Source organism: Anthonomus grandis, chromosome 13 (assembly GCF_022605725.1).
Source record: "Anthonomus grandis grandis chromosome 13, icAntGran1.3, whole genome shotgun sequence".
NCBI classification, from domain to species: Eukaryota; Metazoa; Arthropoda; class Insecta; order Coleoptera; family Curculionidae; genus Anthonomus; species Anthonomus grandis.
Window position 1 is genome coordinate 26,192,050 of NC_065558.1, and position 144,179 is coordinate 26,336,228.

The window sequence follows — 144,179 nt, forward strand, 5'->3', positions numbered from 1 at the left end:
ATTAAATCCCCCAGAATGGTTAATCAGACTTTAATATTATTGTTTATCCACTGGCGTCTATTTGTTTATTAGTAGACACATACCTATGCCTAATAAAACATTATTCGATTGATTAAACTGTTCTATTATGTTATTCTTATTTTTTATGTAAAAAAATAAAAAGCAAAAATTTTGAATGTTCCTCACCGAATAAAATAGTTTTTTTTTGCAATATAAAACCGCTCAAAATCTACCCTACCTTTTTTTTATTTATACGTTTTACCCATAAAGCCAAGAATTACCTAATGGCCAATAAAAAGTATCAATAATAATAGCAAAATTACTAAAATCAAGGGTTTAAATCACTTGGGTTTTAAGTTTGCTAAACATATGTACATATATTTGAATAGTGTGCAATGAGGAAGTTGCATGAAAAACAAAATCGGTTTTTTAGTATTAAAAACCGAAGAACAAAGTAAAATAATCAATACGAATTTTTTTATTTTGCTTAAATCCGATTATTTCAAAAGATATTCGAGTTTTTAGTTTTGTATATATAGATATACAAAGCATGGAGTGACGACATTAAACTATCGTCTTATGACGTCACAGGTACATTTCAAACCGCTGTAACTCTGTCAACTTTGGAACTATGAAAAAAAGAAAAAACACGTGTTTATTTATTTTTCATTCCCTATAAAAATCAAAAATAAAAAAAATTGATGTAACTTCCTTATTCCATCTTTCTTCTTTCTAAGCATTTTTTGAAACTGTGAGATATTTGTAGGAATTTGATAATTTTTTATTAACCATTTTTTAGAAGGCGCAATACTACGCAATAAAATTAAAATTATTTTCTGTAAAACGTTAATTCGCCTCAACAATTTAGATTTTATTTAATAAAATGTAGTATCTAAATATCTTAAAAACCTTAATACCTAAACTATATGATTTCCACTATAAACGTAAGTAAAAAATAAAACTTATCAAATAATCAATTTTACAAAATAATACGCGCTGATACAGATAAAAATATCTTACTGGGCGAATTTCTGATCATTCATCTGTAGCAATAGTTTAATTTTTTTAAATTTAGCACAATCCGGCAACACGCTTCATCGCTCCGTCGAAACAAACCGGCGCGATTTAAAAAATTTCCAATTTAATAAGGCCGGCCGACGACAGCGCCAAGTGCGGCGTGCGCCACGTCCCTTGGTAAGATTACGCGTCTATTCTCTCGTTAGCCTATCGCATATTAGCCTATGGCATTTTGGAAAAAATCTACCCCTCCAAAAAAAAATTTTTTTTCTCAAAATTCTGTACGCTTTTAAAAAGGTTAAAATCAGTGGCGGCTCGTGGGAAAAAAAGTAGGTGAAGATCTGCATGGCCCAGAAAACAGTATTATAGTTAGAGCTGACTTACCTAGTTTTTATAAATCAAGTCGATCCTTCGGTCCTTTACGGAAGCGATTCGGTTAATAATATTCTCGTAAAACGGATGTTGCATTTGCATAAGTTCTTTTAATAGTTCTTTTAATAGTTCTTTATGTAGTGAAATAATAGCCAAACTGGAAAGTCTTTCTTGTGAAATAGTATTTCTTGTAAATGTTTTTAGCCTTTTTAAACATGAAAAACTCCTTTCTACGGACACGCTTGTCGATGGAATGGTAAGATTTAGACAAAATAAATTATAAGCTTTCGTAAAAATGTCTTTATTTGGTTTTAATTTTATTATTAGTTCTTGAAAATTCACATTTTTATAATTTTCATCGGCATACAGAAGGCAAAGTTCATTTTTTAGTCTTCGTTGTTTTGTGAACTTTGTGCCATAAAATTCCAGTAAATTTTGAAAAGCGTCCGAAGGAAATGTTAAAATCCAACACACTACTAACTAATATCCAAAATTCGAAAAATCCCAAACTAACCACCAAATAAACGCCCGACACCGCGAAAAAATGCTACGTTTAACCACATACATAAATACTTCAGCCAGATATATCTTCTTAGCAACCTTTTAAAGTCTCTCATATTGTCACATCCTTTAATACTATTTGGTAACTTACTAAATTTGCTTAACACTGTAATACTCGGACGGGGTATTTTCGACCCCTATGATTAATGTGGCAACGAAGGTTTTTTTAGTGTGGGGAGTTCAGCGTCACAAGCGGCGTGCTAATCCTCACCGGTAGTCGGTGTTGACAAATATTAGCTTTGTTCGCGGTGAGAGTTCTGAGCGCATTCTGGATCAGTCAGGAACTCTTCATCCTTTAAGGATATGCGCAAGCGTGATTCATAACCGGTTCAGAATTTATTTTAACCGCGAACGATCCACGACTGTCAGCATCTAAATTTGTTTGAGTTAGTATAGATTATGTTTTTCGAAGGAGGTTTGTTTTCTTTAAACGGTAAAGCTTTAAATCGAAGAAATGGCTAAGAAATACTGTAATAAATTTTAATGGAGATATTTGTTCTGCATCGCCTTTCTGTTCGTTATAATATGAGGATGCAGCAAATCGATCTGCCAGTTCATTCGTCAGTGCTGAGCTCATTTGAAAATGTTGAAAATACAGGTTATCATCAAATTGTGGGACAATGTTTTCAAAATATCCAACATTTTCGGGAACTTCGGGTTACCGAACTCTTATAAGTTATTCTAAGAGTTTCTTCAAGTCCTCACTTAAATGATTAGACTTGGTAATATAAAACAAGATCGATTTAATTAAACAAGCATTACAGAAACTATTATTGGTTTTAAATTTAAAAATAAAATAAAATAAGCACCACTTATCAGAAAATATAATATCTATAATAGGATCTGGGGTATCATAGACCCCATGCAACCGAAATTGTTTTAGGAATAATATGAATGGTAGGTAAAGAATTATATAAGAAAATATTTTAAAAGTTTTTATAAAATTTTAGTAGAAAATGGCTAGTAGAGATCCAGAACAGTGGATAAAATGGTTAGATGAAGTGGAGGCAACTGACGTGGAAGTTGTGTCCAGCGACGAAAGTGAACATGAGTGATAATAAACAAAATTATTTTGTAACCTTAGAAACTTCCGTCGATTTATTGATGACAGATTATTTGATCACATTAACTATGGGAAATAAATAGTCCCATCAAAGCCTCATTTAAGTAGTTAATAAAACACAATGTTAATACTTTAGTTTAATATGTCACTGTCATTTATTAAACCATTGTACCATATTCATGGGTAACTAAGTAATTTTCAAAATAAAAATGTTTATAAAAAATCAAATTTCATGAAAATGAGTATTTATTTATAAAACGCTAACTACTTAGGTATAGGAATATGATATATTAAATTAAAGGTATTTTAACTGTCCATTAGAAAATAAAATATAGGGTATTCCATTTGAAAAAATAAACTTTTTGCCATTTTAGTAAATAAAAGATAATAGGCATGCCTTGGTTTTTAACAAAGAATACGCAAAATGATTTTATTTCTCGAAGACCGCTAGATATAGATATAGGGAAGTATGATAAGACAAGATTCAAATGAGATGATATAAGATAGGGTTCAAATGAGTGACCACGATACAGAATCAGAGCAAGACGCAGAGGTTGAAGATATCTTAGATAATAATACAAGAGTGCCTTATTTTACTGGTAAGGATAAATATACGAAATGGAATAAAATGCCGCCACCTAATTCAAGAACCAGGAAACATAAAATTACCGGGTCCGTCTGGCGAAGCAAAAAATGCGAAATTTGTATTGGATTGTTTTTTTTAATTTTTATTGATGAAGCCTCATAAATTTAATTTGCCAATATACTAATATTTATATTGCGAAAATAAAGACGAATTATTTTCGCGACAGGGACGCGAATGTACGGATGCTTGTGAAATAAAAGAATTTTTGGACATTTTGAATTTGGCGGGAGTAAAAAATCTGGCAGAAGAAACATACTTGATCTATGGAATACAGATGGCACTGGTTGTGTTTTAATATATCTTACAATTAGATACAACAATACAACAGATTTCGATTTTTATGTTGCTGTATTAGCTTTGATGACATAAATAATCGAGACATCAGGCGTAACGTTGATAAAGCGGCTGCTCTCAGGGAGATTTTTGATATGGTAGTACCTAACTATAAAAGTGCATTTATTCCCAGTTCTTACCTAACCATTGATGAGCAGTTAGTTGCGTTCAGGGGAAGGTGCGGATTTCGTCAGTTTTTGCCATCCAAACCAGCAAAATACGGTATAAAACTATTTGCAATAGTAGACCCAAAAACAATGAATACCATAAATATGGAAATATATATGCTGGCGTACAACCCGACGGTCGCCGTCCGATGTAAAGAGATTAATTCAACCCATACAAAATACAAATAGAAACATAACCTTGGACATGTAGTTTGTAAGCCTACCGTTAGCTTTAGAACACTGTCGGCATATTATATTGTAGAAATATTACATCTGCAATATTGCGTCTTGCAGTAATATTGCACATATATTAATAGTTCATTACAGTCATATTACACCAATGTTTTAATGTCCGCTTTTTTCATTGCATCCGCAACATTGCTGAAACATTATAGCAATATTTCATGTTTCATTATTTTGTATGTTACTGTAACATTGCATTAATGTATGTGCTGTATTGTAGTAATACTCACGTATAGTTCAGTTCAGAGATCTATTCGAATCTTTGATGTGCCGCGAATAGTACGTGTGCCGGTGTTGCTTGAATTGTCACATGACATGCATGTTTAAATCGCAAAATTTTATGTGGAAAGAGTCATAAAGTAATATTCTAAGCAATATTTAATCATTCCATAAAATAAATAAATGTTTTAAGCATTTTTTTAAGAATTTATACATTTGATTCCTAAAATTTGACTACATGCGCCCACGTACTATTTTGTTAGACTGTGACCTCACAGTCACACAAGCATGAAAAGTTGCACAGGTCCGGCCTTAAAATTTATTTGTATTTAAAACTTTATTATTGGGGATTTTTCGGTTTAGTTTTATTAAGTTAGAAATTCATAGTTGATAGTTGATAGCAAGATAATATTTTATTTAAATATAAGATTTAAGCACGTAAAATTAGTCTAACCAAAAATTTTAATTTAATAAGTTTAGTTTTTAGCGCCATCAGTGGGATGTTTATAACAAGTGACGAGAGAATAGGTGGTACAAATTACTTAGACCCATTTATTATGTGGATTAAGGCATTAAATATTTACTTTTTGATACAAAAGGGTAAAATGTTTTGGTTTATCTTCAAATTTTATAATTTCCCTTTTTTGGGTATTGAGATTTATTTTTATTTGGTGGTTATTATTAACGGGGATTTTGGCTGCCACATTCAATGTCCTTTATTATTGATTTTTTTTAATTAATACATATTATGATATATTATTATAATAATATACTCATGAAAACCCTCATCTCTATATTTAGTACCAACTTCTTTTTATAAAAAGTAATTATGTAGTCAGAAAAATGGAAGTATATTTTTTAAAATAAACTTTTACATTAAAAATCATCTAGCTGTCTATATCTTATCTGTGTAAAAGACACAAGTTTTACTTATAAAAAAAACACACTTTGCATCCTGAATGTAATATTTATTAATTTGTTTTCCTCATATATAGTTATTGTGCATAATAGGAGAGATTAGATGAAAATTAACAAAAATAAATGCTTATACTAAAAACTTAAATTCTTATACAAAATCTTAAAATTACACATTTGAATCTGACCCAAAGAGTTAATACAATTTTCTAAACTCAATTTTTCCTCTTTTTCTTTAGCAGTTAAGGAAGGAACTAGTTTCTCTGTTGCCGCTAGGATTCCAACTTCATCTCGCACAGTCGCAATAAAGCATTTGGATACTAAAACAGATTTAAAAAGTGTACACGAGTAGCAGAAATAATTTTTAAATTAAATTAATAATAAATTTACAATTTTTTTTTTAATAATGACAACTCAGATGTAAAATAGGCTTTTTTCTTCCAGTGAATTATGAAAGAAATAGGCTTGCCTCTCTGAGACAGAACAAGTGTGGCAGTAACTGTAAAAAAAAATTAACTGGCTTTATAATATCTCTATAAGACAAATCATGGACAAAAAATTGTAAAAAATTTAAACTTGTTTAATTAATAAAAAAAGGGTTTTCTTACCATATGCAACAATAACTAGTTTAGCCACAGATCTTCAATTTCTGCATCAGATTCATCATTATCCCAATTTATAATAAAACGGTCGCCTCCATTCAAAATAATCTGATGCAAATTACGATATTCCTCTTCATATCTTATAATTTTTTCCTCAGACTTTCTCCACTTTTCCTCTCCTAAATTCATAACTTCCTCCTTAATCAAATTTATAACTTTTTTATCAAATTTTGGATACTTATTTTTCCTGTGAATTCTCCTTTTTAGTTGTCCCCAAATCAACTCGATAGGATTAAATACACAATAATATGGAGGAAGTCTGAGGACAGTATGACCATACTTTTTAGCTATATTATCTACTACATACTGCTTTTCCCATGATTTGGTATTTACAACTTCCAATAATTGTTTCTTTGTATAAGATTCATGAAAATAGAGTGTCTCAATTTCCAATTTATGTGAAGATGTGTTTGGGATTTTCTCAGAAAGCCTTGAATGGTATGATGGTATGATGATAATGGTATGATGATATCCATAACAATGACACTGTTTCCCTTTAAATTTGGAATTAATGTTTTCTCAAACCAGGTTTCAAATATATCTGCATGCATGTTTCTATGATAGTCCACATTGCACTCTTCTATTTTTTTGCCACACAATTTCAGTCCATCTTTCACCCAACCTTCTTTTGAACCACAATGAATAATGATCATCCGAGATCCTCTGTTCGATGGAACATCTTTTAGGACACATTTGTTAGAACTATCAGTCCAACCCTTTTTTGCCATGTCGTGTGTATCATACCAGGTTTCATCTAAATAATATATGGATCTTTCTTCCTCCCGAAATTTTTTACATAAATATTCTATACGCCACCTGACAATTCAAGTACTTTCCATTACAGCAGCCCTTTTGTTAACCATCTTAAATTTAAATCCAAGTTTTATTAGGTATCTCCGCAAGGTTGACACTGTGAAATGTTTGTCCCTTGCCGATAAGGTGTCCTTAACCATCTCTATAGTTGGAACCTCGTTGTTTTTGTATTTAAAATACACAACTTCCCTTAGCAATTTGGCAATGTTCATGTCAAGTCCCTTTGATTGTCCTGCATCTTTCCTTTTTTTTCTGTTTTTAATCCCTTTTTTTACAAAATAGCATATTGTACTATATGGAACCCCTGTTAAAAACGCTGTTTTTTGCAAAGCACTACAATAATTTGTGATCTGAGGATCATTCCTTAGATTGTTATAGATATTTAAACAAATTTGTTTGGCGTCTGTACTTGCTTCGCGTAAGCAATTATGTTTTAAAATCCCGTGATTTTCCGCTATAGTTTTACTTCCCTGGCTTCTTCCTCTGCTTCCTCAACACAAGAAAATGAACCATCAGAACTATATGAGTCTAAATCACTTTCCAGATCACTCTTATAGTTTTCACCACAAATATTATTGTCTTTTTTGTGCACCCACGGTCTCCATAAGCCGGCACAAACACTGTCCTCTTCATTTGCCAAATTTTCATGCCTATTTTCCCAGGGTCGAAACATTTTAAGGTCTTTAAGTATAATATTAAAACAAATCCACAAACACAAATAAAAAAACACGCTTCCTCACATTAAAAACTGCAAAAAATTTAGACGAATACAGGCCAAATTCTAAGTTCTCCACTTTAATAAACGTGTAAAAAAGCAAAATCGGCAAAACACATCAAATAATAACCCCAACTATTAAAGGTGATAGACCCATCCTTAAAGATCTCTTTAAAAACACGACGAAAATAATACAAAAACGGTCCAAAAATTTATCTGCGTACGGCCCCGTAATCCTCAAAATCAGTGGGATAGAGAGAGATATACAATCACTTGCACAACTTAAAGTAGGAATCGCCAGATCGCAAGTGTTTTATCTTTGTTTAATAGACTAGCTAAAAAGAGGTGACAGTCTGGGAGTGCTGCAAATGTTTAAAATGATTTGTAAAATGCTTGGATTTTAGTCCGCGGTCAATTTTTTGATATTATTTTCTTGTGATATTATTTTCTTTTTAAAAATGGACATTTTCGAAAGACAAATAAAAAATAGTGTACAACATGGGGTTTTATGTATATTTAAAATGATTTCATAGATAAATTATATAAAATTTTGCCATTTAAACATGTATATCATGCGACAATAAATACGACATAGACGCACGGACTAGTTAGTGCAGCATCTGCGACACATCAAAGATTCTAATAGATCTCTGAACTGGACTTTACAATAGTAATAACTTATATCTTTCATTTATATTGCTGCTATATTTTATATTCATTTTAATATAAAATTAATATAATATATATATATATATATATATAAAACAAAATTTTTTTTTATAATTTTCTTGAGGAATGGGTCTTGATGAGGGCTATTGGTGAAATAATATGTCTTTTAAGTTACCACCAGCTTTCGAAAATGTTTATTTTCTTCTTCAAGGCTACAAATTTATAGAAGAAATAATATATAATTATTTTTGTAGGTTTGCTTGTACAATGGAAATTCGTTATAATTATACTTACTACTATACATTTAATTATAAAATTCTACTATGAGGTCACATCTTTCTTGGTTTATTTAGCTAGAAGACTACATTTTATTTGATTTTTATAGTTTTTTAAGAATGTTTAATTTAAACCGAAGCAGAGCTAAACTGACTGCGTGTCTATTGTTGGCGCAATAAGACATAGAACGCTATAAAAAGTTTTAAAATTATCATGGCATACCGGAGACCATGTTTTTTTAATGTAATGTTATCTGTTTATATTTTATGCTATTGAATATTATTTCATATACTAAGTGTCACTAATTGGTGACTATATGTTATTGAAACAATGAATAAAGATTGCTATTGTAATCTCTTAAAATTTCAATCAAAATTTAAACCTTGGGAGTCACCAATTAGTGACCTTTCACAAAAATAGAAAACAAAGAAAAACTATTGCAAAAATTCCCTTAAATAGTAAACCTCACTATGCTAACACTATTATAAATTATTAAATCCACTTTAGTATTCAAAACATTTCAATAGTTGATCCTTTAAAAATGAGTGATTTAAATATAGTTCAGTTTAGTAACTTTTTAAATTAACAATATTAGGCATTTTTTTAGTAGATCATTAGAAAAAAGAAAATCTTGAAAAAGAATTTATTTATTTTCGAAATTTATTTTATTTATTTATATTAATTATTTTAGATTTTTATTCTATGTCTTGAATCATACCCTTAGAATTAAAGAGAGGTATCGTTTTGTGAATTGTTTGAGACATTCATATTTAGTAAATTAGAATACATTACACTTAAATCTTCTATGTCTGTTCTTTTATTGATACAATTTGGAACTGAATAAATCTCTACCATCTCCAAGAAATTTCTTTTAACGAGTTTAGGTTCTACGTTTAAGATTTTTGTTTCTTCAGAACCAAAACTATGTCCAGTACTCCTATTATATTGGGCTAAAGCACATAAGTTTTCTTTTCAATCTACAATCACTTTTATGAGATGTTATCATATCTTTTAAAATTCTAGATGCTTGACCAACATAATTTTTATTACACTCATTACATGGAACACTGTAAACGATGTTTATTTATTATAAGTAATTGCGTTTTTTGTTGAATATATATGTATATTTATACACCTGGATAGTAATACATAATAATTGTACTATCTATATATTTTGATTATTAGTATTAATATTTCATTGAAACTCACTTAATAACAAATTTTTGCAAAATTTAGCAGATACCTGTGAAATTAATCAGCTATTTAATCAATCATTAAATATCTTACATAAGCAATATGGCTGCGATATTACACATCGAATTTCAGTGATATATATCGAATTTGTGACGGTTATTAGATATTGCAAAAGTATTGCAGGTGCAACATAGGTGCAAATAAAGTTAACAGTATAGGGGAAAGGCGGGCAAAACGGGGTGCGGTGATTATTTTTAGTACAGCCAGCTCCATCTATCCGAAAGTTCGTACAGCTTAGTTTAAGACCATGCCCGATCGATGGCAAAAAGCGCTGTCACTTCAGAAGTTGCGTGAATATTGGTCAGTCGAGCGGTGTTTGTTTTAGAGGTGCAGGTATATTTTCGTCAATAATTTAATAAAAGGTAAGTGAACCATAATTGTAATTTATATTTAATTGTTATTCTTTATGCAAAATTATACACATTTAGGCATATTTCTGTGTAAAAATGTTTAGTAATTTTTTAATCGAACAGGGAAAAAAATATACCTAACCTCAAAATGTGCATTTGGGCAAAATGGGGTACTACCCCATTTTACCCGCCCAATATAAAACAATAATAATAATTATTATTTTCAGATGGTGTTTAAGTACAACCGACACGAATGGTCCACGGATAGAATGGAGAATGCTGTAATATCAGTATTAAATGGCAAAATGGGGTACTACAGAGCATCTAAAGTCTGCCCAACCAATCTGTAGCTAAGCGGTATCGGTGCGGGGAACGTGGTTGTAGACTAGACCCGCCTCATTTTATTCATGAAATGGCCAGTGACGTGCGAAATTTTATAAACCGATTACACAGATTTGAATGTATTAAATATTAAAAAATATGGTTTGGTTTTAATTTTAAAATAGGTATTTGTAGGTAAGATATTAATTTGGAAATTAAGGTCTTCTAAAATATTTTATTTGTAAATATGTAATAAAAAAATGACAGACAAGATTAGGGAAGTTTGAGATAAAAGTAAAGTAAAGAAAACACAAAATTTGTAATACACCTACTTAGTTTATTCACTTAAAATAAGAGTGCCGTACTCGATGCCTGGATATCGCGAGGGAAAGAGCACGGCAGATATTCCGAATTATGCTGTTTAAACATTGAATTTGCTACATAATATGTATAATTTAAATTATTATTTAAATAAGTATAATCAATTTGTACCTGTTGAAGATATATTGCTAACCACTCCAGTAACAGTCTCACTCTGCCAGCATTTTTTAAACGTTAGGTCATTGTCTATCCAAGTTTCATCTAAATAGACAATATTGCGACCTTCGGCTCGGTGTTTTTTTATTTCTCTTAGGTATTTATACCTTAAAGATGTTATTTTTGGAAAATTTTCTTCTTCTGGCAATTTTTGCAACAGCTTTCTGCTAGTAGGCACACTTTAAACCCATATAAATTCGAATTATTAGGTATTTAACTATTTGAAAATGAAAGTTGTCGTCTTGTTCTACCTTCGTCATTCGCGGTCTTTTTTTGCTTGCCGGGACTAGAAAGCATTTTGTTGGGGTCCGTCCGCATTCTTTCTTCATCTTCTTTGTGAATTTTTTTCACTATTGAAATGCTTACGCCAGTATATTGCGCTTTACTGGTAGATTAACGAAGTTATTAGTAGCTTCTTCATTGCAAACCCTAAGAATTTGTACAAGAAGTATATAATCCTGATATTCGATTTTTTTTAGTCGTCGTTGCAATTCATATTACTTATATTTATAGACATTTTATATTCAAAATAACCAACATTAACTTTAAATCTTTTTTGTTTGTAAAGCAATCGAGCTTGGTTTTATTTCATTGAATATGATTTTTATTTATTACAACATTAGGTACATAATTTTTGAAATTTAGTGTCGCATAAATTATGATTTTATTTTAATGTTTTTTTTTTCATAACTGTGCTTAGGGTTTATAATTCTCTTATTATCATTTTACTTACCTATAAACATTCGCAATCACTTCCCTTGCCTGGCTATGAATAAAGTTATTCATTTTAACGTAAATAACACAAAAACTGTTAAAAATTATGAACTTTAACAACAAAGAAACAAATAACACAAAACAACAACAATAATAGCAAATAAACTAAACTATGCTACACTACTCAAAAGTCATAGGTTAGAAATTAAGTAGGTACCTAAAAATACAACAATAAAAACAGTTTAATAGCTCAAAAGTATTAACATACGCCGCCGCCACTGAATCGGCAAGAAATCGATATTATTCCGAAAATTACACAAAACCTGGTAGGATGCGATCCAATAAGATAGAGAAAGACAGAGAGCTGCATAAAAATAATAAATTAATGGCCGCGATGTCATCAACCAATCACCTGTCCCCAAACAGCGAGATACTTCCGCGAAAGCACGACGTTGCCGGCTTTGTAAGTTTTATTAGGAATTTCGGATAAATGTTAGTCAATATTGGATTTTATAATATGCAAAACATTAGCAAATAGAACTAAAAAATATGGTTTAAACTGCATTGCATTATTTATTATCTTTTTTATGATTAAATAGCTTAATTTTACCATTATATTTACTTTTTATTCAATACTATTTCATTTTTGCAGTAAGACGTGACAACGCTTCAAAATTTCGCCCGCATTCTTTTCGTAGACACAGATCCGATGGTCAAACTGTACCAGTTTTAATATGCCTCAATCGCCATTCGAGCGCCACGTTAAAAAGCTAAGGAGAATCCCGGGTATGTTGTTACTAAATCTTAGGGATGATTTAAGGCAATATTCACTCCTGAACAGGAACAAGACCTTGCAAATTATTTAATGCACATGGAAAAAAGATTGTTTGGATTAACGATGACTGAATGCAGGCGTTTAGCATTTCAATTAGCTGAGCTATTGAAATGGTCAGGGGAGAGGGGTGAGACCGTCACTATTGAAATATGCTTTTCGGCTTCAGGAGCATACATGCCTCCCATGTTTATATTTGGTAGAAAAAAATGCAACAAGCTTTCATGGATGGAATTGTTCCTGGCGGTTGGGTAGAGCTAAATGATAGTGGATGGATTTAAAAAGATGTATTCTTTATTTGGTTCAAAAAATTTATTGAATTTGCCAAGCCCTCAAAAGACCGACCAATTCTGCTTCTTTTGGATGGAGATTCATCCCACACAAAAAACCTGGAAGTTATTAATTACGCCAGGGAACATGGAGTTATTTTGATCTGCTAATCTCCCCATTGCACCCATCGGCTACAAGCCCTAGATGTAGCTTTAATGAAACCAATACGCAAGTACCTATTACGCTGAAGAAGTACGCAAATGGCTTAGAGCTAATCCTGGTAATAACAATACAATACAACAACCAATAGCAATAACCTTACAACAAATAACTAAATTATTTTGTGTAGCTTACCTCAGAGCAGCTACACCGCTTACTGCCATGAATGGATTTTTAAAAACTGGAGTTTGGCCAGTTAATGAGGATGTTTTCACTGATGCAGACTTTTTGCCTTCCGAAACAACAAATATTGAACAAAATGAAAACTTACCACCTAAAAACAATAATAGTGAAACTATGAATGAAACACAACTATCGGAAATTAATTTAGTTAAAGAAAAATCTCCAGAACCAATTGATATTTGCAGACCAGGTACATCAAAAAATTCAGAGGTAAGCTTTAAGATTGTTAGTCCTGAGGGTATAATTCCAATCCCTAAAATAAAACAAACTGAGAAAAGAGTTTCTCGTAAAAGAGGAAAGATTGCTATTTTATCGTATTCGCCTTACAAAAACAAGCAAGAGGAAGCTGAGCAAAAAAAGAATAAAAATTGTAAAGGGAAAACTCTTGTGAAGAAAAAACATCATCAAAAAAGAAAAAAATTACTAAAGCCTCCACTATCCTGAAAAATAATGACTTAAGTGATAGTGAAGTTAGTGATGCGGAGTGCCTCTACTGTGGAGATTTTTACTCTTCGTCAACGGAAGGATGGATAGCATGCTCAATGTGTCACCACTGGGCCCATAGCTCATGCGCAGGATTTGAAGACGAAGATGACGAAGCCGTTTTAGTTTGTGAGTTATGCAAGTAAGGTCCAATCCCCTTTTGCCCAGGGCAATTAGCATTGTTTTGCTAAAATTACTGTACCAAAAAACTTGTATATTTTTTATTTTATTTTAAGCTCTTATAACTTAGGCATGATATGTAGAAATTATTTTTTCGTTAATTAAAGTTTCTGTGTCAATTTTAATACCAAAGTTATCTTTATTTGGAGACAAACTACCCCATTTTGCCCGCCTTTCCCCTACATATTTGAAATTATTTAAGAGACAGCTATTTCAGCTTTTTTCAAAAAAGCGACAAGGTTTTGAGAAAAAAAATTATTTTGGAAAGGTCCATTTTTTCCCAAACATTTCTGCGCGTATTTCTAAGATAATTTAATTTAGCGCCCATTTCAGCATTCTTCAAAAAATTTACAGTTTTTAAGAAAAAACAAATTTAAATAAACCAAAAACAAGCGAAAAAAAAATTGAAAATTTCCATACGTATTCCTTGTCTTGAAATAATATAACTGAACACCTATTTCAGGGTCATCTATAAAAATATTGGTTTAATAAATGCCACTGTCGTTTATTAAATCATTGTACTATTTTCATAGCTAACCAAGTAATTTACAAAATAAAAATGGTTTTTATGAAAATAGGTATTTATTTCTTAAACCCGGCTATTTAGGTATAGGAATGTGTTATATTAAAGTACAACAGATTATTCTACATAATGAAGCACGTCATAGAAGAAACCAAAACATGGAACCCATCTGTAGAATAATGAATGCGCATTGGGGCATGATAAAGGTTTCTTTGTATAGGTTTACCTCTCTGTTTATGTTTATCGCTCTCTAGCGCTAAACAAAACAATTAAATCGGCTAAGTAATTATACCACCTACTGTCTGGCTATTCTTTCTGCGGCTACGGGGCATCGGTAAGGGGAACGCCGCCGAAAATAAAACATGGCTGATTTCATTCATCAAATGCCCAGTGGCGTGCGAAATTTTAAAAAGTATTGAAAGTTAAAAAAAGAATTCCGTAAAATGTTAATATTTTTGTTGTATTTGATGTATGTATTTTACAATACATATAGGTATTTTGAGATCATAATATACAGGGTGATCCAATGCGAAATAGCCACCCCCGTTTTTTTCGCTAATGCTGTCTATGGAGCAAATTAATTTGATATTATGAAACCCTCAACTTTTTTTTCTTAGTTTTTTTTTTCGTTTCAATGAGTTGAAACGAAAAAAAAATAGGAAAAAATACACTGTTTATGATTCAATTTTATTAATTCTCAAAATCATCTTCCTCTTCACTTATATCATCGTCACTGTCGTCGGTATCGTCATCACTAGCGGACAAAGTAATTATAATGGGTTCAATTTCCTCCATAAACTCATCTTTTTCCCAAAATTTATCTTCAACACCTCTAACATGTTGGGAAAATGTTTGCCAATCTTCCCTGGAAATTAATAAAATTGCTTCCTCAGTAATTTGTTTTAAGGTTGTTAAGGAAAAATTTCCCGTGATATTTCTGCTTCTTATGATATATTTAACCTTTGCCCATGCCAATTCTATAGGATTTAGTTCACACATATAAGGTGGTGTCCTAAGTGGGGTATGTCCATGTGACTTGATAATCCTATCAATCACATAATTTTTTTGATCAGTGGGGGGTCTATGGAGGACAACAAGATCAAAGAGATCGACTTTCCTGGCTTTTGGGTCGTGATTTATGCCTGTAAGAAATATTTATATCGTAAAGTTGTTACATAAAATGTCTAAAATATAGTCTTTTTTTCTCAGGACCCATACCTCAATATTTAAATTAAAGTTAGACTTATTTGACTACAAATTAAGACTTATTTTATTATATTTTGTACAAAACATGCTGCATATACCAAAATATCAATTTAATTAATAACCTTTCTTTGTAAGCGAATTCACTATATCTTGTTTTAGAGCTGATTTGGTTGGAGTCTTATCTTCCTGAACAGAAAGATAGGGAGCATTATCCAAGACAATAACCGAGTTGGCAGGAATGTTAGGAAGAAGTTTTTCAGTAAGCCATCGAGTAAAATTTTCCCTATTCATCTGTCCATGATAATCACCCGTAGCACAGTATAAAGAACAAGACAGTAGGTTCACTTTCTTGCGGCCGTTTGAAGTAGGGACTTCTAAACAGTGCCAACTTTTTTTACGCGGTCGTAAATCATTATTTAGTTTCGACGGCAATCCTTTACGATACGGGGGGTGTTTGAAACATTTTTAATAAGGAATATTTTCGTACATCGCGGCGGGCAGCGTGTAATATATAGAATTTTTTGAAATTAAAGGCACTTTGTATTATTGTTAAAATGAAATTGAAAGAATATTATTAAGTATCTCTTTTGAACAAATAACTGTAAGAAAAACACTTGGTAGATAGCTTTAAAATTAAGTTTATTAGAATGTACACAATTAAATCTTAGCTTTACGTTCCTTTCATGCTCTTTTCTTAACTGACCAAGAAACTACCTAATCAATATTACATACACTTAATTAATAATAACTTCGTTAATATACCCACTTTTTAAATATTTAATAAAATTTACATAATAATGTGATAACAACACTCAGCATATGGAACTCGGTAACAGTGAAATATAAAAAGGCAGTTAAATAAAAAAACTTATTAAATGCCTAATTATTTGCTTTTTAAATAGGGGATGAAAGAACAAACCACTAAAATTCAAATAAAAGGAAAATAGGTGTTTTACAACCTAGAATTCATATAAATATGCAAAATAAATATAGTTTTACATTGGGGATTATAGTACACATCAATATTTTGAAACTTAAACCCTTAAAAACCACCCTTAATGACGAAAAAAATCCAGTTTTAAGTATGGTTAGACGGTATAAGTGGCTAAAATTTATATCATTCAAATGATTGCAATGCAACTAATAATAAATCGGATAGCTTTCACTATTAAAAACCACCACTAATAACAGAATATTACCAAAAATTTTGCATTTTTTTAGATTAAAATCACGATTTAAAAAAAAATATGTACTCTAAATCGCTGACACTTTTTGAATTTTTTTGTAGGATCTCAATTTTCCGAGATATTTAAGAAATACTGAAGAAAAGCGTGTATTTTTTTCTGTAAACTAATCCATTTTTATTAAAAAAAAAATGTATATCCCCTTTTACTCCTGCAGCCATCTACGCAACATATCGCCGGCATTTTTAAAGTACAAAATTTCCGCACAACGCTATTATAGTTCTAATATTGAAGACGCCCCTGTATAACGCAGTCGCCACCGGGCAGCAAAAAAGAGTAGCATTAGAAAGCGAGTGAGAAAGGCAACATTTTGGGCGGCGCTTAGAGTGATCCTTCTATTCTAGTTTATGTTCGGTGCCCGTAGCAAGTCCAGCTTTGAATATTAAACAGATATTTTTAATAAAGCCATTTTCAGAACCTGCATGTACAACTATGAGTCGACCTAAAATTTTGTTTAAAATTCAGTGATATAAAACATCATTATAAATATTACAAATTATTTACTTTAATTAATTAGATTATTCCTTACCTGTAGATGATATATTACTAATGACTCCGGAAACGGTATTACTCTGCCAACATTTCTTAAAAGTCAGGTCATTGTCTATCCTTGTTTCGTCCAAATAAATAATATTTTGTCCCTCTTGCCGATATTTTCGAATTTCCCGAAGGTACTTATATCTCAAAGTTAAGATATTAGGCCGCTCCATCAAAATTTTTCTTTTATTTTGGCATTTACGCCAATAAAATCCATTAGATTTTAGTAATCTCCTTAGTGTCTCTCGGCAATAAGGAAAGTTGCCATCTTCCCGCAATTTTTGAAGTAATTTTCTTGTGCTTGGCACAACCTTAAACTCTAAATAAAACCTATTAATAAGATGTCTTATTATTTGAAAGTCGAAATGTTCGTCCTTTTCCACTAAGGTCTGGCTGGATCTTTTTTTTCCTGGAGTCGAAAGCATTTTATTGGGGTCCGTTTCCATCCTTTCTACATCTTCTTTGTGAATTTTTTTAACACTGGAAATGCCGACACCAGTGTATAGCGACACTCTTTCCAATTTTCGCTTTACTGGCAATTTATAACAGTTATTTGTTGCTTCTTCATCGCAAATCCTATAAACACAAAAAAGGGTGGGCTGTTTAAAAAAACTAATTATTATTATTATTATTATTATTTTTAAGTAGAATTAATTTTAAAAAAATCTTTCGCGACCTATAAAAGTATTTTTATTTTTTCGCGACTGGAATGATGGTTGAATGCATATTTTATTAAAATGAAACAGATACATAGTTTAAATGAAAATCTCTTACCTATAAACATTTGCCACAACCTCTCTTGCTTGACTATTTAGTGTCTTTCCACGTGTAAATTTGTTCATTTTAACAAAAATTTTAATGTCAACGATAAAATAAGCACAAAACTATTAACAAAAGTACCATACAACAAATATTAAGATAACAAAACAACGAATAATACAACTTGAACGAAACGTAAATAAACACACTGCTAAGCTATCACTAAAGGCAAGAAAGGAAAAAAGCTCCGCCACTGAATAAATCCATAAAAATCGAGACAGACAAAAAAGCACGTGACAGCACGCGACTCTTTGCTCAATCGCAACCGGAACGTCTCCATAGCAACGAAACGTTAACCAATTGCAACGTGCCATACTGCATTCCTTTCGTAGCCGCAGAAAGAATAGCCAGACTGTAAAAGCCTGATAATTACCCTTTAAAACAAAGGCAAGCCTGTTAAAATTCGTTCGGTCAATCAAAAGTTATCAACAATTTTAGGTATAAATATTCAACCTTTCCCCCACCTATTATTTGACAGATTAGAAAAAAAGTTTGACCTAATGACCAAAAGTGTTTAGAATTTATCATACTTTAAAATGGCATCATTCTTCTCTAGGATTCACTTTGAATATTTTCAAAAAAAACTATTTTTTCTATTTTAATGTTGTATTATGCCCCCTAGCGGTCATCGTACGAACTTGTAAATAATTTCCAGCAATTTCTCTTTGCCGCTTTTATGAGAAATATTTTTATCCTACGCTGTGCGATGACTAGTTACTGAATGATGGCTGGCGACCTCTCTTAGTTGTACGCCCGGTACTTATCATGGTAAATTAAGTGACATTAGAGTTCTAATCTGGTCAGGAACACTAAATGAAACCTCCCTTGTCACAATATAAAAAATTCATGAATTTATTATCATTTATAAACTATACATATTACATGCTAATATAACTTACAAATTTCGACGAAATATAAAGGTTTTAGAATATATACAAGAAAAAAATTGCTAATCAATTGATAAGATTTACTACATTAACTTAAGTTTACAAAAAATAACTTTAAAAACCTTTAATAAAAAAAGTTAAAAAAAATATAGGTGACATAAAAAGAAGTTTGTTTCTTAATCATACTCGTATATCATCCATACGGTAAGATCAAGTTAAATGTGAATAATATTTTAAATGGTAATAAAAATTGTACTTTTTTGCAATGTCTTTAATATCTCAAATGGAAATCTACAACACTGATCTAACACATCAAATAAATACAGATAGACATTTAAATCGCTCGTACCCAAAATAGCCATTTCCGAGATCAAAATAAATGACACAAATTCGAAATCCTAAACCGGTTGTGTCGAGAAGAAACTTTATTTTAAACATATCTGTAAATAAAATATTTCGCCACTTATGAGGCTCAAAATCGAACAAACAACATTTTAAGAAATTAAGCCTCAGTTAAATGTCTGAAATGTAAAAGTTTCTGTCGTACTAAACGTCGGCACATTTGAAAAGGACACAGCTTCACTTCCATGAAAATTAGTAGAAGTACTAACCTCATGCTTAGCTGCACTCCCTTCTACTTGAGGGAGATTAAAGCCAGCAATCTCCGTCTTCAGTTTAATTTCTTCCCCATTTGCTCCTTGCACCACTGCAGGCAGGGAGACTAGACCTAATTGCCCTCCTGGTAACTCCACTAACTTATTGGTATCTATTACCAATCCCTGTCCATGAGTAGCCAGTTTTAAGTTTCCCATAATACCCATTAAAACTCTTTGAGGCGGTTGCATCTGAGCCCCTTCTAAACTGGGAGATGGCATATGCTCAGGTAAGGGGACTTCTTGAGGTAATAGATTTTTGCTAATAGCCTGCTCCGATGGCGGTTTTTCTTCCTTGACTACAGAGTTCACTACCATTCTGCTTTTCCCGAAAGATTTAAATTTGATTGGGATCGGTTCTACTGCTGTGGTAACAGGCTCAACTCTGTAAGCAAATTACAATTATTAGGATAAAACTCAGATTAGACCTGACAATAAGTGTTCATCGACAGAATACGAAATGCTAGCAAGTAATTTTTGTGATAATATTATCCAGTATAAAATATATGTTGATTAAAATTCAGAAAATAAATTAAACATGTAGGACGAAAACGGTGTTCATGAATAACTGTATTTTTTTGGCTCTACGGCTTGAAGTTTCAGAAAAAAAAACTTGAATATATTTTTTTGTAAGTATTCGAAAATGTTACCATTTTTAAACTCCATTTTAATGGGAATAAGTATAATGACCACCAAACAATACTTTAAGACCCTAACCTCTCTTACCCAAAAATTACACTAAACACCAAGAAAACGATACATGAAAAGACCAGTCTAAAATTATCATGGTTCTAGCTGCAGTCACAACTGCAGTTCAAACTGTATTCAATTAATACCAAATGTAGTAAATAATCACTAAATCTTAGCAAACAAATTAATTTGCTTTTAATACTTAAATGAACTATGATTGCTATAAAACGTAGGCATATTACCAAAAAAAGTATGACAAGGCCAAATTAAATTAAATCTCTAGGCTTATAAAGCTTCTTGCTCTCCATCTCCGGACATCACACCGCATGCCTTGTGCTCTATGCTCATCCTACCCGATCCAAAATTCATTTACCCGCAGTATTGCAAGGTGTGGCGCATTTAAATTTGAAATAGCATTTACTATATTGAGCTCTATATGCTGAACTGCAACTGTTTCCGAGTCCTCATTCCTAAAGAGCAAGAAGACATTTACAAGATTGATGCCCTCCTGAATATTAGCGTTCAAGTTGATGGATTCAAAACGTTTACAATCGATAACATAAGGCAGAATGAACAGTGCCATCGCTGCCAGGAGTTTGGTCACGCGTTGCCGCAAGTGCAAGGTTATTACCACTTGTACACAGAATATTAAAAAAAAAAAGCAGCATCGACCATCCGGCTAGCTTTTAGCGCTGTCCAAAAAATTCAAATTTTGGAAACAACAAAAAAAACTTTGCTGATCTTAAAAAAAAACGCCCGGCTCCGTATTCACGAGGGGGCGGAGCCAACGACTAGCCCTCCACCTCTGCCTAGGTCAGCAAACGACTCTCCCCAACGGTCAGTCAGCCTAGGACCACCAAGATGCGGCAGTCATAGTGCTAGTTTTGTGTATATATGTACATATTTATTAGTATTAGTTTAGTCCGTCTTAGCTTTTAAGACGTTAGTATAGAATAATTTACAATTAGTTAAATAGATATGAAAATATATATTTTAATCTAGTAAAAAATTTATATCGAAAGATGAGAATTTTTAGGCATATTTTGAAAGGGAATGGCTTATCCGAAATCGGTTCTGGTATTTGGACGCATCTCCGGGGACTCCTGCTACAAACCATGCTTTAAAATCTTTTAATAAAACAATAAAAAATGGTGACACACTTCGTGGGTGCCATCATTTGGCGTGGTTCTTAGCAGTTGCCTCTGATATGGTGAAGGATTGGTCTAACAAGTACGTTACTGATAGATGTTTTGCTCATCTGCGAACAGTGTCTTTAAAGATGTGGACAGAAATTAACTAATGGGCAAAACTGTCGAAGCAGGTGACATTAAAAATTAGCACTGACCAGGTTGGCTTTTACATGATTTCAGTTGGTTCCGATTTAGAATGTAAAAGTTATGAACAACCATGGGAGAACTTTGACGAGTACAAAGAGCAACATTTTAGTGAGTGGGAAGTATTAATACTGTATTATATAAAAATACTAAAATTGGCTCCATGGCACATACAGCTGCCTAAAGTTTCTGAAAGATTATATTTGCAAGCATCACGTTGGATTGGTAATTCGACTTAAGCATGTCCAGCCACCTTCAGAGGCAAAAGCTATTCCGATTGGCATGAAAAAAAAACGAGGACGATCAGCCAAAGCTTAAAAAATATTAATTGTGCGGTAAATATGAATATGATTACTTTTGTATCATCGCTCTGCCATGCAAGCGACCAGCGGCATTTAGTTTTCGAACATAGGTTAATACGCCCGTCAAGAACCGCCGTTAATACGTTTCTTGAAAGAATTTTTGCGTGTAGTGTTTTTTTCAGTAGATTATAATAGATTAATATCTATTATATATACTCCATAGACTTAAGCGGTTGAGATTCAAGGTCACATTTTCACTTTAACATGGGCAGCATATGAAGTAGCCTGACTGTTGTAATCTATAGACGGTGGTTATAATCTTATATTAAAATGAGGTTTTAATTTTGGTGATCCGTTTACTATTCTTGGCAATATAAAGTGTTTTTTTTAACGTTATATTTTACTACATCTGGTTTCAAATTAAACATAAGCCCATTTTATTTAGCACCACATTACGCAACTTTGCCATAATTTAAGTAAACCTGTATTTGTTACGGTTTCCAAGATCCCAATAGTCACCTTCAAATTTAGGACACCTAGGACATTGAGAAAATTAAAATCTTAATCATCTTAGGCTTAAGAAGTTTTAGTGTTTAAAATACGTATGTGAGGTCATGTTAGTATTCAAATCACAGATGGCGCAATCTTAAAAATTGTAAGTCATTTTAACGTCATAAAGTTAAGTAAACTATAACTCCATATTAAAAAAAGGCTCAATTGTCAGAAAAGTCAACATTTTTCTACTTTTACTAAATAAAACCGTTATAGTTTGTGTACTAATTTACGTCACCGGAAAAAAAATTAAGTCATAAATAATATTTTCCTTAAAAATTATGAAGGACAAATAAATAAGTCCTTATATGATTCGAAAACACCAAAACCTTTAACAAAACTTAAACCTTCCCAAGCAATACACGATAGTTAAATAAACGTGTATTTTTGATTTCTACCGGATGTACATTTTTAGTTGAATTTCAACTAGATATATCGGATAAAATGTCCGCGTGATAAAGTCGAAATTATACCCATTTGTAGTTACGTCATCCAGGTGAGAAAAAACGTATGGCTGTGTAGATATTTTTGCCAATTAATATTAGGTTAGAAACTACCATAGCCTTCAGAAATTAACAAATGATTTATTTTAGCAGCATATTATTATATTTTTATATTCGTGTATATACTTTCATTCCCAAAAAATTTTAAAAAATCTTGTAGTATTTATTGTATTATTAACAAACTTAACAATTAACAAATATTATTATAATTAATCATAAATATTGGGACATAAACAACAAAACGGAATTGCACTTCAAATTGAGAATGTGATAGAGCGAGCCGCAGATGCAACAAAATTGAGCACAACAACGATCGCAAATATAAAGAAGAATGGGATAAAATCAGATCAGGATTACGCTGCTCATATATTTTTCAAGCAAAAGACCGCAAAAACCAAATCTACAACATATTTGAAAAGTAGAATTCGGCACGAGCAGTAGACGTAACAAAACCGAGCTTACAAAAATTGTGAATAATGGTATAAAATTATTTTAACTCACTGGGAAAAATTTAAATACTGAAAATTTAATTTACTTGTTCATGAAAAAAAATGCTGCTTAAAGGAATATGTTAACACATTAAAATGAAAATACCATTCCAAAAAATAAAACATACAAACTGAAAAAAATATATATTATAATAATATTATTAATATTATAGTAATATTATTACTATAATATTACATATTTTTTTCTGGCGTACATAGAATAACTTGTGTCCCGAATTCTATGTTTCAAATATGTTGTAATTTTGGTTTTTGCTGTATTTTGCTTGGAAGATATACGGGCTGCGTAATCCTGATCTGATTTTATCCCATTCTTCTTTATATTTGCGATCGTTGTTGTGCTCAATTTTGTTGCATCTGCGGCTCGCTGTATCACATTCTCAATTTGAAGTGCAATTCCGTTTCGGACTTGTTCCTTTTCCAGTTGAAAAAAAGCCAATATATTTAAAATGATCAGCTGCGATTGTTCATTATACCTATTCTTTTATATCTTTTTCTATATCTATATAGAAAATATATAGATATATATCTTTTTTTAGGCATTATCTAACACTTTTCGAAATAACTTTCAAGAACAAGTTGACAAACCAATATTTTTTATTGAGAGTGACGGATATTCACATAACCTAGTATATAAAGACGAATAATCATCAGACACCAATTTTTTTCAAACGTTTGTTGTCGCCGCTGTTTGGAATATGCTAAACAAAGATAAACAAAAATGACGTCATTACAAATGGGTATAATTTCGACTTTATACGTTCATGAATATAATAATATATTTATGTTTTATTCACATTTAACAAGAAGGTTTATTACATGTTAATAATAAACAATTATTATTTTATAAACATTAAATGTTTATATGGTATATTGTATACTTTTTAAAGACGTTTATAAAATGCGTTTAATGGAATGACATATTTTTTTTTATTTGCAGATGTGTTTTATGCATCAGGCGACGTACAAAGAAAAAAATTAATTTTCACCAATGGCGTCCATAAGGGATTTATCATAAATGTTATTTAATAAAGAAAAAGTATACCGCTGCATTTTTCTAAAATAAATTATTTTTTTTAAATCCTTGTTTAGTTTTAAGCAAATTTGTTTTTTTAAGATTTTTCATTTATAAATCTTATTTGGCATAATTATTGTTTCGAGTGTAAAGACTAGCTGTGTAAATCCCTGGTCAATTTTTTTAAATGCCGAAATTTTCTCCCTTATGTAAACAAAATCGTATATGACATACGTATATTCTACAATTCAATAAATACTAAATAGTATACAAATAGTATACTCATAGTTTTTTTGAACCTAGTATTGACAAGTTGTTTAAATCCAAAAAAAGGTATTTTTTTAAAAACTTAATGACTTGTCATTAAAAAAACGAATTTTCACTTAGGGTAATTATGGGAGAGATGAACCACCGGCTGAGATGGACCATTCCTCCATTTTGGAACGTACGTACGAGAGGCCTGAAAATCAAACGCGAATATGCTCTCAAGTGATATTCATTCCATGTTCTGTAGTTCCGATGTGTATTAGTGCAGTTTTTTAACAGAAATATGTAAGATTTTCTATAACGATTTTAAATTTGTCGTTCTGACTAAACGTAAGTAAAAAATGCCGATTCGTAGTAAAATGTTATCACGCTAGTCTCCATATTTTATTCTATAAACACCGCAAATGTATATTTTTAATTGTATTACCCAAACAGCACACAAAGTCTACTAGGAAACAAAATTATTTTATATTAGTTATATTAAGAGCGTATTGAACAATAAAATATTACTTAACGGCTTTAATTAAAATAATTCTGTTTTATAAACAACCTTATTTTATAACAAAGTTTTATAAATAACTATGTGACAGTTTAATAAAATATTTTTATAATGAAATAAGTAATTTGCTATAAAGCATTTATAAAACAATCTTATATAACTAAATTGTGTTAAGCGGGATTTGTTATTTAGTTGCTTTATAATTGTATTATAACATATCTATAGAGATATAAAATCATTTTGTAAAGATTTTATAGTAAGTTATATCAGGTGAACGAAGACTTTATTATAAAACAAATTACTTTCAATGACTTTATAGTTGTAAGGATTATGTTTATAAACATATTTTATTACACTCTCTAAAATATTATTAATATAGTATTTATAAAAGTTTTATAAAATAAATATATGTTTTTGTTTACAAAATGATTGTTTAGGAAGATTGTATAACTTTTTGAAGACTACGCTTTTAATTAATTTATGTTATCTGGTAGAATAGAATAAAATCTGTTTAATTTTTTCTTGCCAATACTTATTCATAAGGTTTTTTTCAAATGTCTAGAATTTCTTCTTGAAAAAAACATATAAAGCATTATCAACCTGAAACATTAGAAATTGGTCAGAATGCTGACATATCATTTATGATGATGAAGTGGAAGTTATAAATAGTACTAATAAGGTTAGTGAACTTACTGACACTTCTAAAAACATAAAGCCCATATTATTCCTTTAGATCTCTCAGAATAACATAAATCATCCTCAAATTCAAACATTTCCTCTTAAATATTAGACCTATAAAAGCGCCATCTGCTAAGTGTTGACAGCGTTCTCGAATAAAACAATTATATTTTTAAGCGGATGATTAAAAAAGCGGATAAAATATATATCACTTTTATTAGAGATAAAATAATTATGTTATATTAGTGTTTCTTCTAAAATTAAATAGATTTATCTAATGACGCCATTTTTTATTGACATTTATTTACGTTTATTTCCGCCATTTTGGTTTTTACGAATTAAATTAAATGCATATGCAATTTTAATAAAAAAGACTTGAATTACGATAAAGTGTGTGAAATTTGTAATTTATTTATGTAGATAATATAAATATAAGGCAAAATTGAGCGAAAAAATTGCTTTAATCTTAATTTTAGGAAATTCCTTTTACTTATCCAAAATGCATCAAAAATCAGATGCGAAAATGCACTTATATTATCAGTAAATATTCGCCCAGAGAGCCCTAAAATAATATTTTCCTATATAATAATCATAACAGCTATGATCATAGCTGTAGATATGCATGGTGTGGTTTTCAATTTCGCCATTTATCTTTTCTTTTTACTTAAATAGTGTTATAAGTTAGTAATAAAACAATAATATAACATTAATAAAATAATTTTGTAAATGGTTTATTATGGAGTGGAATCGATTTTATAATCCTATATAAAACCATTAAATGAGTTTAATGAAATAAAAATATTTTATTAGTGTGGGCCCTCTTTGAGTTTATACACGATTTATAAACGCTTATAAGAGCAAATTTAACGACAATGAAGTTTTTTATAATGTTATATAGCGTGCTATATGATAATTTTAAGCACATTTGAGCTGCTTGGGTATGAATTACGTAGTGATCTATCTAACCTTTGGTAATGGGAAAGATGGACCAGGTGGGATCGGGACAGTTGGATCAGCTATAATATATTGTTTTTTTTAGAATACCCACGAAATATCCGAGAAAGTTGCGTTCGGAAAGGGCGACTTGGTCAAAAGAGGATCTGAGAAAGCCTATTGAAGCCTTAGCGACTACACAATGGATATCAATTCAGCAACGAAGCATTTTAATATACCAAAGGCTACTTTGCTGAGAAGAATAAAGTATAATAATCTGGAAACTATTTTAAATGAAAATGGGCTTTTTGATAAACCAGGTAATACTTTCAATGATGACGAGACAGGGCTGCAACTTAATAATAAGCCAGGACAAGTGATGGCTTCTAAAGGTTCAAAGACAGTAACCTCCATTACGTCGGGAGAAAAAGGTGAAACAATTAGTGGTATTGCTTGTTGTAATGGTGCGAGTAGCTTTCTTCCACCATATTGTATTTTTAAGGGGAAGGAAAAACATCAAAGAAGAGTATTCCGCGGGCATGCCGCCAGTAGTTGTGGTTCGTATGTCTCCAAAGTCTACATACGTTAACGCGGATACTTTTTCCCACTGATTAGAAGAACACTTTATGCCTCAAAAACCAGTAGGAAAGGTTCTTTTAATCTTTGATAGATATCTCACTGCAACATTTGCGAAATGCTTCAATTTGCTGACGAAAATGGATTAATAATGTTGTGTCTTCTAGCACACACCAATCGCTACCTTTATCCCCTTGATAGAGCGGTACTTAAATCGCTGATAGCACTTTATTAATCATCGTGTAATAAGTTCATGAAAACCAATCCATCAAGAAAAATACGAAGGCTTCAGTTTGGTCAACTTCTGGCGAAGGCCTGGGCAAAGGCAGCTATAGCAAGTTACGCTATATCCGGTTTTCAAGCTACCGGAATTATTCCCTTTTCATCAAAAGCAGTACCAGAATATGCTTTTCTATCCAACAATGATTTTCACAACTTTCAAACACAGCAATCTATAAATACCAATCAAAACTTAATGAGAATATTTTCCTTAATTTATATAATGAGGTTAAAACCTTTTTTTTTTGGCTTCAGATGGGGACAATTGCAGAAGGATGTTCTCATTGAGAACCAAAGTCAAATACTTTTATTTCACGCGGTTCTCCTGTAATAATAAAAAAAAGTATCGCCAATCCCAGCGAACAAAAATCCTATGACATAACCCCTGCTAAGATTCTAAATTTGGTAAGTCTAGTTCCTAAACGTGGCCTCTGTCAAAAAGCGGACAATTGCACTAATTTTAACATCTCCAGAACATATTAGTAAAAGTAAAATACAAAACAAAAATTTTGATAAAAAGAAATAGAAACAGTCAAATAGATGCACCCCAAAGAAAGATAAAAGCATCAACAAGAAACAAATTAAAGGAAAAAATTATTGAGTAGCAGTTCTGAGTCTGAGGGAAATTTGTCGCTAAAAAATAATATTGATACTCCAAAAGAATGAAAAGAGAATAATTGTGCTGGTTGTGGAGAAAATTACAATAAAACAACGAAGATTGACGATTGGATACAGTGTATTGTATGAACTCGATGACTCCATGAATCCTGTGTAAAATAAGAGACTTAGTTTAAAATGCTATAATTTTTTGTTACATTAATAATACTTAGTTTTTATAGGATTACTTATAACGGTTTATACTATCCTAAGGGGGTCCAACTACCTACTAACTGAAAACGGCGTTATTACGTTGGATAATGTAGACGAAAAACAGTGATTCTTTAAAAGAGTTTCATTATATATTTCAGGTGTAGTGATCGAGTTTAAAAACTAGATAATATAATCCCGCGTCAATTTTTTTGAATGTTGAAATTTTCTCATTTGTAAACAGAATAGTATATGATATACGTATATTCTACAGTTAAATAAATATACCTTGACCATATACGGTTGATAAATATACCAAAGCCAGACATTTACTAAAAAATCGTGGAATAAATATATATTTAATGATAATAATATATCAAGCTTGGGTGGAATCGCGGAGAATGCCGAATGTATTCTCGGGAAAGTATGGAAGTGCTGCTTGCACACACGGGACTGAGGCAGTCACGATTTGGCATTACCGTCGAGATCACCGCGTTTAGCGATAAGCCAATCTATTTTATTTCCGTCTTTTTACAACTGTATTTTGTTTATTTGGAATAATTATTATTCGTGGATAGTTAGTTTGTGATTTCATAGTAGATACTTAGTTAATAAAGTTTTGTGCAAAGACAGTGTGTTTCAATTATGGCTGACAAACCCTCAGAGAGTCCTCCGACATATATATGTTGCTTGGGTTCACAGATATTTTATGACAATACAATCTTTTAAAAAACATTTTTTTAAATTAAAAAATGTAATCCTGTAGTCAAGAAGGACAACCAGATGTTTAATATTTTTTTCAATTCAAATTATATTTAATACTAATATTGCAGCAAAGACAAAAACTTTTTAATTTTTCTAATCACTGCTCTATTTAGACGGTTGAAAACGCCGCAAGAATAACACACCAATTGCGCCATTTGTTGGAAAATGTTTAAGTCGAAAGTCAAATATGACCGCCGACTGAGCCGCCTTAGATTTAAAAAAATATATATATAATTTTAAGCCTGTGACCTATCGACGCCGTCTTGTACCACCACTAGTGGTGCAAGCGAGAGTCTCCGAAACTTAATTCGAAATTTCGATTCTAAAATACCACAGTAAAAAACGGCGGCGTTCGAACTTTTTTTAATATTTGTTTCTTAATAACAAAATTGACACATTAAATTGGCAAAATTCTTATTAAATATTGACTAAATGAAATAAAATTGCAAAAAACGAGACAATCGAGTTTACTGAATAGTAAACGTTGCAGATTAAATTCTGCCTTACCTATGACCGCCCTTCAAATCTGGCATGGTCTCCATCCAATGTCCAGTTTGCCTTCGATGATTTTTAAGCTGTCCGCTCTGTATAAATCTAGCAGGACAAACCCCGCAAGCATACGGTCTGGCTCCAGTATGTCGGCGCATGTGCAAGGCCAGATCATTCGACTGGGTAAACGCACGTGAACAGATGTTGCACACATACGGACGTTCCCCTGTATGAACTCGGCTATGCCGTAACTAAATAAAAAAAATAGTTGATTATTTGAATATTAAATAAAAAATCCTTAATATTTAAAAAATTTTACCAATTTATTGCTTTTGTTAAACGACTTGCCACATAAGGTACATAAATAAGGCTTTTCTCCGCTATGTGTCCTCTCATGACATTTTAAGTCGTGGGATCGTGGAAATCCTTTACCACATTCATTACACTTATAGGGCCGTTCACCAGTGTGTCTCCTCATATGAACAATCTGAAAAATAAATTAAATTAAATGCAAATCTTAAATTTACGTAAATTATGACTGTTTTTACCATATTACTGGAATTATTAAATTCTTTGCCACAATAAACACATAAATGTAGCTTCGAATTATCTTTAAGGCCGGTATGTATTCTTTGATGAGTTTTCAGGTTATCTAGTCGGTTAAATGCTTTGCCGCACTCTATACACACATGACGTTTGTCTTGCATCAAATGAGTTTTTGTGTGCCGCGCAAGATGATCCGACCTAAAATGTTAGCATTACAAATTTTGCAATGACAAGTAAATCTAGAGCAACTAAAACAATGTTTATTCAATCAAAAATGCCGATGTCCAAAAAAGTTACTAATATACTAATAACAGAAACTTGGTTAAGTAGCTTATACTATACCTGCTTTTAGGAAAAAAACAGTATACATGCCATTTGGTAACAACTATTTGTAAGATATTTAAGGCTCCGCTACCTATCCTTTCGAATAACGGCTGCGGGGTAGCGGTGAGAGGCGAGGAAGAAATTATTTTACGGCGGCCGGTAAAGCAGAGACATTCTTAAAACGGCAAACGTTAAACGTTATTTTTCAAACTGGCTGGTTTATTATAAAATTACGGTTTTTGGCTTTCCGGCAGCGCGGCAGCAGTGTATGAGATAGATAGGAATACAAAAATCGACACGCTTAATATTCACGCTATGGTCTAAGTTTTCTTAAAGAGATGTTAAATATGAATGATCCAAAGGCAACTTAATTTCTTAGTGACGCCCTTACATGCATTTATCTACAGGGTGATTAATGACCGATGCTTTTTTTTATAAGTTGTTTTTTAAATCATGGCCCCGTTTTTGTGAAAAAAATCACCTATGATTTTTGTTTATAGAGAACTTAATCAAATGCGATGGATGAGAACCTGTGACGGTCAATGACAAAACCCTGATTTGTCACCGGGTGAACTTAAAAGAGAAAGTAAAAAATTTTTAGAGGGACTTAAAAAAATAGAGAAGAAATTAAAATACTAGAAAAATATACCAAGCAATAATATAACTCGAACTTCAGTTTAAGTCCCAGTCAGTGGAGAAAAAAAACGATAGTTGGCCGAATGAAAGGGTAAACGAAACATAGGAGAGTTGATCCTTCTTTGACAGGTGTTAAAAGGATTGCTTCCAAGATGACAGGACAATGATATAAACCATTTAAGATCTTATAAAACGTTAAAGCATCAGAATAATGCCGCCTGCCTTTAAGATTAGGGATATTAAATTAGACACTGATACCATTATAGTCGATGTAATAATTACGAAAAATATTAATTTCAGCTCTATCAGCTCAATAAGAATCTTCTTTGTACAGCCTCAAGGCGTTCAATATGAGAATCATAATAAGGGGACCAAATTATAGACGCATACTCAAGCAAGGAACATACCAAAGAGTAATAAAGTAACTTGAAACAGAAAGGTGAAAGATGTACACTATTTCTAGTGATAAAACCAAGATTACGCGTATGCGTATGAATTTATTAAAAAACATCATGTATATTTGCTACAATAAACTTTTAATAAAAATTATACTCGAGTCACGGTCCTGGATACATCGATGCAGTAATCATATCTAATTGGTTGTTATGCTAATTGCTGTATACAAATTCCACTCCCGATTGATCATAGAACTTTTCTATATTGATGATTGTATAAAATTGCACACGCCGTGGGATATTTTATAAATGTAATCAGCCATGTTTTATGCGTGGCAACCGCGGATTGGATCGTCAGACAATATACGTCTAATTATACACTATAATCAACGCTACTTCATGATATATTTAGGAATAAAACAGAACAAAGAATTAAAATCGAGTTCTTAAGATGTCTCACCTGGTAAATACCATTTCACATATCGAACACTTATGCTGGCCCTCCTCAGTAACCTCCTGATGGAGCTTAAGGTGACGTATTAAATGTTCTCCCCTGCTGAATGGTTTATTGCAAATTGTGCAAATATACGGTTTATTGACATGCTGCTGTTCTAAATGTTGTTTCAACAGAGCTTCAGTATAAAATGACTACAATAAAAACCGTCAATAAAGATATTAAAGTAGAAGAAATAATACTTTTTTTCTTATACCTGCTCACACTGATCACATTTATGATTTAAAAGACTTCTATGCAAAGTCATGTGACGATCCAAATGATTTGCCCTTGCAAATTGAGCACTACACACCTCGCAAGTATAAATTTTAATTTTTTGTTTTGTTTCCTCATCTAAATGCGTAATTTCCTGCATGTCATCTGAAGGCTCAATTTTTTGCATAATTTCGGCTAAGATAGCATCATTGCTAGTTTCGCTGTCTTTAATTAGTTCTGACTCTTTAAGAAAATTTATGTTAGCATTTTTTTAATTAAATTTTTCTATATTATATTTACCTGTATTTTCTAAATTATTTTTAATATTAATATCACTGGTAGGTTCTGTATTTTCTTGAGACTTCTCACATGTCACTTCGTTGTCACTGTCTGCGTCAGAAAGACCATGTTCAACTTGCATATGGTGAAGAAAGCTTTTTTTGTATTTGAATTTTCTGTCACAAAACTCACATTGTCTGACCTAAAAAGTGTAAGGCGGTAAGTTTAGTAAACCTCGTAATAACTGTGACCTGACAATTATTCTGATCAACAAAGCGTTCGATAATAATATGTAATCAACAAGGGGCTTTGTCACGTGCTCACATATGCCATTTTTCTGTTGTGAAACTCAAGTTAAAATCGATAAATTAATTAACGAAATTTCGGACACGGGTTAAAAGTTAAAATGGAATTTTAGCGTTCTCTTATAATGAATGAAAAAAATATAACTTAAATCCTGACAAAAGTGCAAAGATTTGTTTCCAGATCATAGACACTTGTGCCAAGTCGATATTCTTGGGAATTGAATACTTTATAGAAATGCATTCTTGCAGTAGAGTAACGAAGTAAACTAATTTTTATGATGTTATATTACAAAAGGTATTAAAATTACTTACCCAATTAAGGAGTTCTGTCAATTCTGTCAAACTAGAACTATAAGACGAATTGAGGAGTATTGGAGCAAAACCGAATAAATCCGCCAAACATGATTTTGAGAAAAACCCGAATTTTTAATAACGCAAAAAGTATTATCTTTTTCTTTTTTTTTGGTAGAACATATTATTGGAGACGTCGTTAATAATACATTCTACTTAAATACAATTTTGAAAAATTATTATTTTTTGAAATATAACAAAACCAAAAATGGATTTATTCGATTTTGCTCAAAAGTATTGGATTTATTTGATTTTGTCAAAAATTTTATTACCAAACAGCAATAAAAACATTGATTTAAACAAGAGAGCTTTATTTCTTAAAATATTTAATCCAATATATTAAGAAAAAATAAAAATAACAAAAAAAAATTCTTTAAACAACACAGTCATTAACTAAAACCTAAATATGGAGTGCGTATTCTTCCTCCAAGCAGTCGCAATCATTGCTAATATTATCCTCTTCCTGAGAAATTTTCTCATTATTTTCACCTTCGTCTTTACACAGCAGTTTTTTGTACCATTCAAATTTTTCTTCACTTGCCCACTCTTTTCCAAATTGATTTTCCATCAGTTGTTTTACACTCTGAATTTTTTTTTTGAGGAATGGTATTGCGCAGCGGGACCTCTTGACAACGAAAAGTTCTTTAAATTCTTTCGTCTTTTATAGAGATATTTTTTAACTTCTGATTGGGCTTCGAATCGGTAGTGTTGGAAGCATGCGATTGATATCTTGATTTCTCCAGTTTTTTTAATGTGATTTTTTTGCAAACGAATTCGTTTTAAATCCGATATTCCTGCAACTTTGTTAAGATAATCTTGTAATTCCTTGATACTGAAAATTTTCCACTCTGATCCTAAGACCTTAACATTTCCAACTTCAGAATAGTATCTAACATATTCTTCTTTAGAACCAATGGTTGGAGTTTTCCTAAATATTTTTTCCATGCATCCAAACACTCTGTCCGCTAGTAAAAAACTATGTCCTCTTACAGGGTAGGTAATGATAATTTCAATAATATTATCAGGAGAGTACTTTAAGAGCCAAAACATTAACATATGAATGATGTGGGAATTTTTGTTTTGGCCCCCACATCCGTCGCAGAACAATCTTATCTGAGTTATGCCAGTCAGGTCCAAAGCTGTTAGGTAGTCCAACAACGCAGATCTGATTTCGGTAGCACCTCTCCCAGATTGATCTTCCGTCCATATATAAAAATAGGATTTTTTGAGTTCATGGAAACACAGCAAAATGAATACATACTTGTTTGGTGTGAATAAAATGCATCAGAAATAGGAGTGCGCGGTAGTGGCTGCACCTGTTGTAAATCAAAGCAAAATGTCAAAGAATTTTCTGGCTCTTCTTTACAATGGGTATAAAAAGCTTGGCTTCTTTTCTTATGAACTCTATATTCAGTCATATACTGTACTTTTTTCTGTGGGTCTTTCTCCGATTTAATGCGATATTTTAGACGCGTGCACTGAGAACAGGTATCTGAAGCTGGAGATGAAAATCCAATGTTAAATTTTCTAACAAAAATCTTTCTAAACATTGCGTAGCTAACTTTACACTGATTTTCAGACTGTTCATTATAAATCCGGCGTAATTTTTTAACACTGAGATTGGCCGGTAAATAAATCCTTCTAGATTTGCTTCAATTATAATGACTTTCAGTAGCTCTTAATTTTCCGATAAACTCTTGAACTTTATCCCGTTTGGACAAACTTTTTTTTGAAACATGATCCCCACCACGACGTTCTTTGGGAATATCTCCTGAATCAACAGTCTTACAAATGGTAAACAATCTGTGATTTTTCACTGCTAGTGCAGCCATGAAGAAACTCCTACAAACCTTAACTACTTCTGTTGATCGATTTTTCTTAATTTTCATAAAGAAATTCGCCGCTCTTGCTCTTTGTCGAGGATTTTCTTTTACAGATCTCTTCCTTACGGTACCGCAAACACTAATCATATGGCCAAGTTTTATATCTTGTACGTTTTTATCTGGAACTTCATACAGCTTCCTCCTAGTCACTTTAATATCAGATATTTTTACTTGTTCGCATTGATAAGTTTTGTTATTATGTAAGCAGGGTCGCTTAAAACCATTTAAGTCTGGATCTGGATCCTGGTATCTGTAACAACAGAAAAAAAATCTTAAGCGCCTCGCCTCTTTAAAAAACTAAAAATGTATTTTGTATAAAAAAAATCCTTTAACCTTTGTGTAACCAACTGGGAACTCAGGTACCAATCAGCCTAGAAAATATCTTTTGAAAAAAAACAATAAAAAAATCTAGCGCATCCCCACGAGTATTTTATTTTTTTTAATTAAATTTTAAAACAGAAAGAAAACAATTTTATTTGCTTGGTTACACAAGGGTTAAAATGACACGGCACACGTTCTTGAATTAAACAAATTACCCCCTTCTTTCATACCCTAAGTAACACCTTTAAAAAGTAAATCTTACCTTCCAGGTTTTCCTCTCTGCTTTTTCTCAACCTTTTTTCTTATTCGGCTACCTTCATTGGCATCACATACGGCTACTGTTTCACCTATTATATCTTCATCCATATTATTATCCTTTCGGTATCGGCCAAATCAAAACAACACGGCTTATATAACAGCAAAAACAATCGAATGTAAATAATATCCCGCGAAAATTACCCGAAACTGCGGCAAACGGCGCGCTGGGACAAAACTAATCAGATGAGCACTACTGACTACTGCTAAAACTATACTGTTTTATCCCGTTAATACACAAAATATGCCGCCAACAGCCGTAAAAGGTCATTACCTTTTTTTATTCAACCCTGGTGACATCTCTTATTACGTTAATTAAATTTTCTGGATTTATTCGGTTTTGAATCAAAAGTGGATTTATTCGGTTTTGCTCGCATCGAATAGTTTATAAAGTGTAATTTAACAAAGTCAGTTGAAATCCGTCGCTAACTCATTTTTCATAAAAAGTGGATTTATTCGGTTTTGCTCGAACACTCCTCAATTGACAAAACTCCTTAAATGTGTAAGTAATTTTAATACCTTTTGTAATTATATAACACATCATAAAAATTAGTTTTAATCTATATCTTATAGACTCCCTTGGTTTTTTATTTCGGACGGGATTAGTAAACATCTGACTTTCGTGGGAGCTGCGTCGTTTGGCGACAAAATGTCCCAAAATATTACGCGAAAATCCAGGCATTTTTAAAATATTTATTCTAATGGGTTTTACAGACATGACAATGTGTAAAACCCGCATAGAATTGTAATCTTAAAATGTTCAATATGCTGTGTTTTGCATAATGAAAATTAAAGCGTTATTCTAATAAAAAATAAAATATCAACTCTGATAAAAATATAATAAAAAATCAGAACTAAAACTCTAATAAACAAACTTAACAACATATCATTTTTTAAATAAAAGGCACAAATAAACCGCCTTCTTTCGCTAAACAAAAACTTAACCTATCGTAAAAGCTATTTCGCACGTCCAAAAGAGTTTCAGGTAAAATGGAATTGGCACCTTCGACAATTTTATTTCGCAACTCCTCTAAATTTGTTGGCCTACTAAATTCATGCTTGTAAATGGTCTGTTTAGGGTAACCCCACAGATAAAAGTCATTTGGAGACAAATCTGGAGATCTAGGAGGCCATTTAATATCGCCAGTCCCACTAATAAGGCAGTTAGGAAAAGTATTTGTTAAAAATTCTTTTACCCTAGCCGCGTTATGAGCAGGACAGTCATCTTGCTGAAAATAAACCGATCCCAGGTCTACATCAGGTAGGATTTGAATGGCAGGAAGAACTTGGTTTTGCAGCAACTCAAGGTACTTTTGGGCGTTTAAAGTGCCATCAATAAAAAAATGGCCCTATAACATTGTCGCCCAAAATACCCACCAACATTCAATTTCTGAGGATACTGGGTACGAAACTGAAAACTTCTGTGGTCGTTTTGCTGAGACCAATAACGAACAATGGAAGGATTACTGACTTAATTTAAAAAAATTTGAATATATTTATTTAAATAAAATTAAATATGGAATGAAGAAATAAATATAAAATATAAAAAATAAGAAATGAATATATTATTTGTTTCGATGTTTTTATTATAATTAAACTATACTGAAAAATTTTAAAAAATTTCCACACGAATATTTTTAATTTTTCTATGACTTTTTTCATTGGAAACTGATAATTAACTTTTTTCTGTTTTAGATTTTCAGTGATAAAGAAGGACCATCTTTACTGAAGTATCTCCTTCACGTAAGTGACATTTACTATGGCCTAAGATTTCGGAACTACGAGCTTTGGCAGTCCAATATGCAGTGTCCATTAAATGCAACTATACTGAATTGTGGAATGAGAAGCGAGTAAGGACCGATACTAATCGTTTATGAATCATCATTAAAATTGGTCGTTGCGCAAGCCGGAGCAGGTCAACCAAAATCGCGTGAAGGCATTTTCCAAAGATAAAGTCGCTGCCTTCTTCGACAACTTTCATTCAATCCAGAGCCAACGTCGGTGTACTTTACGATCTTCACCATGTTCCACTGATTGTTGACCAATGTCTTGACATTGCCATAACACCAAAATCCATAAAAAATGGGTTTCAAATTATGCGGAATTTTCCCATTTAATGCGAAAGTGTTTAATGAATTTCATTTCATTTCTAACTAAGTTGTTAGGGTCAATGCGATGGCAATGGTGAAGAGAATGGTGATAACGAACACAAGATTATTGTCACAAATCGTGATATCGAAACTCTTCTACATGAAAAAGTCACAACTTCTGAGCCTTCGGCAGTGGCTAGCACATCAGGTACCAACTCTTCTGCTTCACTTTCACAAAAAGTGCGACTATCTGGCTCACTGAAACAAGGAACACCAGCTAAAAAGTCCAATCGTGGCAAACCGATGAGAACTTCGATTTTAACATCGCCTGAATTTGTCACTGAATTGCGTGAGAAAGCTAAAATCAAAACCAAAAAAATAGGAAAAGAAAAGGAAGCAAAGAAGACACCAGCACCCAAGAAGCACAGAACTAGATCACAACGCGACGTGAATCTTCTGACGATAAAGGAGATTTGGACTGCTGCAAACTTTGTTTGGAGTCAATGCCAAAGACATTGACCAAAAACAATTAAGTTGCATGCATGGAATGTGGTCGAAATATTCATGCAAATGTTCATGCATGGGCTACCTCCACCAACACATTCACGTGCCCAAATTGCGTATCTGATTGATCTTGCATAACCCTTCGTCTTCAATTCTTTCGGGAAAAACAAAAGAATTCTAACAACGTGTAATAGTGTAATAGTGAAAAGTCACCTAACTTCATGTAAAATAACATACTATATTACAATTCGCAATTTTTTTTGTAAAAGATCAAATATTAAAAAAATCATATAGAAAGTATTGATATATTATAGAAAGAAATACTTTATTTTAAAATATGTCAATCATTATTTTAAAATATGTATATTAGTCTGAGAGCTAGAGACACGGTACCCATAACGGATTGGATTGATTTATTTTTAATATGGAGGCTATTATGCACATAAGTCTCTTGATGAACGTCGTGCCCACCGAAGGTTATCAGAAGCCAATATGCTTAGAAATACCAATGGATTTAGATTATATGTGATTTGATTTAGATTTATTTTAGACTTTCAAATCCTCTGGTTAGAAAGACTGAAGTCTCTCGGTACACTCTAGAATTTAAAAAAACACCCAAGAATTTGATCCTAGCGTGCGTGAGTGCTGGGCACTGCCCGATAACGTGGTCTGCAGGCTCGTTTTCCACCCAATACCACAATTGCAGGTTGTCCGCAATGCCGATGGTGTGGAGAGCGCCTTAAATGCTAGTGCCCAGTTAAGAGAACCCTCTCTAGCAGAATTTCGCGTCTTTTTAAGCGCAGTAGATTTCTGCTGAGGCAGGCAGTATGCACTCTATGCATGCCTTAGTCTGTCTCATGACACGTGCTTCAGTTCATCTTCGAAGGGTCCACATGTCCAGCAGACTCTCCATTGATGCAGCTGCTACGCATATTTAGCTGTATCAATTATGGGTTCAGACCCCACCGGCTGTCTAGATTGCGGATCCTAGTCTACCAAGCCTCCTAGTCCGCTTCCTTGTTTCCAGCATGGCCTAAGTGCCCAGGCACCTAGACAACCTGAACCTTACAGCCCACTTTTACCAGCGATTGTGTTACCGTGTCCACAGCTTAGGATTTCTGTCCGCACTTCAAGAAAAAGCAGCCTAGAAGACAGTAGCATACTTCCGTCAGCGAGTAGGCTCTCTATCGATATAATCGATATTGAATAAATTATTCCCATTGTGACGGTGTCTGTAGGGGAATGTAAAACAGCCATGTTAACCAGTAATTCGTTGTTACAATAATAATAATTCATTAATAAGGAATGACTAATTTCAAGTGTTTTTTCTCACGTCAGATCTTTAAAACAATTACATAAGGTTGTGAAAAATTACATAGGGTCGAGCAATAAAAAAATATATGTTTGTCAACTGAATGTTTGGCACAACCCCCTGTTTTTCATGCGCAAATGGGTGGTTCATAACAGTAACAGCAATGATATCACGAATTTCATATATATATTTTTTTAAATTTAGGTAATACCCTCACAACAATAACAAACATTGCCAAACTAATTGTTGACTCGAGTGGATATTAGCCGGGTTAAAGGTCGGTGTTTTTTTGATCCTATACACAAGGAAAAATGTAAGAAAATTTACTCTGAAATATGTAGACCGTTCGTATTTACACCTAGTGTATTTGCTGGTTTCAGTGGAAAATTACTATTATTTACGGTACTTTTTCTACTTTATGCAACATACTCACAAGTTTTTATAGTAGATTTTCCTTTTACTTCAAATCGAGTGTTTTACATTTTTATCGGTAAAATTTCTGTCAGAATGTTTTTCTAACGGGTATCCCGAAAAATTGAATCAATATACATGGTTCTAAAAGTGTTCGACTAGGTTTTGTTATGTTAAGTTAGCTTAGATTTCCGATTTACAAAAAAAAAAAAATGTTGAAAACCAATTTATGGGGTTAGGCTAGTTTAGGTGTCTCAAAAAATCGACTTAATATAGGGTGTTCCATAGAACGTACATACATCTTGTTTTAAACATCACCTATACATATACAGGGTATTTAAAAAATAATCCGTATATACAGATATATTTTTTTTTAAATACTTACTGATGGAAATGATGACAGTTATTTAAACAGGTTAATGAGAGTATTTGTTTTGTACACCTTTGAATTCAAATTTATTCTCGTCAATTTGAAAAATAAAATATTCATATATGTTGAAAAGAAATATCTCTAAATATTTTATAAAAAATTCCATGGAATAGTGAATAAAAACAAATAAAATTTGCGTTTGAAAAACAATTTAAAAATATCGTGAAAATTAAATCTTTTAGATTTATAAATTTATCGTTTCCAATAAAATATACCATATTTATTATGATGTATTAATTATCCTTAATAATTAAAAATAATACAAAATGAATGAAATGATTGAAAAGTAAATATGACTTTGGGACACGACGCACACAGAACTGCGATCCCCTTCTAGTTCTCCAGTATATGAATATAGGTAATAAGTAGTATAAAATATAGAATTAAAGAATATATCCATATTGTTTTATAGAAAAATTAAAGAAAAATAAGAAAAACATGTAATTTATACAGGGTTTAACATAAGTGATGATTATTTTAAGTTGAAATTGCTTGTTTATGCGATTGCAGACTCTTCTAATTTCATAAGCAACATTCCAGGAATATTCCAACGTGTTCGACAATCGACGGGCAAAAGATCTTGATTTAATAAAAATTTTAAGATTTTTAAATCTCAAAAGTTTTTATTATTTTTCACAAAAATTAAGCGACGTACAAATAAGCCATAGGATACCTTATAAAGTTATTAACAAACTGTAAATAGTTTAACAAATTCGATAAACGTGTTTTTTACACATCAATGAAAAATCGATTAACCAAAAAATAAAAACACCCTGTATCTCGAAACGCAGCGTCTCTGGACATATGTTTATATGAACTTTTTTAATTAAAAAATTACAAGGAATCACTTCTTAAAATTGAAGTCATCACTTATGTTACACCATGTATAATATAATATATTATAATGTATGTATATAATATATTATAAGATGTGTACAATAATATTTAACTTATCATTTCAAGTATATAAAAAATAGTATAAAATTTGATGACATAATATGTGAACAAACCTCTAACGCATATATTCTGTACATTACGTTAACAATTCGCGATTGATCATAAAAGACTGGAAATACATTTCCAATTCAGTCAAAAGGCTTTCATATAGGGTCGAAAAACACCGGTCGAACCTCAACCCGGCTAACATCCACTTCAGTCAACAATTAGTTTGGAAAATATGTTTATTATTGTTTTTTAAAGTATTACCGACATTAAAAAAATATATTAAAATTCGTGATATTATCGTTGTTATTGTTATAAACAATCCCTTTGCACTTGGAAAACAAAGAGCTGTGAAAAGCTTTTAGTTCGCGAACATATTGTTTGAATGCTCTCGTTGCCATCTACGACCCTATTTAATTGTTTTAAAGATTCGATGTGAGATAAAACACTTAAAATTAATCGTTATTCATTAATTAATTATTATCTATCATGGCAGTGGATGACTGGCAAACATGGCTATTTTACATTTTCCCCACAACCTAAGAAACAATGAGATTGAAAAACGATTAAATTATCTGTCTTGTTTTTATTAATGCTTTTTAAAACCTTCACTTTATTTCACCCCAAATTTTCTTCAGAAACATTTAGTAGCTGTTGCTACATGAGTATATTTTTAATTCTTCTTTTGTTTTTAAAAATACACAACTGTAATTATGCGCTTAGGGTCCAGCGCTGCGCTTGCGAGTTTGTTGACCATGAGAGTCGCAGCGTCGAGAGTACCAGCAGTAGGGTACCAAGATAACATAAAATATAATATTGATGTGTATTTGAAAAAATACACATCATAATTATGGCATCCATCGTAATCCTAAAACATTATTGTGTTTAATTGGTGGTGGTTAATTAGAAGCAATCTGATGATCCCTAAAGACTGGCAGAAGTACACGAGGGTGAGTACCCAGCAATTTCATAAAGGGTAAAAAAATAATCGAAAGGATAATTATTACGTATTCAAAATAAAATAATCGGCTAAGCCTTATAATCCATAAAATACATTAAATTAATATTAAACGTCGTGTACAGGGTGTCCCATTTTTTAATGTTTTATGAGGTTTCTCGCTTATGAAAAGAGATAAAAAGATGCAGTTTATCTTAGCTTTTGTGCTACAGTGATTTAACAAAAAATGCATTTCACTCACTTCCTCTCTTACCGTAATTCTTGTTATTGTCAGATAAAAAATTGATATTTGTGGATCTTTTGGGGTAGAATGCAGTGGCGCATTCAAATTTTCATTAGAGGTTTTGACAGTTTTAGAGATAATACCATACTAACTTTTTTTTAACGGAGACCCTTTATATTTTTTGAAAATCTGTTTCTGCTTGTTTTCAGAAATAGCATAGTCTACACCTATATTTATAAATAACGTGACAAAATTATTTTTTTCTATAATTTACACTGATAATAGCCGTGAGTAACCAGACCAATGCAGAAAAACAAAATGATTAATGTTCTGTCATTACTTACTTTACGTATTTGATTTTTGAAGAATCTGCTTCCCTAAAATTATTCCTGGTTACATTTTCCCAAATTTAGAGCTGATATTTACTGTTATTCGTTGTTTTGTTTATTGTTATCAATCTTGTTGTTATTTAAATTGCTATTTTAATTGTTTAATATGGCTCGAAACCAAAAATTTAAAAACTTTGAGAAATATCATATATACCTGAAGAATACCCACTTCGTATCATCTAATGAAAACGCAAACCAGACCTTAGAACTGTATCTCTGCCGTAGAAATCTGCTTTTCGTGCTGTTTTAAATCTATCAGTAGATATACATAGAATAATATATTAATATATTAAGTAAATAAATTATGGTTTGGATGCATCATAGTTTACAATTTCAAAATATCGTACCTGTAATAAATTCAGAGATCTTATGTAAAGATCTAATGAGGTAAATGGACCGTACTTGAGAAGGGAAGCTGATTTTAGTACTTCAGCCGTTCTTTGTACCCTGAGCCAGTTCCTCAGTATTTATAGTGGGCGCTAAGTGTATAGAAATGAAGCTCGACTCACCCATAAGTTAATTTAAACGAGGATATGTATCGGACATTTAGAGCATAAAAATTAGCAGCCGTTAAATCAGTAGTAGCAGTACATCGAGAACTCGCGCGCGCGGTAATGACAACTAGGCTCGTCGTCAACATTTTTCTGCTCAGGTACTTTTTTCTAACATTCTTATTCCAGAATAGATACAAGGGCAATTGGATAAGAATAAGGAAAGTACAACAAAGCAGAAAGGAAAAAATTTACAAATAAAGTTTGTCGAAGATGAAAAGTATGTTTTTTATTTTTATATCATCGTATAAAAATAAAAAAATAAATTTTCCCATTCAATTGTAAATTACCCACTGTAGATGCCAGAACGCATAGCCTTATCCGACTATGTAAAAAAATATTAAAGAAACAAACCAGTAGCTGCGAGATGGAAAAATATAAGTAAGACCCGCCATTTTTACTGCCAATGTCAGATCGTGAATTATTCGATGATAAAACCCGATCCGGAAGGAATCCAGTGTTCGGAGTTGTCGATTTTGCTTGTCCCAGAAACGGAAAACAGCTGCAAAGGTTTCTGGGCTTGACAAATTTTGATCGGCAATTCTGTAAACATTTTGCAGATGTGGTCAATCTCTGACAAAATTGCTAAAGAAAAAACAGAAGTGGTCGTAGACGGAAGTAGAGAAGGAAGCATTTGTGAGGTTAAAACGGTGTTTAGCTGAATGTACAGAGTCGTATCATCCTGTGTCAGATTTTTCCTATTTTTTATCGGTAGATAGTTCAGAGGAGGCTCTGGGTGCTCATCTATACCAAGAAGTGGAAGGTCGTATATCATAGTAATGAACTAGAGGGGTTTAGTCTAGTATGGGTGCTTAGAAAGTTTAAAATATATAATATTAATAATAATAATAATCGTCTTTTATTGAAAATAAAAAAGAAATTACAAACTTATACAAATAGGCGATATTTAGCTATATAGCTACTCTTACATATAACCTACCTGTTAAGAAACTAATATTAAGAAAAATTACAATTCAAAGAGCGAAAAAAAACAAAGCAATGTTAGAATTCAATTTAAATATAAAAAAATCGAAAACCAACAATTTTAAAACAGTTACAAAGCATTACAGCACCTTTGCAACCAACAGTTCAGAATTTTAATCACGTCCAGAAAAAAAAAATTCATATATATTATGAGAAAACTTAATGAAATGTGAAATTTTCATAATTTCAATTAAGTACGATAAAGAGATAAAGGCCATTTTTTCCTTTCTATTCCTCCTTCAGTAAGTCAGATATTCTGCTATTTTATAAAGTATTAAACAAGTAATAATAAAATGTTAAAACAATATGATATTAAGAGGATAAGAAATCTTAAGCCAATTTTCGCTTGAAAGTTCTACCTGAACACATCTTTAACGAATCATCAATACCATTATGTAGTTTTAACCAGACGTATGAAAAACACCTTTTAAAAGAACAGCTTTGACATTTAGAAAGCCAAAGTGAATTATAGCGTGGAACTGGTACCTGATGTTTATCAGAGCGAAAAGAAATTTTTTGTCCTAACTACTTAAACACGCCTGTTAGGAGTCAACTATGAGTAAAGGTTAGAAGTTGGATCTCCCAAAGCTTTGACATGAGCAACCATCGTAAAACTTTTAATTTTCCGACATTGGTTCGTATTTTCCAATGTTAAATACAAATCTGCCGCAAATTCTTTGCACTCGCTGGATTCCGTTTATTGTAGCAACATCCAGACAAGAACATAAATAGTACAGCCATAATTAAATATTGAATGTACCGGAGACTCATACAGAGATTTTCTTAGATCAAAACTAAGTACATTCTTATTAGCATATAGAGTTTCCATAGTAGTTTCATATGTCCTTCGTAATAACCCGGAGACGTGCTCCCTGAACCGTAAATTCATGTCAAATATTAATCCAAGATTTTTGGCTAATGACGTATAGGAAATTTTTTCATTATTTATAGAAGGACAAAAATAATTTTTAAAGGCAATCTTGACATTTTTTTAAGCTTCCAAAAAGTAAAAAGTCTGACTTATTAGCATTCAATGCAAGACTATTGAGACTCAATGGGATATTGAAAATCATGTATTATTTGTAAATTTTGATTTATCGTTCAGTTGTCTTGCGCTGTGTCACTGGGTGGAAAACTATAATAAAGTTGTACATCATCACCGTATCTATGTACCGAAGACGAATTAAGCCTAGAGAACAAATCAAAAATATAAATATCAAACAACAAAGGTCCCAATATTGAGTCATGTGATACACCAGTACAAATAGGAAAAGCGGTTAATAATTTATCATTAAAAACAAGATTCTGCTTTCTTTCAGAAAGATAACTTTTAAAAAACCTAACTGGAATGTCACTAAATCCAATAAATCTTAATTTAACACAGAACAGATTGTGATCCACAGTATCAAAAGCCTTAGAGAAATCTAGCAATACTTATGACGTAAGTTCTTTTGCATCAATTGATCGACTGATGACATCCATTACTTTAAATAAAGGTACCGCGGCTCCCTAAGGCCCAATTGCAGATTAGGAAGTACATTATTTTCCGTGAGGAACTTTACAACCTGCTTATGTATGATTGTCTCTAATATTTTAGACACCACAGGTAATAGGCTAATAGATGGCTAATAAAAGATCCGAGAGTTCCAATGGATTGCTCAACTTAGGAACAAGATGCACATGTCATCACACCATCTTCCAGAGTGTAGGAAATATACCTTTTGCCTATACAAAAATTCACAATATGAAGTTGTGGTAATACTTGAGGCGTACAGTGTCCTATTGATTAATCTCATCCAGAGTGGCAAGATTGAGAAGATTTTTTTTTATTTTTGTTAATTTTTATGCCCATATCACCACCTAGTGCTTACCACCGCTTTTTATTGCTCAAGAATAGTTTTTCTTCTCACGCCGAACACAGGCCAAAACAAAGTTTCTTAATTCTCTATATCTGACGCCATCTTAAATAGATTTAGTTTCGCTAAATTTAAGAAATGATTTATCTATTTCCCTCAATATGAGCTTTATCACATCAGTTAGCCATGGAGCCTTTGGTTTGTTAACACGAATGGTACGCAGGGACGCATGCGCGTTAAATAGGCCTATTAAATTTTGTGTAAAGAATTCTACCTTTATATTTATATCATTTATGTGGTAAAATCGATGACAGGATATATTGTTCAAGTCTTGAAAAAAACGTATCGGATCAAAATTTTTAAATTCGCGCATTTTACGAATTAATAAAATAATAAATAAATTCTGATAGTATATTCTAAAATAATAGTAAATCTCTGTCCCTAAGAGATATTAAGGCTGCAGTAAACCAGGTTATGATCTGTAAATTTAACATAAATTACGCTCTTAAGTTTACATTTGCGGAGGCTACTGACAAAAATAGGATCGAGCAGAGACTGACTGAAAAGAGTGGTCCTCGGCGATTCTTCGAGAAGTTGACTTAAGCCAAAGGAATTTAAGTATGAATCGAATGGGTTTAATAAATTAAAGTGATTAACATTTGTATCTCCCAAAAATATAAATTCATCTACCGATGGTATCATATTGGACAGAATCTTATCTAATCTGTCAATTAAAGCTGTGAGGTTACAATGAGGAGATAAATAGTTGCTATAATGTCCTCCCGTTAAGATTTATTTTTAAAAACAAATTTTAAAAATTAAATTCAACGTGGTCAACATCAATGACAGAACAAGTTAATTTAATTTTATTGCTTATGTAGGCAATGATACCTCCACCCCTCCTGCCCTGACACCGATCTTTTCCTATTTACAATATATCCGCTAAGAGCTACCGCAGCTGAATCTATATTTGAATTCAGCCAAGTCTCGGTAACGCTTATTATGGCATCAGAACCCTGAACCATCAGATCTCTAAAGTCTTGAATATGTGGCAGAAGTGAACGGACATTAGGATGTGATATTTTCATTTCTTCGTTTAGTGAACATATTTACTAAGAAAAAAAAATTAAGTGCATACATTTATAGAAATTATGAAAAAAGAGAAAAAAGACACTGCACAGCTAAGGAACAACAATAAAAATAGATTATGCCAAAACTCCAAAGATACTGCTTATAAAGTAACTTTCAACTGATTAAATATTTAAAGATATGCTAGTTATGTGATGCCAGATAAAAATATCAATAGTTTCTTACCCTTAAAGGAAATTTATGCTTATTTAGGGGAAAAAAATTAAAAATAATATACACAATATGCCCCAATATAATTAAATATTAGAGCTGTTTAGTTACAGAACCAAAATCAAATAATATAGTTGTATATACATGCCATTGTTTAAGTGACAAATGTTCCAAATTCACAATAATAATTTATGGGTTTATTTAATGCAAAAAGTCTGTGTCTTAACCCTAATAGGAAGAATAAAGAACACCAAAACAGGATCAATTGCATTTTTCGTAAATTTTCAAGGAAATTAAAGTTTCTATGCAATTATTTAAATAGAAAAAAAAAATTTCCATATTCTTAGATAAGAATAAAAAGAAAAGTACTCATTAAAGTTATGAGTACTTTTCATTAACAACCAGAAATATGAATACATGATTTTAAGATTGATAATATTATAAACTTTCAAAAATTCCAAATTACTTTACGGACTAGTGCGTAAAATAATGTCAAAGTCAATAAACACAGTCAGCAAAATGTTAAAACATTTTGAATAGGAATAAGGTGAATAAACCCTTTATTATGCCAGTCAACCTACACAATTTCTTATAAAGTATAAAATAAAAAGTTTTGGTTAAAACTGTTTTGTGATTTTGATGACACACTAAAGGTTCCAACCACAAGACAACTTGTTATGCAATTGCGTATGTCTCAAATATTGCTCCTATTGAAAAAATATTAGTGCAACAATCAAAAACCAATTCCAATCTGTGAAGTTCAATTAGTGGTATTAATCACCAATTTTATATCACCCTCCTGTCGGGCTGTTGAAAATGTACCGCGATGAGAGCAAATTGCAGAATGAAATCTGAAAATAGACTTCTAGGTAATGCACGGCTCGATTTAGTCAAGTAACAACTCTAAGGTTATCATACCGACCTAAATAAAAACTTATTACGATATTGGGATTTTATTTAACGACCAGTTTAACGTATATTTTATAAAACAGAGAAAAAAAATGCCATAAAAGTGTAGGTTAGAGTATCTAATTTATTTTGCTGAATAGCTTAAAATAACACAAATAATGGAAATCTCCGGAAATAATGAGGAAAAAATCCATGTAGCGTTTGTTTTTTCATATTCAATTGAAAAGTCGGTATCTCTCGCCGTTTTGAAGAACTCTGAATTTGATTTTTGGGCTAACCCCCAAGTTGTACACAAAAATGTAGAGAACAAAAAACAAAAAATTTTATTCCTCATTATTTTCCTTCTAGAAGTAAACCTTCGACAGCGAACAACCAGCGAGAACAAAGTTATAACTTTGTTCCGGGCACAATTTTTGGTTTGTCAAAAAAACGTTAAAGATAAAAAAAAGAAGAATGTCGTGTTGAAATCGATACATAAGCACATGTGGCTTGTGCTAATCTATCAAAAACTTATGTAAATATGTCAGTTAGCAGCTTAGAGATTAACATGTTCAAGAAATATTAATATCTAAACAGGTATTTAGGGATCTTACATGTCACTTTCTTCTACTAAAACTTATGAATTTCACAGCTTTATTATCCTCTAATTAAGTCAACTCACGCCGTAATCGCAACAACTCATCCAAACCTCTGGACCATTTCAAATTAGCCAAATTATATAATCTAACTCTCTGTACCTATGAATTCCTCAATATTCAATTCGAAAACCTAAAGCTAAAACTTAACCATAATACAAAAAACAACAGCTATCTCACAGCAACAATTATTACCTAAAGACGTACCTTTTTATCACCTTTATTTTTGGTTTTCGCTCGGGCGATTCCATGTGCTTGTATTAAATGCCTCGAGAGGTGACTTTTCTTTGTGAAGCTTTTATCACAATGCTAAAAAAAGACAACCATGATTTTTAATTAGTTTTGCTTGGTTTTTAATTAAATTTACCCCACACTTATTCAGTTCTCCAGTATGCCTCCGTAGATGTATATTTAAACCACTATACGTAGTCAAAATTTTATTGCACTCCTTACACTCATACAGAGTATGGTCTTTTTTATTTAAAGGTGGTCTTCCTCTAGGTTTTTTACTTTTAGGCACTCCAACTACAAAATCTTCATCGTTTGCATCATCGTTGATATCTGCTGTATCATCTGCGTTGTTATCATTGTCACTGAATTGAAATTTACTTAGAGGAACATCCATAGAGTCATCGTACTCTTCAGAAGAGTGTGGGTTCTGAAATAATAATTTAAACAGCAATTATTGAAAGTTTCTACTTTGTAATAAGTTACCTTTTCTAAGAATTGATTTACGTTAGGTTTATCTTCATTTTCATGTAAGTTTTCTTTTTCGCATACATTATTTTTATCTTCTGGCAGCTCATGTGTCCTATCACCTTTGTCAGTCTGAAGTTGTGCTCCTTCCATATCTGATTCATTTTTAAAATTAACTATCACCTTTTCCTTACTGTCTTCCTTGTCAACCTAATTTAAAAAAAAAAATTATGAAAAAACTTAAATTTTAAATGCTTCTATCTCTTTAAAACAGACCTCTTCAATATGTTCTTTCATGTGTTTAAATAAATTGGAACAATGAGAAAATCTCTCTGCGCATATTTTACATGAGTGTTTCTTTCCTGTTTCATCATGGTCTTTCATGTGACGCATCAAATGGTTGGTTCTGGAATATTTTAGAGGACACAATGGACAGTATCTAAAAAACAGACCGGCATGTAATATTCTATAAGCAAAAGCATTACGGTTTTTCCATTTAAATTAAGAAAAAAGTAACCTAAAACAAATGATTCGCAGTTAACCCAAAATCGAACGAATCGGTAAATTTTAATTCTTTATTTAAAACAATAAAAGCATTATAAGCAAAACACCTACATGAAAGACCAGCAACAGAACTCTAATTCGAAGAAAATGGCTTTCAATGTCTAATTAGCAATTCGTAACCTTTTCTCTACTTCATCGAGTATTTGGCTTTTGGTATCCTTATACTGCCTAATTAATCTACAAACCTTTCTTGGCAGACCAAGAATGTCAATTTCGGAGGTATTATTTGACGTTATTGATTGACGTTTTTCGTTGTCATGCATAGGAGTAAACTATATCACCTTTATTAAAATTAACCATCGAATAATCTTCTAAAATGTTCATGGAATTTTCTTGTAGAATTTGTAAGTACCTATTAGAGTTTAGATTTTCTTCATAAATCTTATAAGCTATTTTTTGGTTAAAAATAAAGCAGGAGACACTCAAAACCGCGAGTTTTGTGTACTAAGAATTTCCCAACTTGTGAAATGTGCCTCATCTAACTTTTTTTTTAATTCAAAATTATTGTCCTAGATTTTTATATTGATAAACCAATTGCAGAACTCCATTCTACGTTCAGTCTCATCAGGGTGCAGCTAATAAATAAGCTTATGCTTGTAAGATTTGAGAAATTTTCCTGCATCAAAGTTTCGTGAGTCACTTGATCAACTGCTAAACAATTATCTCTGATTCCTCGTTATCGTTGTTGTAAATTCGGGGTCGAGATTTGTCAAAAAACATCCATGTTGGCGAAGATTAAATTTATTTTTTTCAAATGTTCTTCTCTGGGTGGTCTTCTTTGGGGATATCTACAGTTGTGGACAAAATAATAGCAGTATGATCATGACAAAAGTAAAATGTCATTTAAATTAGTAACTTTTACGTCAAGTGAATACATTTATACAGGGTGTCAATTTGAAAACTTTCCACCACTATTATCTCGAAACGGGTTAGGTTTTTATAAGATCGTTAGTCGACACGTCAATTTTATTATTAAGAGGGAACAATTTTTATGTAGAAATCACTTTGCCTCAACCCCCTACCCTCCAGAACCTCCCTCTCGAAAATCCTAAACGTCATAGGTGTTGAGTGATGCATCATTTAAAAGTAGTTTTTATTCTCACATTTTGGCACCTTATTTTTTAATAAATTAAGTGCTAGGTTGCCAAGTTACGGTTGTTTAAGCACTATAAATTGCTTATTGTTAGATATTATTCCTGTAAGTGTAAGTGTAATTACGTTAAAACTAAGATTATTTATCCAAACGGGTGTTTTTAGATTGATGTTATGTTTATTAAACATTTTCCATAGTCGTTACAAGTATGGCTGAATAAGTTGTTTTAGTAATGGTCTTTACAAAAGCACGCTTAAAATGTATTTTATTAACAAGTTTAGTTTATGAGCTGTTCAAAGTGTTCTCGATTGTTCTCCAAACAAAAATAAAGTATATTCTCAAATTCTTCTCAACCATTCTGAAGTACCACTTTTGGAAGAGCCCTACATGCCCCTGTAATTCCTTTTAAATCGTCGATATTATCAGGCTGAGTTTTGTAAACAAACATTTTGATATGCCTCATAAAAAATCTAAAGGCGCTAAGGGTGGTAACCTACCAGGCCATTCTATCGGTCCCCTTCTACCAATCCATTGGTTAGGGATTCTGTTATTCAACCACTCTTGCACTGGCCGAAAATAATGCGGCGAAGTTCCATCTTGCTGAAAGTGGAGTTCGCTTTCTTGCAAAATGTTACCACTAACTTGATTTTCCAGTTCAGTCGTTATTAAAGGATCAATTACATCTTCAATTAAGTGTAAATACAGTTCTTACAGTTCTCCAGTTAAGTTTTCTTTGATAAACAATGGTCCTATAACAGCATTTCCGAGAATACCGGCCCAAACATTAGTTTTTGTGGCCACTGTGTAACACCCTCTCTAAAAATGTGGCGATTGTCGTCACTCCAGTATCGACAATTCTGTTTATTGACATGGCCATTTAGGAAAAAGGTACATTCACGGAAGCAAATGTTGGTTACCAAATTTTCACGCGTGTTTATTAAGTTGGACATGGTTTCGCAAAACTTATTCTTGAGACGCACTCCATTGAAAACGAAAATAAGGAAAAAATGTTAATGTTTATCTTTCATGACTAAAAGAATTTATCGGATTGGTAGTATCTGTTTATGGTCATGTGGAGTAACAGTAAGTCAATAAATTAGTAACATGATTTACTGATTTATTAAAACAATTTACTAACCTAAGAAAACATGTTCCAATACAAATCTTAGCTTTACCGTAGAAAGACTTACAGGAATAATGCTAATAATAAGTCATTTACAATGTTTAAATACCCCTAACTTGGCAACGCAGCACTAAAATTTAAAAAATAAAATGCCAAAATGTAGAGAATAAAAAGTTCTTTGAAATGAGGTATTACAACCCCTATTGCCATTTAAGATTTTCGAGAGGGAGATTGAGGGGGGTAGGGGGTTGAAAGAGGCAAAGTGATTTCTACATAAAAAATGTTCCCCTTCAATAATAAAATTGAGGTGTCCTGGTGATTTTATAAAAACCGAACCCGTTCCGAGATAAAAGGGGTAAGAAGTTATCAAATTGACACACTGTATGTAATCAAAGATGCAATAACATGAAATATGTCAATATTTAAAAAATACTATTAAGAAAATTCATTTATACAGGGCATTCACCATAAAAGGAACAAATTCATTTGAAATTCCGGTGTTTTTTTCTTCTTTTAATTTTCGAACACGTCGATTACCAATAAAAATTTTCTATATAAGGTACCTCAAATAGAAACTATGGCGTCAACATTAATATTTTTAAATAGAATACCCTGTATATCATGACATTTTACAATTCTACAATATATTCTAAATACTTTTTGTATAGCATATCATATGCCTACGTCAGCGGTTTGTCAATATTGACGTAATAGACTAATTAAACACACGACATTAAAAAATAAAAATGTATACATTTCTGCAACTGATGTTCAATTTGTTATCCATTTACTTCAATGCATTTTCGAAGTCGGTAAATAACTTTCAATTGTACATTTTCAATCACTTGCGGATCAATTAGCCTAATTTCTTGTGGAATTCTTTGCTTTGCTTTAAATCATCAACATTATTTGGTCTATTTACATACATTTTGGATTTATGCCCTGCCCCACATTAATTTTTTAAAATCGCTATGTGTGGTATTCTTGGGCCCAATGAGGATTTTCCGTTGCCCAATATCTGCAATTTTGCCTGTTACGTTAACGTGTCCATTTAACGTAAAGATGGCCTAATCAGAAAAAGTAATATTTCAACTGTCATTGTTAGCCTTAAGAATCTCCACAAAACTGCACTCTACGATCAAAATCGTCTTCTAACAATTCATGTATCAGTTGTACTTTATAAAGAAAATATTTATTTACACGAAGTATTTTTGGCACTGAACCTACTGATAAATTCCAATTCCTGAAGAGTATACTAATCGCAACATGAAGATTATTCTTTGTTTCTAATAGAACGTTCAGCGTAGCATCTTCAGAAACTTTTAGAGGTTTTCCTTTAGATAAATTTCTTACATGACTGTGTTCCCTACATTTTTATACAATTTTGCTAACGGTGGTTCTAGTAATTGCAGGACGATTAGCATCAGTTGCGCTAAATAGATTACGGGTCTCCAAAACTAATCAGCAGTTATTAAAAAACTTTTAATTATTAAGTCTGAATTAATGTCATGACATTTAATTTTACTGTAATTATATCAACATAATAGTAATGACCGCAACAAGCTGACAGAACAAGGATTAATCTAAGTACAAATCATTTTAAATATAGAATTTCATAAAAGCAACGACTTATTATTATTATTCCTTATAATTGTGTTAGTTTCGCTCTTTAATTTTTTCATTCTTGTAAATAAAGCAGAAAATTTTTACACATTTTGAGTTTCAAAGACTTTGAATTCATCATACAAAATACAATGGTCATGGTTCACACTATAAATGAGGAACCGTTTAACGCCAAAAAAAAGTTTTTATATAAATTGTGTAGGTTTTTTTGAGGCTAGTAACTTTCTCATTGACACTGTTGCATCAAGTCGACTCAATGAGAAGAGTTGTAGAAAATGAAGTCCCCAATAATTCTTGTCCTTTTCCAAAATACTATCATTCTCGAAATAAATGAAATCCAAAATTTTCACATTTTTCAAGTTAAGCTTATTAAAAAGGTATTCTAACGATTACCGCAAAAAACTGTTACAGAGCACTTTTTCATCAAAAATTTGACAGGTTGACTGTACTAACGCCCTGTAAACCAAATTTTCTTTGCAAAGGACGCATTGCATCAAATGGACAACAAATGAAACATTAGTTAGTAATAAATCTTATCACATAAAAGATACCGATCGGCTATTGCGCGCCAAAACCGGGAGCAAAGTTCAAGCCTTTTTCTATTATTGTCCTTATTACTAAAGTTGTGCTGGTCACAACAATATGCCTGTCAATGACAGAGTTACCGAGGACGGCTAAATATGCTAGTTTTTCAAAATCACCCTGTAGCACAAAAACTAGTTGAACTTCAACTGTAAATATCGGTTAAAAAGTCCGCGTGATATACGTTGAGGAATTTAATATTATGTTTATGTTATTTACGTTTAACAAGAAGGTTTATTACATGTTAATAATATACAATTATTATTTCATTACAGTTAAACGTGTAGGTATGGTATATTGTCTACTATTCAAAGACGTCTACAAAATGCATGTAATGGAATGAGCTTCTAAACAAAAATACTCAACAAAACGTTGAATATTTAGTTATCGAAAACCAGTATAAAACCTGTTTATTGGTCTGTGGAAACCAATTTCGTTGTCGTGACTTGTTCCATTTTAATAATTTGAAGGACCACTACTTTAAACATTAATTTATTAAAGTAGAAATGTAAATCAGTTACATATGTATTATTTAAACTAATTATTACAACTTATAAGAGAAACGTAAAACAAACGATTATAATTTTTGTCACTGTTACGTAACGTGCAGAGACGCTACTTTCGCGTCGGCGTGTTAAAGAGGAGTCCAGTCCCTTCCTTTCTTGTACGGAGCCGTCGATATAAGCTGCCAGGTATACGCGGTTGCCAAGAGCTGCATAATGTTTTCGATAATCATATAGGCCTCAACATGCGTTCTCAAATGCGTCCTCAACATGCGCCCGCCTTGAAAAGTCTGCTTTTCAAAACAAAAAGTCTTCATATTTACTATTCAATCGGCAATAAGCATACTTTGTTTATTGCACGTTTGGAAACCGTACCGGTAGGCAAACGCACCGATACCACCCGCACAATGTTATCAGCACCTTTATGTATGTCAACAATTCGAGCCATTGTCCATTTTAATGGCGGCCAATTATCGTCCATTAGTACCACTAACGCACCAACTTTCAAGGAATTGTCCTGATCCGTCTTCCACTTGGATCGTGTTTGTAATTGACAACGATAGTCCCTAGACCACCGCACCCAGAACTGCTGGTAAAGCTGCTGCATATGCTGGTAACGGGACAGTCTGGTCATCTGAAGATCGGTTATATGTTCTTCTGGTAGACTGGCTAGTGAGTCGCCAATTAAAAAATGCGAGGGAGTTAAGGGTTGGAAATCATTTGGATCTGTTGATATAGGCGTTAAAGGACGTGAGTTTAGGCAGGCCTCTATTTGTATCAGTACCGTATACATTTCTTCATAGGTCAAAGAAGCGTCGCCAATAACTCGCTTTAAATGAAATTTAACTGATTTAACTGCGGCTTCCCAAAGTCCGCCCATATGTGCTGACCGCGCAGGAATAAAATGCCACTTTATTTTATCCCCTGACAAAAAACGTGATACCGTTTCATTATGTTCGCAATCATTTAACGTATTATATAACTCTAAGAATTGATTATTTGCTCCTATAAAATTTAACCCATTGTCAGAAAAAATGTCGCTCGGTTTTCCGCGGCGTGAACATAACCTTTTTAAACAATTTAAAAAATTTGGCGTCGTCAAATCTCTAGCTAATTCAATATGAATTGCTTTGGTAGAGAAACACACAAATATACATAAATATGTTTTTACAATTTTACTTCTTCTCAATGTGCCTTCTTTTACATAAATAGGTCCCGCATAATCGACACCGCAATTCGAAAACGGTCTACTGGGATTTACTCTTGCACTTGGTAAATCTCCCATTAGAAATTTACACGGTTTAGGATTAATTCTGTAACATTTTAGGCATGATTTGATGATTCTTTTAACGGCATTTTTACCGTTAATTGGCCAATAAGTCAACCTAATTATGGAAAGCAAATTCTGACTCCCTGCGTGTAAATACTTTGTGTGTTGGTCTAAAATGATTAGATCAGTAAGTTTGTGTTTGTAAGGTAAAATTATGGGGTGTCTTTGATTGAAAGTTATTTCAGATTTACTTAATCTACCACCTACTCTTACGATTTTATGTTGATCAAGAAAAGGTCGCAAACTTAAAATTTTACTATTTTTATTCAGAGTTTTACCAAGGTTCAGTCTTAATATTTCTTCCGGGAATGATTCACTTTGAGCTAATTTGATTAGTTTTTGTTGAGATTCTGTAAGTTCGGTTACTGTTAACTCAATAGATGATTGAGTTACTTTGTTTAATACTCGATCTTTGAATCTTAGTATATAAGCAAATACTCGTAGCAACTTAATGAAACTGGAAAATCTTTCAAAAATATCGATATCGATTTTAACCGTATTTGTTTCTCGAGCTAATAACAATGTTAACTTTAAATCCGGTAATTCATCTGAATTATCCAAATAAGGAATTTCGATAACATTATTGTTTTTAAGAAATTCTGGCCCGTTAAACCAGATGTAATTTTCTGAAAGTTCCTTAGGATTAAGTCCTCGCGATATGATATCTGCAGCATTGTCTTTGCTTCTTACATATCTCCACCTTTCGACGTCAGAAATCTGTGTAATTCTTGCTACTCTATTTGCTACGAACGTTTTAAGATGACATGGTTCAATTCTTAACCACGAAAGTACAATTGTTGAGTCGCTAAAGTAAGTTATTTTGAAAATGTTCATGTCTAAAACAATTTGCAATTTGTGAATTAATTCCGCTAGTAGATGTGCTGCTAATAGTTCGAGACGAGGTAATGATTGTTTTTTGAGAGGTGCTACACGAGATTTTGCTGTTAAAAGTCTAATTTGGTTTTTATTATTATTCATTGATCCTACATATACACACGCACCGTACGCTTTTTCTGAGCAGTCACAGAATCCGTACAATTCTAGATTTTTTATACCTGTTAATAACACTTGTCTAGGAATTCTTATTTTGTTAAGATAATCGATTTGTAGGATAAATTCCAACCAAGCTGTTTTTAAGTCATTCGGTATATCTTCGTCCCAATCAATCTTTAAATGCCAAAGTTGCTGCATAATTAATTTAGCTTAATAAATACTTTAATTTTTTCTTTGGAATCCTTACGCCATAAAATTTGTTGATAACTACGCTCAGTTGAATCAATTTGAACACATCTGTACATCATTTTAATGTCAGCGCTTAAAACATGTTTTCTAAGGCGTAATCTTAAAAGTATAGAAAAAAGATCTTCTTGTATTGTAGGACCTGCTAATATGATGTCATTTAATGAGATATCCGTATTTGTTTTCGCACTGGCGTCAAAAACAACGCGACATTTTGTCGTCAGCGATGAATCCCTAAGAACCGCCGTATGTGGTAAAAAATATGAACGATTATCAATTGAATTATCTGTATCTAATGTGCCCTTTAGCGTCATATGCCCTAACGATTCATAATTTTCCATAAACTCAATATATTGGTTTCTTAGTGTTTCGTTTCTATTTAATCTTTTTTCTAAGCTATTAAATCTTTTTAACGCTGTAATTTTCGAGTTTCCCAACCTATCTTTATCTTCTTCTAAAAATGGATATTTTACTATAAATGAACCGTCTTCATTTTGTTTCGTGGTATTTTTAAAATATTCTTCGCAGAACTGTTCGTTTTTTGATAATATATTTTTTGCTTCTAGCTCTTCAATTTGCCAAAATTTAAGTAAAGAGTCTTGTAATTGTTTATTTGAAATCTTTGTAGCTACATTACACACTTGCCTTTGGTACATATCAGTATTTAAATTTAAATTCCCCGTTAATATCCATCCTAAAACCGTTTCTTTCAAAATTGGCATGTTTTTACCTAATCTTATAATACCCTCTTGTAGCAAATCAAAATAAATAACTGCTCCTAATAACAAGTCTATTTGTTTTGGTGTATTTAATTGCTCATCAGCTAAATCAAGATGTCTCGGGTATTGTATTTCCGATTTTTCAAATTTAAATATCGGTAATTTTTCAGTTATTTGCGGCAAGACTAAGAATTGTACATCCATTTCAAAGCTATTAAATCGTGACTTAATTGTTGTTTTTGTTCTACTAGTAATTTTAGTTTCTATTTGGTTAATTCCCGATAAAGGAATGTCAATTCGTTCGCTTTTTAAATTTAATTCATTAAATAAAGATTGACTCATCAAATTACACTGCGATCCTGAGTCTAATAGCGCGTTACATTTTATCCATTTATTTTGACTATCTTGAATCAAAACAGATGAAGTCGAAAGCAGTACTTGATTTGTACTTAAAGTGGTGTACGTAAACATTCTTTGATTATTATCAGTTAGTTCGTGTGGGTTTTCAACGTTCACTTTTGTATTTGAAACTTCACGATTATTTTTTATTTCCGGTTCCAATAAACTCTGACCTCGCGGCGCTTCATTATGCTGAATTTGTCTAAAATTTGGATTTGAATTCTGTGCAAAAACGCGAGGTGCGTTATCGCTCCGTGTTATGCCTGGAGTGTAAAATGAGCGATTGCCACTATCATCTTGAGGATTATTTGAGAAGTTAGCGTGTTGCTGAGGATACGTTTGAGCGAGCAAAGTCATGTTTTTATTTTGGATCTGATTTTCATTAGTATGCAAAGAAGTATTATGCTTACGATTGCATATTTTGCATCCTCTTGATAAACAATTTACCTTTAAATGTCCTGGCCCTTAAACAGTTACTACAGAGTTTATTTTTATTTATCTCAGCATATTTTTCTGAGATTGGAAGATTTATGAAAATTGGACATGTAAAAATAGGATGATTTTGTTTACAAATGAAACATGAAAAATGTTGACTAAATTTGCCGGAGTATTGATTTGTTTGATTAAATTTAGAAGCCGAGTTATTATTGTCGTTCGAGTAATTGTTATCTTGAAATTGGGTATTAGGACAAGAAACTATTCTGTTACCCTTTTGTAAATATTTTTGTGCAACTTTATGTTGAGAATTTTGATTGTACGAATTTTTATTTTGCCTATTAAATGATTTTTGAGTGTCTGTTACTTGAACAGCTTCTAGCGTGAAACATTTTTTGGTTAAAAATTCTTTTAATTGTTCTAAAGTTGGTAGTTGTTCGGTCTGTTTGTTTTCCCACTCTCGCTTAGTACAATCGTCTAATTTTTGTACTATGATTGGAATTAGAAGAACGTCCCACTGTCTCACAGGAAGTTTCAATTTTTCCAACGCGGCTAAATGTTGGTGTAATGTATCCAACAATTTTCGTAGATGAAAAGATGATTCCTTTTGTACGTTTGGGAGGTCAAATAGTATTTTATTTACGTGCGTGTTGATTATTGCTCTACGATTTTCATATCGCTTCATCAATAATTCAAAGGCGATAGTATAATTATCTGAGGTTAGCTGAATTGAATCGATTAATTTTTTCGCGTCGTCTTTACAGCATGATTTTAAAATTAACAATTTGTCGATGTCACTAATATCCTGCTTGTTACCTACGATCGAAGAGAAAACGTCTTTAAAGCTATACCACGACTCATAATCACCGTGAAAAGAAGGAAGAGCAAAATCCTGAATCTTACTATTGGCAACAACGCGAACGCCTGCTTGTGACGATGAAGCCGCTGCCGCTGCCTCCGTCGCCAAATGACGCGGATCGGATGCTAATTTTTGCTGTGTAAGCGCAGTTTGAGCTAAAGAAATAAGTTTTTTGGCTTGGGAAATTTGATTGTAAAAACATGATTCTGTATCTAAGCGATAATCTATTTCTGTTGAATCTAGAAACTCTAGGCGTGTTTGAGTTTTGTCAAATTCAGAGAAATCCTCTTCGACACTTTTTAGCCGACATTCGATTTGAAATTCATCTAAATTTAGAATGTCTTTTTCGCGTTCCTGATATAAAAATTCCACGAATCTGTTTAATCTATCCGAGATAACTTTTCTGGCGTGTTTTAATTCTAATATTTCGATTTCATTAGGATCAACATCCTCTGATGACTGTTTTGTTTTTCTACGAGACATGTTTTCTTTACTTTTTTTTATTTATTTACGAGAAAACGAGCTGTTTTTTGTCTAGATTTCGATAATAAAATGGCACTCACAATCGATTAAACGATTAAATAATTTTATGTTCAATAAACGAGTTAAAGACGATACAACTTGTAAATTATAAACTAAACGATAAACGATGAACGATTTTTCCGTGATTGTTATTTAAATATTTATTTATTTCGTTATATAAATAAATATCCACATACGTTAATGCGAGTTACGATAAATACGATACAGTCTTAAAGTAAGTATATATACGAGAAAATAATATAATAGAAGCTTGCTTTCTCTACTAGGATAGAACAATTTAGGAATTATGTTAAATGCATTAAATTAAGAACGAGCTCACCCATGTGACCATGTTTATTGGTCTGTGGAAACCAATTTCGTTGTCGTGACTTGTTCGATTTTAATAATTTGAAGGACCACTACTTTAAACATTAATTTATTAAAGTAGAAATGTAAATCAGTTACATATGTATTATTTAAACTAATTATTACAACTTATAAGAGAAACGTAAAACAAACGATTATAATTTTTGTCACTGTTACGTAACGTGCAGAGACGCTACTTTCGCGTCGGCGTGTTAAAGAGGAGTCCAGTCAACACCCACTCAAAGACAAGGCCTTAGTGCTTGACGCGTGACGTCATCGATGTGGGCCACCGATTTTTAAAAACCAAGGGATTTCCTATGCTAATATATCAATATTTGGCTTATTTAAAAAAATGCTAGGAATAGAATAGAGTTCAGGAAACATTCAAAGGTATGTTTTAGTTCTGGTTGAATGTTAGGTTAAATATTATTGTGTAATATTAAATGCAGACTCCCAACTCCCCTACATCTGCGCCAAAATTCAACATATGTATTTAGGTATTTATAATAATTTTTTTATACCATCAAGTAGTAAAAAATGTTATTATATACACATAAATACATATATTGAACTATTCCACACCTTGTCATAATTAAGAAAATTTAAAGAAAACTGTCATAATCAGGAATGTCATATTAATTAGAATAATTTAAAGTAAATCAATTGGATAAAGAACTAAATTAATTACCTAGGACTTACATAGTCTTTAGATTCAAATATATATTTTATGTTTTTTTGTAAGTAGACTATTTAAAGTTAAAATAAACTTGATAAAGAACTATTATATTTTAATTAGTAGTGTTAGTGGCTGGTATATTATATATATAGCCTACTTCGTTAGGGTATCCAGTTTTCTTTTTTTACTTGTTTTTTTAATTGATCATTATTCTTAGTGCAATAATTTTTTAAAAGTGTATTGGATATACTTTTAATAATTATCTTTAAAACATCTATTGCATTATGACTAGTGCATCCATCAAAATGTAATACATGTTTTTGTGCAATAGAATATTTCAAAATTAAATGACACATGAACTGTCTTTTGTTATGGGTTTGTAAAAATATGTCCTCAAATTCATTTATTAATCTGTTAAAATTTATGTAAGTCAAAGATACAATATTTACAACTTGGTCTTGGGGATATAACAATCCTCCACGATTTAATTTATTAATTAGGTCAAATATGTCTTCAACGATAAATTGCTCATTATATACCAGTTTACCTTTACAGCTGTCACATTTTAGCTTTTTGACTGTAACATAGCAACAATAACCATAAATATGTAATTATTGGCAATATGTCCTCGATGCTCTGAAAATGATCATCATTTACTGAAATTTGGGACAACAAGGTTTGAATTTGGGAAAAGTCTTCTGGAGAGGAATAATTATCATCTAGGTCATAATCGGGAAGCTCATAGAACTTATTAATATTAATAGGGCCAAAACTGCGAGACTGAAGTGTTAATATAGATTGAATTCTAAGTCTCTTTTCTGTCTCATACAACTGTCGTACAGAGATGTGATAATGACAGCAGTCCATAAACAGTATTGCTGAAAGCAGTTCTTGTTTGTCGAGTAAGAGTTTTAGAAAAATTACTAGGTTGCCAAGTATCAAGCCAGCTTAATAATTTTTCTAAGAATTCAATCTTGGGATCTATGTCAATATCAGTGAGTGTTTTTTAACAATTGGTTCTTGAAATATGTCTCGTTTATGTTTGCCTTTGAATGGGGTTTTGACATTCACAATTTTCCACCATGTTGTTATTATGTGGACAAAATCAGCAGTATCTTCAGAAAATGGTATACAGCTACCAAAATGCCTCAAGGCTTCTACTACAAAAGAATTGAAAATTTTTAAAGAGAGTTTAACATTCTGTCTTTCTAAAGATGAGGGAAACAATGCTTTTTGGTTTAAAGAATAGCCAAACTTTAAAAGCTTATCATACTCCAGTTCATGTAATTTTGTAATTGCAGAAAATGAAGCAAATTTTTTCTTCGAAGTGTCAAAATCAGGAAAATAAAATTTTTGGTCTGGTTTAGAGTTAAGCCAATTATTAAATACACATTTAAGTAAGTGAACTGTGTCAAATAGGTAAAATAATGGCCTCTAATTATCTATGGGATGAGGATAAACAATGCTAAGTTGGTCTGCAGTAAAAAATGACTAATGGCTTTCCCGTTAATGGCATGATTATCACACTATTAAAAAACTATGTACCCAATCTCCTCTAAATTTTCAATAATTTGCTTAATAAAATTATGAAGTATGTCTGATGTAATTTTGGAGATGGGAGCTATATGAACTACTTCCTTAAAGCTGGAACACACACTTGTAATCATAAAAGTAAATGCCGAGGAAGCTAGAGACTTATTATTGACTGATGTTCCAGTGATATTACCACCTTTATAGTCCATGTAAGGGTCAATATGAATTTCATCAAAAGGTAGTGTCACAAATCTCTCATTATCCTTTAGTAAACTAAACACATTTCGGGCAATAAGTTTAAAACATTTTTTTTCATCTATGTGGGGATCGGTCATGTGTTTGTTACAAATACCCATTATAGTTTAAGGATGTGGTAAAATTAGGGATCCATACCTAATTTCTTAAATACTTGTACGCATGAGGACTAATAGTATAGATTATAGAAGTCAAAACTATTGTACTACTTGAATATCAATCTGTACCTTTCCTTTGCAGTTGTAAATCGAACACACGTTTCATTTTATTTATGTCATTTGATGGTTTGACATGATACAGAATAGTATGGCCAAGGGTATTGGTAGCAGTCTCAGTAGCAGTATTTGGATTTAAGTCACAGTCGGGGTTGTCATTATTGGTAACATTTTCCTCCAAAGGCAGGGTAATAATAGTAAGGTCTATTGCTTCAAGTATTGCATATAAATTATCTAAACTATGGGAAGTATATGGAGTTTTAAATTTTGATATTAAAACACAAACTGGCTCGCTATATAAAAAAGTTTCAAAAGTTTCAACCATGGTTTTAGTAATTCTATTGTAAAAATTTTACCTGTGTTGGAATCTTGAACTTAATATGTATAATAAAACGTATAATAAAGTACTCTTTATTATACTACCTTCAGGAAAATGAGCTTCACATACTTTGATGTTTGTGGGCTCAAAGTCATCTCTGTGTATGGCTTTTACCCATTTTCCCCTTAGATGTAGGTATATCATTAGGAAAACCGAAGACATGCACACAGGTCCGTTTTTATAGTTTCTGTTACAACCCGGAACACAACACTTTTGAGGCATATTTACACTCTGGTATTAACTACAAGGTAAACTAGGAGAAAAACATTAAATTAAACACGAACTAAAATATTAAAGTTTGATATAAACAAATAAAACCGCGACCGAGAACCGGTTTTTCCGAGGATTTTTCTAGTCGGGAATTACGATTTTGCGATTTAAAAGTACGCGAAGAGTTTACATAAATATAACATACAGGTTTCGCGGAAATAAACAGTTCCGATTTTAGAAAAAAACACAAAAATGAGCTAATATTTATAACTATTTTTTACTGCGGATCCCGTCAGAAATACCGGCAACCACAGAACATAAATATAAACAACCTAACCTCTCGTTTCATCAGGTGGCACAACTATTATAGTAGATGCGCCGCTGTCAGATTCATATAGAAAGAACTCCTATTGGCAAGTAACAAGGTATTAGATAAATGATAAAATTTGAAAAAATGGAAATTTAAATTATAAAAAGAGAAATAAGGATGCACTCTTTTTTTTTTAACTAAATTGTAAAGTAAGAGCAGTTAAAGATATAGATTTAATTATTTTAAGATAGTAGTACATCATCCTAACGTTCACGGCAATCTGCAAAGTCTGGCAGCGTTGCAGGCTGCCTTCCGTGACGAACAACGACAGCGTCAACAGCTGAATTCACGCGAAAATCAGCCTGAAGTGCATGGCCCAAACGTGTGACGTCACGAGCAAAATTTTTTGGAGCGCTTTGTCCTTTTGTAGAGGTGTTATTGGTCCAGTCCCTTCCTTTCTTGTACGGAGCCGTTGATATAAGCTGCCAGGTATACGCGGTTGCCAAGAGCTGCATAATGTTTTCGATAATCATATAGGCCTCAACAAAACCTTTAACCTTAAATTGTAATCAGGAATTCCGATTACCGACAAACTTTACAGAGTAGTTCTCCAACAAAAGGTAAGAATTTTTTTTATATGAATGTATGTTCTAAATATCTTATTTTGAATTAAGTTTAATCCTTGTTTAGTTTTGAGCAAATTTGTATTCTAGAGTTTTTTTTATTTGTATATCTTATTTGCTAAAATTATTATGTTTCATACACGTTAATGCATTTTCTAGGTTTTTCTAGATTTCCCTGTGTATAATATTCCATTATTATACTATATCATTATATGTATATGAAAAGTATATCGTATGCTACACAGTGACATATCGGGGTCATTTTACCACATATTTGAAGTATAGTAATCGAGTTTAAAAACTAGATATGTAAGTCCTGTGTAATTTTTTTTTAAATGCCGAAACTTACTCCTATTTGTAAACAGAAGCGTATATGATATACTTATATTCTAAAGTTTAATAAATATACCTTGACCATATACGGTTGATAAATATACAAATAGTTTTAAAAATTCTATTTTTGAACATAGATAATGAAAAGTTGTCTAGAACGTATTCTGACAAATTTTAACAAAATATTCTGGCAAAAAAAATACCAATAAACCGAAAAAAAAATTATATATACTTTTTCAAAGAATGCGCGTTTACGTAACATAGTATTATGAAACTGTATTTAAAAAAATATATTTATTTTACGGCTTGGCTGTTATTTTGTAGCTTCGTTAATAATGTTTATTTAAGCTTCTACTTACGTTAAGTTTAATAGTTTCGCCTACTGAATATAATTTTTAGTAGTTCATCTTGTTTGATCTTGGGAACATTCCAACCGAACGCGAGTCACGTGAAAGTTTTGTAAACTGAGGTTAAGTTTTATTAAATACAAAAGTGTATTCCTGACAATATGTTGTTTCTGAGAGGGAGTGTGTAAATGATATCTGGAAGGATAATTCTCCACTTCATCCTGATATTTGTATGCAAAAATAGTGAAGCCACCAAAGCCCGACTTCAGAGGAGCATGGAGCATCTCCTTAAATCAATTAAAACTGCAGTCAGGGGACAGCTATTTCAAAATAATTAAGAATAATAATAAGAAAATACAATCAGTCTTAAGCTATGCCTGAGGAAAGAAGCTTCTGGAATACGACGAATAGTGTGCATACCCTAATGATGAGATACGGCGAAGTCCATCAAGTTTTACCAGCAAGTTTAGCAGGCGCAGCTAAAATCTAGGAAACAACTTAATGAAGGCGTCCAACACTTTGAACCGGGTGTCGCTTGCTTAGTCACTTTTGCTTAGAGAACAAATCTCTGTATATAAACGATTTTATTGAAGGAGTTCGAGATGTAGATGCTAACCATGATCTAATAATGATAGTTCACCATAAAAATAGTCCGGAGACGCCAATGTAGCAAGCCTTTGCTGACACCTAAAACCAAACTTTCACTACACCTTAATAGAATACTTAATGCTGGCTGGGTTATAGCACCCAATATAAGATTAGCCTATCGAAAAGAGCTTGGTAGTCCGCAAATTGAAAAAATATCCAGAATATTAATACTAAATATATATACTAATAATATCCAGAAATTTAATACTTATATAATAATATGGAAACGACAGAGTTGGTAAATTATTCAAATATATTACCGTACGAGATCCTTTAGAGCTGCTATTAACGTTATAACTGGAAGGAAAGATGTTAAAACTGTTTTGCTTAAGCCCATGAAAAACTGTAAAGTATATGGTCACGGAATCATTCCAGCAGTCTACTAATGGTGATATAAAATAATTTACTTATAAGTTTTATTACATATGTATAATATAGTTAACCTCCATAATTACCTCATTCCATCACCCGTATGTTGTCGAATGTGTACTCGTAATCCTTGGGGAGAAGTAAAAAGTTTAAGGCAGTGAGTGCAAGTTAGGTCGTTCTGTGATATACTCCTCCTTCGCTTGGCTAGCGGAATTTCATCTTCTTCATCCTAAAAAAGTTTAATTTTGATGTATAAAATAACATTAATCCAATAGTCCTCCCAATAGAAAACAAATTAAAATGTCTTAACCTAAATAAAATCCAAGTCAATCAAAATCAAAGTCTAGGGGAAGATAATTCAATTGATTAATTCCACTTTTAATTTACCATAATGTTTTGCTATAATAGTATTGACTTCTAACGAAATAATAAAATTTTCATATTATTTTGCAATAATAACTAATAGGCCTTTTCAAATACATATATTTTAAAAACTTAGACATTGAAAGACTTCAATCAAATCAATATCAAACTTTTTAAGATAAAACTAAAGAGTGTACTGGCTATGAACTCAGTTTATTCTCTTGGTGAGTTTTTTGATCATACTGTTTTATAATTATGTCAGATTAGTATTATTATGTAGTTTCTATTTTTTTTTTTGAATGTTTTTATGTTAGTATACCTTTCGCTTACTATCTTTTCGCTAACTATTACTTTCAAATTACTTTACTCATTTGACAATTCTAACATACACGTATTTTGTCGTGTGATCATGCAAGAATTAAAGGAATTCATTGCCAGGAATGAATCATCGCTTTATCGTCAAAAAATTTAACAATTTGTAGACAAAGCTGATAACTAAAGTAAAACACAAAAACAAACAAAACACACAAAAATAAAAATAAAACTAATAAAACAAATATACAAACTTATACAAATCAATAATTGTATGTGCTCAAAAGTATGAATAAATAGACAAAACACTACATAGCTACTAGTTACATAAAACAGTATATATAAAGACAATAAATCAGTCTGTGTGTGTGAAATTAAAATTAAGTATTAAAAAAATCGTTTACCGAGTAAAAGGCTCTCTCCAGTAGGAATGATTTTAATGCCTTATGGAAAGTAGGAAAAGATGTGATGGACAATTTGATGGCAATGGCAAATGATTTCATTTTGCTTTGTACAATATAGAGTTTTTTACCAATTCTGAATGTGGAGTAGGCAGATATAAATTCATACTCCGCGTTTCTGAGATGATAATTATGGGATGGCCTATCTGAATTTGATGAAACGTGCTTGCGAATCAGACAAACGGACTCATATATAAGTAGTGACGGCAAAGTTAGGATATTAAATTTTTTAAAGAAATCCTGGCAATGAGCTCTATAATTAAGTCTAAGTGTATAACGCAAAGCTCTCTTTTAAAGTCTGAAAATTTTGTCAAATTGAGTGACACTACACACACTCCAAAAAGGAAGGGCGTAACGAAGGTGTGATTCAAAGAGGAAAAAATACACTGTTCTAGAGATTGAGAGACTAAGCTCCTTGGAAATTGATCTTAGTGCAAAACAAGCGGAGCTTAATTTTCTTGTTAAAGGGTTAATGTGCATGTCCCATTTTAACGACTTGTCAACAGTAAGTCCCAAAAATTTCACTGAGTCGGCTTCGTCAATGGTTGCGTTATCCAGTACAAAAGATTTATTTTTAGATTAATTATTTTTATAGGACAAAAATTTAGTTTTAGAGATGTTAAGGCAAAGAAGATTAGAGTCGCACCATGCTTTGATAGAAGCTAAGTCACTTGATATGATTTTATGAAGTTCGGCAATATGCGGATTGCTCCAGGTAAAACTAGTATCATCCGCGAATAGGCAGGTTCTGCCTTTAATATTCAGACTAGTGATATCATTGATAAATATGAGAAACAAAATAGGGCCAAGCACTGAACCTTGAGGCACTACACATTCTATTGGCTTGCAAGAAGACATCGTAGTATCAATCTTCACAAACTGACTCCTGTTATTGAGATATGACTTAAACCATTCGAGCGGCATACCTCTAAACCCGTAGGGTTGCAACTTTTGTATTAAGATATCATGCTATACGCAATCAAAAGCTTTAGAAAAATCACAGAAGATTGTTGCCGTAGGATGTTGGTTGTTTAAGCTACAGTATACATTATTAAAAAGGGAAAACATAGCATCATTTGTGCATTTGTTATTTAAAAATCCAAATTGTTGAGGAGTGAGTATTTTAAATTTCAGTAGAAATGATAGGTGCCGTTTTTTCACTAATCTTTCAGTAATTTTTGATAGTGTGGGAAGAAGAGCAATTGGGCGATAGTTGGAAGACTGATCTTTATCTCCTCCTTTATGTAGAGGGATTATTATTGCCTTCTTAAGGCAGTTGGGAAAAACTCCTTTTTTAAAAAGACAGGTTGATTAAATTTGTAACATGGTTTAATGTATTACCATTTATTTATTATTACTGCCAATCAAATGTTTGATACTTTAACAAAATTTCCTTCTCGGATGAGGCACGTTTTCATTTGCATGGATACGTAAAAACATCAATCTCCATTACATAGCCCTAAAGTTAATGTTTGTGCAGTGATTTCTTCAAGAGGCATAATAGGTTTATACTTTTTTAAGACAACAAGTAAGTTTTAAGTCACTTATGTCAGGTATGGCGCAACGGTCCATGATTTTTTTGGTCCTGCCCTCCAAACCTTTAATGAGCAGTGGTTTCAGCAAGATGGGGCTACTTACCATATACCGCAATTGTATCTGTAAGAGCACTGCTTTCAAATAAACTGATATTAAAAATGAGCGATATTAACTAGCTTGTAAGAGGTCCTGACTTTGCTCCAAATTATTTTTTTTATGGGGCTATCTAAACAGTCGAGTTTATAACAACGCCGCAAACAAATTTGATTCATCTTGAAAATCGTATTCTGCAAGAAATTGAAACCATTACTCCTGAATTATGCAGAAGTGTAACGGAAAATCTAAGAAATCGCTTGGGAAAGTGTATTTTTCACACATGAATGTCCATAAATGTACTTTATAAGTTTTAAATAAAGTTTGGTTATAAAGTTAGTGTTATTAGTTAATATTATTGTTATAAAGTTAATGTGGTTATAAATTATAAGCCATTTCAGGATATTCCTCCACGATATATTTGATGGTTTGGTCTTCATCACACTTGCAAGATTGTCTAAAGTATTGTGCACAATTTTGTAAAGTATAGGCGCATCTGCCATGCTACATTCTAATTCTATTTAGCATGCACCAAGTTTTGCTTGATAAGCCAAAGTCTGGTAGTAAATTGGTAATGCATGGCATATCACTGTTTTGTTTCGACGTCCATTCCTGATACCCAGCGTCGGTGATACTCTAAAAAACTATCAAGGTATGAAAATTCCAATAACAAAACTCTCAATCGTAAACAATGTCAAAGTCCTTTCTTCTTAGTCAAAAATAACACAGACTGCAGGAAACTACTAACATAAAAGAAAAAAGCAGTCGATCCAGTGCGTACACTTCGTACTTCCAAAGACAGAGGTCGCGACAACCATCGTGTCACGACTGACGTCACTGTAGCGACACAAAATCAACGTAGCGCAGCGTGACTACTCAATCCCGTGCTCTTCAAGTAAGCACCCCGGTAAACGTGCTGGCACAAGAAGAAGAGACAGATGAACTATTTACCTTAACTAATGACGATGTAACAATAAACAAAATCAAAAGAGGAGTGGAAACTGGTTTCCTCCTAGAAAAAAAGGCTCAGCCCACTAGAAACCCAAAAGAAACTAGGCCCGCCCCAAATTAGGCAGAAGTAATGACTGCACCCTAAAAGCCGCAATTTCATGCCTGGTAGATTGAAAATTTATATCAGGTCTCAATCCAAAGACAGAAGCCAAGACTGCCAAGGAATATTTAGAGAAATTACAAATTGCAAATGAAATTCAGTCTTATAAGCTGCGAACCAAGAAAGACAACCGCTGATGTAGTTCATTTAAGGTGGAAGTTCCTACAGATCCCAAGGTTGCTTTCATGAACGCTGAACTTTGGCCAAATAGTGCACTAATTAACCATTTTATAAACCTGCAGCGCCCCAATCTATCAATGTAGCTTTAAATAAGGTTTATGAGCTTATCATTGGTAAAAAGTATGTTCTGCCCAAGAAAAAATAGCATAAATTGTACAAATGCATTTTATTCTGAATTTAGTTTTAAGTTTTTTATTTATTTATCAACCGAATCCATTTACAGGGTAATTATAAAAAATATATAATAAATCATCTATACAAAAACTCCATTTCATATCCTAAAATCCTAAAATCCCAGTAAGTAATAAAAGCAATCTTTTGATTAGTAAAAAAAATGGCCGAAGCTAATAAAAATCCATAATTTAAAACAAGTATCCAGAATAATTAAAATGAATACAAATTCAAAATTACATAAACCATAAAAGTTGCAACACTACAAATCATTTAGACAAATTGTAAGGTGGGTATCACAAAATGTTCTTCAAAGCTTGTAAGATTAGAGTCAAACAAATTTATATTATGATCAGCCAAACTATTAGCCTTAGAAACCAAACGTGAAATGGGCTCATTGACGGCATAGCTAGTCCAATTAAATGGAACAAAGAAACTTTCGCTTCGTCTATTTCCAAAGAGTATCTTTAACTTAACCAGGGTCAACAATTGGGAGCAGTCAATGAGAGCACTGAGACCCCGATGCTAAAAACATATGTCCATTAGGGTTCTTCTTGCTTTAAAAGAATGTAAATTCTGACTTGATCGAACCATAACAGTGATATGAAGGAGGCCATACAACAGAACAGTATCCCAAAATGAGACGTACTACAAAAAAAAGTATAATATAGCGGGTTGGGAAGGGCGGGAAGACTTTTCTCCACAAATGAAAATGTTTACATGTAAATATCACAGCTGTGTAGTGTTAGAGTCTGATGATGATGAGTGAACTCATCATGTCCACTTCACCTCACTCCACTTCAAGAATGGACTTCTACTTACAAAAAAACAATATAACCTTCTAAATGTAAATATTGAAAAATCGGTTGAAGACCTTTGAATAAATTCCAATACCTTCATTGCCTTTAAAGCAATTTGGTTTACGTGACTAGAAAAAGTAATCTTAGAATCCATGAGGACGCCAAGATCAGAGGTTTCCATTTTAACATTGAGTGGAGTAACATCCTCAGAGTATACAAAGTTAATCGGATTTCTTTGTCTTGAAATTTATTCAATAAATTTATTCTTATAAATTTATTGAATATTATTTATAAGTCATTTTATTTTCTACACACCACTCAGAAAATACCTTAAGGTCTTCTTGGAGGCCAATAGCATCATTGAGTGACCTAACCTCCCCGAAAAGCTTCACATCATCAGCAAACCATAAAGAATTACTGTTTTTAATTCTCTGACTTAAATCAATCAGGAAAATGCAAAAAAGTACAGGACCGCAATAGGATCTCTGGGGCACCCCAGAAGCAACCTCTGTCTCCCCAAAAAGAAACCCTCCCATTTTCACCACCTGGGTTCTACCTGTTATATAATCAAAGATCTAGGAAAGAAAAGGATCCAAACCGCCCAAAGCATTAAGTTTGCCACAAAGCACCCTGTGCTTGACCCGGTCAAACGCTTTAGCAAAATCTGCATAGACCGAATCAACCTTAGATCCCCTCTCCAAGCTGTTCAAAATTAAATTAATAAATAAAGGCAAGTTTGAATTAGTAGATCTACTCTTAATAAAGCCAAACTGCTCTGGATAAATAAGATTTCGAAAAGACCAAGAAAGTCTTCTACTGACTCGAGTAATTTAGGTATCTCTGACTGGTTATAAACTGCTTGGTAGTTAGTAGCCTCCTCCCTGAAACCAGAATTCAAAATTGGTTTTAAAAAGCTTCTCTTCCAAAAAGTTGGAAAACAACCTGTTTCAAGACATTTGTTGAATCTGAGAGATGGGTGGGGTTAGTACAGAGATACACTGCTTAAAAAAAATGCAGCCCTCAATGGACTCAAAAACAAAATCAATCAGGAAAATGCAAAAAAGTACAGGACCGCAATAGGATCTCTGGGGCACCCCAGAAGCAACCTCTGTCTCCCCAAAAAGAAACCCTCCCATTTTCACCACCTGGGTTCTACCTGTTATATAATCAAAGATCTAGGAAAGAAAAGGATCCAAACCGCCCAAAGCATTAAGTTTGCCACAAAGCACCCTGTGCTTGACCCGGTCAAACGCTTTAGCAAAATCTGCATAGACCGAATCAACCTTAGATCCCCTCTCCAAGCTGTTCAAAATTAAATTAATAAATAAAGGCAAGTTTGAATTAGTAGATCTACTCTTAATAAAGCCAAACTGCTCTGGATAAATAAGATTTCGAAAAGACCAAGAAAGTCTTCTACTGACTCGAGTAATTTAGGTATCTCTGACTGGTTATAAACTGCTTGGTAGTTAGTAGCCTCCTCCCTGAAACCAGAATTCAAAATTGGTTTTAAAAAGCTTCTCTTCCAAAAAGTTGGAAAACAACCTGTTTCAAGACATTTGTTGAATCTGAGAGATGGGTGGGGTTAGTACAGAGATACACTGCTTAAAAAAAATGCAGCCCTCAATGGACTCAAAAACAAAATCCTCCAACGTTAAGTGAATTTTGTTCAAATCTTCGGAAGTTTCAAAATTGAAACTTGTCCAGCTCATATTACGCAGATAAACGGATGAGAAATACTAGAGAGTGTAGCAAATAAATTTGCTATCACCCGCTCGTTCTGCATAACATATCCTCTGTGGAAAATCACTACCCTTCCTCTTACGATTAATGTATGACCGGAAATAACGGGGGTTGTCAAGTGATTTTCAATTTTATTTATATGTTGTTTTCTTAAATTTGAAAAATGAATATATTCAGCTTGATTTTTATTTTCTTTAAATTTTTTATGAGCTAGCTTTTTGTTAATAATTAATTTACGGAGTTCAGAACTAAACCACACTGGAAACGTAGATGTTCGATACCTCTTTAATGGAATAAATGTATCAATCAACACATAAAGTATCTCATAAAACTGATCTACCACCTGCTCAACAGATCTTCCCAGAAATATGTCATACCAGTTGACAGAGGCTTGAGAATTGAAATATAACCCCATTTCTAAAATCGTAAAAGTATTTCTCATATTCCAGAGACTTCAATAACTCAGCTTGCAAAAGTTCAAAACATATAGTTGAATGACTCAAGCTATTATCAAAGTTTTGATCTATAGCTAGGTGAACTACAAGGCTTTCAAAATTACTAAAGCCCAAGTCTAACTAAGCACCATTACTATTCAATACAGAATTATTTTGGAAAAGGTTATAGAAGTTAAAATTATTTGCTATACAATGAGCAAAGTCATTTTCTGGACACTCCACAATCAACCCCATACTATCCTTATTCCATTTCGACGTAGGTAAATTGTAGTCCCCTACCAAGACAAAGGAGGCCCTAGGGTCCTGATCCATATAAAAATCCAAGAGTTTTACAATGGTCTTCATAGGTCTGCAGGGGCGATGGAGATGGTATTTATATGCAGCTGACAATAATATTATAATATTATAAATTATACTGTGACCTTTTAGCTTAAAAGTTACATAAACCTTATAAATATCTGAGTTTACAGAAAGAACCCCGATTACCTTAGTAGATATGTTCTTTCTCACAGCAATCAATTTGCCCCTAGGCCAAATTTCACGTCGACTAAAACTATCCCTTGAATCAAGATCTATAGCTATATCTTTTATTAGTACTCATAACCCAATAAAAAAATGTGGAATATTATTAATGAATATAGGGGCAGCGCAAAACCTGAAACTACTCCCAATGTAACATCCGATAAATCATTATTTTTGAAATATTGCATCCGAGCTACATAGTCGTACTCCTGTATCCTGCAATGACCCACTTAACTATGTACTACCTCATGCTAACCAGAGCTTTACATTCTAACCAGTCTCTTTTAATGAGGTTAAAGGTGTTATTAACTCCCTCCGGAATAAAAAAAGTAAGGACCCACTTGATCTCACTGTAAGCTTGATCAACGGCTTTAAAAATCTAATAATAAATCCTCTTATAACCCTTAACGAATCTTATAAACCTGTGTATAACATAAGGGGTTTTTCCTAAGGTTTTAATAACTGTCATTCCAGTTTTTAAAAAGGGCAAGCCAGATCTAGTATCTAATTATACCTACATTTCTCTGTTACCTACATTTTCAAAAATATTTGAAAAATGTCTGGCTCTAAGAATTTCAGACTTGTTTGAGTATAATGGGCTTTTTACGGAATCTCGGTTTGGCTTTAGAAAGGGACTAAATACTGTCCAGGGTATTTTGAAAGTGGTTGTTCAGGTCCAGGATGCTTTTGAGAACGGTATCTATATATCAGTCAACTTTTGCGATTCAAGTAAAGCCTTTGATCTAGATAAAAAACTACCACCTATCAGACCTCTGCCAGAGATTGAGATTTGCGGGTGTTGAGTCGGAGAGAGGGTGTTTAAGCGTAGGAGTTCCTCAGGGTTCTGTGTTGTATTTTTGATATGTATCATTGATCTACCACAATCATGTCAAACTGCGTATTTCACTTTCTTTGCTGATGACACAAAAATATCATGCAACAATAAATATTTGGTAACAGTGGTGGGTGGTTTGTGGGCCTCAGTATTGGATGCACAGCAGTGGTTCCATTCAAATAGGTTGCTCCTTAATACAGACAACTCAACCCAACCCAACCCAGTCCTCGCTTTTTTCAATCAGAAATATTCCGGAAGAATTCGAAAATGCCCCCAGATGGGGTGTTCTGCTGGATCCTGGTCTGCTGTGGGATGCTCAAACCACTTCCTTAGTGGCAAAGTTCTCAAGCAACACATTCTTGCTTCGTGGGCTTTTAACTTGTGTCTCCACTTTCATTTTAAAACGGGCATATTTTTCTTTCTGTCATTCACTCATCTCCCATGCCATTCTTGCCTGGGGCTATAATAGGGGAGCAGGAGATGTTTTCAGACTGGCTGTTCGTATTGTGGCAGGTCTACCATACAGAGCAGACTGCAGACAGGTCTTTTTGGATTTAAAAATATTTAACATTACCCTGTCAGTATATTTATACTAATCTTGTTTATGTGAAATGCAATGTGCACAAATTTCAAACTCATGAAGGTATTCATAATATCAACACACGCTTTAGAGAGAACTTTCGAATTTTAGTGGAACCCGAATTTTCGTAGTCTGGAGAGATGTAGAGAGGCGCCCATCATGTCTAGGTATAATTCAGAATTCAGTATATATTACGGTAATTAACCAATTTACAAAATAAATATAGTATATAAAATATTCAACAAAATAAGATTTTGTATCGCAATAAAGCACTTGAAGTATTAGTACTATCATTAATATCTATATCTATAAATACCTAGCATAAATAGCAGATAACAGTTAGCATCAATAAAATTAAATAAAATATAAAGACAACAATGGTTTAAAACAGAGTAACTGCAATATAAAAGAAGATACACTTTAAACAAAGTCAAGATATAAAATTATATTGCACTTAAGCAGATTTTAAAACTCGTTGAAGTGAACTCAGAGAACAATGAAACAAATCTATACTGACACTATTTGAGTTAATCATCATTCTACCTATTGCACAGTTTTCACCATACAGTGTATGATGTTGTTCAAGGTAGAATAATCTAATCTGTCTGAGCACTGTAGTAGGAGGAACATTTAAATTAAGCTGACACAACAACTCAGGAGACTGTATTACATTGTTAATAATCTTGTAACAATAATGTTGTGACAATATCGCAGTTTTTACGTCGAGTCTCCAATGATCTTAATGTTCAGCAATCTATACATTTCACTGTAATTAATATCAATACAAGGAATATTCAGCTTGTAAGCAATGTATCTTATGAATTTACATTGAACTTTTTCTAGACACATTATATATTTAGCATAATAAGGTGACCATATACATGAATTCGACTCAAGTTGACTGCGAACCAATGAAAAATACAGAAGTTTAATGGAATCAATACTGCTGAAATCATGAGTGTGCCTCTTAATAAAACCCAACATTTTGTAAGCCTTATTATTAAGTTTTTCAATATTTTTTGAAAAACTTAGTCTGCAATCAAAAAGCACCCCAAGATCACATATCTCTGATACCTTCTCAATAAGGGAACTCATTAGATGGTACTGATAAAATGGTGGACTAAAACCCCTGGTAAATTGAATATATTTGCATTTTTGAGCATTTATCAACATCAGAACAAAGTTCATGATGTGCCAAGTTACTGTCTATAATTCTAAAAATCTTAACATCATCAGCAAAAAGCAACACATTACAATAATCAAAACAATGAACAACGTCATTAATAAAAAGATTAAATAAAAAAGGGGCAAGATGGGCACCCTGAGGAACCCCAGAAGTCACTGGAAAAGGACTAGAATAAAAGTTATTTATCTTTACAATCTGTGTTCTTCCAGACAGATATGACTTCAACCAGGCCAAAAGACAACCACCAATGCCATAGAGTGACAACTTCGCAACCAGGAGAGAATGATCAACCCTGTCAAAGGCCTTGGAAAAGTCAGTATATATGGAATCAACCGACATACCGCTCTCCAAGGCCCCCGACAAAGCTGTTTGGTAAAGCAACAAATTAGTGGTAATGAACCTACCCCTGACAAACCCATGCTGCTTAGTTGAGATTATGTTTTTAAATTTCTCTGATAAAAAATCTGTGACAAAACTTTCAAGAACCTTTGCACACATTGGTTATTGGTTAACTTTTCATTGTTATTACATTGTTACATTGGTTAACTTTTCAAAGACTTCAGATATTTGTATCAAAAGAACATGCAATATCAGGCTGCGTAAATTCCTGAACATCAAATTCATCAGGAGAGTAGACTGAAGAAAAATATTGTGCACATAAAGATGCTATTTCATGGCCATTTTCACCCACTGCATCTAAATATTTCACAGTAGATGGAATACTGTTATTTTGTGTCTTATCTCTTATATATTTCCAGAAATATTTAGGGTCACCGGAAATAGAAGATTAAGTTTGCTCAATATAGTTGGAGTAGCACTGTTCGGCCTGATTTTTACAGATTGCTCTAAGATTATCGAACAATTCATAGTCTTCAACGGCCTTAGACTGTTTATACTTTGCATGTGCCAATCTTTTTTGCAAGACATTTGATTTCAATTCTGCGCTGAACTATATTGGAAACTTGAATTTATTGTTAATTTTTATGATAAAATAAAATAGGTGAGAGCGTTGCCCAATACATTATACAAACAGTCCACCTTAGCGTGAGCATCAGATGAGAATAAACTATCCCAATCCGCATCAAGAAGGTAGCTGTTAAGACCTGCATAATCTGCATTCTTAAAGTCGTGTATTTCTTCACAATAATCAGATTCAATCAAGAGATTCAAAATTGTTTAACTTTATAAAAATCACCAATGCAGGATGATGTCGATCACATTTAACTAAAAGATCATTTGAGCATGATAGGGTATCATTACTATTGTAACTAAAAACTAGATCTAGATATACACCATTTGCATTTTGAATGTTATTGATCTGATACATCTTAAGGTATGGCATTGTTTCTAGTAAAGATTCTGCAGGCCCCACAACACCACTACTAAACATTCCAAGAGAGTCATTACACCAAGTCAATTTTGGTAGATTAAAATCACCAGCAATCAAAATTGAGCTGTCACCATAGTCTTCGGCCACCCTCTCGGTTGTCTCACAAAAACGTTGGTAGTCTTCGGGTTTAGAATTGGGAGGTGTGTAAAAGCAACAAAAAATTCGTCTGACTTTACCAAAAATAACGGAAACCCAGATGGCTTCAGATTCTTCATGAGCCACAGGCAGCAATTCAGACTCTAGAGACGAGCGAACAGCAATAAGCACTCCACCATTCCTGGTTTTACCAGTCCGTTCAAGACATCTGTCCCGCCTATAAATAGTAAAGCTATGCAGACCCAGTTCACTGTCCAAGAAGTTGCTGTTCAATGAAGTTTCACTCAACATCATCACACCATATACTGAAGTTGAAGCATTTTTACAAACTTCAACCAACTTTGTTCTTATGCCATTTACATTCTGATAATAAACTGTCACCTCATTAAGAGCTATCAATTGCCTTGTATGTGTACATTTGGTCTTTGAAAATTTACATTTGAATTTCTGGGTTTATTTTCAAGTGAACGAAATACAATTCCATCTGGCCAAAAAGATTGATCAGAAATTATGTCATAATATTTGTCACTTACACCAACTTTAAATGATTTTACGAGAAGATAGCTGATATACAACTACGTCCTTGTTGTCATCTATCTTCACCTGATTTTTGACAAAGTCAATAATGGTACCCTCACAGACTTCTTGGAAGCCATCAGATGTGACAATTGTACCGGACACCCTTCCAACATATAACCATTTCTTATACTGGTACTCCAGATAAATGTAGGTTTTTCCCTATGCCTCTTGAAACAGCTGGCTTGGAGGCAGTTTTATTGTTAGGCTCCAAAGATGATGTTCCAGGGCTAGATTGTGATAACTCAGGACTGATTTTAGAAGACCCCGAACTGGTTAGAGAAGATCCCAAGTTGGTTTGTGTAATGGCGAGACTGACCGCTGTCTCCAAAGCCTTTTTTGACACTAATGGCTCTTTATCCTGAGTTCTAGAGTTGTTATTATAGGGACTCTTTGGTTTATTGTTGTAAGCTGGGGCTGGTAGAAGTAGCAGAGTTACCAAGCTTGAAAGTATTGATGTCAATTTTGTTCAACATAACATTGACTAGCTCTTTGTTTGTATCATAAATATTTTTTGTAACTGACTCAAGCTTGGTGTTAATTTTGGACTCCAAAACATCAAAAAGACCTTGGATCATTTCTTTAAGTCCCGTCATAATGTCATCAGTTGATATCACATCAATATTGGTAGGTGTTGTGTTAATCTTTGCATAAGTAGATATACAGCATTTGCACTAGGCAAGTAATACAGGTTTTTGCAATAAAACACATCTGACCTCACTTGAAGAAAGACTACTGCAAGATTTACAAATAGCTTTTCTACACCTTTGGCATTTGAAACCAAACAAGACATTTTTCTCTTCCTTAAAATAGCAATTGTTCTTACATGATTCACATATAAGCTGAATATCCTTGCCCATTCGGTCATCTGAACCACCCTGACCCATTGTAGATCAGGAAAGACAGTATAACCTTAACCCTTATGGAAATGACTAAAAGCACTGCCTTATAGCACAGTATACACAAGTTCAATATTAGAAATCACAGATCACAAGACTAATAGATTTATGTGGAAACACTGCCTACCTGGTTTGTATTATTAATTATTAATTATTATACATATATCTAAATTTAAAATAAAAGTCAAAGAACTTCGATTGCTTGGAGCATATTATTCCCAGGAAGAGTATCTTGGTGCTTCCTTGTTGTGATGGTCTGCCAGCTCTTAATGATGTTCTGTTCTTCTTTCCTGTGTTTTATTTTTTATTATATATATTTCGTATTTTTTATTTAAAATGATTGAATTCCTAGATAGATCTCAACTATTAAATAAAATATTTGTTCTAATGCTGTAATATTTTAAGTATTTTATATGTAGTTTTACATTTTAACATGTGTATTAATTTATCAAGTTAAGTTTAACTATGTATTTTATATTTTATCTGACCTGACTTATGTGAAAACTTTATATCCTGACATCAATAACCTGCTCAACACTGTGGCTTTTTTTTTCTCTGTACCCAGTATCAATTTCCAAACCTATCCAGTTTATCACATTTATCCTAAAAGTGATAACCTCCTTTTATTTCAGGATTGCACCATCCAAGGCAGTCAGATTTTCTTGCATAAGGTTTTTAACAGATTGACTCCTCTTGAGCTATTTTGTCAACTTAAGTTTTACCATTCACCATTTATCAATTTTTTCTCCTCTTTATCATTAGTTAAATAAATGAAATAAATTTAAATTTAAATTTCCTTTTTTGGTTTTAGGTTTAGTAGGAAGAGGGAGGGAGAAGTAACCTAACCTCACATTTCAGTGTTTGGGGAGCAGATGCGGGACATTGTTAAAATTGTTAGACTGGGGAACAAGTGGATAATAGGACCCGTCCAATAAAGGTAATATGCTCCAATAACAAGATCGCCAAGGATGTCTTGAAGGCTGCGATCTTCTAGGCATGCATTCAAAGTTAAAAGTGACCTTACCCCCCTACAATGAAAGTGCTGGATTAAGGTTTTTGATACGTTTAACAAGCGCAAAAGTGATGGCGAAGAAAATCATCAATAGATGATTTTCTATTGATGATGATCAGAGTTCTATCATATATTGTATATGGCTATAGCTTTGTTTGTGCTTCTTAAGAGATTTAAAACCTCATCTTTTCCCAGTTGGTTTTCAGAGGAGTGAAAGTACTTGATCCAGCAAAAGAAAATTTCACACAAGAAATATCAGTCTAGTCATATCAGGAACCTTTAGATCCAATATACCGTCGGCGTGTATTTGGCGTGCCGACAAATTTTAACCATAGAGAGTTCCAGAAAATGAACGTTAATGTATAACGTTAGTGTTTCAATAAGTTGAGTCTTAAGTTAAGTCTTCAATAAGTTGGAAGTACCAAAATATGCTATACATAGTTCAAAATGGAGTATATTCTCTGCAAAAATATCAAACAACCCACAAAGGAGAATAGATATTGTAGATATGTTACAGAACACAATATCTGACAAGGATAATATTATCAAAAATAATGAACACATCATACAGCTTTTACAAGAAAAAATTGCTAGACTGAAAAACACAAGCTCGGGAATAGCTAAAAAACCTACATATACAGAAGTATTAATTTTTAAACCAAATGCAAGTCAAGATTCTAAGGAAGAAATCCTAATGAGAATAAATCAAGGTAACTTAAAATTGGGGATAAAAAACATACATACTCCTAAGCGGGGAAATTTAATAATTTCAATGCTCAACTAAAGAAAATACTGGGAAATAAGGACACTATAGATATTTGTAAAATGCAACTACCTAGAATTAAGATTGTTGGATATAAGGACAGTTTAAATAAAAATGATATTGAATCAATTTTAAGAAAACAAAACAGCTGAATAATGAAAGAAGACAAAATCTCTAACAATCTGATACATTACATTACAACTGTATTCACTAAATGTTCAAGTGGACTGTTTAATAATTCAAATAAAAAGTGTCAAAATTGCATCAAATCCAATAACATATTTAAAACAAATTATAATATTTCACATGCTACTAGTGACTTTGAGTGTCCTTATAAATATCAATTGAATATTTTAAAGAGTAAGATAGATTATAGTAAGCAGGTATCTTTAGTTTGTTAACAACAACTAAACTAATATTATGGATATTTCAGAATAAAGTATTTTAAATGATTTAGAAACGGAATGATTCAGATATAACAATATAAATAGTCGTTTTAATATGGAATAATTTAAAGAAAGATCATAAAGCATAAGAAACATCTACTTAGGGTTGTCCATATAAATATCCTCAGTGTTCAAAAAATGTTGATCAGTTTTTAATATTTCTTGAGGGTTTCAATCTTAAGAATTTGGATCTAATTATTTTGGGAGAAACACGTAAAATCGAAAATATTAAAAATTTTACAATTCCGGGATTTGAAACAGTTTATAACAATAGTAGAATTAATCAAAATGATGGAGTTTTGCTTTTTTTAAATAGGCGTATTAATTTTAGTGTCTTACATACTACTTACCTCCTGCATACTTATTGCATTAGTACTACTACTTTTGTTTTAAATAGGGTAAATTTTGCGATTATGTCATGTTATAGGTCTCCAGCATCAAATGATGACTTGTTCTTGTCTGACGTTGAGATGAGAGAAGTTAGGGATTAACAATCTTAATTATAATGGTATTGTACTGGAAACTGATTTAACAGACCACTTTCCCCTTTATTTGGACATACGGCTTGACATAGATGAAAACCAACAAACACCAACATTTGACCATCAAAACTATATCTCATATAATGATGATCAATTTCTTAATCACTGAAAAATGAAACCTAAGAACATGTAACACTTGCTCAGGACGCAGAATTGGCTTATAATAAGTTTTTTAAACTTTTAGTACATGAAAACTGTAAAACAACAAAAACTTGTTATAAAAAATATAAAAAAATTAAACCTTGGATTATGTATGGTAATATATGTTCAATTAACCATAGAGACAAATTAAAAAAACAAACTCTTAAAAATAAAAAAAAAACAAAATCTCAGACAAAAATACTCCCCATATTGGAACATTTTAAATAAAACAATTCATCAAGCTAAAACTCATTACTATAAAAACCACATATTGGACAACATGAACAAAACTAGACAAATCTATAAAATAATAAAAGATGCCGCAAATGAAAAAAAGACTAAGACTAACGCTGAAATGGCTATAGCAAATGAACATGACGTAATAATTGCAGACAAACTGGAACTAACCAATTACTGTAACAAGTACTTTGCAAATATGGGGGAAAAATGGCTGCTGAAATTCCTAACAGCTTATCTGATGTGGGTAACTCCTACATCAAATGCTAAAGATGGTATTTCTTCTCGACTTATAAAAAAAGTACATTGCACTATAAAAAAATAAAACCACTAATATCATATAATAAATCGTATCTTTACAACAAGAATAGTGCCTAAAGCTTTTAAATGTGCTGTTACAACTCCCATATATAAAAAATGAACAAGGTCAGATATTTCCAACTACAGACCCATTACTATTACAACTTTTACAAAAATTCTCGAAAAATGCCTTAAAGTCAGGCTCTATGACTATTTATTATCAAATAAACTACTGAATAATAAATAATATGGTTTTATAGAGGGCAGCAGCACTAATAATGCATTATTTAAATTGATTGACCAAATAAAACTAAACTTAGACTCATATCAAACATGTATAGCTGTCTTTCTCGATTTAGCCAAGGCATTTGACACTGTGCCTCACACCCAGCTGCTTGAGACTCTTGAGAACTCTGATGTCAGGGGTGTAGGATTGAATGTTTTTAAAAGTTATTTACATCAGAGATCTCCAATAGTTAAAATAGATAATATTTATAGTGATCCTTTGAATATCGTTATGGGTATACCACAGGGCACAGCTCTTGGCCCCTTATTGTTTGTTTGCTATATAAATTCATTCCTCGATCTAGATATTAATGGCATGTCAATTTCCTTTGTAGATGATACAGTACTGTATTTTACTGGTTCATCATGGGATTCATTAAGAGACAAAATTGTTATTGGTCTAAGTAAAGAAAGAACATGGCTAAATTCTCGTAAATTATCACTTAATCTTGCTAAAAGAATTTATGTTCCTTTTTACCTTACTGAATCCAATAGACCTTTATACAACTCAATTATTCTTCAACATGCCAATACAACAGTATATGAGGTGTCACATACTAAATACTTGGGCATCAGTGGCGAAGCGTACGAGTAGACAAGGTAGACACTTTCTACCCAAAATTATCCAGTTATTTGTCATTAATTTATCACGTAATTATTTCATGTAATTGTTGAATTAAAATTTAAAAAATAACACAGAACGTAGTCGCTATCCTTACTAATTATGATTATGATTATTATTATATAGTATCTAAACATGATTAATCCGAAGGCGCGCCCCGCCTGCCGCATCGATTAAGATAAAAATACAGGGCTGACACCCAATTAATGTATACGAGCCCCAGGAAGACACATTGATATTTGTCTTCCGAAATTTGGAGCATATCGAACCAAATACGCATCAAGCAGGCTACAGAGCATAGATAAACAGTTTATAGGGGTTAAAGTATAGGGGTTAAACAGTTTATAGGGGCTACAGAGGTCCGGCCGCATTCAGCCGTATGCAATTCGCATGCAAAATTTACTCGCGGGGAAGACATTCGAGCTTTTGTCTATCGAAGTCGACCAGCTATTTTATTATGCTGTTAAGGGTTATTGTTTATGGACACGCTTGATCTGGTCGGCCGCAATACATCTTCAATTTTGTCTGTATTTGGTGGGGGCGCGTGCTATAGTAATTTAATAAGTAGTATTTTTATTTTTGGGTGTATAGAAAAGATTTTTTTAGTGGATATTTTAGGGGTTATTTATGAACGACTGTTTGATATTGGCAATTGTATTTTAGTTGTGTTTTTTTGTAAGTAGTATTTATTTTTATCTATCTATCTTTTTATGCTAGTAGTAATTATTGATTTCTTTTTTATATCACTACATAATTTTTCTCTTTAAGTTAATATTTCATGCGCTTTCATTCTGTATTTCATTAAAGTGAATAATATAGAATACACATTTTTTTCTAATTAACAATTTTTATTGTTTGTCTACCCGAAAAAAAAGTTCACGCTTCGCCACTGTTGGGCATAACTATAGATCAACATCTTAAATGGTCAGAACATATTCCTGAGTCTAATTCACAAATTTTAGCAGATATGAAACATATTACCTCATAAAATTATAACTATGATATACAAATCATTAGTGGAATCAATATTAAGCTATGGTATCATAGCCTGGGGAGGACTTTACAATAATGCTCTCGGTCAGTTAAATGTAATTCAGAATTACCTATTAAAGATTATTTACAGAAAAGATTATCTATATCTAACAAATCAACTATACAATGAAAGCATTTTAAATGATAGAGGTCTATACTTTTTAAGCAATTATATTTATTGTTTTAGAAATAAAAATTAACAGCATGTAGATCATGCTTATCCTACCAGGAATAATTATAATAATATGTTGATTGTCCCTTTTAGGTTTGATGGCAACCAGAGATTTGCATCTGTAGTTGCACCAAAAATATATAATTTGTTTCCTAATAGTATAAGAGAACTAAAAAATTATCAATATATTAAACAGGTCAAAATATTTATTTCAAAAAACATGATTAACCTGTTAAAATTTTTGTAATTTATTGTGATGTGTTGTCAGATTGTTTAAGATCAAAATGGGTATTTCTTGGGGATTGTTAATGTAAAACTATCTCAATGATTATTGAATATAAATTTTGTTATTAATAATCAATATTGTTAGTAAGTTAAGGCTGCAGGAATACATTATTTCACTTGTGTCCTAAGTTAATATTAGGAATGATGTATAATAAACTTCTGCACATACAGGTAAACACCTAGGTGCATGAAACAAATTCATGAAACTCAGATCTAGAGTTAGGATTATACACATGTTTGTACTGTACATTTTCTAAATAAATAAATAAAATAAATAAATACTGTTGCAGACTATGAAGTCTTTTCAGATCTTAGAGCTAGGTGCAAAACTCTAATGGAGACTTGTTACCAGAACTTTATTTTAAATTTGGACCAATTACTTTATACAAACCATAAAAGTTTTTGGTATAAGTTTAATAACAGGAGAGCAACAAATAGGCTTCCTGATTTGATGACCTATAATAATGGGGAGTTTGTAGGTTGTGAATAAATTGTAGGGGGGTTTGTCCAATTTTTTTCTACTGTCTATAATGGAGAAAATAATGCCTTACCTTCTCGGCAGGCTGGTGTAAACATGACTATTCCAAATCCTAAATTATCCGTTAACCGTTCGATAACCCCTTAAACTTAGTGTTGGCCTTGATGGTATACCCAATTATTTTTTGATAAAATGCGATTGTGCCCTCTCTTATCCCCTCTTTATTTTCTTCAGTAGATCATTGGACTTGACAATTTTTCGATCCCGCCTATATTTAAATGTGCTGCTGCTAATGAAATGATCAATTACAGAGTGTGGGAGTACAGTCTGCCATTGCAAAACTTCTGGACAGTCTTATTTATGACCAAATTAATTTTTATTGCAAAGTACTTCTGTTAAGTGAACAGCATGGCTTCAGTTGTGGCAAGTCCGCTATTAGAAACTTGTTGTTGTATCAGGGTGCTCTGTTGAATGCTTTGAAGAGGGGGTGAACAAGTGGATGTATTATATATAGACTTTTCCAATGCATTTGACAGTGTCAACCATAGCTTATTACTAAAAAAATTGAAACTTCTCAGATTGTTTTAGGCCTCGTTTGCGAATTTTCTTTCTGATAGATTTCAGCAGGTACAAATTGGTGATGCTAGGTCACACCTTATCAGTGTTAAGGTGTGACCTTTGGGGTTCCACAGGGTGGTCATTGGTCTCCTCTATTGTTCAATATTTTCATTAATGATATTTTGGTTTGCTTTGAAATAGTAATTTTTTTGGTATTTGCTCATGATTTAAAATTTTAAAGGGTGATCAGTTCAGAACAAGTCATGGTTCTCTTGCAAGATGATCTGAATAGATTGTGTGAACGGTGTGTTGGTAATAGTTTGGCTTTGAATGTGGGTAAATGCAGTTACATTAGTTTCTACAAAAGAAACAAACAGGTAATTTCCTCCTATACTATTGATAATGTTAATCTTAGGTACACTGAAGTAGTAAAGGACCTTGGTATCTTTTTTGATGAACAATTGAATTTTAATACCCATGTAAATACTAATATTACTAAAGCATCTAAGGTCCTTGGTTTTGTCCTATGTAATTGTAAAGACGTGTCGGTTAAAACTTGCAAAAGGTTGTACATATAATTTGTTGTCACTTTGTTGGAGTATGGATCAATTTGGTCTCCTGTTTACATGAATAATTGTATGGCACTGGAGAGAGTTCAAAATTAATTTTTACGATTCTGCCTTTATAAACTTCACATTCCAGTTCCTAATCACCATTGTTATGATGAAGCAATGAACTGATTATAAGAAGTTTACTTAAGAGATACACTGAGAATGATTTCATGTTTATTTATAACTTTTTGAATGGCCTTGTGATTTGTCCCAAACTACTTAATAAAATTTAATTTAATATTCCACACCATAATCTGATTGTTCTCTTTGCCTACCAACTATGCTATGCACTAGCCTGTCGAAAGAACCTTGAGGCTAGTAAGCTCTACTGGAATTGAAGTTTTGGGAATTTACTTATTGCATTTTAGGAGTCTTATTAAAAATTTGTAGGATTTTGTTTTTTTGAAATAATTTTGCTCCATGATTAATAATTTGAAGTACATTTGATCATGGTCATTGATAATAATATATTTTGTTTTTTCTTAGCTAATTTTGCATTGTCAATTGTTCAGATTTTGAGAGATTATTATGAATGCTTGTACAACAGTTTAATTATCCTTGTCATTAAGATTAAGTCTGATAATTATTGTTAATTAATAATTAGTGGTTAGGTAGTTAACTTTTATTTCTTTTCCAGAAATATGTATATTTTTTGTAATGGGGTTGATCTTGTGTATTAATTGATTAAATAAATAAATAAATATTTATCACATAAGACTCATCAAAAGAGTCTATTTCAGTGTTGCCAACAATTTTTTATGTAGTAAGTAGCAGTTCAGAAAAGGTGGATCTGAGAAAAAACTTGCCCAGGGACCTGTTAAACTACTTCTTCCAAGTTGAATCAAGGAACCCCATTTTTTCAAATGATCTTATGCAGCTTTTGCTTAAAAATAAAAGACATGAGAAGCAGCAAATCACATACCTCTTTTAATGAATGATGGCCATAATTCTCACATAAGCCAGCATATCATAAAAGAAGCAATCAATAATAGCAGTCATCAGCTTTAACTAAACATTTTTTTTTACATTTTCTTAAAGATTCTCTGCAACATTGTAACATCCTCAAAGGTTTTCTTTACTGGAACATTTTCAGTTGACTCCATAAAATTTCCATGATCAGATTTTAATCCTGTTTTAAGAACATTTAACTAAGATCTAAACCTCACCAAGTACTAATCCTAAACATCTAATGAAAAATATTGAAGGGCAAGCTCCTATTGAAAATCTTAAAATATGAAGTGCAATTACTTAAGCAGATAAGATTTCAAAATACCACATTTAATATGAATTTAGAAGAAGTCGTTTCTGAAATATTTGAATCTGCACTTATTGTTCTTTTGACCTCTACACATAAAACTTTAATTAAAACCCCCAAGTAAAAATAATAGTATTTTCTGCCAAGCAATAAATACCAGTGATGAAAAACTAGAGGTTGTAGCTTGAACTAATTACAGGAATTGAGTTCAGCACAATTAGAAATATTTTATCAGGTTCTAAAATTAAGCAGTATCAATAATAATATCAGCCTATTTTTTTCAATTACCGTTTGTTTAGAAACAATATCTTGCCTTTTACATATACCCCACTTGACACTACTATGCATATATTTGATGTTTGCACATCTAGGATGTGACTTCTTTAATGTTGCAATAGGAGTATTACTAAGCACTTTTTGTAATTTTGGTATACTATAAAATAAATACCATTTGACACAAAGTTTATTGAATGTGTTTTTGGCAATACTTTTCTATTAATTATTATTAGTAGAGCCATTATGTAGGGCTCAAAGGCTGGTTAAAAAACATTAACTATATTTAATTTTAGGGATATTAAAATTAATAAATAAATAATATAATTTTTTTTATTATAAACATCACTTACCTCTTCATATAAAGAATCATGAACATCAGGCTGTATAACAATAGCTTCTTCAGTATCTGTTTTAGATTTTTCTTGTTGCCCTGTAAGTTCTCGTAATGCAGTATCAGATTTTTCACATTGCACCTTAAATTCATATGCAATATTTAATTTTTCTTCACAATTGTTACAAAGGAGGTATGGGAGGCCATCACCCAATGAGATCTACAAATATAAATATTTAGCTGTGAAGGTATAAGACACTGTCTTAAAAGACAAAGAAAAAACCAACAATGTTACATTATATTAAAATATGTTAGACAAATTATTAATCTAATGAATTTAAGAAATTGACTATCGAACCTGGACCGCAGAACAGGCCATAATCATATGGGAAAGCAAAATGTTTTCCTCTTGAGCATTCACCATTTTCTCGAAAACATTGTTCATCTCGGCACTTTCACACATACATGAACGGCATATTTTTTCTATCATAAGTTGCACTTCTTCCGGAATCATCATGATTTTTATTCTTTTATTCAAAATATGAGGAAAATATTTTAGTTTTAAATTAAACATGCATTTTCGCCTACCCGTACCCATACAAATAATCTAAACGAAATGTCAATCCCAAACATCAGTAACATCACAATCACAAACATTTTCATGTGACAACTGACAAGTGACAGAGAAACAATTAAGCCGTATCTTGAGCCATATTTTAGCGAGTAAGCGTCTTACTCGGTTGCCTAACAATGTCTTAAGCGTTACGTCATCATATAGTTGCGCTCGAATGACGTCATGTCTAACAGCTGTCAGAGTCTAAATATTAGTAAATATTAGCTATACCTTTCATCGGTATTGCATTCGCTTTGGAGACTGACCTAAACCATGAAAACACCCATTTGTCTAAGTTTTCAAAACGTTTTGAGTCTAAATACTAAACTAACTAAATCCGATCTTATACATTTTAAGGAACAGATCAAGAGGAAATACAATAAACAAAAAAGTTACTGGCGTAAACATAACCTCACTCAAATTTTTTTTCACACAGAAATAAACACAAACTAATCAAAAATCAATTTAAAAAAAATATTCTATGTGTCCTATATGGCTTTAGCGAGTAAGCGTTTGAGAGAAAAAAGTTTTCGTAGGTGTCAGAAGTATGCCGGTATTAAGCGTCAAAGACAAAAAAGGTGTGAGCAAAATTTACTCTACGTAGAAGGTTGCAGATTATGTCAAAAAATAAGTTTTAAAAAACTATTAAAATACTAAAAGTTTGAATCCCCTAGATGCCGCCAATAAAGAGTTATTAACAAAAAATAGAGAAATTCGGTCAAAAGAAAGCTCAAAAAGGGGTTCATATTTGTTAACACAGCTTACCCTGTATAACATCTTGCGCCATAAGTAATACCTCTATTTAATCAAGTTGGTTAAGCTTTTAAATGATGTAAACAAAAAAAAATAAAAAAAAAATTTTGTAGTAGAAAAAAAATCATTTCTCTAAAAACTTTTTTTTTGGAAAAAAAAATTACGTTGAAGCTCGTTTATCTCGGAAGCAGTTTCTTTTTGAAAAAAAAAAAAAGTTTTAACAAAAAAGAAAGCTACATTTACGTAGAAAAGTGCTATTTTGTCCGCAATGTCGGGATCGTTAAAGCCCGTTTAGGCCCCACAACCGATTAAGTCCGCGAGATACCGCACAAAAAGTTCAAATTTCATTCACAGAAAAATCCCACTTCTAAAGGATTTTGCTTAAAAAGCGCTCTTTAGGAGCTTTCCATAGAGGCCTTTGACGTCAATGAGTTTCAGAATATTCGGCCCAGTCAGTTTTCCGCAAACTGCTGCAGCGGCTGGTTTAGCGAAAAAGGCGCCCCTCCGAAGGGGTGGGCATGACTATTTTTTTTTTAAACATCATAGCCTCATCCTTCGCACAATAGACAATAAAAACCAGAAATAAAATCGCCATAGAACAAAAGTTATTAGCGTTTATGCGTTTATCTTATTATGTTTATGCACATAATAAGAGCTTCGCTCTAATAATAATTCAGTTTTGAGAAACAGTGAACCAAATACGTTTAAATAAGGAGGAAGCTATATCGCCTGATGCAGACCATATACCTTAACGTGTCGTTTACAAATCGCCAAAACAATGACACTAATCACAATAGACAATGTTATTTAGAATCAGTCATATCGAGTGATCATGTCGAGGTTTTAGTGCATGATTTTGGAATCTCAATAGCCCCCCACACACGAGGACTCCAGCGCGCGTGAATGGAGTGTGCCGTTCAAAAACCCCGCGAAAAAGTGTCAATTAGTGGTACAAACCATCACGCAGGTTTGGAGTGGCATTCCAGCCGACACGAAACGAGGCGTCTTAAATCATTTAAAGCCTCCACAAACGAAGACTTCGTCGTGTGCGTTATCACGACGTTCCGGTGCAGTGTTGATCCGTTTTTATTTCTTTTTAAAAGGAACCGTTGCCGTTGTAGTAAACCTTTGTTGTTAAAAATGAGTGATACTAGGTAAGTAATTACAAAATAATGCAATTTATAATAAGGAATATCGTTACCCAAAAATTGTTTTTTTTTTCTAGCCTGAACATTTTGTTACTAATTTTCTGTTTGCATTAATGTTAGAAACAATAAAATATTTTAATATGGAATTCCGTTAAATTATGCCTTATAAGTGAGGCCTCTAGAACAAAACCAGATAAATCCACTTTTTAAAATTTCCGCTTTGGTCGATTTTCTTTAAATTTGTTGACAGTTGCCAGCTCTTATAATATGATCGATTTCTATTTTAATTATTATTTTTTTATTTTTTTTTAATTTTATATATTTTGTAATGGAAGCACTTTTCTTAGATTCTTTATTTATTTTTGAAAGGAAACTTACTCTTACAAAATGTTGTTTTAAGGCACGGTTTTTAAGATCTTTTAGTTTGAAAGTACGAAAACACAATCTAAAAAGCGGCACCGATGTAAAAAAACCAAGTAGGCTTGGACTTTTTAATAATAATGAATAGAAAAATCGATCAGGTGACTTTAAATTATTTTGCATTTGACAGTACATAACTTATTTTTCTAAATTAAACCGCGAGTCTGAAAGTCAACCTTCCGTTACAAAATATTTTGTCGCTTTGCCGCTGGTATTTTTTTTTAATGGCTTTATTATAATTGAGAAGGGCACTACATTAACCTACGTGCCAAATTTTATTAAAATCGATCAATTGGTTTAAAACTTAAAAAGTTTAATTTTTTGTTATAACTTTGACTACCTGTAGATTTGTCATAAAACATTTTTGAGCAAAATTTTATTACGGCAGTCTATCTTTTTTTAAATTCTTTATCACATATTAAAATTAATGACGTTTGAACCGGACCACCCTGTATAATAATTTAAAATTTTGATTACAGGTACCTCCCCAAAAATGTACTCAATAAATTTATTGAAGTATATAGAGAACATCCTGCGCTCTGGAAAATTAAGTCAAAAGATTATACCAATAAAAATTTAAAAAATGTGGGTTATGACGCTTTAGTAAACATCTGTAAAGAAGTTGAGCCGAATGCGAATAGAGAATATGTTAGTAAAAAAATCCAATCCTTACGTGGTTCATTCAGAAAGGAATTGAAAAAAATTGAACAATCTCAGCGCAGTGGAGCTTCGCCTGATGATACCTTATGGTATTTTGAACTGTTACAATTTACTATTGACCAGGAACTTCCAACTGAATCAATTGAAAATATAACAAGTGAAACACAAAATATTGATGAAGTTGAAAGTATTTTCCCCACAGAAGAACAAAGTAATGACGATATCCATAGTCAGACAGCAGAGGTAATTATTTATTATAAGTTTTTACATAAATATGCACTTAAAAATAATGTGAAACAAATACACAATATAGTTGGTTTTCTTTACGCTTTTCCTTTTTTTATCATTTCTTCTTGCCAGGCTATTTTTCCTTTACCCAAAAAGTATCGTAGATAATTTTCTCGATTTTGCTTAGCTTCCAATGGTACGTTCCTAACTATGTTTTGTTTTAAAGATGTAATTTCATAATTCTGCTGTCTCCAGTCACCTCCTTCTATTTCATGTGTTTCGCTATTTTCCTTATCAAGTGTGGAACTTGTTATATAAGATGAACTATGCCTTCTTAAATAGTTGTGCAAAACGCATATCGCAAGAATTATATACTTTGCTTTAGATACGTTCAAATTTATACAAGTATGAAGTATTCTGAATCTAGAAGCGATAAGACCAAATGCATTTTCAACCACATTTCTGGCTCTAGATAATCTGTAGTTGTAAATTCTTTTTTCAAAATTCAAATCTTTTTGTGGATAAGGTTTAAGAATATGTCTATGCAAAGCAAATGCTTCGTCGCATACAAACACGTAATTTAAATGTTCTGTAGTTTCAGTATTATCTGGCAAATTTAAGGCATCTTCTGAAAGTCGGCGATAAAACTCAGTATATTCGATGACGCCTGCATCTGACATTCTACCATTTTTTCCGACATCGACATAGATAAATTCATAATTTGCATTTACTAATGCCATTAAAACGATGCTGTAAAAGTGCTTGTAATTATAATATAATGCACCTGAACCAGCCGGAGATGTAATTCGTATATGTTTTCCGTCTAATGCTCCACCACAGTTAATGAAGTGCCACTTATTTTCAAAATCTTTAGCAATTGAGTTCCATTCTTCTTTAGTTGTTGGAAACTAAAATAAAATAAAATAAAATATTTTTACTTTTGTAGGCTTCGAAAAGTAAGGCAACTAGTCAATATTCAAATACAGAAAGAAAAAAGAAGAGAATCGAAAAGGATGAAACTAAAGCGTTTATGAGGGCATGCACATCTGCTCTCACAAAGCATGAAGAATTTACAGAATTTGAGGCAGTTGGGATGAATGTCGCAGCTAAATTAAAACGCATGGACCAATCACAGGAAATTTTGGCTGAGTTTTTAATTCAAAAAATTTTAACCAAAGGCTTGTTAGGTCAACTCACTCAGGTCACGGATATTTATGAAAGACAGCAATGGACATCAACAACATCCTTGCCTCTAACCTCACCTGCATCAAATTCATCAAGTGACGTGCGTCAGTATTATGAGAATGCCGGCAATTATAATTTCTAAATAATTATAATTACAAATTATTTGTATTTGTTCAGAATTCATCTTTTTTTTAAAGAATAATAATTATTTGCTTGTATTTATGAATCTAATAAAAATATCATTCTTACCTTTAAATACTCATTTTTTAATTGCTCATAAATTATTTTGCAAGTTTCCGGAATAATGTATCCCAAAGCTTGAGGAGAAATCGCAGTAGAAAATTTTAAATCTTCATAGGATCTACCTGTAGCCAAAAATCTTAAAGTTGCCATGAGTCTTTCATTAGGCGGAATAGCCATCCTCATTACTGTATCTTCTTTAACTAAATATTGTTCCAGTACTTGAAGAAGATTATCAAATGTTGTGCAGTCCATGCGTAAATAATTTTTAAAATCATTGGGATTGTTTTCCCTTAGTTCCTTAAGAAGGGGAATATGACCAAATTGGCTTCTTTCTTCTAGCCACTTTTTTGTCCAACATGCACGTTTCTTATTTTTTTTATTTTGTACGGACGATATATACGCATATATTATTCCATAAGTCACTGCTCTGCGCCTACTTTTATTTTTTAACGTTAACATGATTTTAGCTAGTGTACTCTGTCGAACAAGCAATTACTACCAACGCCAATCCTTTTCAGATTTCTAAAATGCCACACGCCCCGCCAAGTCTACAGGAATCGACACACTTTTCTGCCACAAACGCACGTCTCTGAATGTGAAACTCTTGAGTGTCGGATTTACCCGCGCGATTATTTTGTACGTTTGTGTTTAAAAACAATGCCAATAAAAAAATTAATTTAGTTCGTGACAGGTCACACGTCAAATGTCAGCGTCGTCAACTTCATTACCGTTATTTAATATATTTTTTCTTGGCAACGCTGAAAATATTGAAACAGAGTGACCAACATCAAATCATTATAAAAATGGCGGCCACCAGGCAGTGGTCATTTTTGAGCATGGAGGCTATTTGCATTAGCAGTCCAGGTATATTTATCAAGTTCGTGTGAATGGGTGTTTCCATGGTTTAGGTTAGTCTTCAAAACCAATTCAATAACCATGAAAACGTAGCTAATGTTTAGACTCTGACTGCTGTTAGACATGACGTCATTCGAGCGCAAACATATGATGACGTAACGCTTTAGATATTCTAAAGCAACCGAGTAAGATGTTGACAGTTTGACGTACCTTATTGGACCAAATAAAATGGAAGAAAAGCATGGCCTAATTAAGGCGGGAAAATTACAATTTCATTTAAAAAGAAATCTCATATTTTTATTATTTTATCGCAATATCCAAAGCAAACATCCAATCTAAAAGGTTAAGTACTAACCTTTAAAGTACTTTTTTATTTGGTGTTGATCACATCAGATATTGATCAGGATAAAATAAAATTCTTCGGCTTTATTTTACATATCTAAATGAGTTAATATACTGCAATAATCAGTAACAATAGTGTACAACTTTTCATCAATTTCAAAATGGATATAAAACAATGTTTTCCTTTTAATTTTCCTGAAAAATAATTACTTAAAATTATATACATAATTTACAATAATTCATTATAATAGATATTATATAAATTAGAATTAATCTAAAAATATTAAAAAGTATTTTGTTAGCCCTGAACTATGCCAATCCAAATAGATTAGAACATATTGTGAAGATTTTTGTGTTATATCATGCATGTAAAGACATTACCATTAGGTTAATAATATCCCTATTTTATTACCACAAACAGATTTTACTACTTATGTTCCAATAAACGAGGTTCGAACAGTTGTAAACGCATTCAACAGTTTCTATGATAAATTATAGTTTGCCATATAAGGACAGAAAACAACATTATTAAAACTGACTGGTACCATAAACCAACGGTTTCCGAAAGATTACTAAATTATAAGCCAAATATAAAATCAATATAATTAATGTTGAATGTGTTTCAAGAAACACATTCAATAACATTTAAAAGCATACTTAAATATATTACTTATCTTAGGATATTTATAACGATAACTTAAAAAAAGTGAAAAAAACCATTGTTTTATTTACATAATCTAAACACCTTAAAAATTGTAGCCCAGAGCTAAAATATTATTCATTATAGTTAAGTACATAATAATTTTAATTTCACATGAAAGCCTGTTAAATCCCCTTTTCGAAAATGTATAAATTGTCTTAAATTCATTGTTTTTTTACAGAGCCAATTTTAGTAAATGACACCTTTTTCAAATTTTTCCAAGAATACATACCTGAAGTTCTGTGAAAACCGCACATTGTTGTCATTTTCCGTTCTCGACTTATAAGCAGTTAAAATGTGTCAGGTTATAGATAGAAACCCTGTATTTAAATGTTCCCATTTAATTTTTAATTTTTTAATTTTAACTATAACTCTCAAAAAAAATATTTTTTTGTTAATTTTTTATCCCTGTTTTTTTTTTGAAGATGTATTTAAACAATTAGAGTAGTAATTGAATAGTGTCATATTTAAGTTTTAAATTACTTATTTAATTTATTTTTAATGTATTTTAATCATTGATATTTTTTTTTGACCACTGTATAACATACCGTTTTAACTTGCCTATATGTGTTTTAACTATGTTTTTTTTTATTTTGTAGTGCCCTGAAGAAGGCCTAATATAGACCGAAACGTTTTTTTTTCAAGATAAACAAATTCAATTTTGTATCGATAGAATAGTTATAAGACTTATCTCATCTTTTGACATATTTTATTGTTTACCATCACTTCCGGTTTAACAGGAAGAGACACTAACTTTTAGAAAATTCAAGAAGAGACACTTGGTATATTATTACTTATTTTGATGGAAATTAATATTCTGAAAACAATGATACTCTATTTGCTACTTATTTTTATTATCATAGAAAAAATCTTTTTTTTTTTAAATTTTAGAATGGGGTTCTATGAATGCGTTGAAAGTTTTAATTTTTAATCAAGTAATCACGGAAAAATAGTTTTCATTGCATTTTATGACATAAATCGGTTACACACCTATTTAAAATGTACAACCCAGGCTAATAAAAGCGTGTTAATTAAATACCTACTACTTACAAGTGGCCTTATATGCTAAAGATGTAACCAATAGAGCAAAAAGTCAAATATTAAGAAATGTTCAAATTAACAAACAAAAAGGAACCTATAACATCAAAAATAATTTAGATCTACCTTTTTTAGAAATAAAGTCCTCTATTTTTTCAGATAAGGTGATTAAATTAAAGATCTGTGAAAATATTGTAAATACATAGGACGAAGAACAAATTTTCAATTTTTTTTTGCTATAATAATTAATCTAAATGGCCATATATTAGAGACGAAAAACTGAAAAAAAACGCTGAAACCAGTTTCTATGAAACGAAGGGGAACGAAAACACGCCTCATATTATCTCACCCTTATGTGCAATCCCTTGGACAGGATCAGATACTTTTAATGATACCATAGAAAGCCACATTTCAGAAAATTCTTCAATAATAAAGCCTACTTTCAAATTCTTCACGTACATTTACAAATGTTTCTCTGCATATTGCACGGCATTCCTGAATTCTATGCTGGAGTTGGTCTTGTGACTCAGATTGTGTTTTAAAAGTTGATTTTAGGTGACTCCGCAAAAAGAAGTCAGAAGGTATTAGATCTGGGGATATAGGTGGCCATTCAGTAGGACCTTTTCTTCCAATCCACAATTAGGATAATGATCATTTAACCATTGCCTAACGGGAACTTCATAATGAGGAAGTGCTTCAAATTGTAGTAAACGTTCTTCTAAAAATAAATTTCCGGATGCCTTTCGTTAAAACATTGAGTTGTCCTTAAGAAACATTTATCTTGGTAACCAGAAATATCTACACGTTTAGCTATGCTATACACCATTGTTAAAAATAAGAAGTGCTGCTTTTCATTTAAACTGAACCGAAAGTCAACTGTTCTTAAACTAATAATACTAGCACAACTTACTTTAAAAGCAAATTATGTGATAATAAAATGCGAAGACTTATACACAATGCTTTTTTTCCTGCAAAAAAAACCATAGCAACAACCAATGCAATACCTACGGGCTTGACATACTTAGATATGTTAAGAGTTTAAATATTTAATGAAATATTAATAAAAAAATTCGAAAATGTGTTTTTATTTATTGGGTTTCCATGATAAACAGAGATGGATTTTTTGAAATGTGGCTTTCTATGATATCATTGAAAGCTATTTTTCAAGAACTTGAAGATGTTAATATCACTCGACCCTTCTTTCATTTGAGAATTTGAACGGTGTAGCTCCGCACGGAGCTTTTACACGTGCGGAGCTATTTGCATCTGTGCCCTGTCCAAGGGGTTGCAGATAAAGGTGAGATAATAGGCTTGTTTTTGTTCCCTCTTCGTTTTATACAAAAAAAAAACTGTTTTCAGGAGGTGGATTCTGTTTTTTATTCAGTGTTTCGTTCCTAAATATCGCCATTTGAAGTTTTTAAATTGTCACTTTGTATATGAATATTTTATATATACAGATCGTGTTTTCGTTCGTTACGTTACTTTCGTTCGTGACAGAGCACCGCTCCGGCCGGCCCGAGGACGGGATTAGTAAACATCTGACTTTCGTGGGAGCTGCATCGTTTGGCGACAAAATGTCCCAAAATATTACGCAAAAATGCAGGCATTTTTAAAATATTTATTCTAATGCCGGTTTTATAGACATGGCAATGTGTAAAACCCGCATAGAATTGTAATCTTCAAATATTTAATATGCTGTGTTTTGCATAATGAAAATAAAAACGTTATTCTAATAAAAAATAAAATATCAAATCTGATAAAAATATAATAAAAAATCAGAAATAAAACTCTAATAAACAAATTTAACAACATATCATTTTTTAAATAAAAGGCTCCAATAAACCGCCTTCTTTCGCTAAACAAAAACTTAACCTATCGTAAAAGCTATTTCGCACCTCCAAAAGAGTTTCAGGTAAAATGGAATTGGCACCTTCGACAATTTTATTTCGCAACTCCTCTAAATTTGTTTTCCTACTAAATTCATGCTTGTAAATGGTCTGCTTAAGGTAATCCCACAGATAAAAGTCATTTGGAGACAAATCTGGAGATCCAGGAGGCCATTTAATATCGCCAGTCCCACTAATAAGGCGGTCAGGAAAAGTATTTGTTAAAAATTCTTTTACCCTAGCTGCGTTGAGCAGGACAGCCATCTTGCTGAAAATAAACCGATCCCAGGTCTACATCAGGTAGGATTTGAATGACAGGAAGAACTTGGTTTTACAGCAACTCAAGGTACTTTTGGGCGTTTAAAGTGCCATCAATAAAAAATTTCCCTATAACATTGTCGCCCAAAATACCTGCCCAAACATTCAATTTCTGAGGATACTGGGTACGAAACTGAAAACTTCTGTGCTCGTTTTCCTGAGACCAATAACGAACAATGGAAGGATTGTGTTTGCCATGTAATGGAAAAGAAGATTCACCACCAGAAAACAAAATATTTTTTAAAAAATATTCGTTTTCATTTGCCTTTTCCATCATGGTTTCACAAAATTCCATTCTTCGCCACTGGTCTTCAGGAAATATTTCCTGAGTTTTTGAATACTTGAAACATTTGAACCCATATTTTTTCCAGATACAAGCAACAGTTTTATTGCTCATTCCCAGTTCCTCTCCAATACTTCTAGTGGACCGTGTCGAATCAAGTTCTAAGGTACTGCAAACCCGTTCTTCCCGCTGTTCTATATCCTGGACCACTTCAACAGGTGGTTCTTGACGTTTTGTGTGGCATTCTTTTTAAAATTTTGAAGACAAAAAGATGTCTCAAAATTTGTAACCACATTTAAAACCGTTTTTGCACAAGGTCTAATTCTATTCTCAAATGTCACTGAAAACAAATCTACATTGTACTGCCAAATTGCCTTCATAAAACCATTTAATTAGTTGAACTCTTTCGGAAGGGGTATAAATAGCCATAGTGAAAAAAACACGAATATAACGCTCAAAAATTATTAATGCAACGCGCAGTAACACAGCAAAGTGAGGTCTGCTGACTCCCGGTTCAAAAAATAAAAAGGAAAAATTCCGCCGCCTGCAAGCCGCAACCAAGCGGTGTTGCCATTATTTTGGGTAATACGTAGCTCACGATAACACGATCTGTACGTATCTGATACGTCTCCTTCAATTTTAAAAAAAGTAGTATGAGATTAGATGATTTAATACTATCTACAAAATGGTTAAATATGAACCTTAAACACTTCATATACAAGTGGAAATCGCCATACATGACAACTGACATTGACATCCAGTGCGGGTAAAAAACGAAATGAGCTGTCAATTGTAAAACAAAAATTCTCAAAAATCTTTTCCCTGTCGTCCATTTCGACGTTTGCACGTGTTTCACGTAGTGCCAGTGGAGATTAAATAGATTCACGATGGCACCGAAAGGTAATAATATGATTCCAAATGGGCATTTCCACAAAGACTGGCAGCGCTTTGTGAAGACGTGGTTTAACCAACCGGCCCGTAAAATCAGGAGACACCAAAACCGCGTGAAGAAAGCCAGGTCTATCGCACCTAGACCTGCTGCTGGCCCTTTGAGACCCGTTGTTAGGTGTCCAACAATCAGATACCACACTAAGGTAGATCTTATTCATAGTTTCTACTTCCTTTTTCATATTTGCCTATGCCAATGTGGTTAAAACAATGGGTAGAATAAAATCTCAATTCTAGGTCCGTGCTGGGCGTGGGTTCACCCTGCAAGAATTAAAAGCCGCAGGACTTAATGCCAGGTTCGCTAAAACTGTTGGGATTGCCGTAGATGTTCGCAGGCGAAACAAATCTGTTGAATCTATTCAACTTAATGCTCAAAGGCTAAAGGAATACAAGTGAGTAGTAAAGTTTTTTTTTTACCTTTGGCAGGTACCAATACTATTGCAAATTATGTTTCTATTTAATATTATGTACAAGAGATGCTTATATTGAAAAAAAAAGTTAGTTTTAAGTGTGATGGGCTAGGTATTGTGTTAAGAGAATAGAACCGATATAGTAGGGATTGTTGTTGATTGCTCAGATTGCCATTTTTAGTCTGCTATAGGCATTAACTGGGAAGATTGTGTGAAGGTGTAATATTAGTCTCTTTGACTCTTTATATTGACTTTTTACATTTTACTCTTTATATTGAAAACCTCATACATAAATATATTAGACCACCATCTAACATTACATTTATAATATTCATGAAATAAACTTACCTCTTCCAACTGAAATTTACTGGTATTTATTAAAATAAAAAATTTATAATTATGTGCGTCATTCAATAAAATTAGGACACACCTTAAAAAAAACTTTAGCAAGGAACTAAAAAAACTTTACTACTACTAACTTTACTAAGAGATTATTACAGCATTGGAGAATATTTTAATGATTTATTTTGATGGATTATGATTATTATCTATCTGTTTATCAACTTCTGTTGTTCTTTTCTTCTACATTTATTTTGAACTTACTCACTCAATATTACTCACTGTTAATTTTATTGTTTTGATGTTATCCTACATCTATATACTCAAAAATGGATCTGTTTGCTGTTATTGGAGGATTTAAGATTAGCAAGCTTTGAGTATGAGTGAGATTTTAAATTAACAATTCAGTTTGAAAGGCTTTTTAATGATTGAAGATCATTACAATGTTGAATCAGAAACATAACAATTGAATTGCTATAAAAATGATAGTAGTAAATGAAATATTAATTGTGTTTATAAATTACTGACAAAACACTAATTAGAGTTTGTCAGTTATGTATTAACATTATAAAATATAGACCCATTAAATATATGGAATGCAGTTTAAAAAAAGGAAAATTTGACGGAACAGTTTAATAACAAAATTATATTCAAAAATGTTGATAATGTTTTTTTCACTACCAAGTGGTTCTACTTCAGCAAGGAGACTATCAAAACATTATTCTAAATGTGAGCATAGAATGATCATTTGCAAAATAAATCAAGTATATATCAAGAAAATATGTAATATCTTCAAGTTATTTAAGTCAATGTATTTTTATGTAATTCTTAGTGAATAATGGGCAGAGCTTATTCTCATATGCTTGTTTCATTAAATCATGGTATTGGTTAATCTGCAAGCCTAATAATTTGACTAATAACTAGATATGTCAAGGAGCACATTATAATTTAATAGATAAAAATTAAATTTGTTTGTTATATCTTAATGCATCTAGTTTAACAGACCATTTTGATAAAATTTGTGACTTGACCATTCAAAAAAATTGAATAGGTGTTGCATTGCCTCTAGGCATGCTTAATAGATTAATGTCAATTTTAGAACCTGGGAATCGGAAAATTTTCAAAATATTTTAATTGATGTTAGTTTATTTAATATTGTACATGACACAACCCAGGCAGGTAAAGAAACAAACCATCAAAATATGTTTCAAGTAAGAGTATTAGAAAGTCCAAGAATTAATAATCACTACATAATTGAAATTTTGCAAAGTGGAGGAAGATATATTGACTTTATCAGTTTAAACAACCTACTGGAACAGCAAAACAAAATTTTATTATGATCATGCTAATATGAATGAAAAGTATAATAAATTTATTAATATAATAAATGTATTAGATTAGAGAAATTATAATAAATGTATTAGATATTATAGCTCTGTTGAGAACAGTTAAAATTTATCCTAGATATAAAGTTTGAACGAATGATATTGTCAGAGCTACTACTAGAAATAGGACTGTAAGTTATAAGTTATATAAACAAAATAAAACTTCTGAAAACTTCAATAATTACAAACAAAAAGAAATTTGGTAGTAAAAATAATAGGGTATTAAAGAGAAAGTACTATGAAGCTAAAATATATGGAAATAAAGAAAATCCAACAGAGATGGAAAACTGCTAGAATTTATATAAAAAAATAAGTGATGAATTTACAGGAAGTAGACATTAATGGTGAAGTTATTGATATGGAAAATAATTTACCCAACAAGTTGAATCACTATTTTAGAGACAGTATAAATTAAATTCTATTAGATGTAGAGAGAACAAATATTGCAGAGAACTTAGAAAATCAGGACACTTTTGAGAATATTAAACAACCACTGCTTGATTTAATAAATTGTCCTCTTGAAACTGGTGAACTCCCTGAACTACTAAAAGTATCAACAGTTATTCCAATAGCAAAAGTAAATAAATCTAGTTTAGTTAATGACTTAAGACTGATAAATATTTTATGTGTTAGACAAAATATTGGGAAAAGTGGTGTATACACAGCTCTTTAACAGTCTTAATGATAACAACATAATTAGTGATTTTCAATCCAGCTTAAGAGAAAAATTTAACTGTGAAACTGCTGATCAGGGTAGGTTGGCTGATGGGCAAAAACAATTGATTGTAATTTAGCTACTGGTGCCATTTTTCTGGATTTAGGAAGAGCATTTGAAACTATCAAGTAATGAAGTATAGGTTATTTTGAAGTAATTTAGTATGTATTTAAAAAATTGAAAATAGGTATTAAAAATTAATGATGTTTTAGCAGACCTATTAATATATAAAAATGGCATTCCACGAGGTAGTGTGTGAGGACCATTGCTATAATTTTAGTTTATTATTTATCTAGATGTTCACATTACTTAAACTTATGGACAAAAAAAATTATTTACAATATATTTATCGTGTCTCACTTTAGTTATTGTTTTAGTGTATTTTTATTAAAATAAAATGAGTTGTCCCGACTTCAAAAGTTGCAAAATAGGGTCATGCGCATAATATTAAGATTGACCTCAATAAAAGGCATGTTGCAGGCATTTTGTTTTAGAATGGTTAGTAGTCAGAGTCAGAGATCTTTTACTCATTACGAATAAGATTAAAATTGGTCATCGTCCACATTATAGGATCATAACATGCATTCGAGAGAGAAATAACTTTTATATAGCTAGAGTTTTCTAAGAACCTGCTCAAAATTCATTATTTTTTAATGGTCTAAACAAATACAATATGTGCCTAATAAATAAATCAAAACAATAAAGTATAAAGTTTTTTTAAAAGGGCTTGTCAAAATCATTTGATTACAAAGTCAAAGGAAATGAATAGCAGTGGACCAATAACACTACTTTGTGCTGCATGCATTCTTCTGACACATGGTTTTCACTTCTCATTTTAAAGAGAGTCACTCTTGAGTTAAGAAAAAGTAGCACAGGGCAGGTTTGCACTGTATACTGCAGTTTTCACCAATCTTCTTATAATATCAATATATATTATCTGATATACTTATTACATAAAGACTACATTTGTTTATTAAAGTTTAAAGGTAAATAGCAAAATGATTTTAAAAAAAATTAATAAATATTTTCTTTCCTTTAAAATAATGAAATTGTAATTGAGCAATGTTGTAGATGAAATTAGAGTAGAGAAATAAGAGAATAAGAAATTGTCATGATTTTTATGGTTGTGAAAATATATCATTTTAGTTACCCTGTTTGGAAACAGAAAGACCTTATTAATTGTTGTGAGTTCCTAAGAAGATTTTACAATTTTGTTTAATCTAGAGTGGACATAGGCAAAGTAAAAACATAATACAAAATGATGGCCCAGTCTTATGTCTATTTCTTTGTTTTCTGATTGGCAATTAATCTTAGTAAAGTAAATTTATTATGTTTTAGTCTTTAAAACAACCTTGTTAAATATATACTATTTAGATGTTTTGCTGATTAGATAGATATAGATAAAAAAAAAAAACATTTTACACAAGTCAAGAAGCTAATATGATATCACTAAAACTTACAAGCTTGATAACAAAAGACAATAAGTAAAAATAGGGGGATAGTTTGGGATTATTAATAAAAAAAAAATTGATAATGGAGAATTAAAATTTGTAGGTAAAATTAGTCATACAAATAAATAAATTTTGTTGTGAAATTTGTTTGATTTAAAATGTTTAAAACTTAGTTACCTAATTTCTACACAGTCTATATAGTCTGTGATAAAATCTTGGACAATAATAATTGGGGGAAAACTTCTGTATAGCTTTGTGTAGCTAATATCTTCATTGGTTCTTGTGTAATACCCATGGATTTTATTTTGCAAAGTGTAATTATCTAGGTTTTCTGTGAAACAAAAAATGTCAAAATTCCCAAGTCTCTGAATGTTCTTTCTAAGTTAATAGGGTATCAAGACTCACACACAAGAATTTTAAGAAATCTATTTTTCATGCATTCCTCAAAACCAGAAATATTACACAGCATGTTGTGGTGTGTTATGTAAGACTATAAATTTGGCACTTGATTTATTAGATCCATAATGGACTCGCTTAGGTAACAAAATTCTATAGGAGAGGCAATTGAAGGCCTTCAATAAGTCACAAAAAGAGAGATCCCACAAATAAACTCTCATCATAGACCTGATAGACAGCATCAATCAAAGTTGTAATTATTGCATTCTCTGTTGACCTGTTTTTTTCAATAGCCAAATTGTTTTTTTTGTAAAAAGTTCATTATGCTCGAAATATGAACTTAATTGAATAGTGAGAATTTTTTTCAAATATTTGTCCACTCAAGGGCACTATAGAAATGAAGCTGTCATTTTCCACTTTGTTAAAATCCCCATCTTTGTGCAGTGGTATAATGTTTGAAATGTTCATTATTGTGGTGAGTTCCTTTTAATATGCAATCATTAAATAATTTTGATAAAGGGCTTATTAGTAAATTAAGTTATATATTATAAGTTAAAGAGTCTTTGAACCCCATTATGGTATCACAAACTTCAATTTCTGAATTTGTGAAAAAAGAATTTTCTTAGTCTGTAGTGTGCAATTAAGATTTGATTATAAACAATCTGACCATGAGTAAAACTTTTTCAAAATTTTTTAAAAAGGATAAAAGTGAGGTTGGATAAATATGTTTGTAATAATTATAGAAAAAACATCTATAGTAATCAAAGTAGGTGTTTTGTGATTGTTGTAGAGTTGTTTTCAATTCATAGGCAAACATTGAGAAAAAGACTAATGTACCTTTGTGTTGACTGCTGTGAAGCTCCTAAATTGGTGGTAAAAAGAGCTCAGGAGTTTCAATGTGAAATTGGTCACATTGAAGCAATGCAAAATCTGCACCAATTCCTAATAAAGAGTAAATTATATTCAAAACAAATAAAAGAGCTAACAGATTAAAAACTTGATGCCATATGAAGTTCTAGAGGCTGCAGTATTGCAGGATTGGATTAGTCATGATCAGGAAAAAGTATGTGCAATAACTAGAAAACTTCTTTGTTAAAGTTATGAGAGTCAGTCAGACAAGGGATGATAAGAAAAGGGCAATAAAAATCATTTACAAGGAGTTTGCAAATTATCCACAAAGCAACATTAAATCAACATAAATTTAAAACTGAATCTTGTCTTTATAAAATATCATATGATTCCACCCAAATGCAGCCAAGTGCTTATAAAGATTGGCAAGAGGCGACATGAAGGACAAATAATTTTGAATCTGGCCTGATAATCTGATATGTAAAGAGAATGCCATTAGTTTGTGTTAAAAAAACATAATCCTGAGAAAAACTAAACACCACTCCATTTTAATTACTTAAATGTAAGTGGATTATACACTAAAATGGATATTTTAAAGTTCTTAGTATTTTAAGCTCTATTCATGATTTGATCATTTTGGTGGAAACAAACTTAAACATAGATTTTTTGGACAGTAAATTTGATTGCATACATTATTTATAGATATATAGCGGCTCAATCTTCTGTATCTCAAAGGATGGATATGCGAAAATAAATGAAATGTGTACCTAGATTATTGTTCACAAATAATGAAAGTGTAGAATTAAGTTAGCTAAGGAACATAATTTAGGAGATAGCTTACAAGCTTACTAGCCTAAAATATGCTGGTCTTATAGCTAAGTATTTTATGTTTGCTGATGACACAGTTCTAGTGTTCTCAGCCAAAGACATTAAAACCCTTGAAAAAGAAATAAATGACTCTTTAGATATATACTATAAGTGGCTGTGTTATAATAGGCTTAGTATAAATGCTACCAAAACTGTCTACATGATTGTAAGTAATAAAAATAAAAGAAAATGTGATATTAGTGTACATGTAAGCGGCAATAAACTTAAAGAAGTGACAGACTACAAATATTTAGGTTTAAATATAAATAATAAACTTTCATGGAATAATCATATACAAAAAATTAGTGACAAAATATCTCCTATGCTTGGTGCTTTGAGAAGGTGCTCTCACATGTTAAATATTAAAACAAAAAAATTACTCTACAACATCTTTATTGAACCATATTTGAGGTACCTTATAGTATGTTGGGGAAATGTTCCAAATTATTTATTAAATAAAATACGAGTGCAAAATAAAGCAGTTAAATTAGTTTATTCTTTAGATTATTACACACCAAGTGATATAATTTATAAAAATACTGGTATTTTAAACATTAATCAATTAAGAACCTATGAACAAATTAAATTTATAAAATGTATACAGTTAAATAATATTAAGACTAGTTTAAAGGGAAAATTATTACAAATTAAAGACTGTCAAAAGTATCAGCTAAGAAATAAAAACATGTTGAGAAATGCATTGGTGCGAACAAAAAAAAATGTCAGGACTCTCCATTACATAGTGCAATAAGTGTCTTCAATAAAATTCCAGAAACTATTGTGAATCTAAAAAGCTACAAAAATATGTGTAAAACAATACCTTAAGGTAAACTAAATAAATATATTAAATATGTAAGGCTGTAAGCCATATATATTAATTATTTCCTCTATATTAATCAAGTAATATTGTACTAAATTTATTTAGAATTATGTTCCTAATTTTGTTGTATTTTTTTCTTTTTTTTGTTAAGTTTTAGGCCCTGGTGCCAGTTTGTAAACTGTTTTTGGGTCATAAATAAAGTTATAAAAAAAAAAAAAAAATGTCAGCTATCAATGTATTATGAAGAGGGTTTACAATGATTTTAAAAATGCCAATTAACGCTTTAATTACAATTAATTGCTCAATGCTTTTAATTATTGTCCAGTCTTCTTCTGATAATAGTTTTTTTTTGATTTTTGACAATTAGTAGGTTTTTTATTTATAATATTTCTTTACTACTATGTTGTTTTTTTTTTCACTAAAACATAGGGTGCTGGCATACCACCAAACAGTGTTTGAAGCATTGTGTTTGCACTTTGGTTACTCCTTTGTACTTACTTTTTAATCTATCTTTGAGGACTGCAATATTTCCTGATATATGAAAACATAATTTTATAATTCCTATATTTAAGAGAAGTGAGAGAAATGTTGGTTTGAAATTTTTTTTAACAGCCTTGTAAGTGACCAGTTGGAATGGCCACTTACAAGGTGGCCATTCCACTTACATGGTGCCACTTACAGTGGAGAGGCTTAATTAACAATAACCAACATAGCTTTTACGCAGGGTCTCACAAATCTACTAACTTATCAGACTAAAATTACAAAAGCTTTTAACCAGATCACCATACATTTTATATGTGTTTTGGCGCAGACACTTTAAAATGGATTCTGTTTCATAAAAGTTCCCCAAGCATGCTCACCTGCTTTGTTCATTTTATTTATAAATAATATTTTTGATTGTTTTAAACAATGTGAAGCTTGAAATAAAAAGTTCAACACTTCTTCCTCATTGCAAGAAGAAATTCTGCATTATATCTCCAGAATATAATTATGGTTTTCTATGAAAACTTATCTTTTGTTGAACATATTAATACAATTACAGTAAGGTCCTTAAAGATGCTAGACTTTATAGTTAGAAGCTGCAAGAATTTTTCTGTTACATCAATGATTTGGTCTAGTTATCATAACTATAGAGAAATAGAAAGTCAACTTATTTCTCTGCTTTGGAAAGATTGCAGGGTTTGGGCTGGATTAAAATTTTTTACAACTTTGTTATTTAACATAAAGTATTCTACAATCTACTTAAATAAATATAAAAATAAAATATATCTCTTAAATCTACTTAAACTTTTATACATTGACATTTCATCAGTCTTCTATCACAGAATTTTATTTCGTTTTTTTTGTACATTTTTACAAGAACTAACATCTGTATTATTTTCTTTTTGATAGATGGCCAAGGATTGTAAGTCGCCATTATCTAGACATTTTTGGTTTTAACCTATCATTTTTTGAAAGTCAATTAAATAACATGAAATTTGTGGTATAACAACATATTATATTGTTAATAATTGTTAACATTATATTATAATCAAAATCAAGTTTCTTGGTTGGTTCTGCTGTTCCAATAATGGTATTAGTACACTAGGCTGTTTAGCAGTCAGCAACCAATCTGCCTTTAGATCTCACCAATATTTTTCCCTTAATTTGATCGGTGCTGTGTTCGACTAGAATGTATGCATTTAATAGGCTCTCTATTTTCTGGTTTTGCTCCAGTGTGGCCACACAAGTTAAATAAATCAATAAATAACGCCTTTATTCAAGTATTTCTTTGTACATACAATGCAAAAACATATGAAAATGTACACTCACATCATATGCACAAGAATAGCGCAACTGGCGAAGTTTAGCCTCTTGGCCGTTCGTTCACTCAACCAATTTGTCCAATATTAAGTTCACCATCTTTAAATGTTAACAGAGAAAGTCCAATAGAATGCTTTTAAGAGATGCACTGAGGATAAAACAGTTTTAACCAACCATAACAATATAACAATGCAGTACATACATACATACAATATATCTGCACTAAAAAAGTCCTAAAAATCTACTGCACATCTAATAAATACCTCTTGTACTTAGACCTTAAATAACCAGTATTGCATACCTTAAATTGAAGAGGTAAATTATTATATAATTTAACACAATTATAAGTGAAGCTCTTTTTAAATAAAGAAGTTCTATGTTGTGGCATTGTTAAATAATTTTTATCTCGTAAAGAGCGATTATGCACAGCATCCCTATAAATTAGTTTTTTAAACAAACATACTGGTTGTTGACACATATATTTAGTTTTCTAGAAAATAGAGTATAAATTAATATCAGTAAAATTATACTTTTATAATTAAAATTATATCAGTTATCACACTTAAGCCAACCTAACTCTTTTATATTTTCTGAGACATGATCAAATTTTCTTAATTTATAAACAAATTTACAGGATGTATTCTAATAAATAGACAATAATAAGTAACTCACACAATTTTTTTCTGGTTTTAAAATTTAAAAAGTGTCTACTAGCATATAAAAGCTTAATTCTCACATAACTTCTTTTTAGTAAAGATTTTAAATGTTCAAAATTAAGCTGTACATCTATACACAAACCCACATTTTTACTGCAGTTAGCAAAAGTCAACCGAGTATTTTCAATCTGAGTATTAAGTTGACTCATGAGTATGCCCCTTTTCTTTTCAGAACAAAACAGTAACATTGTAGTTTTTGCAGGATTAATTGTCAGATTATGTTCTGTTGAGTATTGCAAAATATTAGATAAATCTGAATTTAAAATCTCAGCAGCATTATCAGGACAGTGTGGATTAAACTGAAATAATAATTGTGTATCATCCGCATATGCTTGCATGTGCGTTGATACAATAGAAAACATATCTGCAGAATAAATATGATACAACAAAGGGCCAAGTATGGACCCTTGTGGCACTCCTGAAATAATGTTTCTATTCTGCAATGTCTCACCACCTATCCTAACTACCTGCCTTTGACCTGTTAAATATGACCTAAAGAACAGTATTTCAACCTCCCCAAAACCATAATATGATAGCTTGGCACACATCAACACATGTTTTTTAGGTAGTGGGGTAATAAGAGATTCTTTCCAGCAATTGTTGCTTTGATACTGAATGATTCTTTTGTATCTTATTAAAACTGATAAAGGTGTCCACTACAGTTTGTAAATTTTCTTTATCTCTAGACTTTATGATGGCAGAGATAGCTTTAGATGTGTCCACCTTTTAATTTATTTCTTTTGACATTAGTGGTCAATTTGTTCTCTAACGCAACTCTTAGTTTTTGAATTACCCTCGCAAAACAAACATGCAAATCAAGTTAGGGATCTATGTTTAGTAATGACAAGTATGGCTTCTAAAATAGATGTATTTTTCTTAAAACTGAATTGATCTTCCAATGCTAATTTGTCTCTTTAAAAAAAATATGTTTTTTCTTATCAAAAAAATGTTTCATAAATTTTCACAAAATTTGTTATATTAGATATAGGATATATATTGGTAACCTTAATTATATGATTTTTAATTGTAAACCACTTTTGTTGGCTTTTATTAGATTATAGAAATTGTTATTAAAATACTGACCATTACCTCCGTTGTTCGACGTTTTCGTACATTCTTTATCTTGAATAACTAGGTGGTCCTTAAAGTCTTTTACAAAACCCTGCACCTCTGAAACTAATGTACATATGGGTATATTAATTAAAACAAATATTCAGATTTAGCTTATTTGCTTAACATAAAATTATATAATTCTGCCAGCATTTCAATAAATTACACTTGTATTATGGAACATCAAATCTTGATTTGGAAAAACTCTACATCTTCCCTTTTTTGAATTTCAGGTAGTCAAACTCTATTGAAAACTGATGTAGCAATACCAATAATTCATCATAGTGTTTTAGACTATAGATGAGTCAGTTTAAATTTTTTTGTTTGTTAGAAAAGGGATGTCTCAAGTATCATGAGTTATATATAGTAGTGGATAGAGTTTGTTGATAAGTAATTAAATAAAACTTTAAAACTAAAGTAGATGGGAGTTATTTTCTAAAATATTGACACTAAAAGTAATAACAAAATTACCATTAAAATATCTACTACATGTATAATGCATATGATAGGAAGTACAGAAGATTGAAATCAGGTAAGATGGTCATACACAGTTAAAAAAATATTCTAAAACAAAACAAAACATGATATCTAACTAAATACAAGAAAATATAATATTAAGCTTCTGTTTGTTTGTCCCACGTTACCTCTAGTTACACTCATACTCTCAACTTGCCTTGAGAAGGGCTGCAGCGGTGACTTGCGTAGCTTTTAGGGCCGCCATACACGAGCTGATTTAGTTTACCTGGAATAAATTGTTAAAAGAAATAGCGACTGTTTAAATGACTTGAGAGCATTTAAACTGGCGCTGCCGCACATAGGGTTTACATGACTAGGAATGTTAAAGTCGCCGATAATGGTAAATTCTAAGTTCCGTTTACTTACAAGGTTTGTCAAAAAACGTTCATACAAATTACAACCACTGTTAGGGATGAAATATACTACAATGACATACAAGCAGGAAATATAGTACCAAGTGGTATTCTAATACACGTTGCTTCCTGATCAGCATCAAACATTTTAATTTCGGTAGCAATAAATCTGTCTTTGATTGCAAATAATCCACCACCGCCTTGAAATTTATCTGTTATTTTTCTACTCCTAACTTATATAAAAAGAAGTTTGTCCTTAAAGCTAAACGAGCTGAATGAGCATTATAAACAGAAACGTTACAGGGACGATACTAGATGTGTTTTCGTTAAGTGATATGTTAACAAGGTTGGGTTGGGTTAGGCTCACTATAGGACGTGATTAATCATTAGAATAACCGTATATTCGAGTAGTTTTGTCAACAAATAGGTGACAACCTTAGGTGAGGTTAGGTGTGGTGTTAGCTTCGGTGTTAGCATTGTAGCCTCTCAGTGTGATTTGAGAAGCGTCTTCGAAAGCAAAATTCGGCAAGATAACCCGGGAAATGTTCTTCTCTTCTTCCGTAGTTCGGGATCTTTTCTTTCATCTCTCGCTATGTTCGTTCTAGATTTTGTGTATGAGCTCCAGTTGCAGCTGAATTCATCCGTGCTGATAATCGTTTGTCTTTTGCCTTGCATATTACAACTATTAATGAAATTAATTTGGCCGGAGGAAAACTTGTCAAAAATAAAAACTAAATCACCAAGCCCATTATTTAAACTATAGCATTTACTTGGGTTCAACGAACATATTGATGTACTTAAAACCAAAACATTAGGGTGCATAAGTATTTTTAATTTATTTACAATAAACTGGAATTTCGGGATAAGATTTAAATATAAGTTACGGGGGTGGTCCGACAAGTGACACCACTAGCCTCACCCTCTAGTGGCGCCACTATCGCAAGAGAAATACTATTGTGTAAAATATATGCTATAATTGGCATTTTTGTACAATTAAACTAAGATATTTTAAAAACAGTGCCTTAAATCATAGTTTTGCAAGAGTAACTTTTTTTCCAAATTAAATGGAGAATGTAACAGTTGACTTTTTATCACCTCGCAGATTTGAGACAAAAAAGGACCAAATCCCTCCGTATGTTACGCCACTGGCAATTTTTTTCTAAGATTGGCTTCATCAATAATTTACTACAATAGCGTTCATGCGAAATTTAATTAACATTGAGCTGGTATTTTAATATTATGATAAATAAACAATTTATTATTCTTAACTTTAGCACTCTGTATCTTTATTAAATATTTCTGCGAAAAGTTTTATAATGAAAGTCTTATTTCTTTTTAAATTCTCTATCACGTATTAAAATTAATGGCGTTAAAACTGGACGACCCTGTATATTGGTGTGCTATTATCTAACGAAGACAGAGATTTTGAGAAACAGTTATTTAAGTTTATAACAGTTTGAATATGGTTTTCATTTTCTGCAGTTAGCCGAGATTTGCCATAAAGTAGAGAGTCTACTATGTTGAAGATCCTTAATCTCACTATCGAGTGATTCCAACTTATCAACTAAGCACCGGTTTATCTCCGACAACTCAGCGTTTTTGGTTTGTTGTCTAATAAATTCCTTTTTAATTGTCATCAGTTCATCCTTTAATTTTTGAATGTTGGTGTCCCGTGCTTTAACCACCAAAAAGACTTCATCGTCCAAAGCTTTAGTTCGCATCTGAAGCCGTTTGATGTGATCATCTTTCAATATATTTTCCCCAATTAATTTCGGATCCAAGATTTGATAAGTCATCGACTTCTGCCGCAAGTTTAAAAATATACTTGGTTTTTTGACCCGATTAAATTTTGAGTGATTCGTATTGTTGGGATATTTATTTAATTTAAATACATTTGTATAATTTTAGACCTAAATCTTTGTAGGGTCAGTAATCAAAGACCGCAACTTTTTTTAAGATTTTTAACTGTATAACCCGCAATTTTCCATATAAGATAAGACTCAAAAAAAGTAATGAGTAGTCCCAAATAAGCTATTATGTACTACTTTACTTTTCAGATCTAAATTAATCCTGTTCCCTGTACATCAAAAGGCTAAGTTGAGAGCTGGTGAAGCCACTGCCGAAGAAAGGAAAGTCGCCACTCAGTTGACTGGTGAAGTCCTGCCAATTAGACAGCCTGCTCTGAGAACCAAGGCTCGTGTACCAACAGAAGAAGAAAAGAACTTCAATGCCTATGTCACCCTTAGGTAACAAATTTCACATAAAAAGTATTTAATCATGTTTTTGTAACATAATTTTAATTTTTTAAGTTGCTTTTGTTAATTTTTTAGTTTGCCACTGTTTTTTTTAGGTATTTAGTAATTGAAAGCCTGGAATGTTCAAAAGTTTAGTTCCTGTAAAATACTGATAATGAATTCTCAGGACCGGTATTTAGGTTCGTTTAAGGGACATCTTATTTTTTTCCCCTTAAAAAAAATCTAAAGGACAATTTATTTCCCTAAATTAAAAAAAAATGTTTTGTAAATATATATAAGGTTTTAATGTTTTCTTTTCTGTTTTAGGAAAGCCCGCGCTGATGCCAGGTTAGTTGGTATTCGTGCCAAGAGAGCAAAGGATGCAGCTGAAAACCCAGAAGATGTAACCAAGGCTGGCAAAGAAAAGAAAGCCAAGAAGTAAATAAGTGAATATTTACTTTAAGTTTTTTTTACATTGTTAGGACTATAAAAGAAAATAAAAAATGGTTTCCATAAAAGTTATGTTTCTTATTGTGCAAAGCACGTTTTAAAAAACAATTATTTGAGAATAAGTACAACCGGCAAGAATGGTGCAACGAAGATTAAGGCATAAATCCATTACATGAGAATATACAGGGTTTTCGGCACATAATTCTTGCGACAACATTTTTTGGCATATTCTTGGGGTCATCTGAAAGCTTGTTACCCTAATATCTTGAGTCCTAAAAGTTACTGTTACAAAGATGTGAATTTTTTAATGTTTTTCTCAAATTACTTTTTTAATAGTGACAATAAAATTACGATTTTTGAAAAATAGTATTCCCTAATCTACGGTATTTAAATAGTAAACAGCTTTTGTTTCGACTGATTGTCCTAAAGGGATATACGAAGTTTTTATTTAACGAAGTCGTGATCGTTTGAAAAAAATCAACGTCAAAATTTAATTTAAAAAAAGCAGGAATTACGAGCATTATTTAATTTTAAAAAATCCGTTAATTAATGGCCTTTTTAACAGTATGCTAAACATTGATAATAAAACATAATATTCGTTCAAATAATAGGTAATCTGTAAGAATTGGTCAGAAATTTATTTATATGACCATTTATTTTATTAAAACAGATTATCATAAAAGTTATACCTAAGAATTCTCTGATTGCAAAAAAATATGTCTGAACAATAAATTTAAATATTTCTGAATAAAAAAACTATGAATGCGAATTCCACGCTCTCCGCATCCGAAGTGTACAATAATAATAATTGTACTTTTAATTAGAACTGTTAACATTTTTCGGTCTTTTGATTCACAGTGATAAGTTTTTTGATTGTATTTTGTGTTATGCCTATTTACACTGACATGATAATGGCGTATGGTGCCGCACGTGGAAATTCTCATGAAGCCCAAAGAATTTATCAGGAGATGGATCCTAATCTCACCACTTTTCGACTACGTATCATCGCTTGAGGGAGACCGGAAGCGTACATTTTTAAGGGCAGCTAACATTAATGCGATTAATGTCAGAGGGCATAATGTTGCAATTGATGAACGGATATTGCAAGCCTTCGAAGAAGATCCTAACACAAGTATTCATGCTGTGGCGCGCGCTCTTATGGTACGCGCTCCCAAATGGTTAGGTTACCATTTGGAAAGTGTGGTCAGTTCTTCGGGCCAATGAACAGCGTGCTTTTCATTTCACTCCGGTGCAAAGTAAACCAAATGTCTGATTCCCTTAGTAAGTGTTAAAATTTAAAGAAAAATTTGCCATCTTGTTAAACTTTTAGTAAATAATTGTTCAATGTACTTATTTAGGCGAACAATAAAGTACAAAACTGATTGGAAAACTGAAACATTTAATTTGTTTTTTACAGGTGATCTTGCTAGGCGAATGGAATTCTGTTGGTTTTTAATGTATGATGTAGACGATGAAGAATTTCTAAAACGAATTCTATGGACATACGAATCCTATTTTAACCGCGAGGAACCATTGGGAAACAAAAGGTACTAATACACACGCCATGAGACAAACTTCCAGTATAAAATTAGTAATAATGCGTGGGCTGGAGTAAAAAGGAGACATCTTATTGGACCACATTACTTGCCAGAGCGCCTTACAGGGCCTGCTTACCTGGAATTACTACAAACTGCATTACCGGAGCTCTTAATGGAAATCCCAGTGTTTAATGAAGACGTTCCCATTGTCTTCCAGCACGATGGTTGCCCGCTAACATTTTAAAAGAAAAGATAGAGACCACCTGGACGACACCTTTTGTTTCGTTCTCTCTCCTTTTGTTACTTTTTGCTAATTTTACTTATTTTTAGTTAACATAAGTTTTCTTTAAAGTTTAAGATATTTAATAATTAGTTCGGTAATACTTTGTTTATTTTGGTTTATTTACATTGATTTTGCATATAAAAGTTCACCCGCTATAACACAAGCGTTTCTTGGTAAATTCTTAATATTTAAACTCGACCTATCTTACATTTCCTTACTCTTTTACTCCAATGTTCCTTGCATAAAGCCTTGCTCTTTTATCCTACTTTATCTTATGGACCCCTCGGGGCGAGAGGAGTAATCTATTTGACCGAGGTCATCTGCCAAAAACTTAAAATACGGAACAGGTGTGCGATACCGGAAAGCAGTAGTACTACGGCAATTATTGAATCGGTACCTAAATCTCATGCGAGATAATACCGAAGTGCATCACGTCTTTGTCGATTTAATGAAAGCTGATTGGGGTGTTCCTTATATCAACATCCTTTACTTCATTTATTACTAGGGTAAGTCGAGTCATTTTTTTTCCTTTCACGTTAAATTGCGTCTCTTCGTATTTTGTTTCTATTTTATTTCGCTCATTACATAGTCACTAAGGGTGTGCGTCGAAAACAGAAGGATCATCTTATTTCAGTGTGACTGGAACAGCGTCCCTATTTTTTTACAGTCTGGTTTTGATAAACATTATAAATAGGCCCGAAACACCTTTCCTAACTCGTGGCTAACTGGCTAGGCAGAGGCGGTCCGATTCCTGGGCCGGCACGATCTCCAGGCCTATATTATAGCTCCCTTAGACTTTTACGTCTGGGGGTGGGCCAAAGCTTTAGTTTATGCTACAGATGGAACAATGCGAGAAGAAATGCGCTTATCTACCGTAACTGTTGAAGTACGAAAGAGATGTCGAGCGTGCGTTAGGAATTGAGGACTACAGTTCGAACAAAATTTATAACAAGAAAATAGATACTTAGGTATTTAATGTTTGTTTTTAGTTAAACTTTTCTTCAAATAAACGATCAAAAACCATACTTCAATTCTGATCGATTTCCGCTCTTGTTACTGTAGTTGACTACTGTATTTTTTGAACCATTCATTTTTTCATTAATAATAAGCACACTGTCAGAAAGGTAAATAATTAGAAAATTCCCTGTATAGACTTTAATACAGCGAAAGATAATGTAAAGCAATGTTAACAATAGAGTAAGCAAATATTTATACAGAGTGGTCAATATTGTGGCCATAATTCCTCCCGCGTAAGATTGAAACAACAGGGATGTCGTATTTTTTTCAACATTCTGGATGGCGTTTTCCTTCTTTTCTGAATCTTTCACTTTTCTTTAAGAACAACTCATACACTGCAAAGGCTATGCAGCACAGGATCAGACTCCAAGGATTGTGGCAAAACTCCATGTAGCTGGATGGATTTGGTCACCTTCTTCCGGAAGGGTCTTGATAACTCTTGCCTGGTATTGAAGCGCTTTGATCAAGATGGGATCGATAGAGTCGAGCTGGTTAGTTTCAGTATGTAACTGGAAGTCAATATTAGCAAATGAAATTAAGGTAACTGGAAGGGTACATAGTCCAAGATTGTTTGTTCATTCCAAAATTTGGATTTCGACTTCACATATATAGGTAAGGTATCTAGAAACAAACTGGATCTCGATGCGAGGAAGATTCTTCTTGAATCACAGAGCATCTGGATTTTTATTTTTAAGGTAGTTGGTATTACCAATACAAACCAAAAGTAGGAACAATGATTGAATTATTTATCGGAATGGTAAACAAGTGGTAAATATTAAAATTTTCCGTTATAAATAAGGGAAAATGTATTGCAAATCTAATTTTGTCTTTCGAGAAATTAATCCTGCGATTGAATAATAATAATTTAAATCTATAAACTATAACTAAATTAAGTTTTTTCTTCACCATATAGAGTAGTTACATTAGAAATTATCTGTTCCAATTGATTAGCTAAAATTACTGCACTTTGAAGCGCATTGAGCTTTGCAAACATTATTGCGTCTTCTACGTTGTCTAAAAATGTTATGAAATTTTGACAGTTTATTATTAACTTATTTATGGTATTTTGAATTTTTAATAAAATTGAGAGGTCATTAACGATTTTATTCATGTGTTTTTCGAATATTTTGGAACATGTCTATTCAAAGAGTTTTGGTTTTTGCTAAGAATAGTGATAGTGCTATTGACGCTATTGTAATTAATAATTAGGTCTTTTGTTAATGATAAGTTTAAGCTTATTTATTGCTTGTTGTATCTATCTCCATCGTCTGCATTTAAGCTATCAAAAAGCCATTTTGATGATTTTTCTAAAATGTTGATTAAGCCACGTTTAGCTCTATTATGAGGTTTAATATTATTAAGCTTAATTCTTACTTCGTTAACAAAATATTAAGCGTGAGTAAGCAGGTCCAATATATTAGTTTCATTGCATGAAGCTTCGAAAATTCTAAATGCGTTTTCAATATTTTCTAATTCTAATAATAGAGGTTTTAACTCAATATAATGTATAAAATTTTGTTTTTTTTCTATAACTCTGGCGTTTCCTAAGTGAAACGGGAGTAATGGGATTTCAGTAAGAGTTATAAGGCTACGGCAATTTGTTATTGTACATGTTCGATTCTTTTACGGGGTTTCTCTTTGGTTCGCTGTTTTGTCGGTTAAATCGCAATCGTATTTTTATTCTATTTTTCATTCAATCTTGTTTTCTTATAATCAGTCAGTCAAACTTATTATAAATTTGTTCATGAGTTCTTTTTAACCTTTCTTTGCGATCGTTAACATATTTATTGATAATAATTTCATCCGTCAAATCAAAGGGGTCTAAACCATATAAACGTCCGTTTATTATATCAAAGGGTTTTTGTTTTGTTAAGCTATATATAGGACAATTATATCCCATAATGGCATAAAGCATGAGTTGTTTTGTTGTTGCATTTGGGTGTTTTAAATTCAGTACCATTATCGCAAGTGATTAATTGGGGTACTCCCTGATGACTTATAAATATCGATAAATTCTCCAATACAGTTATTGCATTATGGGTATGCTAGTGCATATCGTGAGATTACATCGATTATTGTGAGGAATTTAATATTGGATATCTGAGATATCCATGTGGATTGATTCTAAGGGTTTTCTTGGAGTTGGGGTCAATACAAATTTTAATTTTATAGGGTGACGATCATATTTTGCCTGTTGACAAAAGTCAAAATTATTAATGTATTCAGTTAGATCATTTCTCATATTAAGCCAGTAATACATTTTCTTTAGAGACATTAGGCATTCGACGCTAATACCTATATGACATGACTTCATGGTGGTTTTCTATTCTTTGATGTTGACTATCAATTATATAATTAAAAAAGGTGTTAGATATCACTAATTTATAAGAATTGTATCTGAAGATGTTCGATTTTGTAGCTATTTTATTTTTCTAAATTATTGATTTAAGCTTGTTTAATAAATAAATAATGTATGTACAACTTTGGGGTATATGTATTCTTTGAAAAAATATACTATTTAATTATCATAATTCTTGGTTAGGGTTAAATGGTATCGTTTTTTGTTTCAAAATGAGTGTTAAAAAAATTTTCTGTTAAAGGTATATTGAGTATTGGACCTTCTGATGCAGAGTAGGTGGTTTCTCCACTTTTGGCTTTGGGCCAAAACCACCTACCTTGGATGGAATCTTATTTGAATATTTTGTAAAATTTTAATTTTATTTTATTTTTCTGAAGGATTACTTTATGTTAAGGATGAATAAAATATTTTAGTTTAATTGTATATATTAGTTTAATTTAATTTTTGTTGGAAAAGAACTGTTCTATTTTGTTGGATAAAATATGTTTACAATTTCCCCAGTTCTTATACCCTTTCTGTCAAGAAGCCCGCTTATTTTCCCCATTGCTTTACCAACCTTAGCTCTTGTCATTTTCAAATGGTTCAGAAACAGCCCTTTCCCATCAATACGAACCCCGTCGGCAACCAAATAAGCTGAGTAGCAGCTCCTCCAAACCCTGGGATAGAAACTCAATACATTTCATATAAAGTTCCATGAGCAGCTCTGGATATGCATTCCATATTACCTTAATGTACGCTGTGTCCCATTTTAGATAAAATTGCAATATCTTGGTATCTCTGTCATTTTTTAAGATATAACTTTGCGGTTTTCGCGATCCCGTATCACTTTTTTAAAAAACTTTTAAAACTACAAACAGAAATATTCCAACTATTTAATATTTTCTTCCTGAAATACAGGAGAAATCGAAAATGTTCACTTTTCGACATGTTATTATTTCTCGGGCCCTATATAGGATAGAAACAAAATGAAAATTGCTTATAATAGGTATTTTTACATAAAAGTCAGTGGCGTATTTAAAAATCTTTTTTCGAGCACTCTTTTGAAGATTGGGCAAAAACTTGGTATTTTTAAAGCGGAACACCCTGTATATTTTAACGTCAAATTTTTGCATTTTTTTTTCTGAATACATTGATGTATCACAACCTAATCTTTTACCTTTAAAAATCAGAAAAAAACCATATTTATGTTTCTTTTTTTAATAGTAGGCCATGAATTATTTCACATATGCATAAAAAATGTTTTCTTTATTGCATTCATGGAAAATAGATAAATACAAATCAATAATGATTGTTGACGGTAAAACATATTATTTCAAAATTTTTAAGAATATGAAATGAAAATTTTAAAAAATATATCAAAACTTTCTAATGAAAATGTGGAAGCAGCGCTTCAATTATATTTAGACAGGGTAAAAAATCGGCTTATTTTACTTTGTTACAAAATTTCAAAAATAAAAAAGATCTTATTAGAAAGAAAGAAAATGTGCTATATTATGTAAGACAATAAAATATTGTGTACAAGCATCCTAAAAACTAAAAAATTCCAAATTCACTTTAAATTTCATATTAGGTTTCCAGAAAGACGTCAGCCATCTCGGGCTACGGTATTCCGATTAAAATCCAATCTTTTAAATTATGGCTGCAATTCAAAACATAGGCAACCTCATGTTGAAAGAAATGAAGCAGGCAAAATAATTGTTTTAGCGTGTGTGGAAATAGGACGCCAAATTTCACGGAGAAAAATAGGGGAAGAGGTAGGAGCTTCAAAAACAAAAGTGCAAACAATTTTAAAAAAGCAAATTTAAACCGTATAAGGTATAAATGTATAATATTGTTCGAGAGTTATATCCTGACAATCCATTTAAATGATTGGAATTTTCTAATTGGTTTTTAACCAAAACTAATGAAGATCCGATTTTGCAAAAAAGGTAATATGATCTGACGAATCCCATATAAGCAACAGCGACATATTTAATAGAGTCACTGGATTTAAGTATTTTAGACTTCTTCGGGTGGTCATACTTGAAATATGCAAGTCGGCATAATAATATAGATAAACTCTGAGCCTCAACTCTTCAGTTGCAGAATGCTTCTTCAAGCATTCAAAAACTTACAAAGGTAACCCTTTATAATTTTAAATGCCTTAAGGCGAATTGAAGCTGTATGTGGCTTATGTATATGTCAATAAATGAAAATAAAGTGTCAATGTTCTAATTACAGTTTTAAATGTTAAATCAGCACAAATATTATTTTTTGTTTTCAAAATTTTTAGGTTTATGTTAAAGAGTAAAGTTTTGAGTTTATGTCTAAAATATTATTAAATCAATAGGTTTAAATCAAACGTCATTTTAAAAAAGTAATAATTAAAAGCATGTGTGAAAGAATTTATGCTTTACTAAAATTAATTAAAAAAACAAACATAAATATGTTTTTTTCTAATTTTTGAAGGTAAAATTTATTAAAGATTAGGTTTTTGATACATCAATGTATTTATAAAAAAAACACGAGAATTTGACATAAAATACACAGGGCGTTCCACTTAAAAAATACCAAGTTTGCGCCCAATTTTAAAAACATTGTTTTAAGATTGATTACCTATTTATTTCTAATTCCGTAAATTCGTTTTGTTTACATATTCCTTCAGTGGTATTTGTCTATCAGTTAAATATGTTTTTCTCCCCCTTCCAATTTCCTGTCATTATGCCATATCTCAGTTTCTAGTTCTGATGTATTTTTAATTCCTAAATATTTTCCATAATTTATCCCAGGGTTGGTTTCCTGATAGCTCATCTATTTCATATATTATTGCTTCTTTCTTTTTATTTATTATCCTCTTTTTATATTCTCTTCTTTGTTGCATATAGTAATCACGCTTTAATGTGTATTAATTTTCCTCTTGTCTTTGCGTTTGTCTTAGTGTACTTCTGGCTTTGTCAACTGTTTTTTTCTTATTTTCAAGTTCATCGTCCCACCATTTTGCTACTTCTCTGTTCTTTATCAGAGACTTTTTTATGTATTTTTTACCTATTTCCAGCAGTTTAATTTGCAGGTGTTCTATGATTTCGTTTAGAACTGTCCTGTCTACGGTTTTCTCTATATCGATTTTGTATATTTTAGGTTGCTCTCTATTGCTTTACTTAACTTGGCTATGTCAGTTTTCTACCCATTTCTGTGTGCTCGTAAATGTCTCCCCCTTCTTAATTTACCCTTCTTCCCCACTTCTTAATTTATGTAACAGTGATCGCTTAATGACTTTACATCTTGTACTGGCCAATTGCCTATAAGGACGTCTGTGTTTATTGTCAAATCAATCCAACTTTTGCCCCTAGTTGATATGAATGTCCATTATCCATCGTTTATTTCCAGTATTGGCAATTGCGAAACCCTTGCTTGTTGCACATTCAAATAGTTCTTCTCCTCTTTTATCAGTTTAACTGCCACCCCAGGCCTTGTTTTTTGCATTTAAGTCTCCACCGATTACTATATGGTTTTTTCGTTCTAATTAATTTTTAACTTCATCGAGTCTTTTATTGTTATTTCCACCAGGCTCATCGTATACCGACACCACTATTACTTCCTTATTTTTCGTATTTATTTGTATCCCTCAACTATTTGTTGTTTTGAATTCTCTTAATCCCATTGCCTTAAGCCCTTTTTTAACATAATTCTTGTCTTGGTATCTTCCTCACCTATACATTCGTATCCTTCTGTGTTTTCCATTCTGACATCGCTCTGATATTAATGCAATGTCCGCAGTTTTTTCTTTCATGTGCCTTTTGAGGTTTTTCGTGGCCGCCTTCTCATTTTACATTTACCTGTATTATTTTAGCCATTTTAGTAATCTATTGTACTCCTCACTTGCTCGCATTGCCTCTTGAAAATAAGACAGCCGGATCTGTCGCCGCATGCCTTTTAGCAAATAATATTTTTGTTTCACTTTGAAACTGACATTTATTTAACATATGTTACAGGTTAATCTAAAAAGATTCATGCCTACTTGTCTAAATAGAGTGTTACTTAAAATTAAGGAAGTGGCTCCTGTATGCAAAGTGCAGGTGGCCTTTGCGTGGAGTGTGGTGGGTTTTGTCAGGCTCCCACGGCATGTATGCTCTGCAGCAGCATTTGGAATTGCTGCTGCAAGGCAAATAAATCTGCCCTTGTGCAATTTATACACTCTAGTTCGGAACTTTCATCACACTCCCTTGTCTCATGCCGCCCAGTACATTTTGCGCATACGCTAACATCTGCGCATTTGTTCGCGGTGTGCCCATATGCCGACAACACTTGAAGCACATGGACACATCTAAATAGTCTTTTGCCGCCCTATAGACCATATCAATAGCAACCCCACCTTCTTTAATTATTTACTTAAAAATGCCCTTTCTACATTCCAATATAATACTCTCCTTTTGATTTCCATCTCGGCCCTCTTCTGAATAATACCCTGAGTTCCCGTCCTCCTGTTAAATTCCCTTTATCAGCCTCAGTTACCTCCCTTATCCCTGTGTTTTCTATAATTAGTCGCTTTATTAATTCGTGATCTAATTTATCTACTAAAAACCACCACATATAGTCAATAAGGTAACACTGAGCACCGAAGTGATTTGAAGGTGGAGGGCGGAGCACATTGATGGAAATCCTAAATTTTTGAAAGGCGTTGGTGCGGTCTATCTCTTGTCGACAGCAAAGCCAGATCAGAGAATTGGAGGCCCTTTAATTTCCTTGAGGTAATTGAAGGAACTCTTAGTAATGACTCCTCGCGAGTTCAGGGTCATTCAGGTCACTCCGACGTGGTGTACAATAAAATGTGCTGAGACTGCAGCAACGACTGTGGCTGGTTGTATTTCTGCTGCTTGCTCCTAGTTCGTAGCCATAATGTCCGGCTTGTTTCCGAGATTCCCATGGTTTTTCTTGAATTCAGAACATCCTGTATAAACAAGAAAATTAAATAATTGTAGAGCAACCTAATTTTTAAAAAAATCACTTTCTGTGTTGTGTTACGTCGAGCGTTGACGGCAGACCGTCCACCCGGTGGGTGAAGGGGGTTAAATTTCTTAAACTTGGCAATAAGGGAGATGTTATACGTCCATGGTGCGCCCGCTTAAAAAGTCGCCGGACTATTTGAGTCCGCGATTTTACTTTTGGAGTAGGTACCTGCTGCGTAGCTATAGTTCGCCCAGCGAATAGACGTGGACGGAAGGAATTTAAAGAATGCAGAAAACAAAAATCTGTGGCATTTACGAGATTGTCAGATTTCGTTTATGAACTTCGTCATCTATTATTTATGAATTTTTGTATTAAAAATGTCTTAAAATTTCTTTCGAATAGAAATAATTTCGCTAAAAATATCTAGATATTATTGTTAGTTTCATAGTTTTATACTATCAAAAGTCTATTTATTAAATTAAAGTTTTAATTAAAATACCCAAGGAATATTTCGTTTTTAAATCACTAATAAGTGGAAACAATGGTTTAGAGGACGCAATTTCGGGGTAAAAGTGGATCGGACCTTACTGGCACTCGACGTACACGATTTTTTTAATTGGTCAGCAATCAAATATTTAAATATGACGCCTTGCTCCTCCAATTTTTTTTCTTCCATCTATTTTGAGAATATCACAATAGGTGTCAAATTCGTATTCTATTTGTGTTGTGTTTAAATTTTTCTTGCTTCATTGACTACGTTTTTTTTTGTTATATTTGGTTGGCGAAATTATTTTCTTAATATTTTCAATTATTTCCGTGGCCACTAATATACAATACTGTTGAATTATTTGACAATAGTCTAATAATAATTTTAATTAATATTAAAAAGCTTATATAAGGAAGTATTAGTAAATTATTAGATCTACATACAAATATTCTTAATAATGTTAAGTGCATCAGATATTTTATATCTAGATTTACTTGTATGTACAGGGTGTCCAAATTCCAACACTCTATTAGGTTATTGGGTTGACGAAACTTGCTATTTTTACAGAAATTAGCTGTCATACTTTTTATTTTACATAGTGATTTCATTTATCTATATTTTATCTTGTTATTATATTTAATTGTATCCCCATTATTATATAACATATTTAAAAAGTAAAACTTATCTTGATATGGTTTTTTGGTAGAACACGATTATGTTTTCTGTATTATTCTAGATATGTAGGATTTTGAGATTTACATTTCTCTAAAGGGAATTCAAAGTTTATTTTTTTGTCTCAATTCCAAAACACTACAATAAAACATATACATAAATAATAAAACATATCCGTGTTCTATGGAAAAAAACGCAATAAAAACTTTTTTTATTTTTTCAAAATTTTAAATAGTAAAACAGAAACACAAAAAAAGAGTCTCAAAATTATAGATTTTTAAAATTAGGCTGTCGATTAAAAACTAGGACAGCTTCCACATTTTTAACAACGGCATACTTCGGATTATAAAAAAGTAGCATCGCAAACGACAAGGCTCATCTCCCATAGCAACCGACCCTTTACAATTTACATCATATTATGTATAAATACATCATATTATGATGGACTGCTATAAAAATATTTGAATTTAAAAATTGCAGAATAGGCTGAACCAAGATCAAGAAAATGATATAAGAATAACATTTATTTAGCTTTTTAAATAATTTTTTTTAATTCTATAAAATAATTAATTGCATTTTACATCAAAAAAAGTTTTAAGTATTTATTTATATGGCCATAATCTTAATTTATTCTCAAAAAGAAAAATAAATTATTAAAAAAATATGTAAAAAAAATATTTAATTTTTGTTTAATTTCTTCTTTTTAAAGGTTCTTTACAGTTTTCTTGTACCGGGTGGACAAATAAGCGAGGTAAGCCGCTGTATCTCAGGACCTGTACATCTGGCAACAATGGATTTTTTTTATTATTATAAAAGTGACCATGAGTCAGTGGCGGCTTTTGGGGTAGAGCCACAGTGCCATGGCTCTACCTAATAAACGTTAAAAATAAAAAAAATAATTTATTTTTTAAATTTTACTTCAGTCCAAAAAAATATCTCAATAATCTTCAAAACCACATAAAATGTAATATATATATTTTTTTATATGGCATATTCTTTTACAGGTAAATAATGTGCAACTTTGGGGTAAATTATCCATTTTCGTATTTCGAGGGTAGACGAATTTGAAAAACCGTTGATGTATATTTTTCCAATAAAATAAATAATAAAAAATATTTAAAACATTTATCATATACCTAAAAATACGTAATAATAAAAAAAATTTATTATCTTGTAAAATGTAAAACTTAGTCGTTCCACTGTACGGCGTGCGCCACCAAATCTCGGCTTCAATTTTGACGCCACGCAACCAGTGTCACGGCTAGAACTATCGATGCCATGGCTCTACCTAATAAACGTTGAAAATAAAAAAAAAAATATTTTTTAAATTTTTCTTCAGTACAAAAAAATATCTGTATATTAATATTTAATACCAATTATAAAATTAAAATACTGGAACGCAGCCAGTGCAAGATTCCGCAAATTTCGCTAATGCGAAATCGAAGACGTAGTTGTCGCGCCAGGCCCCGTATCGATGCATGTTACATCGAATAATCACAGCAAATGTCCTTGAAACAATGTGGTAAAGCTACGGCAAATTAAATAATTTTGGGCCAGGCTCCAAACCAATAGAATCTTTTCTAGCAAAACGTGCGTGATACTGTTTGTTTTGATTATTCATCGGGCGTTCGCGGTTCCGTAGAGATCTTTTATTTTATTTGGATGGCGTTTTCGGCTTTGTTGGTGTTTTTTATTTTTATTGAATATTAAAAACAATGAATAAAATTAGTTTTTTAAAAGCAAATCCATTTTCCACTTTATCATTGGAACAAAAAGTAGAAATAAAGGAGTTAGGGCGACCGTTGCCCGATTTAAATATAGAATTTTTTTTTTGAGTTATTAAAAACAATAAAATTACTTATTTGTGTACCTTACTGTAAATATGGAAAACTGTATGTTGTGTGTGACCTGAAGTATTGACATTTCCACGTAGTTTTTGTAAGTTCATTTCCTTAAATTTCAAAATTTTTAAAATGTAAATTTTTATCTACAAAAAAAAATTGAAAACTTATTGCGTTATAATTTTGATAATAAAATGTTATAATTTCGATCACTCGTTCGGTCATGATAAAATTAGATCAAGGTTTGGCCCTACCTCCCTGAACTGTCAGGAGCCGCCACTGGTAAATAAAACTAAAGATTTAAGTAAATTCAAAATTGAGAATTAAACTACTCCCAACTTCCTCAGACAACAATCCCAAATCGAAACTATGTAACTTAAGATTAACTCTGAAAAGAAAAATGACATTCACGGACACAAGAGAAGGAACATAGTCGATGAGTCATGAGAAAAGTTGTAAAAAATAAATAAGGGTTTACGATTTTGTAGAGGGTGCGAAGGTGACCTTTTTATCCTTTCGGGAAAATGTTCTTCACTCCTGCGGTCGTTGAATCTGCTGCTGGTTGGTTGATGGCTGGCTGCTGGTCGTCGCGAAGGCACCTGCGCGGTCAATCAAATCATCAGCCAAAAAAAACGCAGGTTTAAGAAGCTCAACAGATAGGTACTGTTTTGGACTTTCCCCGAACTTCGATCTCAAAAACTCGATCAGAAATGCGATTGATAATCTTATGAGGACCAGAGTACGGACGTTCTAGAGATTTCTTAGCCATATTACGCAAAAAAATATGGAAACACTCGTGTAAGGCTTTAAAGTAGAAGATTTTACGGGCACTTTTATGTGCAGTGGGAACAGGGCGAACTTGCCGCATATATTCTCGAAATTATTCGATGAAGAAATTGGGGTCAGGTGAGATATCCTCTGGTAGGAAAAATTCACCAGGTAACCTAAGCGTAGTTCCAAAGAGAAATTCGGCAGGCGACGCACCTGTGTCAGACCTAATTTAGGCTCGCAATCCTAACAGAACTGTAGAAAGTGTGCGTACCCAATTATCTTCAGAATTACACATTAACGCGGCTTTGCAAACACCATGCCAACGCTCGATTAGACCGATAGACTGAGGGTGATATGGGGTAGTTCTTATTCGCTCTGTACCAATCAGACTTAACAAAGCATGGAAGAGACGGCATTCAAATTGACTATCCTGATCCGTAGTGATACACTTAGGAGAACCGTACCTGGATATCCACGTGTCAAAAAAGGAACGAGCTATGGTCTGCGTTGAAATGTCCATGATTGGCGTAGCTTCAACCCATCGCGAAAACCTATCAATCATAGTAAGAATATACGAATAACCATCATGTTGAGGCAATGGACCAACTATGTCCAGATGAACTTGGTCGAAACGACCATCCGGGGCAACAAAATGATCAGGTAAGATTTTGACATGTCGAGTTATTTTTGAAGACTGACAATCTGTACAAGATTTGCACCAAGCCTTAGCATCTTTGTGCATATTTGGCCAAACGTAACGCTGGCGAATGAGACGATCTGTCACTCTGGCACTGGGATGAGCTGGATTGTGAACCGTGTAGAAAACTCTCTGCCGAAGAGATTCCGGTACATATGAACGAATAGTTTCACCCGAAATTTCGCACTCAATCTGAACATTATCAGGACCCCATTGGATTTTTTTCAATTTTAGTGGGTGATCAGGAGAATTTTTGATACTTTGCAGTTGCTGGTCAGTAATTTGTTCCTGAGCCAGTTCCTGCAAGTTAAATTCAAGAGGGATTTGAAGAGCGTCTATGCGTGAAAGCGAATCAGCGACTATATTTTCAGAACCGGCCAGATGAATGAATTCTGTTGTAAACTCAGCAATGAAAGAGAGCTGCCTGATTTGGGGAGATGCCTTATCGCTGCGTTGCTTAAAAGCAAAAATTAGCGGCTTGTGATCCGTGTAAACCTTAAATTCACGGCCCTCCAAAAAGTGCCGAAAGTGTTTTATCGCGTGAAAAACTGCAGTGAGCTCGCGATCGTATGCGCTGTACTTCACCTGCGCAGAAGAAAATTTTTGCGAAAAAAAAGCTAGGGGCTCCCAAGACTCGTCGTTTGACTGTTCCAAAACAGCACCCATGCTAAGATCAGATGCATCCGTAACTAACCTAATGACAGTATCGATGCGAGGGTGGACTAGTAGCGCAGCATTTGTCAAATCAGATTTCGCTTTTTCAAATGCCTCTACAGCTTCGGGTGTCCACAAGATCTCACGTTTGTCATATGACAGCACCTACCCGATATGCATTAAGAGGGGCCAAAATGGAAGCAGCGTTGCTAAGACAGCGCCGATAAAAATTTAGCATACCTAGGAATCGTCTTAACGATGCGATGGTTTTTCAAATCTGCAGATTGCTTCGACTTTCTCGGAAGTTGGACGTATGCCCTTGGAATTAATGATATAACCCAGAAATTCGACCTCAGGAACAGCAAACACACACTTGTCAACATTAACACGAAGCTGGAATGCCTTCAATCTCTCAAAAACAGTTTCCAAGTGACGACTATGCTCCTCAAACGATGATGATGCGACCAATATCTCATCAATGTATTTGAAAACGTAATCGAGATCGCCTAGGGCACGATTTATATACCTCTGAAAGGATTGACTGGCATTCCTTAACCCAAAAGTCATGAATAAATACTCAAACAAGCCAAAAGGGGTGATTATAGCCGTTTTTTCTATATCTTCGGGTGCCATAGGTATTTGATGGCATGCCTTCCGCAAATCCAAGGACGAAAACACGGTTTTTTTAATTTAAGTTCAATGTACAGTCATTAAGATGAGGAGAGGGGTATCGGTCAGGGGTTGTGACGGCATTTAGACGGCGATAATCTCCGCAAATACGATATGAACCATCCTTTTTGAGAACCATCTGTACCGGACTAGCCCAGGGGCTGCTTGAGGGACGACAAATGCCGGCTTCTACTAGAGCAGCAATCTCCGCCTTGGCATGCTTGAGGTTCTCAGGGGTAAGCCTACGAGCACGCTCGGCAATTGGAGGTCCAGTCGTCAAAATATGATGGCAAACATTACTATTCTCAGAGGAAGACAGGATGCCAGACCCAGTAATTTCGGGAAATTTCTTCAAAAGCTCTGAAACAGGGAGATTTGGATCAAAATAATGGATAGAATGGACGTCTGCTAAGCTAAAATTGCCAAATGCAACACTACCGGTAGTCGAGTCAATAATGCGACGCTTTTTTAAGTCGATCAATATCCCGTGGTGGTTCAAAAGGTCTGCACCAATGATGCCGTGTTCTACAGCTGCGATGTAGAAGTTCCACTTGATGGGACGACGCAACCCAAAGTCTCTGTCAGTGTGACTCGCCATAGGTGGGAATAAGTGTACCATTTGCTGCAAACAAATTAAATTTTGTGGAGGCAAAAAGATTTATTTTTGAACTGGCAGGGACCACAGAAACTTCAGCACTAGAATCAACCAAAAAGTACTGCCCAGACTTTCTATCTCGAATGTGGAGACGACGAGATGAACTAGTGCCCTCCGCCACTGTCTCCAAGGAGAGACAGTGGGAGGAACAATTAGTTTTTTGTTTTAAAATTCTCAAACTCCGTACACCAACTACGACAGAATGTCGGGTTGTTCGGATATTTCTGATGGGCATAACATAGACCAGATTTATTTTTAGACCTATCAGAGGAATTATTTCGACATTTGGAGGCACTACGGGCACGAGAATGAGAATTTCTCTCTAAAGCATCAACTTTTGTAGTGAGTTCTTGCACATACTTAACTAAAGACTGAATTTGTGTCTGCGAAGCATTTAGTTCAGCACTTACTAGGCTTATTTGTAGCTGAGAAACCGAAGAGCCACAAATATCAGCTAACTGATCTGCAAGCTCAGCCATGGCATCGAGGGAAACTGAGTTGGACATTACTATACCTCGATGTTGTTCAGGCAACTGTTCTAAAAACAAGGATTTCAAGATTGCGTCATCATAGCATTGTTTACATTAAGGTTACGCAATCGGCTTAATATCAAGGAAGGTTTACCATCTGTCAAAACTTGACCTTTCAAAAGCTGCCTCAGTTTTGCCTCGTTGGACACAGCAAACGTTTTTATGATACGCTCCTTAAACTTCGTGTAGATGTCGGGGGGTGGTGGTGTCATGGCGATAATATCCTTGACACTATTAAGCACCTCTACGTCCAACGCAGCCAGCATGATGTCTGCCTTTGTAGCCTCTACCGTGATCCTTGAATTTCTAAGGGAAATCTCCACCTGTAGAAACCAAAGTGCAGGGTCAGCCTGAAAAAGGTGGGAATTTTGGGAACTCGATAACTGTCAATTTGGGGAGCAGGTACGGTAGCCCTAGCTGCTCTAGTTGCCCTACACGTCCCTGTGCTGCTCTGGACTTATCAACAATCGCCTAATAATATCTTCGTCAGTGAATGGCATGATTCTCTAAAATAACAAAGCACAATTATGCTCTTTTTTAACTTTTGTTGGGACTATTATCCGATGAAATATGCAGCAATTCCACCCCCAAACAAATTCAAAAACATACACACAATAAAATAATTGCTATTATTTTTAAAATTTAAAATATTATTAAAACAAATAATTTTATTAATTAAAATATGTCGAAATACCAAAAATACCACACTTTAACCTAAAAATACTGAAAGTCAGTCATGTGGTCAAAGGTTACAGGTTTCTGTCCAAAATGCGTCCAGAATATTTCTGTAATTCTGCAGCGCTCAAAGATTACAGGTTTCTGTACAAAAGGCGTCGTGTCAAACGATTGCAGATTTCTACCTTACCAATCAAACTGACGGCTGTCACCAGTGTCAATGGCGCTGCTTGCTGCGGCAAGATGCAACACAACAAAATGCGCGCCAAAACGCCAACTTTTAATGCCAATTTATAGGGTAGTTAAGGATAGGGCTTCGCTGACACTTACGTGGCTTCCAATCGTGAAAATACAGGGATTCAGGCCCAAAAGAATACCCAGCGCTGTAGTAGCCGGAATTTCACACCACACTAGCAGGATCGACCGTGTGGGTGGGCAACAGCGTGTCGTAGTTGCTACAGCAGTCGCCAAAATTGCTCAGCTCTGTCGGGGTCACCAAATATAGGATTATGTGCCTTAGGGCCACCAGTTTGGATCGCTGGTCGCCCCAGATATGCTCAATTTCCTACTAATATAATATCAATAAGTGCCCCAAGGTGCTCGGGATGAATGCGCACCACTTAATGAAACTCCCGATCAGTATGGAAAGAACTTCTTTATTCAACACCTTTATGGCACGACAACTTTATACCAACACACGTGCACAAAGACTAACTACTCTTACAGTACCTACTTATTATTCTAAAGTCTATTAACTTTCAGGGCCATATGCTCCCGTGAACAAGTTTGCTTTGGCACTGCGCATTACGTCACTCGTTGAGTAGTGGGCGGGCGATTATACACAATTATAATAGCGAAATTGGTAATTTAGTCATGTTGCTTTTGATTTATATCGTAAAATTGGCTTAGCCGTTGAAATTTAATAAATAAATATTGGGATATTTAAAGTTGATGTTAGTCCTGATGGATGCAGAATTAATTAATATTATTTAAATAGGAATCACTGGTTGGAAAAAATATTTTGCTATTAAAAAGATAATATAATTATTGATTTCTGACAATACTTCTTTGTATAACCTGAGTGATTTATTTTTATCCAGGGTATCTAATATAGTTATAACATTTCATATCCGAAAAAAATTGCAATAAAATATATTTTTGCTCCATTTATTAATAAGTATGTGTATAAGTACAAAATATTTTAAAACTAAAAGAAAAAAAATTTAATTTTACAGTTTCTACATAATTATTATAAAAAAGCTACGATAAGATTTTCGTCCATTTCCTTTTCTCGCATTCCCATTTTTGTTCTTTTTAATTGATTTATTAAGTTCTCTGATGCGAAAAAACATCCTAGCTCTAAAAAAAAGACGTTTGGCTTTCCCAGGACATTCAATTGACTCGCTCCTCGTTATAAGGGTTTTAATAAAGTTGGGGCCAGTCTTTATATCTCCATCGCTATTTATTTCAGTAAATACTCTGTTTAGTTCTATTTAATTCTATTGAGAATTCATAAATAGGGGAGAAGGTTTCGATAAATAACCTTCATCCAAATGGTTGACCCACGAAAATGACTGCGCTGAAGTGCTTTGCAGAGATGGATCCTTTAATCTATGGCATATAAATCCTGCTAAATTCTCTAACCCATCGTAGGCCAATTCATTTAATTCTTCAAGATTATCCTCTACATTGCTTGGTGGACGATCAAGTGAAGGCTTCAATTTCTGAGTAAGTGATCCACTGAGAGGAATATCCGGGGTATCGTCAACTTCAACATTTAAATAGTCCGAATATGCCCCCTCATTCCTACCCAAAACATACGTCCTTAACCTATATTTAAATTCTAATGAGGTAGGATGGTCGTATAGTCCCCCTTTGAATCTTATGACCCCAAAGAAATTCTCCAAAACATCTTGATTTATTCGCCTAGTTAACAGGTAATCAATGCCAAAACGACGGTGTAGGTCAGCGTGCAACTGTGGCAATGCTGAATTACTGATGAGAATACCTGAATTTTGAAAAACAAATTAATATAAATTATACAGGGTTGAAAAATGTATTTTATACATTACCTTTTTGAAATGGCAGTTGGCACTTACTGTTAACTATCTTCATCTCGGAAATCACTTTGTTCATCTTTGTTAAAATGGGCATTTGAACGTTCAGAGCTAACCCAAATGCTTTATTTCTTGAACGTGAGTACTGACTCACGTTCACTAACTGTCATGCTCGTATTAAAAATATCAAACCAGTCATTAACCAGGTAAACAATAAATATTTATAAAAATCATACACATCAGCAATGACTTAAAGAACATCTTACCAGTTTAAAAACTCGGAACATTCTACACAATTTTTCTCTGACAAATATCCTGGTGTCCCACATCTTGAAATAGCACAGGATATGGTATGAGAAAATAGTTTTGCGGCATGCTTCACTTTTTGTCTTTCCCACACAGTTTAAATTTTCTAGTGTAATTTTATGTATGATTTTTAAATCTGACAGGTTTGTAACATTTGTGACTTTTTCCACAATATCTTTGTTAATGAACTTTCCATTAACTAAAAATTCCGAATCCACAAAATTATTCCAGATTTCTTTAGTTGAAGGATTCTCAAAATAGGGCTTTGATGCTGATATATGTAGATCTCTATGTAATCCCCTATTTGCGCCACCTAAATCTGATACCATTGCAACGACAAGAAATCCTAAAACACATTTATTAATTAATCTGTTTTCAAGCATATAATTATTCAATATTTATCACAGTCTTCAACAAATTTGATGATTTCCGTCAATAAAGATGGTACCATTCTGCAATCAAAATCAAAGAAAATAGGCTGCTTTCATACCTTAAACAGACCAGAAATCATGACAACTTGGACATAACTAAATGCAGGCATTAGATAATCTCTGGATTGGTCATAAACATATTCCGTACGAATTTTCATTTCATCAAACATTAGAATGCATATGCGATCACGTTCAGACATATCAGCTTATGCAGCAATTTTAAAAATATTTTTTAAAATACCAGGCTCCAACTTTATATTTCGTACCCATTCTTTTAGAGTAGAGACAGCCGGATATGGGTAGCCATTCTTTAGGCTGAGTCGATATGCTCGAGCACCTGCAGAATACACTGCAATGGCATTTGAAATTTCACTAACTGACTATTTTATCCTTTTTTCCTGACTAAGTTTATTTATCTGATTTTAAGAGAAAATTTTCTTGACTCCAGCTAATTGACTCTCCAGCTTTCCAATTTCCTTTCTCTGGCTTTCTATTTTTTTTTGCAGTTGTTTTATTAAATTTCTTTCCTGGTCAGTTTGAACCTCGGTTTGAACTCAATATACAAGTAATGTATATAAACTGCTCGTGATAATGAGGGGAACACTCCAAAAAAGTAGGTCTCCCCATTATGACGAGCAGTTTATTTAAATAGCCATATTATTTTTCTTTTGGTTTGACATACTATATTAAACTCGATATAAAAATTTAAAATATTACCCTTTGTGAGACAAACTATTAGCTTTCACCAATTTATTTTCATTATTAGTACCTCCATCACCTGAACCATCACCATTAAATCCATCAGCAATTTCAGTTGGTGCGACCCTGATTATATTAAATTTACTTTAGGAAAAAAATCTACAAAGACTTACATATTTCAGGAAAAAGTTTATTAACAATAACCTTGCAGAACCAGGGTTCTGCAAGGATATTGTTAATAAACTGAGCTTTTAGCCTTCTTTCATTTAAAATTTGATGATTAAGCTGACTTTTTGAAGGCACTGAAGCTATTCTAAATTGATATAAATTTTGGGTTGGCACAGCATCATCTTTTAGGCCACGGTAGCATTTTGGAGTGTAGTTTAAGAGCTTGTGTTTTAAATTAATCTTTTAGTCACTATCTAAAAAATGTTTAGAGCACACAGCAGCCGACTTAACATTAAATTTGTCTTTTCTTTTTGTAGTATGTAACCATTGTTTGCACAAATCAGAGTTTTTTGGGAAGCGATGAAATTTGACATTTTCATCTAAAGGTGTTTTCTTAGACTGGTTGTCTGAATTACATCCCCCTACAGCACACCGCATTATAAAAATATCCACCAAACTCAGAAAAATTATGAATTAAAAGTTCAAGTTTTGTAATACTGCTGCTTGCTTGCTGGTTTGATGGCACTGCGAACTACTACTTGGCATCGGCAATTGCCAGAAGTTTTGTAATAAAATAAATAACAATAACAGTAATAACCTAAAACCCCACGATACAATAAATAAAATCCAGTTGTCACTTGTCGGTTGAAAGCACGAACACACAGAATCCCAATCCCACGATGAAATAAATACAGAAGAATCCCGGTATACGATAGATAAACGAATCACTCAACGAGTGACGACACCGCTGCGGATAGCGCCCCACCCACCATGCGCAACATCCTATCATTTATTTATTGTATCGTGTTAATTATCCATTGCTGTCTATATTTGGCATCTCTTGGAAAACAGAAGCGGCTAGAAAAGGTCTGTGCAGCATGGGACACAGCATTTATGTTTTGCCTTTACTTCACCCCTAAACATAGACATTTTCTGAAACTTAATGTTAATAATAAAAAGTTTTAGGTAACACAGTACACAACACATCAGAAAGTACACCACCGGAGTACCCATGATTATTAGATTTATAAATATTAAATACCTAATTCCTATTTTGTGAAGTGCACTAAATCTTGTTTCACAGGAACTGGACACTAAATATTAACGGGGATAACAAGTTTATAGTTTTTGTAACTTTAGTTTCTCAATCTCAAGGCTGGCGATAGCAATGGCAGCCAGAACAGAAAGCAAATCGGGAACCGCGCCATCTTTCGACCGAGGGGAGAACCTCCAAATAACCCGACACGCTCCTTCCATTTACCTTTCTTTTGTTAAGGGGGATTTTCTGTGTCTCTCTGCAGCAGTTTGCATTTAATTGTGGGATTATGCCACTAATAAGGAAACTGCTAAAGGAAACTGTAATTCACACAGATGGTCACCTCTCTGACGGGCACTCCTTATACAGGTGCTGGTCGCTCCTCTTGCTACATTTCCCTGTGGCGCCCACAGATAATCCCCCTTTAGAAAAGTCAGTGGCGAAGCGTGATTTTTTTTTCGGGTAGACAAACAATAAAAATCGTTAATTAGAAAAAAATGGGTATTCAATATTATTCACTTTAATCAAATAGAGTATGAAAGCGCTTGAAACATTAACTTAAAGAGAAAAATTATGTAGTGATATAAAAAATAATTACTACTAGCATAAAAAGATAGATAAAAATAAATACTACTTACAAAAGAACGCAATTGCATTTTAAATTGCCAATATCGAACAGTCGTTCATAAATAACCACTAAAATATATAATAACCCAAAAATAAAAATACTAATTATTAAATTACTATAGCACGCGCCCCCACCAAATGCCCAACGTAGATTCATCAAAACAAAACAAACTGAAGATGTATTGCGGCCGATCAGATAATAAGCTGGTCGACTTCGATAGACAAAAGCTTCAATGTCTTTTCCGTAAGTAAATTTTGCATACTTAATAGGCTGAATACTGATGCGGCTGGACCTCTGTAGCCTGTCTGTTTTTGAAGGTAGTAGCGAAGCCACCGTAATATAGAAAGCCAGAAACCTCGAGTCGTGACGTCACGTCGAACGTCTGAGTATCCCGTGTCGGTCGTATGTTATAGCCGTATTTATTCAATACTACCGCTGTTAAAATCATAATATTATCATTATGTATCGTTTAAATGATAATATTGTTTAATAAAATTAATAGTGTGTTAGTAGAAAGAAGTACAAATAATAAAAACATATTCTTTATTAAAACAAAAATGATATAAAAATCAATAAATTCTTTAATGACTTATAAATATAAGGCAAATAAGGCCTATATGATACAATAGTTTTTAATAACTACTGAAATATATTTATATATATTAATTAAAACAAAACAACATAAAAAAAATACTATATCTACTATACTATATGTAAAATACTTCAACAAGCTATAAATATAAGACAAATAACCCATACAAGTTTTTAATAGCTACCAAAGTATATTATATGTATGCACATATATAGAATAGAATAAATTGAAACATAAATACAAAACTCTTAGGAAAATAATAAATATAATATAATGTAAGATTGTTTAAAGCAATTTTAATAAAATACTAAATAATTGTTTAAGATTGATAGTGTGCTGGTAGTAGTACAAAATACATAAAATCATATTTTTTTATTAAAACAAAAATATTATAAAAAAATATAACATTCTTTAACAGGTATAAATATAAGGCAAATAACCCATACAAGCTTTTAATACCTTCCGAAATATATATTTATAATAAATTAAAACATAAATACAAAACTCTTAAAAAAATAAATATAATTATAATGAAATAATAAATATAATAATATGAAAGTTGGTTTAACACAAATTTAATAAAACATCAACAGAAATAAAACTCAAATAGCTAGATAAAAAAACTCGATAAAAACAGAAAAAAAAATTTAATAAATTAATTTTATAAACTGGAAAGTTTTTTTATATTTTCTGGTCTTTGGTTCTGGTTTTTGGTTTTCATCTTTTGATTTGGACACATTTTGTTTTTCTTTTCTCTCTATAATTTTTTTTTAGTTTGGCGGCATGGATTGTATTATTTTAGACTTTTCGGTAATTATTTAATGAAATGTTTGAAAACTTAAATACCGCATTTTTTACATGATCTGACATAAGAATTCCACAGTCACATGTTATTTCAGGATTGATATCTGAATTATCGAAAATAATTCTAACAGCAAGCTTGGTGAGGTCGGCTCTCTGAGATGAGCATTTTAAATAATTTTCTCCATATCTGTCCGATATTAGAGATTTAAAGATATTAAAAGTTATTATTAATACTTCCTAATGCCTTCCTACCGAGCGCATACCTAATGCCGGGCTGCATAGAGGTAAGTAACACGCGGCATCGCCATTCGGGAGGCCGTTCGCATTTTTGAATGTAACACGCGGGCTGGCCAATTTACTGGCGATATCGAGTGCTACTTTGCATTAGACTTTTTACAGCGAAAAATGGCTGATTCAACATGGAAAATGCACAGTCATTATTTGTCTTCGTGATTTTACAAAGGTAGCATATTTTATTGTATTGTCTGATTTTATTAATCATGGATTTGTCGTGCTTACCAGATGGGTATTGTTATTTAGAACAAAATAATTTGTTGCGTTGCAGGTTAAAGAATAAAGAAGAAATAGATGTACGTAGCATTAATAATAATTAAGTTTACTCTTACGACTTAAGAATTAGACTTATTGTTGTCCCATACATATTTGAGTTGTCCTTGTCGGCTCTTTGTCGGACTAATTTGCCGACAAAGAAAGGTTTGATAATTATTGAGTCGTCATTGATTTTGTCGTTCTAGGCATTATTTTAATACCCATTTAATCAAGGAGTTTTTAGACTTGTTTACGATTTATGTCATTTAGTTTAAATGGTTCAAGCAACATAGATCCCAGGGCCTTCTTTTATATTTTCTCATCGTTCATAACGTTTTTGTGCCACTGCGAAATTGAAATATTTAGGAAATATTTCTATATGGTGTTTATTAAAAACATTTTGGAAATGCATACGGGTTGTCCCATAATTAAATAATTTGACAGTCGGCTCTATATAAAAAAATATTAATATTAAGTCAAATTTTCCTAGTCGAAATGTCAACTACCACAAAGATACCGAGTGATTAAGCTAATTTAAATTTTGTTTACACATTATGTAATTATTTATTAATTTTAATGATGACAATTGAAACGCCTCCTTCATTGGCATGATTTAATGTCTTTAAACGAATTTATAATTGCCATTTTCACACCAGAGGTGGAAGAAAAATTTCTGAAAGTAATAAGAAAAAGCGGGAACATAGATCTAAAAACATTAATTGTCGTGCGCAGTTAATTATTATAATTAAAAAAGAAATAAAAAAAATTTCTCGATCTCGTGCTAAAAACGTTGATGAACTAGCCAACGAATGGCCCTGTATTATTGAATTCAGGAATAACCATAGCCATTTTATAGATAGTATTGCTGCGTTAAGTCAAAGACGCATCAAAACTGAAACAAAAAATGAAATATTAACATATTTTGAGAGAGGTCATTCGGTAGCATCTGCATACTACACATATAATTTTGATAAAATGGAACAATATGGTGACGATTTTAGCATAATGTCTGCAGATAGAGCAAAATTTCCCACCAAAAATTATTTCAAGTACTTATGGAAAGTTAATTTCGCAAATAAATTTGGCCCTAGAAATAAAAATTAAATGCTTTCATTTTTAAAACAAAATCTAACAAATTCTGATGTACCCCATAAAAATGATAAATTAGGCGAACATTATATAGTTGCATTATGTACGCCAATTATGCAAAGAGTTGATTGTTGTTCCGATTGGTGGACTTCCTTTGGGTTGTCTTGTTTCAACGTCCGAGAAAACAGAACTCTTTCATTTAGGAGTCAAGAATTTATTGGAAATAATAACCTATAAATTAGCACCTAACATTATTATTACAGATGATGATTTGAAGGAAAGAAATGTGCTTAAAGAGTTTTTTCCGAATTCAAAACTGCTATTATCCACTTTTCATGTGCTCAAAGCAGTTTGGAAATGGCTTTTAAGCGCGCATAATGGCGTCGAAAAAGACCACCGCCAAACCTTATATAATATGTTCAAGGCAATTTTAATGTCATCCAAAGAAGAAGATGTACAAGAAAATATTAAAGTCTTTATAAAATCTTCCCAAAATTATTCAAAATTTAATAAATATATTGAAAACTATTTGGCGCGAAAGGAGTTATGGTGTCTTTTTTACGGCAAAAATCTCATGACTCGGGGCACTAATACGAACAATGTTGAAATAATGTTTCGGCTGTTTAAAGATATACCTCTTGAAAGAACAAAGGCCTATAGTCTTACCCAACTAGTAGATTTTATAACGATTAGCATTAGTAGGTATTATATACAAAGGATATTAGATGTCATAATGGGAAAACTTGATCGAACAAAAATGTTAAAGTTATTGCCAGATTGCAAGGATGTAAATAAAGAAAACATTACTGAAGTAGTACCTGGCAACTTTCAATATTTAGTTAAAAGTAATTCTGATTCCACTCTAAGTTATTTTGTGGATATGAGTATCGGCATCTGTTCATGTCCGTTTGGCAACTCGGGAAAGATCTGTAAACATCAATCGGCAATCATCGATGTACTTAAACTTGAATCTGCATATAATACACTAACCCTTTGAAGCAAAGAAATATTATATAATATAGCTACGGGAAATGACGCACCACCAATTTTTTTTGTTCTTTGTTAGAAGAACCTTGTCTGGAAAAGCCTCAGGCTGAACATCTACCATACATTGGGCTCTTAGATACTTCTGAAGCTGCACCAAGCAATCAACAAACACATAGAATCTACTACTAAAAGTGTTATGGATATTGAGGATGGTTTTGATGCAAGAGAAACAGGGGAGAAATTAAAAGAATTTATTGATCAATTCAAAAACACACTACTAAAGAATTTGGAAGACGATCCACAACACTTTCAACCGGCTATAGAAGCATTAATGAAAAATTACCACTCGAATGCAAAAACACCACTTCAACTATTAAGTTTATTGCATACTTCTTTTAAAAACACAATATATAAGCCAAGTCATCCACCAACAACTAGAAAGGGAAAAAAAATATCAGTGCAGCCTACAGCCATAGCAAGAAGACATTCGAAATATTCAGGTATGGCTACAGTGGGTATGGCTATTAAAAATCTCAGAAATATGTTATGAGGTATTATACTAATTCTTATTTTCTTTAGGAAAAAGAAGATTCCAAGGAGGTAAAGGTAAATGGGGAAAGAAAAAGCCAGTTGCACCACATTCGCTTGGCAAATGTGTCGAAAACAATAAAGGACTAGGTGACAGAAAAATAGCGAATTAACTATTTCCTTTTTTATGATTATTATTACACATTTAATTTCATTTTGTTAATAAACTTTTTTTTTAAACGGTTATCCTTTTTTTTAC

General features: G+C 32.3%; 4 protein-coding genes and 1 long non-coding RNA gene across 5 annotated transcripts; 3 read left to right on the forward strand and 2 right to left on the reverse strand.

Moving 5' to 3' along the window:
- Positions 1 to 19,168: 19,168 nt before the first annotated feature.
- On the reverse strand, positions 19,169 to 90,882 carry LOC126744294 (zinc finger protein 420-like). The gene is made up of 14 exons (XM_050451674.1): positions 90,597 to 90,882; positions 90,258 to 90,458; positions 67,673 to 67,815; positions 50,608 to 50,770; positions 50,350 to 50,541; positions 50,003 to 50,293; positions 49,843 to 49,944; positions 32,989 to 33,169; positions 32,690 to 32,931; positions 32,440 to 32,627; positions 30,627 to 30,822; positions 30,398 to 30,565; positions 30,097 to 30,329; positions 19,169 to 20,268 (listed from the first exon to the last, which is right to left on the reverse strand). Exons 1-14 carry the CDS (start codon positions 90,834 to 90,836, stop codon positions 19,740 to 19,742), a joined length of 3,069 nt encoding a protein of 1,022 aa, XP_050307631.1. The 5' UTR covers positions 90,837 to 90,882; the 3' UTR covers positions 19,169 to 19,739.
- A 1,593-nt stretch (positions 90,883 to 92,475) lies between these two features.
- Positions 92,476 to 95,501, forward strand: LOC126744056 (uncharacterized). The gene is made up of 3 exons (XM_050451386.1): positions 92,476 to 92,758; positions 93,652 to 94,075; positions 95,007 to 95,501. Exons 1-3 carry the CDS (start codon positions 92,508 to 92,510, stop codon positions 95,385 to 95,387), a joined length of 1,056 nt encoding a protein of 351 aa, XP_050307343.1. The 5' UTR covers positions 92,476 to 92,507; the 3' UTR covers positions 95,388 to 95,501.
- On the reverse strand, positions 94,070 to 96,065 carry LOC126744055 (uncharacterized). The gene is made up of 2 exons (XM_050451385.1): positions 95,495 to 96,065; positions 94,070 to 94,968 (listed from the first exon to the last, which is right to left on the reverse strand). Exons 1-2 carry the CDS (start codon positions 95,945 to 95,947, stop codon positions 94,156 to 94,158), a joined length of 1,266 nt encoding a protein of 421 aa, XP_050307342.1. The 5' UTR covers positions 95,948 to 96,065; the 3' UTR covers positions 94,070 to 94,155.
- Positions 96,066 to 101,713: 5,648 nt separating this feature from the next.
- Positions 101,714 to 116,340, forward strand: LOC126743863 (60S ribosomal protein L13). The gene is made up of 4 exons (XM_050451104.1): positions 101,714 to 102,004; positions 102,096 to 102,250; positions 115,646 to 115,834; positions 116,150 to 116,340. The coding sequence occupies exons 1-4, from the start codon at positions 101,798 to 101,800 to the stop codon at positions 116,262 to 116,264; spliced, it is 666 nt and encodes a 221-aa protein (XP_050307061.1). The 5' UTR covers positions 101,714 to 101,797; the 3' UTR covers positions 116,265 to 116,340.
- Positions 116,341 to 141,043: 24,703 nt separating this feature from the next.
- Positions 141,044 to 144,164, forward strand: LOC126744018 (uncharacterized). Its single transcript, XR_007663040.1, has 3 exons — positions 141,044 to 141,230; positions 143,472 to 143,892; positions 143,972 to 144,164. It is a non-coding gene; the product is annotated as an uncharacterized LOC126744018 (long non-coding RNA).
- The last annotated feature ends 15 nt before the right edge of the window (positions 144,165 to 144,179 follow it).

Coding starts and splice junctions, on each gene's coding strand:
- LOC126744294 (XM_050451674.1), bottom strand. CDS start 90,836: ATGGGTACGGGTAGGCGAAAATGCATGTTTAATTTAAAACTAAAATAT. Junction 50,294..50,349: donor TAAATCAATTCTTAGAAAAG/GTAACTTATTAC, acceptor TTATTATTTCAG/AACCCACACTCTTCTGAAGA. Junction 32,628..32,689: donor AATGTGATCAGTGTGAGCAG/GTATAAGAAAAA, acceptor TTTTTATTGTAG/TCATTTTATACTGAAGCTCT.
- LOC126744056 (XM_050451386.1), top strand. CDS start 92,508: ATGGAGTGTGCCGTTCAAAAACCCCGCGAAAAAGTGTCAATTAGTGGT. Junction 92,759..93,651: donor TTAAAAATGAGTGATACTAG/GTAAGTAATTAC, acceptor TTTTGATTACAG/GTACCTCCCCAAAAATGTAC. Junction 94,076..95,006: donor TCCATAGTCAGACAGCAGAG/GTAATTATTTAT, acceptor TTACTTTTGTAG/GCTTCGAAAAGTAAGGCAAC.
- LOC126744055 (XM_050451385.1), bottom strand. CDS start 95,947: ATGTTAACGTTAAAAAATAAAAGTAGGCGCAGAGCAGTGACTTATGGA. Junction 94,969..95,494: donor TAAAAAATGAGTATTTAAAG/GTAAGAATGATA, acceptor ATTTTATTTTAG/TTTCCAACAACTAAAGAAGA.
- LOC126743863 (XM_050451104.1), top strand. CDS start 101,798: ATGGCACCGAAAGGTAATAATATGATTCCAAATGGGCATTTCCACAAA. Junction 102,005..102,095: donor CAATCAGATACCACACTAAG/GTAGATCTTATT, acceptor TCTCAATTCTAG/GTCCGTGCTGGGCGTGGGTT. Junction 102,251..115,645: donor CAAAGGCTAAAGGAATACAA/GTGAGTAGTAAA, acceptor TTTACTTTTCAG/ATCTAAATTAATCCTGTTCC.